The sequence below is a fragment of the Rhinolophus hipposideros genome (assembly GCF_964194185.1).
Source record: "Rhinolophus hipposideros genome assembly, chromosome: 7".
NCBI classification, from domain to species: Eukaryota; Metazoa; Chordata; class Mammalia; order Chiroptera; family Rhinolophidae; genus Rhinolophus; species Rhinolophus hipposideros.
The window spans coordinates 32,299,233-32,443,411 of NC_138053.1; the positions used below are offsets into that span (position 1 = coordinate 32,299,233).

Genomic DNA, 144,179 nt, shown 5'->3' on the forward strand with positions numbered 1-144,179 from the left:
TACTGTTCTACAACCATGTGAATAAAAAGAAAAGCATAAGAAATAGACTCTCACCTAAAGGTATTTAAAATCTAGTGGATTACTATATAATAACTAACAGAAAGAAAGTTTTATTGTATAATGCTTTGTCCTTAGGTACCTATGTTCTAGAAATTAGTGGGTCTAAAATGGGAAATTATTTAATCAAAGCCACACAAAGTTAATGTGAAGATTGCTGAAGAAGTGGGTGTAGAACTAAACTCACAAGGTAATCTTTGATGATTCATATAATATAAAACATTAGAAATACTTTTATCCTGGGCCAAAGGTCAGGGTTACCAGATGCCAAATTTTAGAGACATGTGTGTACATTTGTATTATGTATGTGTGTATATGTGTATTTACCTCTGCATGCATAAGTGCGTTTATACACATAGTCAGACATACACATTTATATTTGGTTTATAATATTTGAATCTTTTTCAGTATTTCCACAAACTTTTTCTTATCACTGCATTTTTCTGAAAACAAGATCGTTGATTATAGAACTACTACATTCAATGTAAATGAAGTCTTAACTAAAAGAAAAAAAGCAGAATGGTGGAAATAGCTGGTAAAAAGCTTCATAAAAGATACTGCATATTTGTTGTATGTTTAACTTTTGACGCATTTAACAAAAAATTATAATTATCTTTTCAAAAGATATTTGCGATGACATGAAGATTATCCCAGCTTGCAAGAAATCCATTTCATCCCAAACACATTATGTGCCTTTCTTCGTCCTTGGGCAGGCTATGCAGGGAATAGCAGGAATGTGTCTTTATATCCTGGGAGTATGTTTTCTTGATGACAGCGTGGCCACATACTCAGTTGGTATTTATCTAGGCAAGTTTTTCTTCTCCTTCTAATATGATCGAACCATTCTGAAGTTTTTTTATTGCGCTTGTGCAATTTGGTGTGCACATCTAAACTGATATATAAGGGCTAATGATTCCTCCATATAATGACATTGTAATAAATGATAACTGGTATGCTTAACTTCAAAATCACATTGAGTCACTTAATTCTGAGGAGGTGCTTGAGATTTGGAATTGTAGACAAGTTATCTGGAGGTCATTCTAAAACATAGAGAGCATTAGGAAAAATGCATTCTTAAGTGATAAAAACTATATTCTTTCTCTACATATTCCATACATATTTAAATATTTGTCGTGTAAAATTATACAGGCTGCAGTTCATTTCTCTAGGGGGAAAAAAATCTCAAAATTACCAGATTGAATTGCTCAAGTAGTTGTATGGTTAAACTTTGGGGATATATGTGAGAAGTTGCTGCCATCATTTCTATAAGGAAATAGAAACCTTGTTTATGCCTCCGCAGTACTCGATTTAGTGTGGTACTGAAATAATCATCATAGTTGTACTGTTATTTATATATACATATATATATATATACAATTATAGATACAATTAATATTGTATCTATAATTGTATATTATTGTACATATATACAATAATTGTATATATATATACAATAATATACAATAATTATACAATAATATATACTATATATAGTATATATACATATACATATATACACACATGCACACACATGTATACATGTATGTATACATGTGTATATGTGTGCATATGTACACACAATGTACATATATGTATACACGTGTATATGCATATATGTATACATGTGTATACATGTATACACACATGCATACATATGTGTATACATATGCACATGTGTGTACGTATACCTGTATGTATACACGTGTATGCACATATGTACATATGTATATATGTATACATGTACCTGTGTATATGTATACATGTACACATGTATATATGCATGCATGTATATATGTATACATATGTATATATGTATATACACACGTATATATGTAAACATGTATATGCGTATACATGTATACATGTATATATACATATATACATATGTATACACATATACATATACATATACATATTATACATATACATAGTATATGTATAATATGTATATACAATAATGTACAATAATTATACAATAATATATACTATATATATACAATTATTGTATATATATATAAATATATATATTTTGAAGTTAATGAAAACATAATCTTGTTTATCCCATCATGGAGAGAAGTGGTATTTAATCATCTATAGAGTAACATCCTCTATATACAGTATTTTGTGCTACTCTATCCTACAATAAGTAACCCTGGTGTATATATCTCAGAATAATTCTACTTTCTTATGTTGCCGTAGCTTCTATTCCTGGTAGATGATCTATTTGTACAGGATTATCTAACTATCATTTTTGCAAAATAAATTTAAATTTATTTTTTTATACTTATTGTGGAGTTGATTAAAAGAAAATAGCATTTTGCACCCAAATAATAATTTTTCCACCAGAGGTAAGGAAAGTCATGCCAATAAACTAAAATAGATGATATTCATATTTATATTTGTTTTTAGAAATAAATTTTTGCAGTGATTTGTTAGTCTTGGCTGAGGGTGGCACAAATATATTTATTTTCCTTTTGGTTCTACTGAATAGCAATTAAAACACACATCTATAAACTGCCAAGAACTTTACTTTATTGCCACCTTGACAGCTAAGGTGAAAGATGCAAAGGTATCATTATAAAGTATCATCTTGTTTTAGTACCACAAATTAAAGTGAAATAAGGTATATTGAATTTATATTTATGTTAAATATAAATATATTTATTTACATTACATTAAATATATAGATTAAGGTACAGTGAGTTATGTATTTTAGTTAATTAAGTTTCTCTAATATATACACTGGATAATATGTATGATGGTTAATTTTATATGTCAGCTTGGCTAGGTTATGGCAACCAGTTATTTGGTCAAACACCAGTCTAGATGTTTCTGTGATATTTTGTAGATGTGACTAACCTTCACAATTAGTAGACTTTGAAGAGAACAGATTACCCTCCATAATGTGGAGGAGCCTCATCCAATCAGTTGAAGCCTTTTAGAATACAGACTGAGGTCTCCCAGAGAAGATGCAAATCCATAGAAACTCTGCCTGAGTTTTTCCAGCCTGTTGGCCTGCCCCATGGATTTGACTTAATTATAGACTCAAGACTGTAACATTAGCTTTTACCTGGATTTCCAGCCTGGCAGCCCGGCCATACAAATTGGGACTTGCCAGCCCCAAGCCAATTCCTTATAATCTCTCTCTCTGTCTCTGTCTCTCTCTCTCTGTCTCTGTCTCTGTCTCTCTCTGTCTCTCTGTCTCTCTGTGTCTCTCTCTCACGTGCATGGTCCAAATATCTTACTGGTTCTGTTTTCCTGGAGAACCCTGACTGATAAAGTATACTATGAAGTTTTCAGAAGTAATCCATTTCAGTGATGTAATTTTTATTATTTTATGACAAAGGTGGTTTATACAGCTGTTTGATGTTCAATATTCATTTTATAGGCCTTACGGATGCTTCGGTAATAATTGGGTATGCTGTGGGTTATACAATAGGAGCACCCCTGGTTAAGACCTCTGTGAACAGTACTTTTAATAACAGGTAAGCCATTTTCTTCCATTTTTTTTGTTTATGTTGTGTAAAATATTTGTTGAATAGACACTGCAGCTTATAAATATATATATATATATTTAATTTGTAATAATCATATTTTTAGAAAAAATATTTGTAAACGTGACTGATATACACACATATATACATATTAATACATCAAACATGTACATTTTTACCATTACTGTTGGAAATATTTAAAAAACACTACTTATAATGAGAAGTGTACTAATTCTGCATATAGTTTTTTAAAAATTCTGGTAAAAAACACATAACATAAACTTTATCATCCTAAGCATTTTTAAGTGTACAGTACAGTAGTGTTAACTATATGTACATTTTTGTGTAACAAATCTTTAGAACTTTTTTGTCTTGTTAACTGAAACTCTATGTGTATGTCCATTGCACAACTCCCCTTTTCCCATTTCTCTCTAGCCCCTGGCATTCACCATGCTACTTTCTTTTTCTAAGGGTTTGGCTATAGATACCTCATATAAGTGAAATAGCACAATATTTGTGTTTTTGTCACTGGCTTATTTCACTTAGCATAATGTCCTCAAGGTTCATCCATGCTATTGCATTTCATGACAGTGTAACATGACAGTATTTCTTTCATTAAAGGTTAAGTAATATTCCATTATATGTATACGAGGTGGGACAATTAAGTTCACGAACTCATCCTGGAAAAAGTGCTACATACCTCATGGCTGAATATCACTATGGTCACCCTCAAAGTACTCCCCTGGGGAAGCTATACACTGATGCCAGCACCTAGTCCACCCTTTAAAACAATTTTAGAACTCTTTTTCTGGAATGGCCATCAGAGCTGTCGTCATCTTACCCTTGATGTCCTGAATGTCATCAAAATGTCTTCCTTTCAATATTTCCTTTATCTTTGGGTAAAGAAAGAAGTCATTGGAGGCCAGATCAGGTGAGTAGGGAGGGTGTTCCAATGCAGTTATTTGTTTACTGGCTAAAACATCCCTCACAGACAGTGCTGTGTGAGCTGGTGCATTGTTGTGATGCAAGAGCCATGAATTATTGGCGAAAAGTTCAGGTCCTCTAACTTTTTCATGCAGCCTTTTCAGCATTTCCAAATAGTAAACTTGGTTAACTGTTTGTCCAGTTGGTACAAATTCATAATGAATAATCCCTCTGATATCAAAAAAAGGTTTGCAATATCAATGTAACAAGTTCGTGAACTTAATTGTCATACCTCGTATACCACATTTTGTGTATTCATTCATCTGTCAATGGGTATTTAGTTTACTTTTATCTCTTGGTAATTGTGAATAATTCTGTAATTAACATGGGTGTGAAAATATCTTTTTGAGATTCTATTTTCAATTCTTTTGGCTATATCCCCAGAAGTGGGATTGATAGAGCATATGGTAATTCATATTTTTAATTTTTCTTTTTTGAGGAACTTCCACACTGTTTTCCATAGTGGCTGCACCATTTTACATTTGCACAAATAGTGCACAGTTTCCAATTTCTCAACATCTTTGTCAACAGTTGTTATTTATTTTATTTTATTATTATTACTTTTTTTAGTAACAGCCATCCTAGCAGGTATGAAGTGATATTGTGGTTTTTATTTGCGTTTCCCTGAACATTAGTGATGTTGCACATCTTTACATCTTTTCATATACTTTTTGGCCATTTGTGGTTTTTTTTTTTTTTTTTTTTTTTTGGAGAAATGTCTATTCAAGTTCTTTGCCCATTTTTTAAATCAGATTTTGTTGTTGAATTGAGGGAGGTTTTTCAGGTATTCTGGATATTAGCCATTTATCAGATATATAGTTTGCAAATGTTTTTTCCCATTCCATAATCCGTCTTTTCACTTTGTTGACTGTTTCTTTGGCTGTGTAGTTTTTAAGTTCAATGTAGTCCCATTTGTCTAATTTTGTTTTTGTTGCCTATGCTTTTGGTGTCATATCAAAAAATCATTGCTAAATCCAGTGTCATGAAAGCTTTCTTCCTTTGTTTTCTATGAGTTTTGTTGTTTTAGGTCTTACATTTAGACCTTTAATCCATTTTGAATTTTCTGTTGGTGTATATTTTATAAGGATGCAATGTCATTCTTTTGCATGTGGGTATCCCATTTTTCGCCCAGAATCATTTATTAAAGAGACTGTTCTTTCCCCATTGTGTATTCTTGTCAATCTTGTCAAAGATCATTTGACCATATTTGTGAGAGTTTATTTCTGGGCTCTCTATTCTTTTCCATTGGTCTATATATTTTTCTTTATACTAGTACCATACTGTTTTAACTGCTGCAGCTTTGTGACATATTTTGAAATCAGGAAGTGTAAAGCCTCCAGCTTTGTTTTTCTTTATCAAGATTGTTTTGGCTACTTGGGGTCCTTTGAGATTCCATATGAATTTTTAGGATTTTTTTAAGGAATTTTTAGGAATTTCTGCAAAAAATTCAATTGAGAGTTTCATAGGGATTACATTGAATCTGTAGCTTCCTTTGGGTCGTAAGGGCATTTTAACAATATTAAGTGTTCAAATCCAAGGACATGGATGTCTTTTCATTTATTTATATCTTTTTTCATTTTTTCAGCAATATTTTGCAGTATTTGGTGCATAAGTGTTTTGCCTCACACACTACACTGTTCATTATTAGTATGTAGAAACACACTTGATTTTTGTGCTGATTTTTTATCTTACAAGTTTGCTGAATTTATTTATTAGTTCTAACCTTTTATTTGTGGAATGTTTAGCAATTTCTAAATATAAGATCATTCATCTCCAAACAGATATGTTTACTTCTTTTGCCCCCCCAATTTGGACATCTTTTAATTTCTTTTCTTGCCTGATTGTTCTGGCTAGAATTTTCAATACCATGTTGAATAGAAGTGGTAAGAATAGGCATTTTGCCTTGTTTCTGATCTTAGAAAGCTTTCAGTTTTTCCACCATTAAGTGTGATGTTAGCTGTGGGCTCTTTATATATGGCTTTCATTATGGCATAATCTCCTTCTATTCCCAATTTGTTGGGAGTTTTCATGGTGAAAGGGTATTGAATATTGTCAAATGGCTTTTCTGCATCAATTGAAATGATCATGTGGTTTTTGTCATTTAGTTAATGTGGTATATATTACATTGATTGATTTTCGTATATTGAACCATCCTTGCATTCAGGAATTAATCTAACTTTATCATGATGTATAATCCTTTTAATGTATGGTTGAATTTAGTTTGCTAGTATTTTATTCATGATTTTTACATCAATATTCATCAGGGATTAGTTTGTAGTTTTGTGTTTTTTTTTGTAGTATTTGGTGGGATAAGTTCCTACTCATTATTTGTCAAAAATTGGGCAATGCTTGCAGAATTACTCTTCTAGCTACATATATGATTATCTCAGGTTACAATTAAAGTATTTTGATATGAAATACTTGAATTGATGTGTCAAATTGGAATAATTATTCTTTTTCCATGCATTAATATAGTATATTGCTCTATTTTCTCTGTTTTTCTTTTCTGCCCTTCAATAAAGTTTTATGATTTTCTTTACTGAAGATATCCCATTAAGTCTATTCCTAGTGACTTCATGTATTTTTGTTAATATTGTACATAGCATATTTGTATTATTATATTTACTTTTAGTAGAAAGAAATATTGCTTTATAAGTTTGTCATGTATATGTTACTCTATTAAATTCTTATACTTTGTAGTTTTTTTACAACTTATTTTCAGTTGTTAGGTACTCAATTATTTACACGTATGGATATGTAATAATCATATTTTGTGTAATATAATGCATATAGTTAGAATACATGGCTGGGTTCAAAAGTGAAAAAAAGAAAATTTCTGATTGTAATCAATGAGGAAACACATAGTTGTAGTAACAAGCTAGAGTTGAAACTCCCTGGACATTGCATATGAGCCTACTGGATAATGAAAATCAAGATTGCAACTCTGTGTCATTGCAAATTGGACTTTGTATCCCTGAATAATGTAGTGATAGATAAGAAGTTGTCTGTCAATAAAACTGTGAATATTTGCCACATTCTATGAGAGACAGGGCATATAAGTAAGATCCTTATCAGGTCTCTGTTGACAGTAGAGTCACGTGTAAGAAACTAGCACTTCTGAAACGGTGGCTCCTGGGGATGTGGACATTTTCCCATGATGACTGGTTTTCTGCAAGGTCTTAAATGTGTGTGAAACTGCAGACAATGGCCGCTGTGTAGTAATCAACTTCTCCACATCTTCTCCCTAAATGATACAAAATTTCTTCATAGCTATGAAAATTCTCCACAAAATCATGGCATCAGCATTATTGAAGACAAGGAATGCTTAAATCATAAAAATAACTGTGAGTTAAAAGAGAAAATCAAAAAGTCCCAGCACAGGATCCTTCACAGTCCTATTCTCCTCTGCCCACTGTAAGACTTTATAGTTTACAAAGGTGAACCAAGAAAAAAATGCATGGAAGAGAGAAGACAACACCTAGCAAAGGATCCCAAGGATGATTAGCTATGATCATTAAAAGGGTAATTCATTTTTAGTTTGAGAGTTCAGAGAAGGGGCTGTAAGAAAGAGATTTCATAATATAGGTGATTTAAAGGGTCAGATGCCAGATAAATTGTGCAACTTAAAGGGGAGGTTTTCACCAAAGAGCTAGGTGCATGATTTAAAAGGGCAGGAATAATTTTAAAAGAGAGGTGAAATCTAAAAGAATAGTCTTCCAAGTGCATAGCTACTTTTGGAGAAAAAAGTTAAACAGGATCAAAGAATTACTTTTCACCACCTGAGAGGACAAAGGAGGAAAAGGAAAGGGAAAAATTTAGGATCCTATAAGACAAAAGGGAGCTACATAATTGGAAGACTTACAACCACTCACTCTCAGAAAAGCAAACAACAAGGACAGACTAAGAAAAACTGTTCCGTTTCTCTCTTTCTCTTTCTGCTCAATTATGGCTTTGCTTATAATAAAATACAGAAAGATGAAACTTTTTTTTTTTTATTAAAGCATTGGAGACAGTCATAATGAACATTGGCTGCAGACATGGTGGATTCGTTTTGTTTTTGTCTCAGTTATTGCATGGTCTACATTAATACCATTGTCATGTTTTCCACGCCATATACAAGGTAACTATAACAATATAATTCATTAAATTAAAGGACAGTAGATTCCTCATCCCCCATTCTCAGAACATGGCTGAGCTACATTTTTTTCTGTCACAGAGATACAGAGACATGTGATAGTATTATTTGAACAAATGAAGTCTCATGTGACCAAATACTATTTTATTTATGTACCAGACTTTTGTTAGTACACATTTTTGTTTCTTGTCAATTTCTGTTTTTTTAAGGTGCTTTATGTCTAGAGTTCATAACTTTTTTTAAAGAAAGAAGCATAATGAAATCTATTTATTTAGCATTATGTAATACATGTAGTACCTTACAGAATTATTGTAAGATAAAATAATAATTACCAAAATTCTTTTAGAAACAATAAGAACTACATGTAACATTAGAGAAATCAAATATTCTCCGAATGGTAGTACATTTCATTGGCACAAATTATTTTTAGTAATATCAAAAATTACTCTTTTATATTTTGGAGTTGTGCTGTCAAATACTGTAGTTTCTTGCCACATGTGGCTCTTTAAATTTTAAACTAAATTAAATTAAAAATCCATTTCCTCAGTAATAGGAGCTACATTTAATGGCTACAATATTGCACAGTGCAGACATGGAAAATTTTCATTATCACAGAATATTCTTTAGGACAGCACTGTTTTACAAGAATGTACCTTTTAGTTAATTAGATTTACTTTTTAGCTTGTTCAAAAATAGATCACTTGGCATTCCAAGACAAATTGGCTTTATTAGGATGTATATGTATGTTTTTATATGTGTTTTAGTTATTTTGAACCTGTCATCAGATTTTTTTACTTGTTCACATATAGGTTCAGGAAGGATAAGGGCTGGGAAAACGAAAAAGCCTCGTTTGTTGGACAGAAGGTATAAAGAGCAGGAATTTGGAACCAGTATCAAAGATTTATTTGCTTCAGTTTGGGTAAAGTAAAATATTTTACATGAAAAAGCCAATTAAATTGACTTGTGCAATTTTTCTAATAGTAGATTTAAGAAAATAACCATAGAGTGTTCAACTTAAATCTGAGTGGGACTTTTGAAGTCTTAATTAACCTATTCTTTGATAAGTAATGGAAAATAGGACCCAGCTTACCTAAGTAGCATTTCCAAGAACTTGGCTAGTGTCAGAGACTGGCACCAAGCATTTTCCTTTTTCTGTTTCTTCTATATCACTTTGTGTTTGTTTTTTTCCTGCTGAAATAAATAAGAAATTTAATGAGATGACATACAAGTATTAACATTATGTATCTTTTTATTATGTTTAAATGTCTTTGAAGAGAACTCTGGAAGTTAACAAATATTCTCACAATATCATATTTTATTGAAAATATCCCCTCAGCATCAAACAGAAAAGAACTCTTTGTTTCTTTAGGTGAGAAACAAAGCCTGCAATACAGACATAGTGAGTTTAAAAACACCCAATTTCTTAATAGTGATTCTACCTTCAATTTGTTTTTTATGCACAACTTCATCATTTATGTTGCCTGCAGAATTGTATTTCTCACATGTAGATCTTATCAAGTCATTTTCCAGATAACTTGGTAGATGAATTTCACACTGTTTTAGTGGGACTTTGAATACTCCTAACAATAGTGTCAACTGAATTTTCCTGCGTCTCCTCAGAATTTCATCCCTCTCTCCCCCACATTCCAGCCACTTGCTCTTTCATGGACACATTCGGTACTTTTATAGTTCTGTTAAGTGTGTTGATGCTGATTTCTCTACCTCAAATGTTCTTTTTCTTCTCCATTTGAAAAAAAAACAAAACACCTCTTGTTCAAATTGTAACTTAAGTTCCCAGGCCAAATATGTTTCTCCCTTCTTAACGCTTTCATAGATATTTGTTCACAATATAATATAACATAACATGAATATATGGGAGATAGATAGATAGGTAGATAGATAATGCTTTTTATTTTTATTGTATTTGTCTAATTCTTCTTAAAATGCATAGATAGATTATATAAAATCAGAAATTTAATTTACTTGTTTCATTCAGGTACAAGTGTTTATCTTTTCATCAAATTATGAGCCCTTATAAATGTGGATTCTATTTCATTCAGATTTTTATTTAATTTAAATTTTTACCAAAATGTTACATGTATGTTTTTGACAGTACAGAAATAAATAGCTATAACCACTTTCATATGATTAAAAATTAAGTTATAATTGTTAAAAGAAACACTTCAGAAAATTTAAACATGAATGTTTTAAGCTTTTTTTGTTTGATTTTTGTTTTAAGATAACTTCCGTTCAAGAAAACAAACAAACAAAACAAGACAATTTCAATCTCTCTCTCTCTTAGAAATAGAGTGCTTTAATTATTATTGTTAGGATAAAAAACAATATAATGCCTGTTTAACAATCTTAGACTTCTGGCCAATACCTGTCTGGGTGGGTAACTAGAAGATATCTTAATTTTTTAAAAAAAGTTTATTAGAGGGTGGGACATCTAGAATGTCAGAGTGAGGAACTTGGAAAATCTTTACCTCCAAAAAAGAGTGTTGAAACTGGCAAAATTTTCAACAGCCATTTTAAAACTCTGGAAATTAAGACTACACTTTGAGAATCACTGATCAGAGACCATTCTACTTACCCTAATTCTAAAAGCACAGTTTCAGAGCAGTTCTATCTATGTCGTTGGAATGTACATTTACTGCATGATACTTGCTTATCCCAGGAAAAATGAAAGTTAGGAAAGCTATAAATAACTATGTGATATTCCTAACACATTGCCAATGGCAGCCCATAGCGAAAGAGTAGTCAAAAGTGAAGTTGCCTTGCTTTAAGCCTACCTGGACTTTATGTAAACAGTAATTTGAGAAGGTCTTATTTTCAATTTATCAAGTAAGTATTGATGTGTAATTTAAATGTCATTCTTTTTAAAAGTTTTTCATTACAACCCGATAGAACCATACCCTCTAATTTTCTAAATAAGAACAAATCAACAGTTGTTGAAACCCACTATTTAAAAGGTTCCTTACCAATGGGCATTTCGGTTGTTTCCATATCTTGGCTATTGTGTAAAGTGCTGCAATAAACATAGGAGTGCATACAGATTTTTGAATTGGAGTTTTGGATTTCTCCGGGTAGATGCCTAGGAGTGGAATTACTGGATCATAGGGTAGTTCCATTTTCAGATTCCTGAGATACCTCCATACTGTTTTCCATAGTGGCTGCACTAATCTGCAGAGAAAAAACCGAGAGTGGTTAGATGGGTGTGTGGGAGGGGGTTGGGGATAAGGGGAAAGGTGAAGGGATTTGGAAGCAGCTGGTAACCACAAGATGGCCTCAGGGTTTTTTTGAAAATTAATTTGGGGAAGGTATTCTATAATGTTGTAAAGATTTTGTTGGGTATCCGATGGACATGCGTTCTATTTGGGAGACCACCTCAGGGATACTGTGGATACCTGATCATGGCATTGTACACCAGAAGCTAAACATTAATGAATGCCAACTATAATTTTATATATATAATGTGATGGTTCAGTGTGAGGTCGGAGGGATAGTGGATGGGGGGAGGGGGGTTTACAGTATGAGGGATATAAATGATGAACGTCTAAGTATTACCTTGTTTTGTACACCTGAAACTAATAAATAAATTAATTAATTAAAAAAAATAAAAGGTTCCTTAAATAGTTTGGGGGACATTATTATATGTGCCTTAGTTTTTATTCTATAAAATAATAATAATAGTTTATACCTTATATACATGCTTAGAATTAAATGTGTTAATATATGTAAGGTGCTTTCAAGAGAACAGTGCGTGGGACATAGTGATACAAATTTGTTATTTTAGTTTTGCTTATTATTCTCTTTTTTTTCTTGTGTAGTGTCACTGTGCCAGATTTTGAAGATATAATAGTAACTAACACCCACGCCTTTATGGAGCTTATGTTCTTGTGTAGGTCTCAGATTTAAAAAAAAAGACACAGAATAAAAACAACTGATTGACAACTGAGTAGAGAAAATTCTGTGTGAAACCCTACTTTAGATATGGGGTAAAGAAGACATCACTGACAGGGAACATTTAGGTGGGGTAACCTAAAGCATGAGAAAGAGTTAGCCATGTGAAGATTGGTCATTAAGAAAACACCAAGCACATGAGACACATGTGGAAAGACCTTGAGGCAGCAAAGATTTGGGTATATTCATGAAGGTATATTCATTTTGGCAAGAATTTTAGATTTTATTCTTAATACAATAGGAAATCACTAATATATTTAAAGTAAGGGAGTAATTATTAGAACATGATATAAATTTTGTTTTAAGAACTTTTAAACATGACTGTGTGTGAAAAATGGATTACAGTGGGAAAATAATTGAAAAGGCAGTGCAATTTGGGTGTTGTTTCAGGAAGTTTTCCCCTAGGTGCTATAAATTGTTGAGTTTTCAATTCAGCTATAGTGTATGAAATTGAATTGCAAGAACCAATTAAATAATCACTTGGCATTTATAAAATTCAGGGTCACCGACAATGGTTTGTGTAACAAGAAGAAAACTAAACCTTCCAGGTATCAACTTGATTTGAGCTTCTGCAGCATTAAAAAGGAAAAAAAAATAAATAAAAAGCCTAAAATATGAGAAGTCAAATGTTCTAAATCTAGATACAGACATGTAATATTAAGACCCAACAGAAATGCCTGCATATCCGAGCTCTTGTCTTTAACACTGTGCCAGGCTGAGTTTCAGAAAGGAAACACAGAGATGATGGGCCATGCTTTAAAGAGCCTACTAGATTAAACATATTCCCACTGTTTGCTTTGTCACGGTTTTAGCACCTGACAAAGCTGAATTACTCAGCAGAGCATATCTGTTAAGCCACATTGGTAAAATAAAAGTAGAGCATGTCTTCTGTGATAATGAAGAAGTCAGCCAGTGTTGTGTACTTGTGAATCAGCTAAGCACTGAAGATTATTTAAAAATTCATGTAAGAAGTGTGGAGTTGAGCATGGTAATGGCTATAATCCCTCATCAGGTCAGGACTAGAGATGCTGTGATTTTCTGGGAATGAGTAAGAAGTAGAACTAAATATAGAGTTTATGCTTCTCTGTGCTAGATCTTATAGGCGGAGAGATTTTCCTCACTAGGGTCTGTTGCTTTCACCTAAGCCCAGAAGCCAGGTTACACACTAGAGACTCTGGCTGCCCAAGTGTCATCCTGTTTTCCTTCAGTAAAAAGTCTTAGAGAGCCAGCTATAGCCTCCTGGTGCTCCATGGTTGATCCAAGGGGCAACAAGGATAAAGGTAGATGAGTTTGCTTCTTATCCATAGGTTCTGATCCGTTAGCAGGCCTAACTACTAGTAGGACTACCGGGGAGGGGGGGGACATTATGTGGCATTTAATACTGGGAGACCTTCCTTATGTAAATTTCCATATTTGTTTGATTCTAAGACACATTTTTTCCCCTTGACATTTTAACCTCGTTGAAATTGGGTTGGATAGTAAACTGAGAGACTCTTGAAATTACTGTAAGTCAGGATGTAATTGTGACATAGTAGATATTGCCTGAGTCTGAGCAACGTTAGTCATGGCTGTTCATATGATCATTCCTTTAATTGGGTTACATACTTGAGTGATAATGTTCATATTGAGGGAAACTGCTGTTTACGTCTTCAAAAAGATGATGCAATATTTAAGCATTGAATTGTAAAGTTATTGTATGGGTAGAAAGACAGAAACAGTAATAAGATATAATTTTGATATTAATAAAACAAATACTTGCTGTTGGAAGAATGATCACTAGTTCACATTTTTTTTTTTTTTCCGCACAGTAATACCCAAGTATTTTAGAGAACACGTGAAAAAGTGGGAATAGTTCAGTTCTGGAAATATGGCTCTGATGAATTTTAGAAAGTATAAACTACTACATGAAGAAAATGGAACTCTCCTTCATTATGGGGGGAGTGCAAACTGATACATTCTGGAGAAAAAATCTGGAGATAATGGAATGAAGTATATCAAATTCCAGTGCCCTAGAAATCCCTTTCTGGGATATGTTCTTCCAAAGATACCCTATCGTAGGTCCTGAAAGGTGCCTGCATAGGGATGTAGCCTTGTTTGTGACAATAGGGAGTTCAAGTCAGCCTAAGCATTGAACCCTGGGGGAGTGAATAAATATGCTGGAATTACACTATGTAAAGTTAAATAGCACTCAGAAGACAAATTAGATAAATACGCAGAAAATTATTAGATTCTATAAACTGCTTAGGCCTAGAAAAAAATTAAGTTGATTAAAAAATACACAAACAGGAAACACCACTAAATATTTTCTAAGATATATGCATATCCAGGAAATGCAGACATTAGTTTGAAAGTTAGTATTTTAATGTAATTTACTGTCATGTTAATTATTCTGTATAGTGTAATAGGATAATAGGTAATAGTAAACTATTACTATACATCCAAGTGAGGTTTCTGAATAAGTTAAAAAAATTTACTAGAATGCAGAATTTAAGTGACTTTACTCTTTATGGATGTGAAATTCCCAGGAGTAAAATAATATAGAATCTTGACTGCAATCCTAGTGATTTTCCTTTATTTTTCCTTTAGTGTTGCTTAATATTTCTTTGATTATTTTTCTTTGTTAAATAAAGTGATTTGCTAAGAAAAAAATAGATAAGCAAAAGTTAAGGGATATTTTAGATACCTGGTTAATGGCATCTATTTTTCTTTAATCTTTCTGGCAAACTGGCAGACCCACAAATAAAAGTTAAAGGTGGTATGGAGATCAAATTACAAATAAAAATGGTTCAAACACTACATGTCTTTTATGATATGTGTAGTTGGTGAGTTGTAAATTTCTGTTTTGATTTTTATACGTGCCTATTTTCAGTTTACATTGGGAAAGGCAAAAATTTTTGTGGATTGGTCATTAATATACGAGTGGGTATCTCTATTCCTCTTTACCTAACAAAATAAAATAATCCATATGTAACTTATTTCTATTTCAGTTTTTGATGAAGACTCCAATGTTTGTGTGCATAGCTCTGACCAGAGCTTCACAATCTTTAGTTATGATTGGGGCATCTGAATTTTTGCCTATATATCTAGAAAATCAGTTTGTATTGACAGCCACTAAAGCAACTATACTTTCAGGTAAATTTTCTGCTCAGTGTACTAATTTTGAAATTTTTATGTAAAGTTTTCTTTTATGTATTCATCAAATATTTCAAAAAGCAGAAAGTAGAAGGAGTAATAGTATTTGCTCAGATTTTAAATACCTAACTACTGTTTGCTCAAACTTTTAAAATGAGCACTTAACCATCATTTCATCGATATTTTTTTAACACATAAAAGCTTGTAAGACTTCTGAACCCCTCCCTGTCTTATCTCATTTCTCATTCTCCCTCCCCGTAAGTAACCACTCTTCCAAAATTAAAGTGTATCCTTTCCACCTTTGTATATTTTGACAGCTTATCTGCCTATTTATATACAATCTATTTCTAACAGTCGTGTCATTTTGTACATTATCTTCTGTTACTTTCATCTGAAATTATGTTCATCAGATTCATGTTGATCTCTAGTTAATGAATTTTAACTATGTTATGAGATTTTGTTTTATGAATATACTACTGTTGATTTATCCATTATCTATTAGTGGATATGAAGTTGCCTCTACTTTCTAAACTCTCTCTCAAAAAATACAGTAACAATTGACTTGTACACATCTTCTTGTGCACATTTGTAAAAAATGATTTAGGGTTAGACATTAAAGGGGAATTGCCGTTGTGTATATCTGCAGTTTGACTAGATACTGAGAATTGGCTCTCCAAAAGTGGTTACAATTGGAATTAAATTTTTCAGGTTCTAGCATTAATAGGAAAGTGGTAAATTAAATCATTTATTTTATGCTGTAAAAAGTCGAGGATGCATGCTGTAACTTTTAGGGTAACCAGTAAAAGAATAGTAAAAGAGTATATTAATTTGAAAAATTCGATTAATAATAAAAAATGAAAGAAAGAAGGAATATAAAACATGTGGGCCAAATTAAAAAAAATGTTAAGATGTGCAAAAACATTAACTGTCAGCCTTATTATTGAGTAGATTTTGTCATAGTATCAGACTATCCAAAAGCCAAAACATGACAGTTTCAGGGATCATAATGACAAATTTTTTCATGAGTACACCATGTTGTTTGCCAATATGATTGATCTAATCAACAGAGATTGGGACTAAATCCATTCAGCTTGTTTCATACAGTATTTACTTAAGGCTGATATCAACAAGACTCCAAGCACTAGGATGACGCCACCTTCAGTATTGGCCTCAACCATGCCAAGAATATCAAGTACCATCAGTCTGTGCCATAAATTTCATTACATTACAATGTATGGAACATCCAGGGTTGTAGGAGCAACAACTGAATTCAATTGGTTAATCCAGCTGAAACCCCTCATAACTTTTTTCACTGGACGTTGGTCTGTTGAATTGAGATATTGCGTCCCTTACTTCCCTTGCTTTATTTAAGTCCATAATCAAAAACTAGGTCTTTCCTTTCCCCTCTTGAGATTCTGTTGTACCATACAAGAGGAGACAGGGAGACAGTTTGGGTAGCAATTTATGTTATCACTTTTGGAATTTAGGAGCACTTACAGTGCAATTACCAATTACATATTTCAAAATTGGAGTCACAGCATTAATATATTGAGGCCACAACAGAAGTACATGGAAATTGTCCAAAGCCTCACCCACAAGGTCATTTTACCTCCTTTTCTGAAGCAGTAGAAGTCCAAATTCTATTCAATGTCTTATCTTAGGGAAATTTTCCTGAGAGGGTCACAACTACCTTAGAGTAGTCAAAACACACTGAAATATTTTACTTTTGTCTTAGAATGGATTCAAGGTTGACATGATACAGTGCAGGAGAAGCTCATGTGATACAAAAGAATGCTTTGGTAACGTCAAAGATAGCATTTCAAGTACCAGCAATCTGTGTCATAAATTTCATTACAGCCGTCAGACAGCCCAGCTATTATCATTTCACCTTAACAAGCAGTTATGCACTCCACTCCGTCATGAACCAAACAAATCAGTTGAACTTGTCATTATTCACTGGTTTCTGACCATAGTGGTTGTAAATTTCCCTCCTTTTACACTCAGTGTAGTTGCACATCTCTGTAACTATTGTCTGAAATCAGGAGGAATCCTCTGTCCAACCAGATGAGTCTTAGTAATAGTTGTTACAACAGGACAAATCTGAGGCTGATGGTCAGATTTGGGAGAAAGTCCCCTTGCCAAGAGAGTTAACAACAACCATTACTACTTCTGTGGTGCTGTCTTCAAATCTACTTCTGTCTGCAGCCAGCTCTCCCGTTCTGCATCATTAATAGGCAAATAGGCATGTTCACTACTGATTTTCAGTACTTCTGTCAAATCCCGTGAATTGGTTTATGAGGCTGTCATTTTTTTATCTTACATAAAGCCACATACATTTCTGTCAGCATCCCATGTATGTCACCAAAAGTGCTAAGGTCTATGAAGGGTTTGAATTTTACTCTATTTGAAAGCTAACAAGTTAGTGTACCATAGTTTCATGTATGCTAGCAGAAGACATAAAACTCCTTGGTCAGCGATGAAGGAAAGTTTTTGACTCACATCAATAGCAGTAACTAGAATCTCTCTCTCTCTCTCTCTCTCTCTCTCTCTCTCTCTCTCTCTCTCTCTCTCTCTGAATTTTCTGAGCCCCAATTTCCACAGGTTGATGTGAAGGAGAGTCAGTGACATCTGTACACACAATGGGTTGCATTACAGGAGTGGCTTACATTATATTCCCTGAGCTTAGGGAACCCAAATCTTTTATAATAGATAATAATCATCACAATGATTCAGAGGGACATGTGGTAGTATTCTTTGATTCAGAGGGAGATGTTATTTTTATTTTTATACTCTACAGCAAGCATGTCTTCTCTTAGTTCTAGAGGGGACAATATCTCTGTCTTCCAAAACTGTAAGCAAACCTGCCATTGCTCTCAAGGGGGACACTATCTCTATTATCCAAGGCTGTTCGCTGCACAAAGAGCTTTGAAAAGATACAACAAAGAGTAGTCAGTGCTTCTGCTGGCAAGATATATAGCATCATAGGATAATGGAGAATCGTTGCCCATTAATGTCATAGTAAACTAAATATAAAGATTGTTATATTTCTTACAAGAGGAACTCCTTAAATATGAGGACATGAAAAGGTTGAAAGTAAAAAGACCAAAAAAGTTGTACAATATAAATACTAACCAAAACAAAAGGTGGTTAAATATAGTATTCTTCAAAGCAAGAGGTATTATGTAGCATCAAGAGAGATCATAATGTCAGAAGAGTTGACCAATAAGGTAGGTAATACGGTTATACATGTGTATGCTCTCAACAACATAGCTTTAAAAAATATATAACAAAAAATTGAGTTAATTAGATATTGCTGATAATAGGCCAATTAGATATCCTTATGAAAAAAGATAAATCTTAACCTCTACCTCACTACATGCACAAATACACATTCTAGATGGATTGTAGATCTAAATGTAAATGGTGAAACAATAAAGCTTTTCAGAATAAGGAACAGGAAAAGATCTTCATGGCCTTAGAGAAGATAAAAATTTCTAAAATAGGAGATAAACCACATAAGTATAAAGAAAAAAAAATGCCAAAATGCAATACTATTACCCATTCACCAAAATAGCTAAAATGAAAAAGAGAGATAGATGTTGGCATGGGTGTGGAGCAATTGGCATTTCATCTACTACGGGTGACAGTGTAAATTGGTTTACCATTTTATAATTCTGTTAGGCAGTACCATAAAAATCTGAACATATACATATCCCCTGACCTAGGAATTCCAATCCTAGTCGTATACCCAACATAAGTTCCTCTCTTAATAATATGCCCAACAGAAATGCAGATGTTTACAAAAGGACATGTACGTGGATTTTTAAATTGGCAGCACAATTCACAACATCACAATGAACAAATAAGATGTGGTGCATGCATGTACATTGTTATTCAGCAGTGAGAAGACATGATGCATTGTTATATACAAAAACATGGGTGAAGTTTTCAAATATTATGCCGATGGTGGTGATTATAATAGGTATGTTCACTTTGAAAATTCATCATGTACAATTGTGATTTGTGTACTTTCCTGTACACCAATAAAATCTTTGCATAAAAAGTTGATTGGAAGTTCTGTGCATTGCAGTTGCATTTTCAACTGTTTTGTTTCCTTTTAGGATGGTCTTTCAAAAACCGAGCTACTTAACTGTTGAATTGCCAGTGTCCTGTATTTTCTTATCGCCTAGAGCAATAAGCCTGACAGTCAATATTTTCTTACCTTAGCTGGGTTCACAGTTTTCTGCTTACAGATGTGCTTGGTTTTCCAAATCTACAGTTGTCAAGTTCAAACTGAATAAATCTAGGTTTTTTTTCTTGGTCGTCATTTGACAAATAGGTGGGAAGAGGAATTTTGAGGATCAAACATAATATATGAATAACACAATACTTTCTTCCAACTTATTAATTTAGCTTTCAATGTCTGTCATCTGGGATTTTAATTTTTTGTTTAAATTTATATTTTTAAATATCTAGGTTTCTTAATTGTTCCTTTTTTTATCCATGTGCTCTTATTTTTCATTCTTTTCTCTTTTTATTTTGTTTTTTATTTTTGTGGAAATGACACTGTCATTAATCTTTTGAGCATTCTAAAATTAGTTACAAGTCTTTGCCAGACAATTTTATGATACAAATTTAATCTGGTGGTAATGGGATTTTTTTGTTTGTTTTTACCTTATATTTCTCTTTGTTTGTTTTTACCTTATATTTGTTTTTACCTACATTTGCTATTTTCCTATTTAAATCTACCATTTCAATATGTGTGGTACAGAAGGAATTACATCAATGTATGAATTTACTGTGCTATCTTCATCTGATTATTTTCTAGCTATATTTCTTCTCCTCCTTTTCTGCCTTCTTGTGCTTACCTCTCTCTAATCCCTTCTGCTTCATTGAAAAGAAAACTGTATCTCACAATGGGTATTCTGGAGTCCCACTTTGTTGAGATTGTTGATATTGCATATGCATTCACAGATGCAATGGGTGGCTTGGTTTAATCTTGTTAATGAATCTCTGTGAGCTCTTGTCACCATGGGCATGCCTCTTGCCATAAACCATAGATCCAGGCAGCTATCCAGTAATAGCTCTCAATAAGACAGCTGTCATCTTCTATTTTGTATGTATTACATTTGGGGTTCATCTTAGATGCTATTACTACATAGGAGCAAAACTTCACCGGCACTGTCCTCGAGCCCATTAGGCTATAGCTTCAGCTTCACTCACACATTTGTATTTCTGTTAAGGCTTAGGTTTGTTGAGATGTTTATCATACCTCTACGTTTTCTCTCTGTTATTTTTTATTATAATTATTTTTTATTTAAATCTGTGTTTGCTACATGTTTAGAGCAAAGGGGATTGCATCAATGTAAGAATTTTCTGTACTATCTTTAGCTGATTATTTTTTTAACTATGTTTTCTCTTCCTTCTTTTTTCTTTAGGACTTCTTTTAATTCCAGGAGGTGCACTTGGCCAGCTTCTGGGAGGCATCATTGTTTCCAAGTTACATATGTATTGTAAGGGCCTTATGACATTTATAATAGTTACATCTGCTATATCGCTTGTACTGATTATGTTTATAATTTTTTTACACTGTAATCCAACACCGGTTGCTGGAATCAATGAAGATTACGGCGGGTAAATATATAGTTTTCTATACTACATATTTTACATCTAAACCCAACAATGCATTTCTCAGTCAATTCGTAATTATTTACCCAGTAATTCTTATATATGTTTATCATCCTTGGAATTATTGAACATGTAAAAGAAATATAAAGCATAGTTTCAGCTTTCATATTAAGGTCAGAATTATAATAATGATGGCTTATGATATGAGTGCTTATTCATTCATAAAGTACTAAAGAAAAAGCACATTAAGATGATTCAGGACCTAGAAGTAAAATTCTGTATTAAAGTGTCTAGCACCGTGGAGACAGTGCAGTCTGTACAAACCAGTCTTCCTTTCCTTTCCTGAATTGGTATGTCTGCTTTCTTGTAGACATCAAAGAATAGAACTGAAGTACATCTGAAAGTATGCATGAGTAATGTCTCCTGTAAGCTAAACATGCAAAAATTCAAAGAACGGGGTAGAGATTAATGTTAAATGCAGGGAAACAAAACTGGAATTGAAAACCAAAGGACTGAGCAAGTAAAACAAGTAAAGAAAATAAGATTTCCACTGGTAGCTACAATGGAGTAATGTATGGCAGACCAATGCTCCCATCAAGAGTAACTAGAAAACTTGAATAAAGTTTTAAAAGATTCTTAAAGGCATCAGAGGGTTCCTTACACAATTAGGAATTTAAAAGCCACAGTCCTGGGCAAGGCAAACCTTTGAGAGGAGAAGCAACCATCTGCAGTTCTTTTTTTCTCCCAAGGATATTTGCTAACTCTGGACATTGGCAAGAAAATGAGAATTGGGCAAAGGGTCTAGGCAAAAAGCATCTAATAAGATGACAAGAAACCACCACAAATTTTTGAAAGACCTATGAGTCTAAAGAGACAAAAATAGAGCATGGGTCAGGGCAGGGTCTCAGAGAGAAGAGAGGTAGACAGATAATTCACATTGCTGGGTTTTCACTCAATACATTTGCTGAATTAGGAAATCAAACAGAAATCTTGTAAAAAGCAGAAAAAATTTTCAGCAGTATCGTGATGCTCTTTACACAAGGGATTAATGTGCCAGTGGCTTTAGAATGTGCTGGGGAAGGGAAGTGTGGTGAACACGCATCCTCCAAGTATCTGTAAGGCTAAGACCTAGAAGAAAGGGACTTTTTAAAGTACTATAGTCTAGCTGGGAGTTAATTTGGTCTGTAACTGTATTATGTCATCCAGCACTCTACCCAGCAGCAGAAAAAGAGACCCAGCACTCTGAATGAAAGATGATATACAAAACTGTAAAGTGTCTTAGGCAAAGGTCTTGTATTAAAAAAAAAAAAAAAATTATCAGGCAGGCCAGTGACCTGGCCAAAAACTTTGAGACACAACAGGTGACAGAATAGATGCACAGGAAAGCCAAATATTGAACAACATGGGTTTGAACTACATGGTTCTTTTTTTTCAATAAATATACAGTCAGCCCTCCATATTCCCAGGTTTCACATCTGCTGATCAACCACAGATGAAAAATAGTAGTGTTCAGTGAAGAGTAAAAGTAGTATTTTTCATCTATGGTTGGGAATCTATATGTGCATAGGGCCAAGTTAAATTATAACTTGGATTTTTCGACTGTGTGGGGCTTGATGCCCTAACCACCTCCCCCACGCCCAACCCCTGTGTGTGTGTTTGTGTGTGTGTTTGTGTGTGTTAGGTATTTATGTAGTTTAGATTTATCTATAGTTTAGGTATATCTATGTATCTATCTAATTATATATCCATTTACCTATACTGCTGCCTATTTTTTATGGTCTGCAAGCTAAGAATGGTTTTTATATTAGTAAGGGTGTGAAAAACAATAAAGAATAAAACTTCTAGTTTGTACTCAGTATGTAAAGAGCTTATAAGTCATTACAAGAAAAGAGTTGAACAAATTAAAAATTAATTCTTAGATTCATCAGACTTGAGATCACAGGGCAAACTGCTGTCCCCCAAAAAACTGGAGAGATAGGTAAACAGAGAGAATTGCAGTTTACTGGGAGCAGAAGCCATCAGAGCTGAACATTAAACAGTAATTGACTATTTATGGATGTGGAGCCTAGACTAATTTGATAGTTAAGAACTCCTGAGGGCCCAGTCTTAGAGGGATACCCCACTTTAGGAGTTCTTACATCCAGGTGCCCCCACCAGGTTCTGACATTGAAGTTGGGAGAATAATCTTCTTGTGTTTTGGGCAGGGGGAGAAGGAGAGTAACCATTTTGAAATATTCCCTAGAGAAGTCCACCATCTAACAAAAGCCTACCTTCTAGGGAAACTATAGGAGTTTCCCCTACCAAACTTTAGAAGGGAAGACAATTAGACAAGTCATTCCTTCTCCAACTTTCCTGTCTCACATAGGGAAAGAAAAATAATAATAATAAAAAAAACTAAATAAAACGTATGAAGGTCACGGCCTAGGGACTCAGGCCCACTAAAAAAACCTTGTAATGGCTAAGATTTAATCATAAGATTATAGAATGCTTCCTCTCTACAATATCATCACATCAACTTATGGCTAGTTTAATGACAGATAATTACAGCTGAAAGAGCTGCAAGACACACTATGTTTAATAAAGAGTTTCTAGGGAAATCCAAGGACAATAGGGAAGTCAAATTGAGGATACCACAGAAAACTGAGGCCTCTGACATCTATGGTTACAATAAATTTTAAACACAAGCTAACTCCTAGACTGCTAAACATAAAACCTCACAAGAAAGGCCTATTTATTTTAGTTCTTATTACCTGGTATATAATGTCTGGTTTTCAACAAAAACTTTACAAGGCATTCTAAGAGACAAGAAAGAATACAGACTGAAAAGACAAAGCAAGCATTAGAACCAGACTCAGATATGGCAGGGAAGAGATTTTGGAATGATCAGAATGAGAACATAAAATAATTATGATTAATATGCTAAGGGCTCTAATGGAAAAAGTGGGAAAAAATGGAAAAATATAACCTATTTGTGTGTGTATTCTAAGTTCATTTCTTATATGAAGTGCATATAGTTTGGTCTTGCTTTTTAAAAGAATGAAATTGGAGATTCTCTGCCTTTTAATTGAGATAGTACAACCATTTATACTTAATGTGAAATGTAGTCAGATATTTCAGTATCCCTCTCTTAATAATGAATAGAAATAGGCCAAAAAACGATTTGCAAAAGATTTGAATAACATTGCCAACTTGACTGACTTGACATTTGTAGAACTTTTCTTCTAACAAAACAAAATGTACATTTTTTTCAAGTACACATGAAACACCAAATTAGTTAATATTCTGTAAAACAAGTCTCAGTAAATTTAAAGGATCAAATCAAACTATGGAATTAAACTTCTGACCATGATGAAATAAAATTAGAAATAAATTAATTTAAAAAAATTCTGGGAAAGATCCAGATATTTGAAAACTTAAAAATAAGCTTCTAAATAACCTGTGGATTAAATAATTTCTTACAAAGGGAAATTGGAAGGTATTTTGCAGTGAACAAAAATGAAAACACGTAATAAAATTTGTGGAATGCTGCTAAAGCAGTACTTAGGGGAAGATGTATAGTATTAAAAGCCTGTATTGGAAAAGAAAAAAAGTCTTAAACCAGTGACATTTGCTTTTATCTTATAAAAACTGAAAACATCAAAGCAGATTGGTCCCAAAGTAAGCAGCAGAAATGAAACAATTGATATCAGAATAAAAATCAGTGAAGTAGAGATGAGAAAAACAATGGAGAAAATAAAATCACAGGTGGTATTAATATTTTGAGAAGATTAATAAAATTGCTAAACCTTTAGAGGGAGAAAATTACCAATAGCAGGGCTAGAGACCTGATGTGATGTCAGTGTAGAGTCTACCAATATTAAAGGATAATAGGATAATATTATGAACAACTTTATGCTCATAAATTTGACCACTTCCATGAAACGGATAAATCCTCCAAAAGATATAAACTCACTTAAAATAAATAGATAAGTTTATAGTAAATAAATCAAATTTGTAGTTAAAAACTTTCCCACAAACAGAACTCCAGGCCAAAATGGCTGCCCTGGGGAATTCTACCAGTTAAAGAATATCTGATTTTACAAAAATTCTTCCACAAAATCAAAAAAGAATGGATATTTTTCAACTCATTCTATGAGGTTTGCATTATGGTGCTATCAAAACAGACAAAAACATTATAAGAAAGAAAAACAAAAACAAAAACTATAGACATATGGTATTTCTCATGAGCATAGGTGCAAAAATTCTTTTAAAAATTTAGTAAATTGAATCTAATAATATATTAAAAGGAAAATAAATTATGATCAAGCAAAATTTATCACAGAGATGCAAGCCTGGTTTAATATTTGAAAATCAATCAATATAGTCTACCACATTAAAAAAGTAAAAATGAAAAAAAAAACATGTATCCTCAATAAATGCCAAAGGCACTTGATAAAGTGCAACATTTATTCCTGATAATCTAGGAAAGTAGGAATGGAAGGAAATCTATGAAAATACACAGCTAACATCATACTTAGTGATTATTATGGACTATGTATTATTATGGATTATTATTATTATTATGGAATGTGTGTGTTTCCCCTTCCCACCAAATTAATGTGTTGAAGCCTTAATCCTCAATGTAACAGTATTAGGAGGTTGGGCCTTTAGGAGATAATTAGATTTAGATGGGGTCGTATGGATGGGGTCCCTTCCATGATGGGATTAGTGTCCTCTAGAAAAAGGAGAAGGTACCAAAGCCTTCCCTCTGTTCGCCCTGTAAGGGTACGCTGAGAAGTTGAAGGTCTGCAATCCAGGAAGAGACCCTAAAACTAGACACGAAAGCTGCCTACACCTTGGACTTAGCTTCCAGAACTATGAGAAATAATGTCTGTTGTTTAAACCACCCAGTTTATTATATTTTGTTATTATAGCAGCCTCAGCAGACTAAATGATGAAATACCGAATGACCAAGACTACAATAAGAATGTATACTTTGAATACTACTAGATTTATATTGTACTGGAGGTTTTAGCCATTACTGTAAGAAAAATAAATAAAACGTGTCCAGATAAGAAAAGTAGAAGTACAACGGTGCTTATACGAAGACAATATGGTCCATGTAGAAAAATTAAATAAAGAAACAACAACCCACTATAACTAATAAAATGAGTTTAGCAAGTTTGCAGGATACAAGATCAACATATAAGATTGTGGTATTTTTATTTACTTCCTACAAATTAGCAGAAATCAATATTAAAAATAATACTGTTAACAATAGTATCAAGAAAAATAAATACTGTAGAAGAAAAGATCAATGTACAGGAATCTATGGTATATATGTACTATCTGCAAACAACTGGACATTCATATTAACCAAAAATATTATTAGCAATCATTATCAAGATAAAGAAATACTTAAGGATAAATATGATAGAAAATGTAAAAGCCCTCTACATTGATTACTACAAAACATTGTTGAGAGAAATTAAAGACCTAAGTTTTAAATGGAAAAATATTTCATGTTCATGGGTTACAAGACTCAATGTTGTTAAAATGTTAATCCTCCCGAAATTGATGTATGTATTCAGTGTAATTACAATAAAAATCCCATCAGATTTTATTTTTTACATATTGGAAAAGTAACTTTTAGATTCGTACAGATATACAAAGGATCTAGAAAAACAACAAACTGTACTGAAGATGAACAAAAGTGGAGGACTAACAGCAAAGCTACAGTAACCAAGGAAGTGGTATTAGTACCAATACAGACAGTTGGGTCAGAATAGTGGAACAGAATGGAGTCTAGAAATAGGCCTAGATAGAAGAGGATAATTGATTTCTGAAAAGGTGGGGATGTAATATAGTCATTTTAATAAATGATGCTGGAACAATTATGTATCTATATGTAAACAAATGTCTTGTACCATATAAAATAACTCAAAATGGATTGTAGCTATAAATGTGAAATGTAAAATTCCAAGAACATAAGGAAAATTTCTGTTAACTTAAGTTCAGGAAAGATTTCTTAGATCACCAAACATGTAATCCATAAAGTAATATATTGGTAAATTGGGTTTCATCAGAATAAAAAACTTCTGCTCTTTGAAAAACCCTGTTAAAGGGAATTAAAACACAGACTGTGAGAAGGTATTTGAAAATCATACATCTAACAAAGGACTTGTTTCTAGAATATATAAAGAACTCTCAATGCTTAGTAATATGAAGACAAACAATCCAGAAAAATGGGGAAAATATTTGAATATTTAACCAAATAATATATACAAATGGAAAATAAATGCATGAAAGGATGCTCAACATCATTAGTGATTAGAGAAATGCATATTAAGAACCACACTAGGAAACTACTATATCCCTGTTAGAATATCTAAAATTAAAAAGGCTGACCATACCAAATGTTGACTAGGAATGCAGAAAGCAACTGACAATCTTATACACTGCTGGTGGGAATGTAAAATAGCACAACCACTGTGGAAAACTAATAGTTTCTTAAAAAGTTAAATGAACACCTACCAAGTTATCCAAACATTCTGCTCCTTAATATTTACTTAAGAGCCTGGAAGTATATGACCATACAAAGACCACATAAAGACCAGTTGCATGAAAGGAGCCAGACAAAGAAAGTGCACAAACCGAATTATTCCATTTCACAAAATGTTATGAAATTCAAACTAATGAAGAGTGTCAGAAGTACCGTTTCCCCGAAAATAAGACCTAGCCAGACAATCAGCTCTAATGCGTCTTTTGGAACAAAAATTAATATAAGACCCGGTCTTATTTTCCTATAATATAAGACCAGGTATAATATAATATAATATAATATAATATAATATAATATAATATAATATAATGCTGGGTCTTATATTAATTTTTGCTCCAAAAGACATTAGAGCTTGTCCAGCCAGGTCTTGTTTTTGGGGAAACGTGGTAGATCAGCAGACGCCAGGGTGGAGGTACTACAAAGGGGCGTGAGGAAACTTTTGCGGGTAGTGATTATATTTGTTAACATGATTGTGGTAATGGTTGCACAAGTGTATACATACTCATACATCAAAAAATTTTAAATTGTAACTTTAAACACGTACAGTTTATTGTATATATTATACTTTAATAAAGCTGTTAAAAAGAAATTTTAATGTTTTTATGACTCATTGATATCTTGATGTGTACATTAATAAGTATAATGTAATTATGTTCAATCTCTTTTTGTACAGAACAGGGCAGTTGGGAAACCTGACGGCTCCTTGCAATTCTCACTGTAGATGCTCACCTTCATTTTATTCTGCTGTATGTGGAAGAGATGATATTGGATATTCTTCTCCTTGCTTTGCAGGCTGTACATATTCTAAAACATTCGGTGATCATAAAGTAATTATTTTTAATTATGTGTCTTCCTCTTCAGTAAGATGATATTGAATTTGTAGGTGATGTTTACATTTTACTCCTAGCTCTCTATAATAAAGTTCCCCTCCCCCTTATTTTCCTTTTTATTAATTTTTAAAACAAGAAAAGAACATTTGCTTTGTGGCCACAATACAAAAAGCTTATGGGAATTGGGAGTAGAAAAGATACTCCTACAGTAAAATATGCCTCCATGTATTACATTATCCCAATTGTATGGTTTTAAAGCAATGGGTGATTATCACCTACCTCTTGCCATAGCAATGTTAAACGAAGCAGTCAAGGAGAATATTTCGTCTTCCATTTACGTAGTTTATCATAGTTCTCTCCCACATATCAACAGCACCTAATACACCAAAATCTTGAACCATAATCTTCCCCGCTCCATTTGGTTGATCAATACTATCCTTCTGGTCACCTTTCACTTGGTTTTTCTTCTTCTGAGAAATTCAAAATATCTATTGTGTACCCTCTTGTTGTCTCTGTTTTAGCCCCACATTAACTCAGAAGTGGTAATCAGTCCTTTTATTATGTGCCAGAGATTACTATCCATACAAGGCCTGTATAAACATTGTAGACTTTCTAGAGAGGTAAGAGAGTTAGAGAAGACATATATGGCAGCAATACCAATAACTTAAAATTTAACATGTCATCCCTGTTTGTCCTTTGATATTTACATTAATCAGATATCATTTTAAAATTCCCATAGTTGCTCATCTTTTGGGCCATTACCATCAGAATTTCTTATTTCCGCAGGCCTTCTACCAACCTCCAGATAAATGTCCTTATTTTGTCATGTAGAGCAATTGATCATTTTGCTACTTGTTCGACTCCAGTTTAATTTTCTTATATCCACAGTTGCTTAAATAAGATTTTAGCTAAATAATGGACTGTAACTTCGCCTTCTCCCTTGTAAGTAGTTCTCTGACCCTTCCAGAACCTGATATCTTGTCATTCTACCATCTGTTCACCAAACCTTCTTCATATGTTCACTTTTGCCTTTAGCCAGCCTAGGTTCTATAGCCTACAACTATTTTATATACTGGATATCTTTTGTGTTACTAGACCCACTTTTCTCCTGTCTCTACCCTTCTTATTATTCTAGGAGACTGATCTATAGGATGAGAGCTCCTTTGCCTCTGGTTTTTGACTGGATTAGAATAATAAGGAGTTCTAAAGAAAATCAGAAAGATGGGGGAAACAAAGTGAAGTTGTGTTTATTTTTTTGGTTTCCTCTCTGACTCATGGACCAGCTGCCTCCCTTGCCTGAAGGTCTCAGTTTCTTTCAGGGAAATCTCCACATGAGTTTCTCCTTCTGATAACCATTCCTACCCTAAGATCCTTCAGAAAATCCTTTCAAATCTACTTTTAAAATATATGCTGAATCTTTCTATCTTCATTTCCTCTGATACTATCCTGGTCCCAATCGCCATTGTCTTGCACCTTATTTCAACAGCTTTTAAACTGTTTTCTCTGCTTTCACCCTTGCCTTCATAGTCCATAGTCTCAATATATCAGCCAACTGATATATTAAAATGTCATTTATACATATATCCTTCCAGTGGTTTCACATTACTAAGATTAAAATTGATCTTATAATTACTTATCAGTTTTTTATATAATCTACTCTTCTCTCACTACTCTGGTTTTATTTCCTCTTAGTTTCCTTCATATTCATTCTGTTCCAGCCACATTTTTCTCCTTGTTTTTCTTTGAGCTTACCAAGCAAGCTCAAGGCCCAGAGCTTTTTCAGTTTCTGTTTTTGTTTTTGTTTTCCTACCCGGAATACACTTTTTCTGGATAACCAAATGGCTTACTACCTTACCTTCTTCAAATCTCTGCTCAAATATTATGGTGTCATTGAGGTAGTCACTGATCATGCTAAGTTCACCCCTACAATCCCTGTATTTTTTCCTGGCTTTATTTTTTTTTTTATCCAAAGTATGTCACCATGTGCTTCATTATGTTTGTTTGTTTTGTTGTTTTGTTTTGTTTTTTTAGTTGTCTAATCCAAGTAAAAAGTTTTCTATATGAGGACCGGAATTTCTTTTTTCTTTCTTTCTTTTTTTTTAAATTAAAGTGCAGGGATTTCTATTGTATTGGTTAGTGTGTTTTCCCAACACCTAGAATAACGTATAGTACATGAACACTAAAAAAATGTAGTGGAATGAATAAATTGCAATTGAGATATTTCTATTTGTTATTTAGCATATCCAGTAACCACTTAGAAACTCCTGCAATCAAAATGATTTTTGGATCATCATTTTATAGCTCACTTAGATTCAAGCCATCTTTGTTTCCTCTTATTCCTTCACTAATGATCTAGTTCCATATTTCTGTTGAAATTTATTATAATTTTTTAAACTTAGAATCTTTTCAATAGATTAATAAATTGCTAACTGGTCTCTGTATCTTCAAACTCTGTTTAGTTCTTAGAAAATATCACCAATTCATCTTTCTTGAATTATCAACCCTTCAACAACCATCCCAAATTTTATTAGTTCCCATTCAGTGCTACATTGTAACTTTCATTGGCACTAGACACTTTGCCTTTGGTAAGCCCCTTCCTTCACTGAAACAAATTGATTAATTTTAAAAAATTAAGTACAACTGTATTTGTATGAAGACAAATATGATCAACCTGAGTCTTTATTATTAAGTACATTCTTTTTAAATTTAAAAAACACTAAAATTACATTTTTATGTGGCCCTGATGAATTTTGGGCTTTAGACACTGTCTACTCTGCATAATAGATAATAACCCTATATCATTACATACAAAATGAAGTCCTGTCTTTGCAGTATAGTCCCAAAATCTCCTGCAGTTGGATAACTGTCCATATTTCAAATCCCAGCAGAAGTTACATTTTATTCATTACATTTTCCTTAATTGCCATCAATTTACATAGTTCTCCAACAATTATTTGTGTAATTGAATGTAAATATTTTTGGTGGAATTTCTTGAATTAATGGATTTTTTCCTAAGTTATTAATTAACACACACACACACACAATTCTTAGTTAGGTTAAAAAACTTGTACTTATCATTAATATTTTATTTCTGAATAATGGTTGGCAGATTTAATGTAAGGGTATTTACTAATAAAACTGGCTAGTCTCCCTGTGGTTATTGATTTAATTTTTATTTTACAATAAGTTTTTGCTTTATGACTATATTTCTAGAAAATTGTTTCCAATCTTAATTTTCACAGACATACTTCAATTGTTCTTGCATTAATGAAGGATTAACAACCTCAGATGATGAAGGTGATTTTATTGATGCTAGATCTGGAACATGTGATGCAAAGTGCTATAAATTACCTTTGTTCATTGCTTTAACCTTTTCTACAATTGTATTTTCTGGTTTCTCTGATATACCAAGCATCCTGACCATCCTTCGGTATGTATATATTATTCATAATCATTGTTCATTTAATACGTAAAAAGTCAATTTTAGGAATATTTTACAATATTGTAGTAAATGATTTACTTTTTTGTTTCAAGGTAACAACTGCTAGAGAGGAAACTATTACATTTTCAAAAGTCATATGTATGTTTCTCTATTTTAACTAATTTGTATAAAGTATATAGATATCACATTTAGTTTGAATTAATTAATTAAATTTAATTTACAACTTGGTAAAATATTGAACCTATTTTCCTTTATTAGCTCTATGAATATGTAGTATTTTGAAATGTCTGTTCATATATTTTGTCTATTTTTATATTGGGTTTTCTGTCTTTTCATTATTGATTTGCAGGACTTCTTTGTACATTCTTTGTATACTCCAAGTAGGGGGTCATTTGTCATATATATTCATCACAAATATCTTTTCTAACTCAACAGCTTGCCTTTTCATTCTGACAGTGGCATCTTTTGAGTGAAATAAATTTTAATTTTAATATCCTGTTTAAGAAATCTTTGCCTAATCTAAATCATGAGGACATTTTTAATGTTATTTTAATAAAAGAACATCTAAACAGTAATTCAGCTGGAGATGACTATTTTGTATGAAGTAGGGATTCAGGTTTATCTTTCTCATATGCATATGGATGTTAATTGACTCACCACCATTTATTTACAGGCTATCCTTCCCCACAGCAATGTACCAATGGTCTCTCTATAGGTGGGTCTATTTGCACACTTTATTCAGTTCGATTGATTTATTTGTGCATCACTGCACCAATATTACAATGTCTTGATTGCCCTATATTTTTTGTGAATATTTATGTCAGGCTTTGTTGCAAGCCCATCTTTGAGATTATCTTGGCCATTCTTGGTCCTTTGTATTTCTAAGTGATTAAAATTACTTACTCAGCATAAAAAACATGCTAAGATTTTGATTGGAATGCCTTCTAAACAATTTGAGAGAATTGCTATACTTACCATACCGAGTCTCTTGATCAATCAGGGAGGTATAATATCTTCATTTATTTAAATCTTCATTTATTTCTTCCAATAATGTTTCATACCTTTTAAAAAAATGTTTTATACAACTTTATTTTTAAAAATCTTGTTAATGTACAGGCATTGGCACATTTTAAAAACCAACTACATAAACAGGCCTTTCTTAAAATCAATGGAAGTGGAATGTCAGAAGTCAACTGAATGTGAGACTTTTTCATGGTGGAGGTCATATACCTCCTTCATTAGATTCATTCTTAGGTAATTGATGTTTACTATAGCACAGTATAGTATAGTTGTTTATTGCTGGTATGAAGAAATGCAATTCATTTTGTGCTTTGACCTTGTATTTTGTGACTGTGCTCATATTAAGTTTTCATAGTTGGTAGATTACTTCAAATTCTTTGTGTACATAATTATAATCTGCAAATAACTATTTTTATTTCTTCTTTTCCAACCTTCGTACCTTTTTTTCATGCACTGATTAAAATATCCTGTATAATGCTGAATGGAAGTATGATAGTTACTGTCATTGTTTCTTATGCCACTTAAGATGAAGGCTTCTGATATTTCATTATTAGATTTGAAATTTGCTGTAAATTTCACCATTAAGTGTGGTATTTATACTATCAGAATAAGCCACTTTGCTTCCATATCTAGTTCACTAAAATTGTTTTAATAATAAAATTTGAAATTTATCAAATGCATTTATTTGACATATCTATTGAGATTATTACAATAAGATATGTCTGTTTTATTCTAGGAATAAATTGGATTTGATTCATTTTGCTGATTTTTTTAGAGTTTTTTGCATCTGTATTCATGAATAAACTTGCCTTCCAATTTTCCTTTACTATTAATGTACTTCTTTGGTTTTGGCATAAGTGTAATTCTGGCCTCATAAAATGAATTAGAAAGCATTTTCTCTTTTCCTAATATTTGTCCAATTTTATCAAGGTGTGGCATTACTTTTTAAATTAAATCTTTGGAAGAAATCACTGTGATGTGAGCCTGGAAATTTCTTTGTGGGAGGTTTTACATTAAAAATTGAATGACTGTGTATGTGGGAACTAATAAATTTTTCTGCTTTTATGTATAAAATTTCGATCATTTTACTTTTGTGTTTATAAATTTTTTTATTTTACTCACATATATCTTCTGTATATTGCCTTTTCTATCCAAGTGTGCATACTGAAAGTCTTAATACATATTTTTTCTCATTCTTTAAATTCAAATATGCCTTTCAATGTGCTTTTTTTTTTATTTGAACCATGTATTATTCAGTATAGTTTAATTTGTAAGCATTTGGAAATTTATTTGTTACATTGTTGTTATTTTAGATTGAGTCCACTGTTTTCTTTTCTTCCCCATGTTTTCAGAGAACATATTTTTATGGTTTCTTTCCTTGAAAATTTATTTAGACTTACAAATGATTTAAAATTTTTTGTCTATTATTGTGGATTTGTCTATTAATTTCTATCATCTTTGCTGTATATATGTTGAATCTATATTAGTTTAAAACAACTTTAAAATTGCCACCACTTCCTGCTTTATTGACCCACCCCCCTTTATCCTTATGAAATAATCCTCTAATTAACTTTTTGTCTTAGAATTACTTTTTCTGACTTTAATATTGCTTCATCTGTTATATTTTCATAATGCATACTTTTCTACTTTTATTTTCAATTTTATTTTACTGTTTAAGGTATATCTTGTAAGCCAAGACTTTTAAAAAATTCAGTTTAACAACTTAATTTTTTAATTAGAGTATATAGACTATTAAATTTTAAATAATTGCTAATGTTTGCGTTTTCATCTATTATTTTAGTGTTTGTTTAAAAATTTTTTCTACTTGTTCTTTTAGTTCTTTCTTTACTTCTATTGAATTGAAATAGTTATCTTTAGTTTTCTTTTTTTCCGTCTTTATTTTGCTAAATATGTACTATTTTATTCTTCTTGTAGTAGTCACTTTAGACATTACATGAGTAGATTATTAGAGTCAAATGTACATTAGCACTTTTGCCACTTCGTGGACAATGTAAGAATGTAGAGTACTTTAATTCCATTAGCTAACTCTCTTCTAAACTTTTGTTATTGTTGTCATGTATTTTGGGGCTATGTAAATTTTAAATCCAAAAGGATGTAATTTTATTTATTATATATTTAATATCATAGTACCAGAATCTTTTCATTTTTTTTCTTGCATTTTCTAGGGATCATTTCTTTCCTCCAGAAAATTTTTTTACTGTGGGTCAGCTGAAAATGATTTCTTTTCATTTGTTTTTTCTTTAAAAATGTCTTTATCTACCTTTATTATAAAATTATATTTTGGCTGTTTGTGGAATTCCAAGTTTGTGGCTATTTTCTTTTAGTACTTTAAAGAAGTATTTAACTATCTTAATGATTTCTATGAGAACATTTTTATTACTGTTCCTTTGATTGTAATATTCCTTTTACTCTAGATGCTTTTAACATTTTCTCCTTGTCTTTTACTGTCAGCAATTTTACTACAATATTCCTTAATATAATTCTATTTGTCTTTATGTTGCTTGGAGTTTTAAAATTTTCTTGATGGCTTAAAAAAAAGTTTGTTGTGTTTCCTGTTATCTATTAGGATGGCAAGTATATTAGTTTATCTTAAAAAGTTATAACAGGCTTTATGGCTAAAATAACAGAAATTTATTTTCTCACAGTTCTGGAGGCTAAAACTCTGAGATAAAAGTATTGGCATGGTTGGTTGCTTCTTAGGGCTATAAGGGAAGGACCTCTCTTTGGCTTGTAGATGGCCATCTTCCCCTGAGTCTTCACATTGTCTTTGCTCTGTACATGTCTGTGTCCATATTTCCTCTCCCTATAAGGACACCAGTCATACTGGATTAGGGCCCACCCAACTGATCTCATGTTAACTTAATTACTTCTGTAAAACCATGTCTCCAGTATGGTAGCATTCTGAGGTATGGGAGAATAGGAGTTCAGCATGTAAATTTTGGAGGGGATACAATTCAGCTCATAGCAATAACAAACCACCTCAAATTTAATCACTTAACAACAATTTATCCTTATCTTGCATAGTTCTGAGAGTTAACTGGACTCAATGGGTTGGTTCTTGCTTGGGGTTTCTCATGAGCTTGTGGTTAGTTGGCACATGACTCTTGAGTCATCTGACAACATGACAGGGTTGGATTTCCAAGATGCTGACAATTTAGGCAAAATTTTCTGGAAGACAGGTTGGAGCTGTTGATTGGCCATTAGTGTCTCCTTTATGTGACTTGTACTTCTGCTAACTGGGTGCAACAATTTCAAAAGGGTGCAACCCAGCAGCTCAAGTGTTAATGTTCCAAGAGAGCCAAGCATAAGCTATAAGGCATAAGCTGTAAGGCTTCATTTGACCTAGACCAGAAGTCCAAGAATGTCACTTTTCTGCATTCTATTTGTCAAAGTCAGTATGTTTCAAGAGGAGGTTGATTAGATTCTACCTCTTGATGTCAGGAGCCACATGCATGTATGGGGCGGGGAGGGGAAGAAATCAATGACAGTCACCTTGTGTGATTATCTGCCGCCATATCTTTCATTGATTTTGTAAAATTCTTAACTATTTTTTCTGCAGATATTGTTTCTGCTCCATTTTTTCTCTACTCATAAATCTTTCATTGTGTCCATGTGTTTCTTATGCTCCTTTACTTTCTATTTTTATTTGTTTTTTTGTTCTGTGCTTCAAACTGAAGTTTTTTCACTTATTTATATTCTAATGTACTAATCGTATCTCCACCTGCTTTTCTAGTTACTTATACTTCAGTTTACTAATTCTGTCTTCGCCTATGTCTAATTAGCTATTAAATTCACCTATTGAGTTCTTAATTCTAATTGGTGTAATTGTCAGTTATATAATTTCATTACATTTTAGTAGATTCTTGTTCTCTGATAATATTCTCTAGCTTGTCGTTTGTTCTCTTGGACATTAATTCCCCAAATTTAAAATCTCTCTCAGATATCTAGTATTTGAATGTGCTATAGAACTATTTATATTGTATTTGTTTTCCTCTTGATCTTGTCTCTTATAATTCCTGTAACACTGGGGGTATAAACAAAAAATTAAAATGGTAACCTAAAAGTAACATAAAGGGGTGGGATAGAAGTAGGGGTAGATAAGGGCAGGGGTTTAAATAAGCAAGTCTTTCCAGGATGTTCTCTTTATATTAATATTTCTTTGCTTTCTAAGCATGTAACTATACTACAAATTTAACAAATAAAGTTTGATCTTTTTAAAAATACAATAAAAGTCAAAGCTAAAGACATAAATTGTGAAATAATTATCAAATAAGTGCTAATTATAGTCATGGAAGTGGAATAGGATGGAGTATTTGCAGCAGGCCTATGCTCCTACAAAGGATAACTAGAAAAGCAGGGTTAGATGATAAAAATCATATGTTTAAAGTCAAAAAGCAGCAGAGGACTATAGGCATTAAAATTCCAGAGAGAGCAGAGGCTTTTAGAGGTGGATAGGGATCTAAAGCTGTCTCTGAGGTTCTTGCCAACTCTTGATGAGGGATTAATGCTGACAATGAAGACTAGGTCCAACTTGTGGTCCTGTCAAAATGTCCACAGAGACATTTGGTCCACTCCAAAAAGTTCTTGATATTTGGTCCTGTCTAAAACTTTCACAGAGGTATTTAATTAACAGTTAATATAAATCCCACTCTTCTACAAGATTTGATCCCAGACCCATCTACCTCCCCCATATGCCATTACCAGCAAGGCTACCAAGGCAGGAAGGGCTATTATTGTCAATACAGCCACAATACAATTATTGGACCAATAAAACATGATAGTATTTTTTTATGTATTAATTCTGTAAACCAAAAGTAGAAATAAATATAATGGGCTCTTTGAACCTAGGGATGTTTTCTAAGTGTGGTCGTTTTTGACAGGACCAAGTATTAAGGGCAATTTGGTGTGGACCAAATATATTTGTGGATGTTTTGGACAGGACCCAATGTCCTGCAAAGCTAGGTCCAGGTAGAAGGGCACTACTGGGAAACAAGCAAACTGGCAAAGTTTTTGGTAATCACATGGGGCTAAGAATAACAAAATTCCTTTTCCATTGGAAACATTTTCTGAAATATGAAGGTGTGTAAGGCTTAAGTCTGTCTAAACAGAAAAGTATCGTGATTTGTCTGTATCTCTTTGTGAATGTTCTTATTAAGAAAAACTAGTTCTCCCATTCTTTCCCATCCATCTCTTATTATTTTAACATGTTTATGTCTTCTCAACTTTGATAGTCAAACAAGAAGGTAGAAGAGTACTTTAAGGAAAAAAGGGGAAAAAAAGAGGAATAAAAATGACCAGGTTCCTGCTGCCTTGATGGACATTTGAGGGTGGATAGACGGGGGGAAAAAGTACTTAAAAGTAATATTAAAACATGCTACAAAGAAAATAGAGAAAAATTCAATGAGAAAATTATAAGATGATCTAACTTAGTCTGGGTATTCAGAGAGGGTATGCCTGAAGAAATGACACTTAAACTAGGCCCTAAAGGATGGGAGATGGTTTCCCACACTGGGAGACTACAGTGGTCTCACACAGTGGCACCAACATGTGCAAAAATTCTGAAGTAGCTTTATAAGGCTATTGTATTTTAGAATGTGTTGAACAAGGGAGAAGATAAAGGCAAAAATGGTGACGTGGCATGGAGTAAGACTAATGGAATCAGTAACCCTTGTAAATTTTTTTTGGCAAACCTAGATTTTATCCTAAGAACAATGGGATGCCATTGAAGGATCCTAGTGGAGAAGTGAAATAATCAGGATTTCACCTTAAAAAAATCACTGTGTCTCTTATATGGAGAGTGGACTGAAAGAATAAGGATGGTTGTTGGGAGGTAAATTAGAAAGTTATTTCAGTTTTTTGTTTTTTTTCAGGCAAAAAATACAGGCTTGGAATGGACCAGTGGAATTAGAGATGAAGAAAATCAGAGAAAGAGATATGACAAGGAATTATTTCTAAAAAAAACAGTATTTGGTTATTGATTGTCTATGGTGAATGAGGAAAAGGATGGTAGAAAGGATGCGTGTTTCCAGGTTTTGGATTTGACAACTGCATGGATGATGGTTTCACTTCTCATGATAGGGAGTGCTAGGGGAAGAGTGGCTTTTGTGCAAGGCAGGAACTTAAGTCTATAACTGATGTCTTACATGAAAGATATACACTGAAAATATAAATGTAGAAGTTGTAAGAGAGAGTAGAGGCTGCCTTTTACATTTTGGAAGAGTATTAACCAATTTTTTGTTTACGCTATGAAATTCTGAAATCATCCTGTCATAGCCTTACTTGTTAACAGAATACAGAAAAACCTTTTTTGTTAAAACATTGTAGTTTTTCATTAAAATGTTGTTTCATTAAAATGTTTTATTCCTATCTATAATTTATTTTTGTGCTGTTCATTTAATTGATTTTGGAAAATCCTGAGAATCATTAATTTTTTCATCTTGCTTTGTATATCAGAAAGAGGGTTATAATCAAACTGAAGATATATACATACTTCTTAATGATTATACTTATGGCTTATGGTCTACTCTATAGATACTTTAGAGAGCACCAGGATCATATTACATCTAAGAAAACTACTTATGCTAAATGAAACAGAACACTCAATTATAGGTGGGCATATGACCATTTCCATTTTATACCAAAAACTTTATACGATAGTGTGGTTCTAAAAGGTGACACTTCACTTCTTTTACCTCTCTTTAATGAATCTGCTTGTAATAAAAGTGTATATTACTTTTTATTTTAAAATATCAGCATCATTTGAGAATTGGTTTTCATTTTCCTAGTAGTAAACATTTGAGGAAACAATATATATTTTTTTCCAGGTTTGTATAGGTGGAATTATCTCACTTTTTGCAAAATAGTCACAAAATACTGTATGTATGCTATATTTTAATAAATGAGTAATTTTGGGTACAAATATTGATCATACTGGTTTGTTGTTTGAGTCATAGAACAAGTAAACAAAAGTAAGCATAGTTTATTTAAAATATCCACTTAAAATGTAGTTTTTATTGTTTATTTCCTAAAATGTTGATTATTTTTTATTGTATTTTCAATTTATTTTTCAAACTAAAACATGTAATGTTATGCATTATTTATCACTTTTAAACAAATGGTTTAATCAGTAGGAAATACAGAGACCCTCATTGATTTTTATTTGGGAAAGTTATTTTTCATTTATTTTAGCTTTTGAATAGTGAGGGCAGCAGTGAGAGGCCCGTGAGGAAAAAAGATGACATCCTCAAATTAAGACAATTCAATTAAGATTCAATAAAGTGGCTATTTAAAATGCGGGCAGGGTTTAAGGAATCCCAAGGTATAGTGCAGTACCTCTGGTGTCTGACCACCCCAGGCCAAAGGAAAACGGTAGAAAGGAGTGAGACCTGTAGGGGTGACATCTTTGTCTCGGCACGCAGTCAGCCTGACGGAGCCTGGGAATGAAGACCTCGATCTCACTTTTCTTCCTCACTCCAGAGCACAACAATGGCAGAATCCAATCAGAAGCCAGAAGGCAAGAGAGCCTACTGGTGCAGTCCATTTAGGTCAACCTCCCGGGGCACAGAGCAAGGCAGAGAAGGTTAGAGAGTGGATCTCACAGGGACAAGTAGAAGAATCTGAAGCAATGGGTATGCACCACAGAATGAAAAAAGGGAAGTGAGAAAGCTAGTGCTATGATTTTTTTTTTTTTCCCAACAAAGAAAAAGAAGGTTGGGGCAGAGCGTTTTGGCCATAACTGCTTCCTCTTTGTAAAGAGCAAAACGCTTTGGAACTGGATGGAAAGGGATAGGATAAGGAGAAATGGAAGGAGTTGCAGTTCTTTAATTCAACCAGATTGAACTCTGTTAACTGGCTAAAGGTTCTTAGTCTAATTGATACACTGGGAAAAAAAATTAATCTTGAACTTGCAAAACATTCTCTATGGCTAATGATGATGTTTTGATGATGTTATTGCTGTTTACTTGCAGGATTGTATCTGACAAACAGCGTTCTCTGGCCCTGGGTATGAGCTATGTGATTTTGAGAGTATTTGGTATGGACTTTTGGCAATCTTTCATTACATTGAAATGTTCATTTTTTTGATACATGTATGTTTCTACGTGTATATTTATTGAAGTAAATAATAATGGTAAACTGAAATAAACAAGTGAATGGGGGAGCTGCTTTGCAGAATTTAGGAGACAATACTTAATGTAAAAAGACGATGCCTAATATACAGCCCATCCTAACTGTCATATAAAATATGCATTAATATTATATTCAATTAGAAGAGACAGTCTATTTGATCAGAAGCATGCTCATCAAGCTATGCAAGTGGTTTGGTAAGCTGAAATAAAATGCTTATGTAAGTATAGCAACTACATGTTGCTTGCATGTTTGGGATGTCACTGACCTAGACTAGTACTTTTAAACATTTCATTACCAAAGAAAGTGAATCTGATGTTTTAAGGATTTTTATCCAAATAAAAAATTGGTTTTGCTGAGGGTAATGCACTCTGTACTGCAGGCTTTCTTAAAATAGCAAAAGCTACCTTTCAAATCCACATTAGGACTATATTAGGACCCTTGATTCAAGAAGTTGATTCAAAATATTGGTGGGGTAAGGAAATAAGATTGGACTGGATAGAAGACTGAAAGATATATGATAAGGGGAATCAAGAATGTAGAGAATTTTAAGTGTGGCTCTGATATGGATCAGAGAAATCATTCTATAGTTAGATCAGCATGTGGGTTAAAATTAGCTTTTTTAATTGAGAAAAATTAGAGCATATTTTTATGGTGGACAATGATCCACTAGATAAGGACAGATTTGTAATGGAAGAGGGTAATAGCAAGCGCAGAGACATTTGCCTGCAAAAGGAACCCAGCAAAATGACGCATTTTTGAATGGGAGGAGGTAGATTAAGGTATTTTAGATATAGATTATCTCTAGATCTTGCAGGGTTTCACCATCAGATAATTTAGAGGATAAATATTATCTGATTTACATTTAAAAGATAATTCTGCTGTTGGAGGGAGAAATACTTATAGAAGATAATGTGGAGGAAAAGAAAATGGAGCCTTTTGCTGAAATATGTCATAATTACATTAAATTGGATTCTGGGAATTGTAGGAGAGAAATCAGCATATCCAAGATATATTTGGAGTTGCGGTTACAAAAGATTATCATGAATTGGGAAAATATGGTGGGAAATAGAAAAAATGAGTAGTAGGCCTAATATTTTCACCTCGAACAATTATAAGCAGCATGCCAGCACTCACTGAGATAGGGATTTCTGGTGTTGGATAGTGGTCTTTGGCAGGAATCAAGAGTTGTGAGGCTGTCACCAAATGAACTTTAATTAAAAAAAACAAAAAAAAAACGAGTTGTGAACCACGAGGGCTCTGATAATTTCTTAAGGGAGATGGTCAATCATTAGATTGACCATGTTTTTAGAACCTGCTTCTGATGTCTTTGGGGTGGCTTTTTTTAATTCTTTGTTTTAATGACTGTTCATTCACTTTTAGCGACAAAAGACTTTGTTGCTGAGGAAATACTGTCTCTGAGTATATAGAGATTTCCCTCAGGCAGCACACAACTGTTCCTCTGGATAGAGGTCATCTAAATCTAGGGATACTATTAACATACCAAAGCGTTTATACTTTAAGTTATTTTTCTCAATCTCTTGATAAATAATAGATATCATTTATATTATGAAACTAAAATTTCAGTTATTAAAAATTTCATAATTTGAAATCTTTGGGGGTACACTGAGTTTTCAAAATCAGTATTTAGTATCTCCATTTGAAATACTTTCTCCTAAATTTTTAATTAAAAAATTAAAAACACTTTTGAGATAGCAAATAAATAAGAAATGTACACCATTCTAAAAAGATGGCAAATCTACCAATTTTTTTATACTTACAAGGAAAGGACTTTTTGAAAACACCTTGTTTCTAGTTATTAACAATCCTATAAGTAAATTCTTAATTTTAAATGATATATTTACAATAAGGATGACTAAATGTATAAGTTTAATTTTAGGATGAAAATCATTCTGATACCAGCCTATAGCATTTTCACGGAGAATTTACAATCATTGCATTTTTCATAGGAAGTGTACCTGGACCAGTAGTTTTTAAAATGGTTGGAGAAAGTTCTTGCACCTTTCGGGCTACTAAAGGCTGTGGAAAAGCAGGAGGTTGTCGGATCTATAATACGACAAAAATGGCCAACCTATTTGTAGGAATATGTAAGTGACATTTATTTAAGAAATATAGAGAGGTAAAATTGTTTTAAAAACTTATGGTTATTTATACTTGTATAAGGTACAGTAATAATAAACTATGAACAAATGGATACTTTATGATTAAAGAAGCCTTATATTATTATATAGAAAATATTTGGACACTAAAGTACTATAGAATTTATGTAAATATTTGAGTCACTGCATTCAATATATAATTATTTTATGTTATTCCTGAGTAAGGGTGATAATTAGCAGAGTTTCAATTTGGGAAGTAATTTTGCCTGTATACTTATATAACCAAGTTGTTTGACCTTGAAGATCGGATTATTTAAAATATTTTTTTTTCTCCAATAAAGAGCATCAAGATACTCTTACCCACTTAAATGTAATTTTCATATTGTTTCTTTTGCTCAGTACTTGGCTAGTATTCAGTATTTGTTGAACAAATAAGAGATACAGGGAATTGGGATGCTATGATGGTGTAAGCTGGGGTCAAAGTGTTTGGAAAGATGAGATGTGCTTGTATTTAGAAAATTCACTAGGTCTTTCTGGATCTCAATGTATTCATCTGTAAAATTAAGATTTTGGACTACATAATTTCTGAAGTTTTAACCATCACTAACACTGAATGATTTTATTGTATAGATGCTATTGGTGTGATAAATATTTATAGTGTTTATGTTTTGTGATTTTATTAAGAGGGTTCAGTAATTCAAAGAACCACATAATGATAGACTCTAATATTTAACATTAACGAATACCTGCTTGATAAGCAATGCCTTCTAACTCAGAAGTCAATGATCCAGCAAACTTAGTAAACGCTTAAAACCAACTAAAGTGAAACTTAAGAAAAATATTTCAAATTCAAAACTGACATTTAAGAAGTCAAAATGAATTTCTCAGAGATAATTCAGTGAAACTAGGCATTGTTCTTAAGCAAGTCCTTTTAAAACAATGCTGAGCCTTTTAATTTTTATTTTAGATACAACTGTAAAATACTTAACTATTTTCAAACACAAAACATAATTGAGCAAATTGATAAGCTACTAGAGAACCGGCCAAGGAGTTACTAAAAGGAGATAACAATAATAAAGAACATAAGAAATTATAATAAGAGAGGGCAAACACAGGAACTGTAATAGGAATATGCATTTATGGCAATATTGTGTAAGCTAGTATATTTGAAAGTGTATTCTATGAATCATTTGAATCAGGAAAACTTGGAGTGCTTGCTAAAAATATAAGTTCCGAGGTCCTGAATTAGAATAGCAGGGATTAGTTGTAGGCATGTGTATTTTTAATAAAGCACGTTGGGTGATTTTAACCACAGTAAACTTTGAAGCTATATGAAACACTCTAAAGCTGTACTGTCCAAAATGGTACATATTAACTATCTGCAGCTAAATTTAAATTAAATAAAACTAAATGCAATTTAAAATTCAATTTCACAGTAACAATACATAGCTAAATTTCACATGCTTAATGGTCACATTTGCCCACTCTACTGGACAGTGCAGCTGTAGAACACTGCCATTGTCACAGAATGGCTATGCACACTACCACTCTAGAACAAGACTTATTCAACAGGGGTCCATGAACCCTAGGAGCCCACATTGAACTTTAGCATATTCTTCAAATCCTAAAGTTCTATTTTTATATTGTATGTCCAAAAATGTTTTCCCTGTGGAGGAAGGCTGTGACATTCATCAGATTCTCAAAGGTTTTAATCACTCAAAAAGTTAGTAAAACATTTATCATATTAATCCATCAGACGCCTTTGGTAGCAAAGAAATTTTTCCGAGCTTTCTCAAATCTTAAGGTTTCATTGGGAGGACTCATTAAGTACCTTTTACCTCAAATGAAGGATTCCATCAGTTCTAGTTTAATGGGTAGAGAGATGATTTCTAAGTCTTTTGCAACATTTTCCATTTAACTTGCCATGTTTACCCTTCATCGGGTTTTTTTTTTCCCTTTGGTAGAATTTTTATTGAACTATAATATGTATTATATATATTCAGTAAAGACTACATATTATAAATATATAGCTCAACACATTTTTATGAAGTTAACACACCTGTAATTAGCATTCATATCAATAAATACAACATATTAGAATTAATGAATTTAGTAAAGTAGCTTAATATACAATCAATATTTAAAAAGTCAACTGTTTTTCTATATATTAAGCACAACCAAATACAAAAATACAGTAACATAAAAAAGTCAAGTACCAAGACAAAAAAATCTGTTGAACGCTGTATAAAACCTGTACACTGACCACTACAGATTTTATTGGAGAAACACTAAAACATAAATAAATGAAAACAATGTATCATATTTATAGATAGGAAGATTTTAAAATGCCACTTTTCTTAAATTAATCTATACATCAAGTGACCACAAACAAAATTCCAGATGGTATTTTTTTTAAACTGACAAGGGACTTGAAATTTATATGAAAGCCAAAGGGCCAAAAATTATCAAGAAAATCTTGAAGATGAAACAAAATTAAAGGACGCATTTTAACAAATATCAATACCTATTATCAAGCTATAATAATTAATACAGTAGGGTATTGGTGCAAGTGTCATCACACCAATGAAACAGACTAGAGAATCCAGAAACAAAGCCACACATGCACCCTTAATTTATTTGTGGCAAAGGAAGGAGACATTGTAATGGTAAAAAGATGGTATTAAGATGGTCTTTTAAATAAAGGGTAATGAGTCATTTTATATATATGTATATATACATATATGCATATAAAATGTATCTTCACTCCTACCTCAAATCATATACAAAAATCAATTCTAGATGCATATCTAAATGTCAAATATAAAAAAAAATTATAAAGCCTTTGAGAAAAACAAGAGAATATCTCCATGGCCTTGGAGTATGAAGAGATTGCACAAACAGGATACAAAAATAACTAGCTATAAAAGAAAAAATCAAACTATATTAAAATTAATAAATTCTGATCATCAGAAGAATTAAGAGATAGAAAAGACAGCCGCAGTGTAGAAGGCGGTGAAAAAGGTATAAAAGTGAAAAAAGAACTAAAGTCCAAAATATATAAAGAACTCCTACAAATCAATAACAAGCAAAGGTTAGATAACTTAATAGAAAAGTGGACAAAAGACTTGAAAGAAAGTTCATAAAAGTGGATAACCCAATAGCCAATAAACAATGGAATGGATAAGTTGTGATAAAATCAATAATGGAGTACTATACAACAATGACAGGGAAAGGTACACAATTACATAAATATGGATGAGTCACACAAAAATAATTTTGAACTAGACATAAATTAGTATGCACTGTATGATTCCACTTACATAATTTCAACATGCTATGTTACACTTGAGAGGCACACAAAATCAACTCTCTTGGTTGGGTTAGTGAATTTCAGGAAACATGAGGAGGGCTTCTGGGATACTGACAGTGTTTTGTTCTTGATCCAGATGCTAGTCACACTGCTTAGTTTGTGAAAAATACTTCAAGCAGTACCCAAAAAATTAATATGTAATTAATATACAATTACATAATATAGATCTTAGGTTTTTGGTTTGATGGCTTTTGATAATTGAATACACCTGTGGAATCAGCGCCCAAAAGAAGGTGTAGAAATTTCCCTTATTCCCCTTTCTAATCAGTGTTCCTCTTCCAAAGATAAGGCTCTTTCAGATGTGTATTACAATACATTGGATTTTTGCCTGTTCTAGAAATATATGCATCTGTGATACAGGCATACTGGATTATTTGCTTTTGTCTGTCTCGCTTAATGTTATGCTTTGGGGAGATTCATCCGTGTTATTCCATAGCAGTAGTTTGTGCTTTAAAAAATTTTTCTGAGCACGGTTTCATTTTGTGAGTATACTACAGCTTATTCATTCTCGTTAATGTATGTCTGAGTTGTTTACAATGTATGGCTATTTTAAATAAATGTGTAAAATATTATTGTTATTATAAATGCCGTAGACTCATTAATGTTTCCAATTTTATCTTTTGAAAACACTATAATTGATATTGTCAAGTACTTGATATTGTTGCTCTAAAATACTCTTTAATTAACAGGGTTATTTGCTTCCCAAGTTCAAGTATTAACTTGAACTTTCTGAAACTTGAAACATGAAAATGAATTAAAACTCCTACAGATATCAATTAGTATTTCTAAAATATTCTACTTATTTTTCAAAAATGATGAATATTTCAAAAAGATTAAAGCTGCATGAAATGACTTAAACAGGTTCCAGTTCCTATTGATAGTTAAGTTTTGAACGTAGAAATGCATTTTACTGTTTTTGAATTAAGACATACTGTGAAATAATAGCACACATTGCATTTTTTGGCGGGCTATATGTTTAAGAATTCTAAAAGGTCTTGTAAACATTTAAAAAAATTTCTTTAAATAACCTGATATGTTTATGACATTACTTACATTCTACAATTGGGAAATTGGTAACTTTAGAGATAAAATGTACTTATCTTTTCTTTGGTAAATGGCATTCTTTCTACAAATATTTTTGCTCTAAAAAAATTGATGCATCTGATGGCTGTATTTTTTCTTTTAATTTAGGTTTTTTTTGCAAAGTGTTTGCTATCATCTTCACTGCTATTGCATTTAGCCAATACAAATATTTACTAAAGGAAAACAGTGCCATCATGCCTATACCTGTGAAGAATCTAACAGATAAAAAAAAAAAAAAAAAAAAAAAAGGGGAAGAACTGATTTATAACTGGATCATCATTATGTAAGAATTACACATTATCAATCCATCAGTGGAATATTACATTAATAAAATTTAAAACAATATAATATAGTTACATGTTTAATAAATGAATATGATTCAGATGATCCTGTAAGTTTTGTTATGTTTTTAATACAAATATAATACTATAGTCTTTGTGTTTTCAATTTTTAAAAGATATTCTAAGATAAACTTTTAATACTTTCAATAGAAAGATAATACTTTGAAAGAAAAGGATAAAGTGGAAGTGGGAAAACACACATAAGTTAATTCTGATTATAGTGATATATTGGTCATTGGTCTTCGGTTACATGGGATTACTTAGGTTTCACATGTTTTATTCTTGTTACTTTTCATTTGCACCATGGATGTTTATTTCTCAATAATTTTTAAAAATAAAATTAAATTTGCCAACAAGTTCATATAATAAAATTTTAAATTAAGGTTATATTTATTCTCCAAAAGAAAACAATTTTAAACCTTTTGGAAACTAACGTTTTATTTATCTTTTAGTTGATCATGGAGAGATTTCCTCAGAAAATTTCTCTGGTCAATTGGCCAGTTTGCAATACACACTATTTTCCATGGTCCTTCAATTTTATCAGACATAACATTGAATATGATCATATACATTTCTATTTTTACCTTAATTTGAATTTTATTGATAAAGATTACCAGATATCTGAATTGATATCCATTTTGTACTTTATATTTCATTATATGATTAATAATTATTTCACGTGAAGAAATATTCACATTTAAATGTAGAAAATGTATCAACCGTTGTGGAATTTTTCTTAAGCTTAAAAGTGTTTCTATAAAAAGTTTTGTTATAATTATTTCATATATCTTTGTACATCCATGCAAATTATATAGCAATTTTCCAAATATTGGAATAAAATTCAGATTGTTATAAAACAACTTCTCTACAATGTTTATTTTTTTCTCTTGAGAGAAGGAACAACTGCACAATTTCTCCTTTGTTATTAACATTAGTTAATGACCCTGTGTGTAAGGGTAGTCATTGCCCTATTTGTGTTCTTATCTGGCAGAAGGAAATGTGAAGCAGGGAGTATTCATATCTTACTATATATTTTTCTTTCTTAACTTCAACATGCATTTATGAAAATCTATAAACTAGTCTTTAAGTGAAACTCTATTTGACTACTTGATTCATCTCTGTTTGAATTAACAGGATTACAGAACATCTGAGGATCAGAGTATGAAAATAGGAATTTCTCTTTTAAAGATTCTACAAAATGTGTTGCTGTGCCCTTCATTCAGAGAAAGAAAATCACACATGATGTTTACCTAAGTAGTAGTAATGTATCTATAGAGAGCTTTATTTTCATAATAAAGTTATTTCTTGTGAAACATTTCTCATATGCTTTTAATGTGTATAGGATTTTAAACATAAGTTTATAATATAGATATTTCTAAGAGAATTAAAGTTTAATAGTGTTAGATTACCTATATAATTTCTTAATTTTCTACTGTCTAAAAATATTATTTGAAAATTTATTTAACCGGGAAATGAGGTAAGACAATAACATTCAGATCCATTTTTTATTTATCAGTTTATTGGAGTGATATTGGTTAGTAAAATTGTATAGGTTTCAAGTGTGCATTTCTATAATACATCATTTATATATTGCATTGTGTGTTCACTACTCAGAGTCAGTTCTCCTTCTCCATCTCCACCATGTTATTTGACCCCCTTTACCCTCTTCTACGACCCACCTCCCCCCTTACCTTCTGGTAACCACTAAACTGTTGTCTGTGTCTATGAGTTTTTATTTGTTTGTCTGGTCCGTTTGTTGTTTTCAGTTTTATATGCTGTATATGAGTGAAAGCATGTGGTTCTTGACTTTATCTGTCTGACTTATTTCGCTTAGCATGATAATCTGAAGATCCATCCATGTTGTTGCAAATGGCAGTATTTCATCTTTTCTTATGGTTGAGTAATATTTCATTTTATGTATGTACCACATCTTCTTTATCCAGTCATGTATTGAAGAACACTTTGGCTGTTTTCATATGTCTTGGCCACCATGAATAGTTCTGCAATGAACATAGGGGTACATATATCTTTACAGATAAATGTTTTCAGATTTTTTTTGGAGTAGATACCCAGAAGAGGAATTATTGGGTCATATGGTAATTCTATTCTTAATTTGTTGAGGAACCTCCATACTGTTTTCCATAGTGAGTGACTGTACCAATTTACATTCCCACCAACAGTATCTGAGGGTTCCTTTTTCTCCACAGCCTCTCCAACACTTGTCATTACTTGTCTTGTTGATGATAGCCATTCTAACAGGTGTGAGGTGATACCTTGTTGTAGTTTTGATTTGTATTTCCCTAATAGTTAGTGAAGTTGAGCATTTTTTCATGTCTGTCGGCTCTTTGTATGTCTCCTTGGGAAAAGTGTCTGTTCAGGTCCTCTGCCCATTTTTTAATTGGGTTGTTTGTTTTTATTGTTGTTGAGTTGTATGAGTTCTTTGCATATTTTGATTACTAGCTCCATATTGGAGGTGTTGTTTGCAAATATCTGCTTCTATTCAGTTGGTTGCCTCTTTGTTTTGTTGATGGTTTCTTTTGTTGTGCAGAAGCTTTTTAGTTTGACATAGTCCCATTCATTTATTTTTTTGCCTTTACTTCTCTTGCCTTTGAGGAAAAATTCATAAAATCCTCTCTGATCCCAAGGTCCATAAGTTTAGTACCTGTGCTTTCTTCTATGCAATGTGTTGTTTCACATCTTATGTTTAGGTCTTTGATCCATTTTAAGTTAATTTTGGTATACAGTGACAGATAGCAGTCTAGTTTCCTTCTTTTGCATGTGGCTTTCCAGAAATCCAACTATATGTTGCTGAAAGGTCAAGGGAAGTAAGCGATGAAAATGTCTACTGGATTTAGTAACAAAGAGTTTGTTGGAAACTGAGATGAGAGAAATTTCAGAGGAATTTTAGGAGTAGAAGCTAGTAGATTAAAGAATGTGTTGGAGATGAGCAATTGGACACACCAAATATAAACAATTTCTATAAGTAGCTGTGAACAAAAGATATAAGCCAGTAGTTGGCTAGAGTTCTAAGGTTTGTTGAGGGTAGTAGATATGGTGGTGATTGCTGTTAGTGTTATGATGGGTGGCTTGAGCATGTTCATATGCTGGTGGTGAGAAGGAGGAAGTAGTAAAAGATGGTGGTCTAAGAGCAAAAATATTATTCTAAGAGCTAGATTACTCAGGAGGTGATAGGATGCATTCTAAAACACAGGGAGAAAGATTAGCTGTAGTAAAGAGAAAGGACTTCTTTTGCAACAGAGGGCACAAAGGAAAGGATGGCTGCAACTCCAGATAATGTTGTAAGTTTGGTGGCCGGAAGGAATTTGAGAGAATTCCTCAAGCCATAGGCTCTTTTGAATGTGTCTCTTTGTCCTTGCACTCACTTCCTGGTGACTTAACTTTTATTCTTAACCTATGTTCTGTTACATAATCAGCATGATGCCTCTCTAACTGGTCTATTGGCCTTTTTTCCTTCCCACCTACTCTCTCCTCCAGGCAGTGAAAAGGAATCTTTTTAAAATGCCAATTTGGTCATGTTACACAATGAGTTGTAATTGCTCACCTGCCTGGCTCTTTTCTAGATTAGAGCCTTTGAAAGGAAGTATAGTGTTATTCATTACTCTGTTCTTTTTGTGCCATAAATGTTCAAAAAATAGTTGAGGAACTGAATGGCAAGTGACTATCTTTAACACTGTTGGAACCAAAGTCATTTCTTTTTAAAGAGATTTTTCAGATGATAGATTGCTGAACATAAAGTCATCTGTGGGATTTAGGGAATTCACTATTTTAAGGAGTTGTTTTCAAAGCCACTTCTCAAATTACCCATCTCCCTCACTTGCATATATCTTATTTAAGCCCATTTCAGCAAACTTTCAATTGTAGGTGTAATGTGTCCCCCTCTCCCCCGCCCCCCCCCCTCCCCGCCAAAACATATGGTGGTGTCCTAACTCCTAGTAACTGTAAATGTGACCTTATTTGGAAATAGGATCTTTGAAGATGGAATAAAGTTATGATGAGGTCATATTGGATTAGGGTAGACCCTAATCCAATGATTGGCATCCTTATAAGAAAAGGAAAATTTGGACACAGAACGCATATGGGAGAACACCATTGGAGTGATGCATCTATCAACCAAGGAGCACCAAGGATTGTAGCTAGGAAGAGGAAAGGAAGAGTTCTTTCCTACAGTCTTTGGAGAATGCATGGCCCTGCTGATACCTTGATTTCAGATTTTTAGTACCAGATCTGTGAGAGAATAAATGTATGCTGTTTTAACATCCAAATAGCCACCCTTCCCCAACTATATTATTTTTAGAAAAGAATGCATTTATCCTATGATTTGTTTTTTTCTTTTTAAATTCTTCTATGACATTTTTTTTTCTTTTTTACTTCAATGTTGTTTGACTAACAAGAAAGATTCTAAGTGACATTAATCTGTTTATGTTGCTATGAATGACACTTAGGAAACAACAATGACTAAGTAAGTGGAAGGAAAGATTTGCCACCAGTCATGGACTTCATATAAGAAATATCATAGGAGAAAAGCCTCCACGCTCAATGATTTCAGGAGGATCACAAAGAAATAAAATTGTGAAATGTTCCGACTCTAAAACTGTTGCACTACTGACAAAATATAAGCTTATAAGGGAGTTGGTTTTTAAAATGTAAAATAATACCTTTTACTCTTCATTGAACTAGAGATAACAAAAAGTCTAGTTAGCATTTCTTTAAACACATTACCTTAAATTCAGTAAACATGATCCCTTTTCAGTAGTAAACATTAAGGATGGTATTAGAGCAAACAAATATAATTTCTAACTAAATTGCAGTGGGTATCTCAATTTATAAAAAAGTGTTTCAAAAGATTATATATAAATTGAACTTTTGTGCCATGAACTGACAGATGAAACTGCTGTTTAATTAGTCATATAATATGAACCAGTTTGAGGATAATAAAAATCAATATGATATAGAGTTTCTGTTTTTCACTTACTGTAAAATATTGCAATGAGTTAAATTGTCTTACTTTTTTTATCTGAGATAGATATATTGTGATGAGTTATCTAAACTGGTTTTCGTCATATACTATTTTTAATATGTAATTCTGCTTTGTGCAGGCAAGTCCAGACCTAGGGAATGGCAGTATTATTTAGGAAAAATAGCTTTTGTTTACTTTTAGTTCAGGGAGAAGGAAGGCGATAAGGAGAGTTAGGTGTGAACATCAGTGGTTAATTTCTTATGCAAAACCAGGAGACTATGGCAGCCACTTCTGGCCCATACATTTCTCCACATAAACCACAGGAAATTTTGTTTATTGGGAGGTGGTAGGTAGGGCAGAAGAGGAAAGACAAGGGTTATACCTTTAAATCCATGTGGTCTTGACAAACAGCATTCTTTAGCCCTGGACATAAACATTTGATTTATTTGATCACTGTGCATGCTTGCTTGGCAACTTTATTTTTTAAAACATATTGATGCAACTCTATGCATAGTAAGAAACATATGTGAGATAAGATGTAAATTCAAAAATATGTGTGCTTAGGAAATAGCTTTTTAGACTTTAGCTATAATGTAGTTTTCCACGCTGTAGAATTTATAACATACAAAGTTTTCCCACACTGTAATGAAAATCCATCCTAAAATAATCTACACATGCATGTATGGATTAGCAGTATATTTGATAAGAGAGAGACTCTGCTTATTAACTGCTTATATGAGCAGGACTTGCAACAGTCCCCTTGCTGGGACATTCAAGTACTAACTAACCTAGAATGGTAGTTCCAAACCATTTTGCCCACAACCCTGTTTTTAAATTTTTCTCTTTCTCTTCTTGTTATTTTCAAAGAGTTTTGTCTAATAAACAGACTGTATTTATTTTTTTTTAAATCTTACATGGTTTTTTTGGGGGGTAAATATGCTGTTTATATTAGTTTTTTTTGCCCAGCCTCATGACTCTAAAGTTATACGGAAAGCCAAAAGACTCAGAATAACTAACAAAATTTTGAAGGGAAAGAACAAAGTTGGAGAATTGAAGCTATCAGACTTCAGGACTTAATATAAAGCCCGTGTGGTATTGGTGAAAGAATAGACAAATAGAACAGAATATGGAGCCCAGAAATAGATCCACATAACAACAGTCAACTAATCTTTGACAAATTAGTGTTTACAATAATGGACCCAGAACAACTGGACATCCACATAAAAAAAAATAATAAATCTAGAAAAACTTTATGCTCATCACAAAAAATAACTAAAAATGAATCACAGACCTAAATGTAAAATGCAAAACTACAAAACTCACAGAAGAAAATATAGGAGAAAACAAAGATAACCTTGGATATGGTGATGACTTTTTAGATTAAACTTCAAAGGCACAATTCATAAAAGATAATTGACAACCTGGATTTAATTAAAATTAAAAACTTCTGCTCTGCAAAAGACAACAAGAAGACAATACACAGAATGGAAGAAAACATTTGTAAAAGACACATTTGGCAAAAGACTGCTATCCCAAATATAAACTCTTAAAACTCAACAATAAGAAATAAAAACCCTGATTTTTAAATGAGCCAAAGACCTTAACAGATATCTCACCCGAGAAGATATACAGATGGCAAATAAGCATATGAAAAGATGCTTCACATCATATATCATTAGTAACATGCAAATTAATACAACAATGAGATACCAGTACACACCTATTAGAATGGTCAAAATCTGGAATACTGACACCACCAAATTCTGGCAAGAACGTGGAGTAACAGGAACTCTCATTCATTGCTGGTGGGCATACACAATGGTAAAGCCACTTTGGAAGACACTTTGGTAATTTTTTTTTTTTTAAGTTTAGTGGGGTGACAATCGTTATAAAGTTACATAGGTTTCAAGTGTACAATTCTGTAATACATCATCTATATGACACATTGTGTGTTCACCACCCAGAGTCATACTCTTATCATAAAATCCAGCAATCACACTCCATGGTATTTACCCAAAGGACTGAAAATTTATCTTCACATAAAAACCTTCACATGGATGTTTCTAGTAAATTTTTTCATCTACTAATTTCATCTGCTAAAACTTGGAAGCAAACAAGATGTCCTTCATGTATAATGGATATATAAACTGGTACACCTAGACAATGGAATATTATTCCACACTAAAAATGAGTTATGCCGTGAAAAGACATGGAGGAAACTTAATTGTATGTCACTAAGTGAAAGAAGCCAATCTGAAAAGGCTACATACTGTCTGAGTCCAACTGCATGACATTTTGGAAAAGGCAAACTACGGAGACAGTTGAAAGATCAGTGGTTATGAGAAATTAAGGGGAGGAAGGGATGAAGAGGTAGAACACAGATAATACTTAGGGTGATGAAATTACCCTATATGATACTATAATGCTGGATACATGTCATTATAAGTTTGTCCATATCCATAGAATGTACATCAAGAGTGAAACCTAAAGTAAATGGACTTGGAGTGACACTGATTTGTCACTGTAGTTTCATCACTGGTAACAAATATACTACTCTGGTGGGGGACACTGATAATGGAGGAGGCTGTGCATGTGTGGGACTGGGGACAGGGTTTATATGGGAAATCTCTGTACCCCCTCTAATTTTTGCTGTGAAGCTAAAACACAGTATAAAAACATAAAATCTATTAGTAAAAACACTATTATCCCATCAAACCTTTTTTCATATAATTACTTATTTTCCCTTCTTTTCTTCCTGACATAACTCATATAGAATTTATAAGATACTTCTCTGCTTATTTCATTCTAGTGTAGCTAGTAATGCCTTTAAGGGTATGGTTTTGTCACTCCAAATAAATGCCATGCTCCTTGAGGGAAGAGATTCAATTTTATTCCTCTGAATATTCTTTGTTCCAAGTACATACATGCATTGATCTCTGTGTGGTTGTATTATAAATAAAATATAAGAACACATTTATTCTGCACAATAAACTTTGCATCCAATATTCTATAATTTTTCTCTGATTAAGCAATTTTGATATCATTAATCTATTTTTTGGTTAATGTACTTCTTAACATTTTTTTATTCTAAAAAGCATTGGAAGCAGCAGGGAGCATTTTTTAAAAGAAATGAATTACAGGACAACCTAGGAAAACAGGACTTACTTGTTCAGAAACTGATACTGAAATGCGTATGGCAATATATTATTGAATTCATCTTCCTACCGCCTTTCTTTGAGACTAAAAGGAAAACATTGGGTTACTCTGTTTCCATGAACTGAAAAAAGGAAGCTTATCAGTTCTTACAGATTTTTAAATGTGAATTTTATATAAAAATCATTGCTTAACATAATAAGCATTATATTTAGTATCAGGTATGGCAAAGCTGCACAAATGTTTTTCATATTCTATTTGGTAGGCAGAATTAATATTCTGATCAACTGCCCTTAAAATAGATGATCCTGGATTATCCAAATTAAATGTAATCACAAATATCCTGAAATGTGGAAGAGAAAAGCAGAAGAGTCAGTGTCAAAATGATGTGATGTGAGAAAGACTAAACTGTCCATTTCTTACTTTGAAGATGGAAAAGGACAATAAGCCAAGCAATGCCAAATGACGACACCTTGATTTTTTTAATCCAGCGAGGTGCGTTTTGGATTTCTGACCTTCACAACTGTAAGTGGTAATTTGTTTTAGCAGCAATAAGGAACTATGAGTGAGACATTTGTCATATTAGTCCTCAAAAACTTATAGGAATGGCATTGTCACAGAGATAATATTCATCAAATATTCTACTCCCTTTCCTCACTTACATTTTCCAGTCCCCTTGAAGTTAGATGGTACTCATTGTGGCCACTGAAATGTAAGCAGAAGTGAAACGGATTACTTTCAGATCAGATTCTTTTCTTCTGCTATGTCTGTATGGTTCAGATGGTACAAGAACAAGATGGTAGCTCTTCAGTCAACCTAGGTCCCTGAGTGACTATGTATAGCATAGCGATATTCTATACATAGGACTCTTAAATCCTCACTGAACATGTAGTGGAGCGAGAAATAAATTTTTTATTATGTTAAGCCACCATCATTTGAGTAGTGGTTTGTTGCTGCATTGTGACATAGTTTATCATAATAAATAAATAAATAAATAAATAAATAAATAAATAAATAAATAAATCAGGATACCAAATTATGGCTTAGTAAAGATATTTCTACTACAAACCAAATTACTCTAATTTCTAGAGTTCTGGCTTGAAGATACAGCTTACAGAATTTAGAAAACTTTATGGCTAGCATTGCCCTTAGACCATTACATCCCATGTACACTTTTAGCACACAAATTTACAATTCTTGCAAGCAAGATGAAAGTCCCACTCATTTGTAGCCTGTCTCAGATTTGACATCTCATCACTTTTTTTTAAACTACAAATTTATTCAGATTTCATCAGTTTTTGCACCCACATTCTTCTAGTCCAGAATCTAATTCAGGATGTCATACTGCATTTAGTTGTCATATCTCCTTAGTCTCCTTGATCTGTAATCATTCCTTATGTTTAGTCTATTTAGACTATTTAGTCTATTTAGACTATTCCTTAGTCTTTCCTTATGTTTCATAATCTTGACGTTTTTGAGAGGAACTGGTAGTTATTTTGTAGAATGCCTCTCAATTTGAGTTTACGTGATATTTTCTCACAATTATATGGAGGTTTTGCCTTATGGGAAGAATAACACAGAAATGATTTGCCCTTTCCATTGTGTGATATTATGGGTACATGATATACAAATGTATTGCCAGTGTTGTTAACCTTGACAATTTGGTCAAGTTTGTTTACACCAGGTTTTACTTCAGCAAAATTACTATATATATTTTTTTTAATCATCCAACTCTCATAACTTTTGACAGATCCTGTGTGTTAGAGCGAAGTCACTAGGTTCAGCCAGTACACACAAGGGAAGGAGATGGCATAATGATGCAAATACCAGGAGGTAGGGATCATCAGGAGCCATTTCAGAAGCTGCCCGTCACACTCTGAAAGGTAAGGTAAGGATGCGATGGCAGATAAGGTGAGGATGTGGTAGGTAACATTGCAATAATGCACATAAAGGATTTAGCACATTGCTGTCAAACTAAATGGTAGCTGTCATGATTATTACAGTGATGACGATTTTGTGGCTCTCTTTCCAACTGATTTATTCAACAAATGTTTATTGAACGCTTACTATGTTAGAACTGGAAATACAAAACCTCTCTGGTTTAGGAGAGAGATAATAATAAACATTATTGACTGTCCAACCCAAATCTTTACAGTTTGAATGCGTCCCACAATATCCCTAATAACTGACCAGGTAGCTCCTCCAGTGATAGAAAATTTATTATCTACAGAGGCAGTGTATCCCATTTTGTATGGCTCTAATTCAATTGATCTTAAACTTTTTTTTGTCTCAGGTCCCACTCACCCACTCCCCTCTGCCTCTGCGTATATATTTTTTTTTTTTTAGCAAAGGGTTCCAGCTGGAGAGGTTAAGCAGGAAAGATGTATTTCTTCATTCTCAAAAGTTTACCTCCAATTCACAGAGAAAATACAAACCATTAGTGGGAGCTCATTCAACTTCCAAGCCCTACCCACCCACAAACATATCTACATCTGCCCTCACCCTTATCTCTGCTCTGCCACCCTGAGCTCCCTTCTGCCCTGGGTTTCTGAACCCCTGTGCTCAGGTTCCATTCTCTCCATTTCAGGAACCTCACAACATGACTCTAAGATCTGACTTTCCATTGACTTCTACTTCTCAGCATATAAATATGCTCAATTCTTCCTCTTAGCTTGTGTGTATGTTAGCTCTCATCCTATACCTTTCTTTTTCTTAAAACAGCTATATTGAGATACAACTCATACACCATTTAAAGTGTACAATTCAATGGTTTTTAGTATTGTCAGAGTTATGCAACTGTAACCGTCACCAGAAGCGATTGTATGTCCCTTTTATGATACAGCCAAAGAGCCTGCTAAAGGGCTGTGTGGGGTGTCTCCTATCTCATCTCCCTTTCACTCCTCAGTGCACCGCATTCTGGTTTCTGGTCTACTTGTACTCTATCTTAGATCACCATCGTACTCTAATTCAGAGGCAGATATCAAAATCTCTCCATATAACTGAGGATTTGCTTATTTTTCCTTGCAGTTCTATCAGTTTTTGTTCTGTGCATTTTGACACCATGTTTTTAAGTGAATAATTGTTTACGATATTTAAGTCCTCTTCATGAATTTACCCCTTTATCATTAAGAAATAACCTTTTTTATCCCAGATAATATTTTTTGTTGTGAAATGTTGCTATTTGGACTGTTATTAATGTAACCATTACAGCTTTCTTTTGATTACTATAAGCATAATATATGATTTTCTATCTTTTACTTTTAGACTATTATCATTTATATTTAAAGTGTGTTTCTTGTAGGCAGTATTTAATTGGCTCTTGCATTTTATATCAGATCTGATAATCTTTTTAATTAGAATGTTTAACATATTTACACTTAATGTGATTATTAATGTAGGTCTAAATCATCATCTTTTTATTGGTTTTCCTTTTGTCTTATCCATTTTTGTTCCCTTTATCTTCTTTTTCTGCATTCTTTTGGATTAATTGAATATTTTTCATGATTCCACTTTATTTCCTTTCTTGGATCTTTTATTGTTGTAGAGGTTGCTCGAGGGCTTATGGTATAAATCATTATCATATTCTACCTTTCTCATATCACTTCACATATAAGATTATATATATATCACTATACATATACGACATTTATCATAGCATACTTCCATTTTTCTTTACCTGGCCTTTGCATTATTGTTGTCATACATTGTACCTTTACATAACTTATGAAACCCACAATGCATTTTTATTTTTGGTTAAACAATGAATTATCCTTTAAAGAGACTGAAGTAGTAAGAAAACAATCCTATGTGTTTCTCCATATATAATCCCTTTTTCTTTTGCGTGTTTCAAGTGGCAGTTAAAATCCAGTCTCTGTTACTTCATATTGGATAAAAACAAAAGTCCATTCATTGGCTGTACTTTTAATGCCAGTTTTTTTATATTCCACTTTTTATAGTAAAAAAAATTCAGTTCTTTCATCACTGCCTCAGAAGTTTTTATTTCTTGTAATTTTTAACTTCTGAGTATGGAGATCCTTGTACCTTCTCTTCAAAGAGTAGACAGTTGCTTCTGTGAATTCACTCTTATGCTCACTTAAGCAATTCTCTAATTTCATATCTCTTCTGTAAGGTATAAAATGTTTGTTCTTGTCCTTTAGGAGTATGTTCTGGAAGCTTTTACAAATTGCTTTGTTTTGTTTAACCTATGTCTACTACCTTGAACTCTGTTCATTAAAGCTCTTGTGTTTACAAGTAAATTATTTTGCTTACTAAAAGTAGGCTGCTAGCTCCCTCCACCTCACACTAGACTTCTCCCAACTCCCAGTAAACTGTAAAAATTACTGTGAATGAATACAAGAAAATTCCTCACTCACCACTATGACTTATTCTGTTATTGGCCTATTTCTTGCTTCTGATTGCATTGAGATGTGGGGTACATGTGACGTTAATCTTCCCAGAAGAACGATGCTGGAACAATGATATCATCATGTCATTTATAATTCTATAAATCTAAATTTTAATAACCTTTATCATCTACTTTCCTTTGTTAAAAGATATGTAGGGATTAAATTGTAGGTTGACAGGACGATCAAAAGTTGTAGTCTGTCTGTTCCTCTATTCAGTAAAGATGGCATGTTGTCATAATCATGACATTGTGAATACATATATCCTATGGAATCATAGCATATTAAAGACTGTTTCCAGGCATCAAAGATCTTGAGTAGAGAATAAATATGTTTTAGAAACAATATTCCAATTACTAATTTATAGTGGAATAACTACTTTTAGTTTAAAATGTTTCTTGATATATATAAATCCAACTATGTTTTCTTTACTATATCTACTATTGTGATATTTGTATCATTAGTATGCTTTTATAGAGTTCACAATGTTTTGAATAAATTATAATAATCATATATAAATGAAAGCTTAACTTGATATTATATAGTAAATTTTACACTAATGGTTTATTTTACACCACCTATTGGGTTAGCTTTCTTATAGGATTATTGAATTAAATGTTCACTTGCTTTCTTTTCTTTTTAAAAAATGACCAGTCACGTTTATGGATGTATCACTTTCTTAATGATTTATGATTAGTACGACTAAAAAAAGCATAGCTGCATTTCTTTTCAATATAAATATCTTTCTGTGCAACTGCAATGCAAAATAGTATTTAAAATAATCTAGTTCAGCATTATTTTTTTTCTTAGATATAATTTATTATTTCCAATTATACATTTCGTAGAGCATTTAAAATGGAAAAGAAAAATTTGCAATACTAAGGCCTCTTAGATTGCTTCATAGCTTTTATTTAGTCAATGTAAGATCCAGTGGTATTAATAAATCTTTAATACTGGGATTTTTAATTAACCGCAACAATATCTGCACTTGACCATCTTTGTATTCAGACTCTCTCAACATCTCTCAAATTTGAACATTCTGTGAGCTTCATAGTGTTATACTTCTAAAGGATTCACGTCCAGTCTGCAGTTCTAAGGGAACTAATAAAGTATTAAAAGCACATTGAAAGGAAAATGATAAAGTACTCAACATAGGCATATAAGTACATTTTCATCCTATAGGTGTACCTACATGGAAGGACAAAATATAAGATTGTTTTTAAGCATGGAGTCAGAGCAAGGGGTTTGTGAGACAATCTTGATAGCTTCTGTCCATTAAGCCATTTCACCTTGGTTCATCCAATTCCTGATAGGGAAGACCTACTGTATATCCCAAAGAATGAAATCCACAGGCAGGGGCATCTGCTCCTACGTACATTGTTGGACTTTTACTATAAGATATGTAGACTGTTCTTTTCCCCATTCTGTGCCTTTCAAAACTATAGCAAATACAATCGACTAAAAGATAGCAATTTATGAATTACATTTTGAAATTTAACATGGTGTATTTTGACTATGCTCACTAGATTTCCCCTAGACTCACCAAAGAATTTAAAAAATGGCAATTTTCCGTAGAATTATAAGACAAAACCTATCCGTTTTTTTGTTTTGTTTTGTTTCTTTGTCTTTGTTGCAAACCTGAACCCCCTTCCTTCCATCATTGCAGCATAAAAGATGTAGGGAAACAGGAAAGTGGTGTTGATAACACTTTCAGTAAGTGCAAGATGTATTTAAAATGAAGCAATAACACTTTTGCTAATCTTTCAACAAAACTCTCTTCTCTAACACTGCAGGAGTAGAGATTTCTCCTTAGACAGTATGGATTTAAATGCATGATGACTGTGCTACTTTGACTTTGATAGTGTAGCTTGAATTTGTTAATTCAAAGCTGCAAAATAGCCTTAAGCTGTGATTGCATTTAATCACATCTCAAAGCAAAATTTGCTTGTTGGTTAAATTACTTCCTATTTCATTTATAGAATGGTGATCATTATTTATTTATGTACACCTTTGAACACCACTTTAAGTCCCTTTCTGTTTAAATGTTTTTTGATAGAAGGCCTAGGATGGTTACATACCAAGCCTAATTTGGACATCTGCAAAATCTGGGGTATTCAGAGCAGAATTAGTCTTCTAAACCTCATCAACATCAGGTAAACATGAGTTTTGATCTCTCAGAATTGCCATGTAATAATACCAACCAATAGAGATATGCTGTAGCAATAAAAAGAGAGAATGCAAAGTCCAGGGAAGATATCTGACTGAAAGAACTGAGTTCACACCCTTAGTAAGTAGGAAACCATTTATTATCTTTGTGAGTTTGGGTAAATTACTAATCCACTCTGGAATATGGTTTCTTTAATATGTAAACTATAGATAAAAATAGCTATTGCTCTTGCAAGGATCACTAATGGGCTATATAGCAGATATTTAAAAAATGTTACTTCCTACTTCTACTCTTTCCTTATGTTCTAGGTCTATCTGGACCTTTTTGGACTGTGAGGGAACAAGGAACAGGATGTATGTCTGTTCAAAGTAAGATATAGTTTTTATATCTCAATTCCTCAACTCAGTAAATAAAGCATACATAATGAAACACAATTTTCACAAAATAGTATTTACATTATGTGCCATGCACTGTGTATTTTCTTTCTTCTGAATTCTAGTTTATTTCATTAAGAAGTAATAGTGTTTGAAATATATTCCTTTAGACCATCTTGAGCCTAGTGCCTACAGTTAGAAGAAATACAAACACTTTGTTTCAGGATGAGAGGGAACCTTTCCATTACCACATTCTGTTCTCTGGGCTTAAGGCTACGATGGATATGAACCTCATGTGGTATCAAGTCATTGCTGTTGGAGAGGTATTAGCACTGAATCAAGACGTAGCTTCTTTGGCAGGAAATCAAACAGGTATTAAATGAAAACAGCAAGACTTGAAAATTCTCCCTAGAACTTAACAGCATGATTAATTAATATTTACTAAAATAATATCTACTGAAAGTACCCTTATATACGAACGACAGTGCTAGTGAATTGAAAACCATAAAATATAGCAGTATAGTATTGAATAACATCTGAGACTTGTTTTGAGATATTTTATAATCAGTAATTAGATTTGTTGGAGTAGGTTCCTTAACATTCTATAGTCTTATGAAGTATAACAACTTTATGTATGTAGCTGTGATTACGTAGTGGTTTTCTTATGTTCATTATTGGAATAAATATTTAATTTAGGGAAAGAAACATTCTGAGATCTTGATGTATATTGTTTTAAAAACATCTTTGTTTAAAATATATTATTTTGGGATGTATTAGTCTGTCTTTTGAAAAGAGCGAATGGAGATCCTTTAAAAACTTAACTGTGTCACGATTATGTCGCTCCTTGGCTCTACACCTTTTTTGGTGAGTGTATAAATAAACCGTAACTACTACTGCATAATGGTATTTAGTTCTTAAGTGTTTTTATTTATTCCACAGGTGGAAATTACTTACATGATTAACAATTTTCTTGATTTTAGATATGCAATATACTGCAGAAAGAATATCATATATATGCTTTTAAAGTTTCTTAATTTCTGTTCCTTCAGTTTTGGGGAAGTAAAACCAAAAAGGTGCCAATGCTGTGATGTTAATGGCGGTGGTGTTGGGGGGAGGGGGGTTAGGCTGGAGGGGATTTCCGTTTTTAGGGAGGATGACAGGTAAAAGTCTTACCATAATGCTCATCGAGTACCTGTGGCTGCTTGATTCTTGGAGTCCAGACCTAGCCTGGTTTGGTAAGCAGCTAAGGAAGAAAACCACAGGATGTTTTCTTGAACGATCTCCCGATGCAACTCTGTTGACAGCTTTCCTACCAGCATCCAAGGGGAGCTTTACCGCCACCAGACTCCTACTGGGTTCCCAGTGCCTGGGCTCCCCGAAGGAGCGCGGCGGGCTGCGGACGCCGCGCAGAGCCCTGGCCTCGTCACCTGGCGGCGGCCTGGCAGCACGCCCACGCCGCGCACTCGGGTTGGCCCCAGCCGCGACAGGTGAGGCGCGGAGCACCGCAACCTCCACAGCCAGGAGGCAGCAAGCTCGCCGAAGGGGGTTCCGGCAGCAGCGGCGGCGGCGGGCAGAACCTTAGAAGGCGCGGAGGCGGGGAGTCTTCTCGCACGGGGGCGCTGCCACCTGCCCAGGGGAGGAGCCAGAGCGGGACCCGTTTTTTTTGCTGCTCCGATGCCCTGGAGTTTGGAGAACCCATCCTGACCATGAAGCGCAGCAAAGGCATTGAGAACCCGGCTTTCGTCAACTCCAGCCCAGACACCCCACGCCGTTTTTCTACATCGCCCTCTTCCGTCGAGGTCTCTGCCTTGCCCGTCGATACTCAGAGAGAGGATTTGCAGCCACACGAGCCTCAGGAGCCTCCAAAGTCATTGGAGCCACCTCTGCCCGCAGCAACACCCCCTGGCTCCCGAGAAAGGTCCGGGCCAGAGTCGCTGCCAGAGTTTGAGGAGGGGCCCTGCGGGTGGGGGAACTTCCAACCCCGGTGTCTCCAGCTGTGTAACACGCCCCAGGGGTTTCTGGTTCACTACTGCCTCTTGGCACTCACACAAGGTAAGGTCCAGAGCCAGCTGGTGAGGGAGCGGGCCGCCTGGAGGGCGCGGAGGGGCGCGGAGAGCGCGGGGAGAAGAGGGCCGGTGCGCGGGGAGCCAGGTGGTCCACGCGCCCTGCGAGGCGGCCCCGGCTGGGAACTTGCAAGTGCTCGCGCTCACATTAACCAACTAGGTTAGGACTTCCACATTTTAGCTTCTCCTTTATCTCAAAACTATTGAATACTTGCCATAGAGCCTTTTCTCTTGGGTGCTCTACCTTAGTTTAGCAGATTCGATTCCTCCGAGGAAAGTGGAAATTACTGGAGCCTTCCTATGAGAACAGTTTGCCTTGGGGGAATCCATTCTTTATGACAAAAGCATGCATTTAGCCAAACCACCGATTAAAGGGATTTTTTTTTCTTTACACTGTATCTGGAACGGAAGGATTAATTAATACATTTGCAGGTGAGGGTAGGGTGGTTCTCCAAGGAGAAACTTGTTGAATATGTGAATACGTGTCGTGTAGGTAAGATGTAAGCATTCATGTTTTCTTAGTATATTTTGAGTTGTAGTGGGAACAAGCGGAGTCCAGTACACTAGACAAGGCTTCAGGCGTTGTTGAAGGGTGAGGTCTTTCAAACACTTCAAGAATTTTACCATATCTGTTTTGTTCGAGGATCTCTTTTGCGTTTTCTTGGAAGTTACTGATAAAGACCAGGTTTATTTGCAATCTAAGCCTGGTTTGGAGGAGCGAGTGGTAGGGTAGACAGAGAATGGCTCCCATGAAAGAAAGCATAGTGAAGGTAAAAGCTGCTGCGGCGCAGTGTCTAATGCAGGGAATGGAAAAAATGGGAAGTTACACTAACGTGACAAACTGAGAAGGGGTAGGCGTTACCGTGGAGCATCTTGAAGGACATGATGAAGGTTAATTAGAATTTGATAGTATGTCGATATTTCTTGGTTACTTAAGCCTTTTAAGATATTTTGGAAGCAGGCAGTCAATGACTGATAAAAAGAAATGCATTCCAAGAAATATTTGGAGAGGGGTTGGAAACTGCTCTTTTCTAAGATTAACAGAAGAATAAATCTAGATATATTCTTCCTGTTCTTATTCCTGCTCCTGTCTCAGAAGAATTTCATATCCTTTGCTTTGCACAAGTTTGGTGCTAAGTATTTATTTGTTGACTGCATGTCATTTGCAGCTCTTCTCCTAAAGGTAGTTTTGTGCTAAAGAGTTATTTCTCTTTCTGCTTTTCTTGTCCTCACCAAAGTTCATCTTCTCTCAACGTCTTGATCTTAGTTGTCCAAAATCCACGATTGTGAAGCATCTCAGTGTCAAAGGAATGGGAAGTTCAAAGAAGTTGGACACAGTAAAAAAATTCTTGCCTTCTGTTTTATCTTAAAACATATTCTGAAATTTTTATGTTATCCCATTATACATAATTTTACATTTAATAGAAAATGTTATTTTTAAACCTTATTATCAAATGTAATTGGCACTCTTAGCAAAATGTGTCAGATGTAGCCTGGAGCAACGTCTACCCAGAGGCCCCTGACTTAAGAAGCGAAATCTGAGATGAAAGTGACCCAGTAAATTAATTATTGTTTAAATTTGAATAACTGAGATTATTACATTTCTCAAAGATAATCCCTGGGAAGGCCATTTTCACGGTATAGTAATAGGTGTTTAATTGGGAGGGAAAACCCACAAAACCTGTCAAGTGAGTTTACTGAATGCAACATTTCTCAGAGATAAACAGGATTTCTCTTTAATTTCTTAAAGTGCCTCTTACTTTCAAGCATTTATGATAGACATACTATGCAGTATTTTATGGAATTTCTTTTTTTTTTTTTTAAAGCAGAGTTCTTGGAACATTTGTAGCATAAAATTCACATTGGAATTCATAGGCTTAAAGTTCTATACTTCCACAACAGTTTACAAATTTACTTTTTCAGAGAAGTTTTATCATAAAGGCAATGAGTTCTAATGACTGACTTTTAATCAGTATGACAAATGTCTTGGGAAGTTGATTTGGAGAATGAGGACATTTTCATGTTAGGATTTTTAAAATTTCAATTTTCTTGAAGTGCATTTGCTGTTTATAGGCTTGATAAAGCAAAATTTAAAGAAATCGTGGAGATCTTTGCTCAATTAATGAATGGAAACAATTCATGGTATCCTCTTACGTAAAGGGGTAAGCTAGTTAAAAACTTTGTAATTTGATCAGATGCTTTTTATTTTTTGTATAGTAATGTTTAAACTGTAAATTTAATCTATCTAGACAGGATTTTTGTTGTCAGTCAAAATTTAATTTTCAACTTTTCCTTGCTTGCATTGTATAACTCCATCCTAGTTAATAAGCAGATGAAGCATTTTTTTGTTTGTCATTTAAAAAAAATAAAGTTAGCTACAATTTAGTATGTGCTAAGAATCAATTTTATTGAACATTTGAAAATTCACAAGTTTTCAATTTAAAAGCAAACTGTTGTATAAGGAAGTATATTTGGGTTGCCTACCTTTGAAAGTTTGAGTCTTTTAAAATTGGTTCATTTAGTGCTCACTTCGGCAGCATGTATACTACAATTGGTACATTTAAACATATCAAAAGGGACAAACAACCAAGCTTTAGAACATTGTGTTAATAATCATAATCTATGAGATAAAGTTATACTAATGCATATCAATTTCCTATTTTCTCTTTTAGGTGTTGTAGTAAATGGCCTAGTAAATATTAGCATTTCCACTATTGAGAAGCGCTATGAAATGAAGAGTTCCCTGACGGGCCTGATATCATCAAGCTATGATATCGCATTCTGCTTGTTATCTTTATTTGTATCATACACTGGCGAAAGAGGACACAAACCAAGATGGCTTGCATTTGCATCCTTTATGATAGGACTGGGAGCACTTGTATTCTCACTGCCAAAATTTTTTAGTGGAAAATACCAATTGGGGTCCCCTTTTGAAGGTAAGTGTCTGTTGTGTTTTTGTTTGTCTGTTTTACTTTAAGAAGCAGTATGACTGAGACTAGGCCATTAACTCTATATTACAACTCACTTTGTCCAGGTAAGTAAGGTAAGGACTTAATTCTCTTCCATGGCTCACTGCTTTGTTGTGATGGGAATTGTGTGAAGTAGGAGATTACAGAGACAGGTTGTTCATTATTCATCACTTTACTGGTTCTCCAACTTTTTAATCCTCTGATACTCATTCCCCATATAACACACAATCCTCCTCCTAAAGTAACGACCTGTTTTCCTTTGCAGATGTGATGTCATCGGTGTTCTGAGATCTATTGTTTTTCCATTTGTGGTTTTATTTTCTGTGCTTACAGCTCTGTACCTGGACTTGTTGATTCCTGATTTGAGATAAAGAGAGGTGAAATTTATGTGAGAACTGAAGCTTTTCCTAAGAACTGAGGCTAGCTCTACTTATGACTCTCTAGTTTAGAGACACGGAACTTTGTGAGTTATCTAACATGTTGCTCTGGTTAGATGAAGAAGCATTATTCTGAGGCTCCAAAAAGAAATTTGATTAATTTTCTACTTTTTTTTCCGCCAAAGAATCATTTTTAATGGGAAAACAATTATGGTAAGGCAAGAGGAATGTGCTAGTGAAAGTAGACCTTGTCGTTTCTGTTGTCCTTCCTGGGACTTTTAATGGCAAATATAGAATAAAATCAGAGGGTTACAAAATCAAGCTTTGAGGGTTTAGGTAAGTGAAGAAAAGGCTTAGAATAGGAAGAAAGGAGAATTGGGACCTGCTGCAATGCAGGTATTATTTTTAAAAAGTTAATATTGTTATATTTGTGATTATTAATACTGAAAATTAATATTAAGTGTCAACATTTCCCAAGACCAATTTCCCAGCTATAGAATGATAACAAATAGGAAAATATTTTCAATAACAAAGTATATATTATGCAGCATGGCTCATTACATAAGCATTCTTCATTTTGCAAATGAAAATAGAATATGCAAGCATGTGGACCAATAGAAGATGTTTTTAAAATGTGGTACAGTTCGGAATGAATGAGATAAAGAGACTACGTTATCAGTGGAAAGAGCACTTATTTTGAGTCTAGTACATTATTTAAAATTGGTCAAGATTTCGTTAAGGCCACGTTCACAAAATTTCACTGTGGGTAGTTTCAGGAACAAGGCCCAGAGGCTTTAGTTTAACACCTTTGAAATCTTAACAGTTAGGAAAAATGTAAATTTGAGTTTTTCATACAAGAGACATGATACTGATTCTATGATGGCCAAATGTTATCGTGTTACTAGCATTTAGGAGTTTACTGTTGTAGTTGATCTAATCCCTCACTCTTGTAGTTGATCAGATGCCCCCCTTGTTCATATAGTATATACAAACTCTGAGAACACATCTCTGGCTTTCTAAAACAGAATCACCTATTCCAGTACAAAAGTCTGATCTGTCCTCGGCAATCTTCCTAGTTTCATCTCTTGCCATACACACCTTGAGTTGCAAGCAAGTTGAACAATTTATGATTCCCAACGGTAAATGGCCACATAGTAAGGTGTGTGTTTGTGGCCAGACTGAAGCCAAGAAGATTTTGAAGCAAGATCATATACTTTTTGCATATTATTGTGTACTACGCAAGTTTTCACCAAATTCTTATAGATATTTTTTATTATGTGAAATGACGTAGATTAGATTGAGGTATTGACTGATCTGTAAAGTTTTTACTCTAAGACTCATAATTTAAATAATAGCTCATCTTTAGCAAATGAAAGCACTCAGTTGCTCTTATGTTAGTTTGTCATTCATACAATGAATATTTATTGATAGGAACTATACATACTACTGAGATAATAGCAGTGAAACATTTTCATGCTATCAGGATTTTATGTATTTACTAGTGGGATGAAATACAAAATTAATAAACAAGGTAATTGAAGATTGAGGTGGATGTATGAAAGTATTAAATAGTATGAAGTAATAGTATGCAAAAGGGAAAATGTGGGCAAAGGGAAGGCTATTCTGATAATAACTGGATAATGGGAAGCTAGTTTTGGAAGATGCTTTCCAGTCTGGAGAAAAACATAATCTAGGACCTTGGAGCAATAAAGAGCTTGCTAGGTTCTAGAGGTTGTCGATTTTGGTCGGATGACAGAACATGGCACGGGATAAGCTTGGAGAGTCAGGTAGAGCCATGAGGCCCTTGGATTTTCCATTATGTGCAGTGGGAAGTATGAGAGAGTTTTACACAGGGACATGCATGATCCTATTTCTGTTTTTAAAATGATCGTTTTGGCTTCTGTTGTCTCTGAGGTACAAGATTATGGGAGGAAATCACTCAGGAGGCTTTTTCCTGTAATCCAGGTGAGAGATAAAGGTGGTTGGAACTGGACTGGTAGCAGTGGACAGAAAATCAGAGGAGTGACTGATTTTCAATGTATTTTAAAGGAAAAAGAGGGGGAGGGGGATTCACGGTGTGAGGGATATAAATAATGAACGTCTAAGTATTACCTTGTCTTGTACACCTGAAACTAATAAAAAAAAAAAAAAGGAAAAAAAATAAATAAAGGAAAAAGAGATAAGACTTTCTAGTGGATTGATTGTGAAGGAGGATTGAATAATGACCCCTTGCTATTAGGCTTGAACAACTGGAGCCATTTACTAGAATATGGAAGACTAGGTCAAACAGAATTGGGAGTGGAAATCAAGAATTCAGGTTTGGACTTAAGTATGAACTGCATGATCTATATCCAAGGTGGCAGTATATATCTTTGAATGTATATGTTTTATGTAAATGTGCAAGTCATCCTTTAGTCTTCATCCCCAGAAGTACACATACTGGGTTTGATGGGCTACCTCATTCTAATGTCACACCGACTTTTAGGAAGAGACGTATTATAAGTTACTCTCCCACAATCAATATAAGAAGTGCTTAGCTGCTATTTTGAATTTTTACACTCATTTTTTTTATATGAAAGTTTCTTTTAATAAAATACCATTGTGGTGTGTTTGTGTATTTGTGTAGGTATTTACAAAATGACAGATATAAAACTCAGGACTGGAAATGCGTTCCATATCTAAAAGAACTCAGACATTTAGAAACATAAGGAATATTAAAAAACTTCCTCCTTTTTTAAAATAAGGTAAAACCTTTAGGACAAGAGGGGATGTGATTTAGTAGTGATTACATACAGATCAGTAACAGCTAAAACTAGTTTTTATGTTGTGTTTAATGTTTTTCAAATTTTATTACTCATAATAGGTTTTCTTTTTACAAAAAAGAAAATCAATATCAAAATAATTCAAATACAATATCAAATAATTTCAGTATTTTTATGAATTTAAACCACTTCTTCCCCAATTTCAAATAGGCGGTTATAATGGTTTGTGCTTTCTTTAAAACATAACTTTTCTGCTCAAGCAAATTAATCCACTAACAAATATGGGATCCTGTAACCAAAGATCTGAATTGTTTGTCCAAGCAAAACTGGGCATTAATGTGAGAAAAGAAAACAGAGTTGAAAGCTTCCTGTAAATAAATTAGAAGCAAAGAAAGGTACACTCTTCTTACGTAACACAATATAAATAGCCTGAAGAGAATAACATTAAGAAGTTATTTTATTCATTGAAATTATACATGTATTTTGATTTGAAACTGACATTTAGAGAATTAACATATTCCCTGTATTTTTCTGTTGTTGCTTTTGTTTTTGAATTTGAGGGAAATCAAAGTCAGGGCTCAGTTTGGATGAGATAATCTCTGCAAGAGGAGGTTAAAGTAATGTATTATATAGTTGGTAAGTTGAAGAAAAAAAATGTGAAATATGATAAGCATGCATAATTTCCACAGGTGTGAGAATAACACAAAAGGAGGTTAGAAGTTAGCAAAAGGTAGAAAAGTGTGTTTGGAAACAGCTTGAATTTTCTATCCTGTAAAAAATAAATTTAAGTAGTTTTGGGAAACTATTTTTTTAAGGAAAGCTTTTGAGACCTAAGGATTAGAAGTGGTTATCTAATTTTGAATGGGGATAAAAACATTTTTGAAAGGGAAGTTTTGGTGGTTGTTATTGGATCCAAAAATGGAAGAATTAAAACTAAGAAAAATAAATTCTTCTAAGGCCTAAATTTTGAATGTTTTAACCTGAAAATAGAATACTGATAAACATTTTCAAGTAAATCATATTTAGCACTTTTGATATATTTAAACATAACATTAACATAACACAACATATTTTAATTATCTTTTAAATATTTAAAAATGTAATAAATAAATAAGTCTTTACCACATAACATTTTGTTTTCACCCTCACACTTTTAATTCCTTTTGGATGAGTGTTAATTTAATGTTAACACACTTCTTCCTGATTCAGTAGCCAAAGAAAGAAAATGCCCTATCATACTTTAGGCAAAGTTTATGGAAAATGTGAAGAGCAAAATAATCTTTTCTCTCTTTGAGACTTTGGGCTGGGGGTGATTAGTCATTAGTATTAATAGATACTTAGGAATTGTAGAGAAGTAATTACTAAATCCAATATAGCTCTTTTCCTTTATTGACCAATATTTGGATAACTTTTCCAAAGTTTCTTGTTTCTTTATTTCTATGTCTTTCTCTCAAAATAAAATAAAATAAAATAAAAATGTAGCTCTCAACACAACACTTTCCACTTTCTTCAGCACTGAATTTCTAATGCTGTAGATTGGTATTTCAGGGAAAGAATTCTGCCCCAAAGGACTTTGGTTACGCAAGATGACTACTTTAAAAAGTTAACTAGGAAAATAATTAGAGTGTAACTCAAAATTGGACTCAATTTTTAGTTACTGTTTTGTCTTTTATCTTGTACGCTTAAGGATTTTTTTTTTTTTTTTTTTGTAATGGATTGCTTGCCTAAATTGGAGAAGTCAGTGCCAAGAATCTTGAGTTTTTCAACCACTAATTCAATACAGGATGCTTTAATTTTGCTTGGCCTGTGAGTGTTCTTCCTTCTTGATATTACTTCTTCCTTATGGAAATCACTTTTATTTTTCTTATATTTTAATTTTATTTTTACTGAAGTGAATAAAGAGGAGAGGTGATTTCTTAGGTTAGAAGTTATAATGGTGTATCATAGAAGATATAATTTGTGTATAAAACAAATTATTCAAAAAGATTTTTAAATGTAACGCACACAATAAAAGAGCTAGAGCTAGTCAGTGCTCCAGATTTAATTGTTATGAGTTTTAATATCAGAGGTACTTCAGTCTTACCCAAACTTCCTAGATAATATGAATTACCCTGGAGATCCTGATTCAATAAGTCTAGAGTAGGACTCAAATTAATATTTTAAAAAAAATTAGGTTATCTTATCAGTCCATTTTGGGAAATACATGTCCAGTTTAGTGTTTAATTATTTTGTAAAATTTCAACTCTGAGCATATAAAGAAAGGTGTTTTTTTTTTCCATTTCTGTACTATTGCTTTATATCTTCCTTTATAATAGGAGTTTCACAACCATTATGAAATACTAGGTACCTTAACGTAGCCAGTTTTGATGAAATTCTTATGACCAAACTCCTGAAAGAGGAAACTCACGTAGAAAAGTAAGTAGGAAAGCGTGTGCCAATGAGATGTTAGCACAAACTATTCTTCTCACACTGGTAGTTTGCAGATAGGCAGACTTTAAAAAAATCCATGGCCTTGATCAAGAGAATATTTCTCAACCTTTCCCAAAATGTGATCTGCAAAGCTTAATTTCTGAAGGTATTAAGAGTGTGTTAAAAATGTGTTCCATGGATCAATGAGTTTGAGAAAAAAATGAAAGTTAAAGAGGTGTCTCTATTGCACCACTGTACAAGTGAATGCATTTTGTGAATCTTTAGCTAGGTAAATGATATGTAGAGTTCTGAACTTATTGACCAAGGGACTCCATTGTTATTCTTGTCCCTTTTAACCCTGTTCCACTGCTCACTTTATGTTTTCTCCTCCAGATTAGTGTTTCAGTGAACAGGCTTGGGGAAAGTCTCTTCGATGCTTTCTTATGTCTAAGTTATGTGCTTTTGAAAGGTCTTGTTGAATTTAGAAACTTCATTATGGCCAGCATGTTGAACAACATGGGATGTATAGTAGGTAGTCAAGAAATGTTTATTGAGTTGTCAAATAGATTAATGAATGAATGGATCCCTTCAATGGAGGCATATTAGGAGTCTGATGACTTGTCTTTCCACAGAAGGCAATAAGAGTAGATAATGGCAGATAAAAGTAGTTTGGGGTTCTCTTCACATTTTCCATAAAATGGAAACTTTGCCTAAAGTATGATGGGGCTTTTTCTTTTTTTGGCTACTGAATCAGGAAGAAGTGTGTTAAGATATCAGAGGCAAAAGTTATTTGCTATAAATGATCGTTATGGGTAAGATTTGGGATCTGAAAAATTTGCGATGTGAAAAAGGAAGCTAAAATGAGAAGCATATTCAGAAATAGTAGCAAAATGCTTTGATATGTTACTTTTGTTTTTTGTCTTAATTACTTGCGAAAATACTGATTTTGCTGCGTTATGTGCTCTACTTGTAAGGTGGTGCTAAACGGCAGGATTATTTTTTGATGGACTATTAATTATGATTATCCCTATTTATCTTTATGTATAAAATAAAAGGAAATGCTCTGATGGGGCATTCAGGTGCACCACAGGCATAGTTCTGTCTAACCAGATATAATGTATGTGGGACGTAAAGATTAAGCAATGCTTTTTTTTGTAGCTTCCTCAGAAAGGTTGGTAAAAATGTGGTTTGTGGCAAGAAATAAATGAGGAAATTCGATTTTCTTAGTCACTGTTCTTAAAAGTACACACATTAGCCAGTGTATGTTTTAATGTCTTTTTTCTTTAATTTTAATACTATTAAGCTCATTACATTGTGTGAAAGTATGCAGTAGAATAGCAGGGATGTTACTGTCAGACAAAACTGACTTTAAATTTTTGCTCCAGTGCTGTCTGATAGTATTAAAGGGGCCTGGGCAAGTTTCTTCAACTATAAATCAAGATGATGATAACTGCTACCTCATTGGAAATTATACACAAGCAATGCTAAGGTAGTGCCTGGTGTTTGGTAACTGCTCGTTTAACTAGTAGCAGTGAATAATGATGTTTATAATAATTAACAGCTATACTGATGTAAAAAAAATGCCTTTCTTGGTTTAGTTATTGGCAATGATAGTTACAAAATAGTACGAACAACTAAAAATCTTTCAATATGGTACATTTTTTTTTTTGTTTGTTTTTGGTTTTTTTGTTTTGTAAGCACTACTTGATATTGACAGGTTCCCAGAGTTTGGTTAAACAATTTGAAAGTAACATATTAGAAAGGGTTTTAATGAGATATGTTCCCAGGATTCTATTCTTATAAGATAAGAAAATAAATTTATTTGGTGTAGCTCAGATTAATTGGATCCACTCAAAATACCATGTAGAAATATTGTTTTCATATTATTTTATATTATAGATAATCTATTTAGTCAACTCTTTTTTGTTGTGTTTTTTGTTAATACATTTATTTTTTCTGGTTACAGAAGTTCTATTGGTCGTTGTAAACAATTTGAATAATACTAAGTGGAAAGAGAAAAAACCCAATTTATTGTTATTCTTTTCTCAAGGCGGACAACTTTGGAATTATCTTAATGTTTTTACTGTGCCTTTATTTTACCGTTAATATAATATTTTGCATAGTTTGCAGCCTGTGAGCATTCTTATTCTTGCATAGCATTCCATTTTATATTTTAATCTTTCTCATAGTTGAGTATTTACATTTAAAAAGTTTTCTATTATAAATTACCTCATTTTTATGTTTAAAGATTTTACTGTATTTTGGTAATTATACAGCATTTAACATTTTGGAATTTCTTTTCATTTAGAATAATTCTCTGAAGACTCATCAGGGTTATGTTTATCAAATGTTCATTCCTTTTTATTGCTAATTAGTAAGTATTTTATGGTATGGATGTACCACGGTTTGTTTAACCATTCACCTGTTTAGGGACATCTGTGTTGATCCAGTTTTTTGGCTATTAATAATAAAGTTATGAACATAATTTTTTTGTGTGAACATAGTTTTGATTTCTCGGGGATAGACTTTTACGAATAACATTGCTGGGTCATATGATAATTCTATCTTTAGGTTTTTGAGAAACTATTAAACTGTATTTCCAGAGTGACTATACCATTTTAAATTCCCATCAGCAGTGTATGAGTGATCCAGTTTATCTGCGTCCTTGCCAGCATTTGGTGTTCTCATTATTTTTTATTTTAGCCATTCTGATAGTTGCAGTGAAATCTCATTGTGGTTTTAATTTGCATTTCACTAATGGCTAATGATGTTGAGAATCTTTGCATACGCTCAATTGCCATCTGTTTATCCTTCTTGGTTTAAGATCTATTCATGTTTTTTTGCCCTTTTTCTAACTGGATTGTTTAATTTCTTGCTGTTAAGTTTCGAGTATTGATGTATTCTAAGTAATAGATTTTTCCCCCAAGTGTAGAGTTGTTAATTAATTTGTTTTTAAATATAGTTGACATACAACATTTTATTAGTTTTGGGTGTATAACATAGTGATTTTACATTTACTTTAGGATGTGATCACCATTGTATGTCTAGTAATCACCTGTCACTGTACAAAAAAGTTTTTTTTTTTTAAATTAAAATTTATTGGGGTGACATTGTTAGTAAAGTTATATAGATTTCAGGTGTACAGTTCTGGAATACATTATCTATATCTTACATTGTGTGTTCACTACCCAGAGTCAGTTCTCTTTCCATCACCAAATATTAGACCCTGTTTACCCTCTTCTGGAGCTCCCTGTCCCCCTTACCCTGTGGTAACCCCTAAACTATTGTCTGTCTATAAGTTTTTGTTCCTTCATTTGTTTGTCTTGACCTGTTGTTGTTTTCAGCTTTATATACCACATATCAGTGAAATCATATGGTTCTCTACTTTTTCTGTCTGACTTGTTTTGCTTAGCTTTATAATCTCAAGATCCATCCATGTTGTCACAAATGGTACTATTTCATCTTTTTTTACCCCTGAATAGTATTCCATTGTGTATATATACCACATCTTCTTTACCCATTCATCTATCAAAGGACATTTTGATTGTTTCTATGTCTTGGCCACCATAAATAAAGCTACAATGAACATTGGAGCACACATATCTTTATGGATACATGTTTTCAGATTTCTTGGGTAGATACCCAGGAGAGGGATTGCTGGGTCACAAAAAGTTTTTACGATATTATTGACTATATTCCCTGTGCTGTACATTGCATCCCAACGATTTATTTATTTTATAACTGGAACTTTGTACCTCTTATTCCTCTTCATTTTTCCCCCCAACCCCTCAGGCAACCATCAGTTCTCTATCCATGCATTTGTTTCTGTTTTGTTTTTTTGTTTAGATTCCACATATAAGTGATATAATAAGGTATTTATCTTTGTCTGTCTTATTTCACTTAGCATAATACCCTCTAGGGCCATCCATGTTGCTGCAAATGGCAAGAGTTCATTTTTTCAAATTGCTGAATAATATTCTAATATTCCATGGTGTGCGTGTGTGTGTGTAGGTATAGATATAGATATAATAACATCTTCTTTATCCATTCATCCATCCATGGATACCTAGGTATATCTTGGCTCTTGTAAATAATGCTGCAATGAATATAGAGGAGCTTATATTTTTTTAAGTTAGTGTTTTTGTTTTCTTTGGACAAATGCCGAGAAGTAGAATTGCAAGGTCATATGGTGGTTCTATTTTGAATTTTTTGAGGAACCTCATACTATTTTCCTTAGTGTCTGCACCAGTTTATATTACCACCAACAATGCACAAGGATTCCCATTTCTCCAAATCTTGTTATTTGTTGAGTTTTTGATAATAGCCATTCTGACAGGTGTGAGGTGATATCTCATTGTGGTTTTGATTTGCATTTCCCTGACTATTAATGATGTTGAGCATCTTTTCATACGTTTGTTGGCCATTTGTATGTCTTTGCAAAAATGTCTGTTCAGGTCATCTACCCATTTTTTAACAGATAGTTTTTTTTGATGTTGAATTGTATGAGTACTTAATATATTAATTCCTTATCAGATATGTAATTTGAGAATAGCTTCTCTGGGTTGTCTTTTGGTTTTGTTGATGGTTTCCTTCATTGTCTAAAACATTTTAGTTTGATGTAGTGCCATTTATTTATTTTTTGCTTTTGTTCCCCTTATATGGGGAGATATATCCAAAAAAATACCTCTAAGACTGATATAAAGATTTTACTCCCTATATTTTCTTCTAAGAGTTTTATGGTCTCTGTGTCACAAATCAGCTTTACAGTGTTTCCCATGTATGTGACCACTCATTTTCTCTTGCTGCCTTCAGGATTCTTTTTTTATCTTTAATTTTTGCCATTTTAATTATGATGTGTCTTGGTGTGGGCCTCTGGGTTCATCTTGTTTGGGACTCTCTGTGCTTCCTGGACCTGGATGTGATTTTCCTTCCCTGTGTGAGGAAAGCTTTTTGCCATTATTTCTGCAACTAAGTTTTCTGCCCATTTTTCTCTCTCTTCTCCTTTTGGGATCCCTATAATGCAAATGTTAGTGTGCTTGGTATTGCCCCAGAGGTCCCTTAAACTATCCTCATTTTTTTAAAAATTCTTTTTTCTTTTTGCTGTTTTGATTTGGTGATTTCTACCATTCAGTCTTCCAGGTCGCTAACCTGTTCTTCTGTATTATCTAATTTGCTGTTGATTTCTATTAGTATATTTTTTCATTTCAGTTATTGTATTCTTTAGCTCTGATTCTTTATTATATTTTCTAACTCTTTGTTAAACTTCTTGCTGAGTTCCTCTATGCTTCTCCTAAGTTCGGTGAGCATCCTTATGGCCATAACTTTGAATTATTTACCAGAAAAATTACTGATTTTTGTATCATTTGGGTTTTTTTCTTGTTCCTTCATTTGTGATATATTTGTCTCTTCATTTTGTTTGACTTTCTGCATTTGTTTTTGTGAATTAGATGAAATAGCTTTCTCTCCCAATCTTGAAGAGGTACCCTTGTGTAGGAGCGACTTTCGTGTAGACTGCTTGTGCCTGGTGTTTGCTGGTGCCTGCTTGGTAACCCCTCCGAGGCTGCTGGGTTGCTTGGCTGGTTGGTGCTGGCTGCTGCAGCCTGGGGCCCTGGGCTGGGGGAAGGAAGGTTGGTAATTGCTAGATCCTTATCAGATAAGTGGTTTGCAAATATTTTCATCCGGTCACTAGCTTGTCTTTTTACAACCCTCTTTAACAGGGTTTTCCACAAAGCAAAATGTTTTAAATTTGATGAAGTTCAACTTACTAATTTTTTCTTTTATGGATTCTGCTTTTTAGGTCAAGTCTTAAGAATTCTTTGCCTAGGCTTAATCGCAAATATTTCTTTCTTTTTTTAACCCCTGAACGGTCTATAGTTTTCCATTTTACATTTAAGTCTGTGATACATGTTGAATTCATTTGACTCTCTTAAATTCCCAATTTGAATTCTCTGTTTCCTTCTTTTAATAACCCAAATATAAAGTAATGTATTTGTCACAATAATTATTACTCTTTGGAAAGGGGAAAATATACGGAAGTCATTGTTCAGAGAAATTCTGAAATCCCACTGGGAAAATGGTGTGCTTGTTCCTTAGTTAAACCCTATTTCTGCTTCTTGGGAGGGGCTTCATAGTTTATTGTTCTCTGTGGATTCTTTTTTTTTTTATCATCTTTGGTTACAAATGGAGACTACTCCTTGGATGCTTGGAAGCTATATCAGCCTGTTCTTACATATAGGAATGGGGGAACTAAAGGTCACTTTAATACTCATTCAGTCATAATCTGCCTTAGAAGAGGCTAATGGTTCATTTGGTAGTGCAGCTCTTTGAAAAACTAGTTTATCTAATTGTTTCAGGTATATGTATGAATAACCACACTCATAATTTTGCTATATGTCTTTCTTAACCTCATGCCTCTCTCTGGACTTAGTTAAGCCTATAGACTAATGGGAGAGCCATACCCTTAGGTACTTTTCTCTGAGACATATTTTCCAATTACAAGCATTTGCTTGATGCCACCTTAATCCATCCAATAGCATTAACAATGGATGGGGCCATGGCCTTGATTTTCTCCACGTCACAGTCTGTTTTAATTGATCTTTATTTTTAAAAGCCTTCTGACTTTTATCTTTCATAGGATTTGGTTGAGGAGTAGTTGCCTCTTCTAACTCTAAAGTTCTAGTCGTTCTAATCCCTTTCATTCCACCCATAATATTTGGCAAAGATCCATTGACCACCAAAAATGACTTTACCTTCAGTTATTTTGGTTATTGGAAAGTGTCAGAAACTCAACATCACATAAAGTTCTGTAGGATATTAAAATATGTTACTTAAAAAAGAAATTTAGCACAAAAGTTTATATCCTTGTTCATTACATTATTTAACATACAGGAGACAGTAGATACTTGTTGAATAGGGGAGGGACATCCTATAATGCACAGGAGAGCCCCCCGCCCCCCCCAAACAAAGGAGGGTAACAGGAATTATTTCAGAAAGTTGAGGAATTAACAAAGTTAAAGGATTTCTTTATCGAAATAATTCTAAGGATCTATAATATTATTGAATTGTTCATGGGGTATCTAGTAATACTATGTGGGAATATTTATTTCTTAAAAATATGGATAAATTACCTATAGCCATTTCATTTTCTTTTAGTAAATTGTATTTCTTGTTATCTCCATATGTTATCAATCTAGTCATTTTTTTCCAATTCCAATTCCAATAATAAAAGCAATTAATAAGTCTGTAATAAAAAGTATTTTACCTGTAGACAGGCTGCAGAAGAACTCTAGAACTTGCTTGTTAATTGTCCTACTGCCCTTGTTTTTCTCCACCACTTAATCTGAAGCCCACTGGTTGTGGCTAACATTTCAGTCTTGGTTCCAGGTGGGAGAATAACTGTATTAACATTACCTTAGGATAATAGTTTGCTGATAGGTTTTTGTGGATTTTCTTGTGTTGGACACAAGATATGTTTTTATCTGGACAAAGATAAAAGTGGATGCAGAGGTATCAAAGGAAAAAAAAATTGGACAGTGCTAGATATTCAGTGTCCCACCAGATCCCTCATTCACTATTTATTATTTTGTTTTATCACCCCACAGAAGCCCTATGGACTGTATCACCCTGGCATGTTTGTCTCCTGGTTTCTAATTGAGTTCAGCTTGTTGGGAAGAAAGATATTGTAGTGCTTATTTTCCAGGTGTGCTACCCACTAGACATGTTGCAAAAGTTGCTCTGTGCCTCGGCTCAGACCACATTCTCAGAGGATGCCCCCTATAGCTACAGTCCTTGCAGGGTTTCAGTAACTGGCCTTCACTGTTTGTTTCCTTAACTCTGCCTTTGTAAACAACCCACCCCATAAAACAATCTGCATGCAAAAAAAAGAAAAATGTTAAACTTGCTTCAGTTAACCCTTTTGTCTGTATCCTCCTGCAACCTTAACCAATACAGAAAAATATCCATACAGGTTCTAACTTTAGTCTTTTAAAAAAAATATTTCAAGTTCCTCCTTACGAATGACTGCTGTTCTGAAATGAAATTGTACTAATACCTTATAACAAGTTGGGAACCTTTTATTCATTTATTTATTTTCTATATTGGAACAGTTTAAAGAACACACAAGGATTGATAGTTTTTGATTGAGCTTTAATATAAATTCTCTAGGAAAAACCATTTCAGATAGGTTAATTTTAGAGATAGATGTTAATTTATTCCAGAATCATAGCTTCATTCAAGTTTTATATCATTTATAGTAAAAATTTTAATTTTAAGAGGTTTTCAAATCTCTTGGTATAAGATTGTACATAGAATTTTTCTAATGTTTCAATTTTTTTTTTTATGTATTTGTGGTCATTTCTAGTATATCATAGTATTGGATTCTGTTTTTCTTATTTTTTAATGGGTTAATACCCGTTTAGGTCAGGAGTTTGCATTTTAGAGAAGATAAAGAGATTGACCGTTAGATCTTATGTCAAAAGTTTTTGTACTTTTTTATCTTGATAGTCAGAAAGCCTTACAGAAAATTTTGAATTCACATCCCAAGATATTTAAGTAACCAATTAACTTTACTTTATGTCACCATTAACTGTAAGATGAATTTGTTAGGCTCTTAAATCTTAGAGATTTTGTGAAAGTTAATAGAATTCTTACTTTATTCATCTGTAAAATGAGGAAAGTAATCGTACCTCCTTCACAGAATGTTTCTGGGGATTAGTTAAGATAATGCGTATCAGTGAAGGACCATGCATAAGGTAAGTCTCAGTAAATATTACTGTTATTATTGCTATTAACATGCGTGAGGCTGAGTAATAAGTAAAGCATGATAAACAAGAACCCAGTGAATTATACAGCCAGTTAAAACTTTAGGGCTTATAGTCCCTGAAAGAAGAAAGAATTTGCTTTGGGCAATTCAGGGGAACTTTTAATAGGAAGTGCAATTTGAGCTGGGCTTGAAAAAGCGTACAGTTTCAGTAGGAAAAGCATATGGTGTGTCCATTATAAGCATGGACTATAATATTGAAGGATTTTTATGTTTTAAACTTGATTATTAGACAACGGATGTTATAAAACAATATTGGAAAATCAGGTGGAGTAGTTGGCTCTGTGAGAAAGAGGGTGAGTTTGTTTTAGAAATCTGAGATAGAAATTTGGGGTTAGAAAATATAGTTCTAGAGCCTAAGAGATATTGGAAGTTCAACATTGAGATTTGCTGTCATCTTCACAGTTTCTATATGCATTACAATAGATGCTCATTCTAAAGGAGAGAGTTAGTCAGAGAGAAGGTGAAAGGCAAAATCCTAAATATTCACAATAGGAATCATTAAATGATCATTGATAACACTAACCTTCTAAGATTTAAGTCTACCTATACAAAGGTTAGTTAAATTTTTAAAAATTTAATTACTTAGGGTTGTTTTGTTTTACTACACCCCTAGGTCATACTTCAAACCAGTGTGTTTTAAAAGTGTTTTATAGAGCACTAGTTCTGTGAGATGATAGACATTAATGGAGGAAAACAGTAACTTGAATATCTGATGGATGATGTATAAAACTTAATCATATTACATATAAATGCACGCATATTACTGTTTAAGAGGAGAGGTTCAAGAATAGAGTACAGAGTTTTTCCAAATAATTTGAACCCTTTTGTTCATGGAAATTCTCAGAAGCCTAGGGTTCCATAGAGTATACTTGGGGAAACCATGCCTTATACCTCGTTAGTTGATGGGTCAGCTTATTAAACTGTAGCTCAAAGCTCATTGGGGGTTCAGAAGAATAGAAATCGGATTATTGAGTTATGGATGCATAATGTGACTTTGGGCTTCAGTTTCTTCATTTGTAAAATGCAAAGTGTCATTGTAAAGATTTGGTTTGGAAATATATGTGAAAGCTTTGAGTATTGAGAAGCACCATACAGTCTAACCATATATATATATATATATATATATATATATATATATATATATATACACATATATATAGTTATATATAGTTATATATATATATAGTTAGAATAACTATATATAGTTAGAATAGTTATATATATATAATATATATTATATATATAGTTAGAATATATATATATAGTTAGAATAGTATATATATTGTTCTAAAAGCTTTGAATATTGAGAAGCAACATACAGTCTAACTATATATATAAATATATATATATACATATTGTTAGAACAATACAATGAATAAAATAGGATATATTTCATTGTAGTTAAAAGTTAGTGTGTTTTTTCAGAAGGTGCCATTTGTATTTGTAACTTCACTGTTTTTCCTTTGTACAATTTGATCATTGCCTGTTTTGGAATTTCTTATCCCATTCTTATATTACTTAAGTACTCAGTAGCCTCTGTCCCCCTGAGTATTCTGAAGTCCTTTAGAAGTATTTGTGAAACTTGATATACTGTATCCTGTTGGTATTCTCTACAAAGAACATTCTCAATAGTCCATATGTCTATGCAATTCAGAGTGTCTCTTCAAAATCCAGTCTAAGCTATGTCTTGGTGAAGACTGTTCATGTCATGTTTCCCTGGCACCAGTTATGTAGATTGAAGTATATATATTTATAGACATATTTTTTAATTTTAGGGACATTTTCTTAAATTATATCTGTGAGCATTTTATTCCATGATGTTAGGTTTTTTCCCTCAGGTACTTCAATTGTGTGTACATATGATATCCTTTGGCCCATATATATATATATATATATATTTATCTATATATGTATAACATTTCCTCTTATTTTGTCTTTATCATTCATTATGCTCACTTTTTTCACTTCTATATTATATATGACTGTTACTATGTTTTTCAGTCTGTTCCCCTTTGTGTCCCTTTTAATATTATCTTCATTTCTATGGGGTTTTAGTTTTTCCCTTTTGCTTCTTTCCTGGATTCTGCCAGCATATGTTTCATCTCTTTCTTTCACGATTTCTTTTTTAAGTTATTTCACTTCTGCTTTGCTCTCTTCCCCTATAAATAATTGCTTTGTGTTCACACTTTTCATCGGCTCCATGAAATTGTGTGTGTGTGTGTGTGATAAATGTCCTAATCTTAATTTAATAAAAGTACGTTGTTCTTTCTTACTTCTTTGTTTGGATGCTGTGATAGCTCCTTTTGAAAATCACATTATTGACTCAGTTATGTCCCCATTGAGCTGAGTGATCAGGCTGCATCCCAGGCAGGTTGGTAGCACAAGCAAAGGCTATTCATCTTTCAGTTCTTGCAAAGGTGTCCTGAATTATCTGTGACGTTCCCTGTGCAACCTCTTCCCACCTACCTTTTCTATTTTCATGGACAGAAGCTCAAGAAGGCCCTCCTGCCACCCACCTCATCTCCGGTTCCCACATTGGTTTCAGGCAAGGGAAATCGGGGCTTCGGACTGTTGCTCCTGACCTTTGGCAACAGTGTTTTTTGTGCTTTCTCTGCCACCAGCTGTCTTTAAGCCTGGACAATAGGGTTTTGCCCTGAGCCCTGTGCATAGAGAGACCCACATCACAAACACTAAAACTCAAAGATAGTTTTTTTTTCTGTAAAGTTTTGCAAGAAAGGTTTTTGAAAGATTCGTAACAGGATAGGTGAGCAGCGAGAGGTTATACTGTAGGAGAAGAATATAGGGATGAGCTACTCTCTTCAGACCAGAAGGTGCTGTTTAGACTTGGGAATAGTCAAGTTTAAGCAAAAGCGACAGCTCTTTCTCCTTCTTCAGAGCAGTGTCTAGGAGATGGGAAGTAGAGCCAGGGGAGAAAAATTCCAGTAACTTCCTGGGAAGGGTGGAAAAGAGGCTATTTTTGATTAAAGTTGGCCACTTCAAATTACCTGATGCAGGTAATTAGGCAGACCTGGTTTCCCAGAAAATGATGCTGCTTCTCAAAAGGCCTGGGTACCTCTTAGAAATACTCTTAGAAATACTGTCAGAAAACTGTGGCTGGGGGTGTGGGGCCCTATCTTAGACTGGAGCTTCCTGTCCTAGCCCTGGCAGCGGGATGGACCCAGAGGAAAATATAGTGCTTTTTAAATTCCAGGTTTTGAAGCTAAATGCCTGGAGAGGAGCAGGCTGCAGGTCTCTGGGTGGGGTGAGGGTTGATACTTCTAAACATTCTGGTATGTTATTTTGAATTTTGTTTTGCCATTTTGCCTTTAGTTCCTGCAAATGACTAGAAACAGGTTTTTTCATTAAGAGAAATTTTCTAAGCCTTAATTTTATTAGCAACTCTCCATGTTCATAAACAACATAGGAGGTCCCTCTTGTGGTGTATTCTCAAACCACATGCTTTTAAATTAGTGTTGAAAGTATTTTGTCCGATTTTTTTTTTTTTTACCTTTTCACTCTTTTTTAAAGGATTTTATTTTTATTAGTTTCAGGTGTACAAAACTACATAGTGATTAGACATTTATATACCTCGCAAAGAGAAAATTTTCTATGTTCTATTAGTTGAAATTCTAGGTTCAAAAGTTTCCTCAACTAATAATATCACAGAATTTTCAAGTAAATCTAGCTATTTTATAAAGCTAACTATAACAGATGTAATTTACTACGTTGTTTAATATTAGTTATGATTCTTCAAGTCCCCATGGTATCTCTGACATATACTCTCTAGTAGTTTTTATTTTTTTTCCAGAAAAAATTAAGTCTATGACATTTTAAATATATTTAAATATCTGTCTTTTGACTTTATGTTTAAATAACAGTTGGAGCATAAAATTTGTGAGTCCCATTATCTTTCACTGGTTACTTTTTGTCATTCCTTTACTGTCTTTATGGGATTGATGTGGCTGTAGCGAAGTCTGAGGCCAGCTAAGTGTTTTTCATTTCTTTCTGCATAATGCGACTATTTTTCTTTTGCTGACTGTTCGAAGAAGTCTTTCATCATTAAAATCTAATCAATTTACATGGGAATGTCTTATTGTTTAAAGTCTTGTAACAAATTTTTCTGGGATGCTCTATACCTTTTAAAACTATGGATCAGTCTTCATTTACTTTAGGAGAATTTCCTAAGTTTTACCTTTGAATATATATGTGTTTTTTATATTCTGATTTATTATACCTATGTTTGATTTCCTTTGGATTTCATTTCTAAAATATTCTGTCTAATCTTTTAAGTCACAGTTTTTGTTCCTTTAATTGTATTCATATTTCTGCAACCTGTTCTGTCTGTCCCGTAATTCTCACAGTCTCTAGTCTCTCCCTTCCGGTATGACTTTTATTTAGGTGGTAGTTTTCTTTTTTTATTTCATGTCTTTCCTGGGTTCATTCAGCCCATTTTTTTTACTTCTCTAATCTCACCACATTTATGAGCTATAACAGGGGTGTCCAAACTGCGGCCCACGGGCCAACTGCGGCCTGCAATCCATTGTTAATTGGCCCACAGCAAATTCCAAAAATATATTTAGTTTACTTAAATAAACCAGGTGAGGTAACATGTACTTCACCTCGAGTGAGTGGCCCAGCTGTTTGTGTATTTTACCGCATATGGCCCTTGGTAAAAAACGTTGAAAAAAGTTTGGACACCCCTGAGCTATAATTATAAAATCTCTGCTTTCAGCTTTTGATTTTAAGACACAATTATTTTCATTACTTCTTTTAAAGTTTGGCAATTTGGTAATTTTTAAGTCTATATCAGGGTGACATTTTTTTTTTTGGAGACTATTATGCCATGTCATTTGCTTTTCCGTTTTGTTATTCACCTTTTACTAAGGTAAATTATTTTTTGGACAGCGTTTTATAAAATGTTTGTGTTCCTTTTCTATTGCTACATAACGTATTTTGCAGAGTTAACAACCTGAAACAGCACAAATATATTATCTTACCATCTTTATGGGTCGAAGGTCTGGCACAGCTCAGCTGGGTTCTCTGCTCAGAGTCTCAAACTCAAGGTGTTACCTGGCTGCATTCTCATTTGAGACTCTAGAGAAGAATCCTTTTCCAAACTCATTAAAACTGTTAGAAGCATCAGTTTCTTGGAATTGTTGAACTACGATCCCTATGTCCTTGATGATCATCAGTGGGAGCTGCTCTCAGCGTCTAGAAGCTCCCACATTCCGTGGCACACGATCCTTCCCACCTTAAAAGTCAGCAATGGCTCATAGAATTTCCTTTTGCTTCAGATTTCTCTGATGTTTGCTGCTGCTACCAGCTAGAGAAAACGTCTGCTTTTAAAGGTTCATGTGATTGGATTGAGGACAACCTTTCAGACTGGTTCAAAGTCAACTGAGCAGTAACCTTAAATTAACAGGAGAATCCCTTTTGCTAGTGTAGCATAGTCAGAGGTGTGATCTTGTCACACCTTTGTGATGTTATTCATAGTTACTGATTATAGTGTTTACCTCTTGCTTACTTTTAACATTTTGCTCTCTCGGAGTGAGCAAGATGAAAATTAAAGTCCATTTTAGCTTTTTCTGTTTTAGCATCTGCAGTAGTATTTGTTTAGTAGTAGTATCTGCTGCTATACACTTTTTTAAATTTTATTTTTAATGTTTATGAAAGTTTAAGGCTTTATTTATAATGGGTTGTTTTATTCTATACTTTAAATATTTTTAATACTTTTGATTTTTAGAAGTTTGAGATTTACAGAAAAATTGTGACTATAGTATAGAGTTTCCACATGTACTACAACCATTTTCCCCTATTATTAACATCTTACTTTGTATGCTACATTTCTTTTTTTCCCTACACATATATCTTTATTTTAACATTTCAAAGAATCACATCCTCAATCTGACAGCTTCATCAAGCATGGCCACACAGTAAGTTACACACACACTCACATGGAAGGTTATTGGTTGGAAATTTAGTGGCGCAGCTCTTGTGTGATCGAGTCAGGGCAAAGGGGCCGCTTGGCCCACAGCTGACTCGGGGTTCACCTTCCACAAGGACACTTTACTCCAAATGGGCTGCGGGGCGCTGCACTCAAACCCTGCCTCTGGATTATAAAACCAGTGAAATCAGCGTGATTCTCATGGCCACTTTCACTTCAGAGTGCCCTGTTAACTAAAGTGGAACTTTCTGAATGAGGAGGCCGAGATACTGCCTGCTCAGTAAAAGAAAACCACACAAAAAACCCCCCAAAAACCAAAAAACAAAAAAACACAAAAACAATTTGTAGCGCTCTGGCTCACAGGGAGGCGGTCAGCAGTAATATCAGGAGCCTCTTTCTGACAGGAGCCTGTTCCAGCAGCCCTGGCTCATGGGTTTCTCCCCCAGCAACTGTGTTAAGTTTACTTGGTAGTTGATTCTTTTGGTTGTTTGGCTGCTTGATGGTTTTAAAGAATTTGCTGTGACCCAGGGGTGTTCGAGTACTTCTTTCAAGGTTGGCCTCTGGTTGGGGTTATACTTCAACAGTCCTGAAATGAGGTCCTGGGCTCCTGCTACAAAGTCACGGAATGTGAATTCAACCAGCAGTATTCATTTGTAGGTCTCTTGGTATGTGCTTGCCTCAAAAGGAGGCTAAAAATTCATAGCAAAGAAGTCCAGGGCTCCAGAGATCCACCTTGTCATCCTGCATTTGGTCTTCAGTCATCTCAGGGGGCAAGTGGCCCAGGGTGCCAGAGTGGGTGGTGCTTCTGGTGGATGGGCATGTATGGCCCACCCCAAATCTTCCTCTTAAGCTCTCCAGCTGATTCGAGGAGCAGATCCTCTGGCTTAAGGTCTCTTTGAATAACTCTCTTTGAAAGTAAGACAGCATTTGCCAATTCTGTGATACAAAGAGCAGTTCTCTGCTCATCAAACCTGGATAGTTGTTGAAGTTCTCTACAGACAGCTATAAGAGGTGCATATTCTAGAATTAGGTAAACTCTGGTGGCATCATGGAAATGATCATACAGTTTGAGAATGTTTGGGTGCCTAAAATGGGACTGTATTTCTACTTCTCTTCTCAACTCCTGCTTTCTCTAGTTGAGCTTCAAATAATACTTTTCAAAATCAGGATGAACTTTCTTTGTTTTTCTCTTGCCAAATAAGCATTACCGAACTTTCATTTACCCAGCTGGTGAACAATTTCAGAATCTTCCAAAGCCTTTTGTCTTATTTTATTTTACTTTATATTTATTTTTTTATTCTTCATTTTTCTGTTTTGATGCCAGTTCCTTTTCAGAATTATTTCCAGGGCTTGGTGGCAGGGGCTGCTCACTCTTTTGGGTATTATTCAGTGGCCTGGCGAAGGGACAAGGGACACTGATTGCCTGCAATTGTTTCTGCTTCAGATTCTGAACCGGCTTTATGGCTGGAGACAAGCTTTTGTGCTTGTGAAGGAACACTCTGAGAGGAGTTTAAAGGACGTAAGGCTCTCTGAGGCTAACCCCTGTTTGTAGTACCAAATGCTGAGAAGGAAATTGCAGAGTTACCAGAACACGTTTTGGATCATCACCAGGTGGAACTGTAGTGTTAACAGACCCTGAAATGCAGTTTTTCTTTAGATTTGTCGATGATGCCTGTTGGCTCCTGTCTTTAACCCAAAGCCGCCCAGTCCTCCCGGGGCTCCTACAGTTCTTATGATTAATGAACTAATATTGATACATCATCTATAATGTTTGTACTTATTAACTGAACTCCAAAATTTATTCAGATTTCCTTAATTTTTATCTAATGTTCTTTTTCTGTTCCAGGATCTGATCCAGGATACCATATTAACATTTAGTTGTCATGCTTGCTTGGCTTCTCTTGGCTGTGATAATATCTCAGTTTTGTTTTCTTTTTTCTTTTTTTAAGACCTTGGCAGTTTTAAGGAGTACTGGTTAAATGTTTTGTAGACTGTCCCTCAGTTGGGATTTGTCTGAAGTTTTTTCTAGGTTGGACTGGGGTTATGAGTTTTTTTTTGGGAGGACCACACAGGTAAAATGCCATTTTCATCACATGATATCAGGGGTATATTCTATCAACATCACATATCACTCTTGATGACGACCTTGACCAACTGGCTGAGGAAGTGTTTTCAGGTTAATCCAATGTGAAGTTACTCTTTTTGTTCCTATTCTCTATATTATACTCTTTGGAAGAAAATCATTATGTGTACCTACACCTTAGAAGTGGGGTACTATGCTCTAGCTCTTTGAGAGTAGAGTGTCTACATAAATTAGTGGAAATTGTTCTATATTAGAGATTTGTCTCTTTCTTCTTTATTTATTCACTTATTTTTCAATGTGCTGGATAGATACATACTTTATTCTTTGGTTTATTCTTTGGCTTATGATCCAATGGTAATTTATTTTCTTGCTCAAATTATTCCATATTTGGCTACCAGAGTCCCTTCAGTTGGCTCCTGTGTATCTTTGACACACCTCCATCATTGGGTTTTCTGTTTGTTTTGATCACTTACTTTCTGGCAGTATGAAATGACCCAGGCTCATCCTGTATATTTCCTGCTCCAGACCTAGAATCAACAATTTCTCCAAGAGGCCCTTTAATTAGAGAATGGGAAATAACTTTATCATCTAGAATACAGTGATTATGTGCAGTTCCTTTTGCCTGCAGTCTTGCAGACTCCACTCATTTCCAAAGTTATTTCGATCAGCATCCTTACCCCCACCGTCTTTAGTAAGGTTGTTTCATACATTTGTATTACAGTTGGATCCTTTTGTCATGTTTTGCATTTAATCCTGGAATCTTTTGACGTCTTAAGTGATTTTTTAAAAAATGTATATATTAAATTTCACTCTTTGTATTGTAAAGGTCAGTGGATTTGGACAAATGCATAGTGCTATGTATCCAGAATTAAACTATCATATAGAATAGTTTCATATGTTATATTACTAACTATTAAATATAAATTGTGGGCTAGGTAAATAAATCATAGGACATTTATGCTGTGGAATAATATAATAGTGCCAACAAAGAAATTTAAATACAGCTTCAAGTTCCAACATCAAAGATGTCCAGGATGTTATAAGTGAAAACTAGAAGTTGTTGAATATAAGAATAATGTGTTTAGTATGATCATACTTGTGTTAAAAAGTAAATGGATATAAAACATGTGAATATGTGAGAAGAATGTCTGAAAAATGAAAAAAGGAAATATTAATGGGTCATTACCTTCATCTGAGTTACATGGAAGAGCATAAATTGGAGGCAGGCAGGGGTAAGGAAGAGTTTTGTTTTCTCTTGATTGTCTTCTGTGCTACTTAAAATTTATTTACAAAAGCGTGTTGAAATCTCATGGATTACTTCCTCTGGGAAAACAACAACAACAACAACAAAAACTCACCAAAACCTGACAGAATACTCATATAATCAAAATGTCTACTAGAGGGCCGGCCCAGTGGCTGAGGCGGTTAGATCTCTATGCTCCTAACTCCGAAGGCTGCCTGTTCGATTCCCACATGGGCCAGTGGGCTCTCAATCACAAGGTTGCCTGTTCGATTCCTCGAGTCCCGCAAGGGATGGTGGGCTTCACCCCCTGCAACTAGCAATGGTAACTGGACCTGGTGCTGAGCTGTGCCCTCCACAACTAAGACTGAAAGGACAACAACTTGAAGCTGAATGGCACCCTCCACAACTAAGATTGAAAGGACAACAACTTGACTTGGGAAAAAAAAAAAGAAAAATCCTGGAAGTACACACTGTTCCCCAATAAAGTCGTGTTCCCCTCCCCAAATAAAAAAATCTTTAAAAACAAAACAAAACAAAACAAAACAGAAAAACAACAAAAAAGAAAATCTCTTTAAATGAACATCTAAATGGGTCCACTCACCTGCTCTGAAAATAATATTATAGCCAAAAAAAAAGTCTACTAGATTACTACAAAAAGATACTTTCCTATTATAAAAAATGGCAGTTTACCTATTGTAAGAAAGAAATAGGAAAAAAATAATAAACTAAGAAATACATGTATGTTCAGTTTTGCAGTGTATCACATAATGAGATTGTTGTTAGTCTAATCTACTACCTACAGGAAATTGAATATTGAAACCAGGAATTATGTAATTCAAATGTCTGACATGGCCAGGTAGGTAACATAAATAATACTGATCGAGTTCACTTATAAATACAAAGTATCCTCCAAAATATTTGTCAACCTCTTACAACATGAATATATGCATTATTATAAGGTATATTATTAATTTACATATTTTATGCATAAACTTTTCATCTGAAAATTTGATGCCCCTGAACCAGTTAAAGAATATTCAGGATTGGTACTTTACTTATTTCATCAGTCAGGAAATAATGAGTCTCGATCTGATATTAAGGAAATGAAAATAGAATTAGCTGGGGCCATTGTAAAAATGAAAATTCCTGGATACTACACCAGATTCAAAGGGAAAGAGCTGGGAATATATTGTTAACAAGTGACTTTGTTCTTTAACATTATCAGATGAGTTTAGGTAATATGGATTTACTATAATACCCAGCATTTGAATCTGATTTTTAAGAAGATTTTAATCAAATTTTAAAGAGAACTATTTTTTCCTTTGATGATACTCAGAAGAATATTCTATAGACCCATAGATTGTTTCAAAAAACTAAAGTTAATAAAATAGTTTGAGCTGTAAAAAAATAGACATACCTTTCAATATTACTGCTTTGTGGTAAATATTGAGAATTACTGTTTTATCCAAAATATCTTATAACCCAAGTACACTTTTCAAATCAATAAGATGCTGATTGATAAATTCATTATAGTAGTTATATTGCACTTATGACTTGGAAAAAAATGGCTAGTTTTATTTATTTATTTATTTTTTTATTCACTTACTCTAAAAACTATCCTTGCCTAACACCACTTGCTTCAATGGGGCTTATATTAATTTACCTGAAAACTTGTTAAGTTTGATTCTTAAAGTATTGTTTCTCAGTTTCATTCTATATTTTTTAGATTTCAGCATGATAATATGTCATAAATTATCTTTAGTAATATATGTATTTTAAAATAGTTAAATATAATCAAAGTGAAGTGATTGAAAGAAATAAAGGTTATGTTAAGCAAGTATAATTTGTAAAGATAAATATTTAAATTATTAGCTAAATTTCTATATATTTGTAATTTTATCTTTTCCCCCTCCAAAGATACTTGCTTAACAACAAGGAATAGAACCAGTTGTACTTCTTCCAGTTCTTCACTTTCTACCTACTTGTATGTCTTCATCTTCGGACAACTTTTGATGGGAACAGGAGGAACTCCTCTCTATACACTAGGAACAGCCTTTATTGATGATTCTGTGCCTACACATAAATCTTCTCTCTACATAGGTAAGTTTGCTCTGTAATATAAATGTCTCAGTATCATTTCATCTTATTTCTTGTTTAATTTATAAGTAAAGCATACCACATGCTTATTAAAAAGTTCATTGTAATTTCATAGGTGTTTCCATGAGATAAATGCAATATTACTTTTTTGTTTAATTATTTACTGACATATCATGTCCTTCAGTTGAATTCGGTTCAGAGTTTTGTTAATATACTGCTCCATTTCCTGTTCTGGGCATGCCAGCCTCCCAGGAAATGCAATTCAACTAGTAGACTGTCTAGATTGCTTGAATTCCAGGCTAATTTACACAGGGTGTGGAGACTGAGCTCTGTCATTCTGTGTGACTACTTGACTAGAGTCAACAAAAGAAACTCAAGATACTACCCAGACACTCTATGGAGTTTTCCATTTCAGATAAACCTTTTTGATACAGGACTCGACGTTTTTTCCTCTGTGACCCAATTTTTGGTACCTAAGTTTCTCTTAAATTCCCTCCCTCATGTTCCTGCAAGGTAGAGCTAACAAGACTACTGTGTTAGTCCATTTGGACTGCTTTAACAGAATACCATAGACTGGTTGGCTTATAAAAAACAGAAATGTATTTCTTACAGTCCTGGAGGCTGGGAATCCATGATCAGGGTGCCCACTGATTCAGAGTCTGATGACGGCTTAATTTGCAACAATTAAAAAGTTATATGTGGTGAATTTTTAAATATCTGTGAGAAATAAGGTCAGTTTAATTCTGCTGTAAGTGAAAATGGGAGATTCACTAAGAGCAGTGTTTAATCGCTTACTTTTAAGAAACGCAGAAGAATAAAGGTGAAGAATCTGCTGATATAGCCCTAAAAAAAAAAAAAAAAAAAAAAAAAAAAAAAAAAAAAAAAGAAACAAACAAATGACCAGATGCAAGTTTTTACCAGCTACTGTAGTGAAAAATAAAGAATGCTTTTGGAGTATGTACAGAGTGCAAACGGCTTATTATTCCACATTGTTTTCTTCCATAAGAATTCTAAACAATATTTATTATCACCATCCTTAAAGGATAATAATAAACGTACTACACCTGCTGCCAATTAACATGGTATAACTTTCCATTTTATAATTATTGGGTTTATTGCAATTATTATTAAAGTCTAACAACTTTCACATTAAATTATATGTTTTCAGCTCTTGGACTTTACAGGTGATACTATTCCAATGATAGTTTTTAGTGAAAATATGTGTAATTTTCATAATTTCGATTTTTCTACAGTAAAATATTTGTCTTTCTTCACCATTTTAGACATACAAAGCAAAGTTGTACAGATGACCATTTTCCATGTCTTTGTTCTTTTCTAGGTATTGGCTATTCTATGTCAATATTAGGCCCTGCTATTGGCTATGTGTTGGGAGGACAGCTGTTAACCATGTACATTGATGTTGGTTTGGGACAAAGGCAAGGCAATATCTATTTTTGTTTTATTTAAATATATTGCATTTAAGTAATGTTAACATCACAGACAGAACATTTTCACAGTATTTTCTCAGGATAGTGTGAGGGAATTTTCAGGAAACAAAACTGAATACATACAATTTTTATATAACATTTTGGCTGCATTATTTCATGAATTAATGTCACACCATCTCTAAGTATAATGCATTTATTCATAAATAAGGATGATTAATAGTCACCTAGTGAAATTTTCCAAAATACACATATAGGTCCCCATACATTGTTCAAAAAGAAGACTTTAGTATAAATTAGTTATGGTTTCAGTAGATTTACCTAGAGGTAGATAGCTTGAAGATTCTCAAGAGTCTATGATTCTCAGACTAAGTTCTGTAGTAGTTCTGATAATGTAATAGAGATCACAATTCTGTGGTTATGAAGGATAGTAATAGGTAATGTTTATTTGTCCCATACTATGTTCTAGACAACATAGGTTTTTTTGTGTTACCTTATTTTACATGACATTTTTATTTAATCCTCCTAATAATTCTTTAAGGTAGTTGATGAACACAGTTTGTAAATGGCAAAGACATAAATCAATGTAGATCTTTTTGACTCCAAAACCCCCCTCTTAACCACTTAATTACCTTCTCCTTTTCCTGAATTGAGAACTTAGTGACTGTTGGTAAGGCCATATTTTCCTCCTTTATCCACTGGGAATCATAACTACACAATGCTTGTATAGTAACTACATAGTCATTGCATGACTGTGAACAATGAATATGTAATTATGGGTATTGGATTTGTCCTTTGAGCTGTTAGTCCTAGGTTAATCTTTTAGAGACTATATAAAAAGATGTGCAGGGGAAGCCCTTGAAACAGATAGCTGGGTTTAAAAAATTTTTTTTTTATTAGTTTCAGGTGTACAAAACAATGTAATAGCTGGATTTTTAAGAAATGACATTTTAATTTCAGTGGAGAGTTACATAAGTTGTAGGAGTGGTGTGTTTTTTGGAAAGAGCGTTTGATATAAAAATATGAAAACCATTGTAAAAAACAATACATTACTTTAAAAAGAATTTTACATTTAAGTGAATACTACAATTGAAGTACAGTGTATCGGCTTTTCACATAGATCAATGATTTTCTGTGAGATGTATTTAATATAGTAAAGAAGAAAAACTTAGCCAAAGTTAAAGAATGTTCAGAAATTGTGTATGCTTTCGAATATTCAACATACTTATATTTACTATTAAGTGTTTTAAACTTGTATTCCATATTTGTCATTTTGAAATACTTTGCAAACCATTATTCTCATAGTTCTTGTTTATGCCTGCTATCTGTTGTCTGATTCATCACAATGGCTTCACTTAAAATTTTGGATATTACAACAATATTCCCCTATATATGCCCTTGAGTCAACAAGATAGAGTTGACTTTGACCTTTTATTTTCCTATCATATAGCACTGATATCACTGAGGATGATCCACGATGGCTGGGGGCTTGGTGGATTGGATTTCTTCTGGCTTGGCTCTTTGCTTGGTCTTTGATAATACCTTTTTCCTGCTTTCCAAAACATTTACCAGGTAAACATGTTTTCCTTAAAACCAGGGAGTTTTATTCCACTTCTAGGCCAAGTGTTGCTTTCTGTATGCTTGATAAGAACCCTAGAAAATTCATTGTTTTATAGAATCTCAGCCTATGTAAACTTTTTAATATCTGTCTTTATTTTAGGCAATATTGGGTAGCATTGTTAATATTCATGGTTTTCCTTTATTTTTAGTTAGTAATCAATGAAAATGTACATATTAATCCCCTTACTATATATTTACTAAACTTGTTTTTTCTGTGTTATCTGGAATCCTGATTCATGTATATATGTAATATACAATATATTTTAAATTATTAGTTTGTATTCAGTTAATCACTAACTTTAAGAGCCAATCTGTTAATTGATGTTAATTATTTGTTATTGAAAGTAGAAGTACTTTCTTTTTCAATTGTCACCAAAGTCATGCTCTAGCGTACTCATTTTTCACCATATTCCAATACTAGACAGTCTGTCCAAGAAATAAAAGATTAATGGAAAAGGATATCCATTTCTTCCTCTGTGAGATTTTGCTTCTGTGTAATCATGTAGTTCAAATATATAGCTATAGAAGTATTTTTCTCCAGGCTCAAGGTAGTTGGTTGCTTCTAGTATGTGAAACAGGATAGATAATTAATTTTTAGAAATGGGCAAAAGAAAAGTTGGTGGAGTAGAAGTAGGTGGACCCATTGATTTCTTTCTACCCTGGGCTATCCACCTTATGATTCCATATTTTGACTGTTTTCTCATATTTATTCCAAGTACCATTATTAAAAATCAGAAGGACCTGGTAATAGATGGTAAATATTATTTCATCTGCAAAGTATGTTAGAATTAAAGAGAGTAAAGGAAAAAAGCCTCAAACATACTCTGTTCATAAAGGATGAGAAAGAGAACCATTTGATAGGAAGAAACATTTTTAAGAGATTTCAAATAAAGAGAATAACTATGTGATTGGAGCAAAATTGTCTCCGTCTTAATTTTCAGACTGGTTGAAACTTCCTTAGTTAATGGCAATAACATTAGCCCTAGGACTGCCAGATTACAGATACAGATATTGGTAGAATTTCATTGACAAACAGAGGAACTGGCTTGTTATGTTATAGAATTTATTTACTTACTGTAGAAGTGCGTGTTAGTTGAAAAGTAAGCATTTTTAAAAAGTGTGTGTTGGCTGAAAAGTAAGCATTTTAAAAAATGAAGAAGGAAGTGATAGAGCAAGTACATTTATGATTTTTTTAGGTACAGCAAAAATTCAAGAAGGAAAAACTTCCCAGACTCATCAGAATAATAGTTCCGTACAATACACAGATGAGAATTTTGGAAAAAGTTTTAAAGATTTTCCAGTTGCTCTAAAGGTAAAAATAACACTGTTCATATCCCCCCCCCACATATATACGTAGATATATGTATATATTACACATATATACATACATATAAATATTTTCATAATGTACTCTTGTTTGCTTATTTACTATTATTCTAGCTCTTGTAAACAACTCTTCAGACTTAATTTTATTGCACTTGGACTAAATGAAAACCAGGTCAGAATGGAACGGTTGAAAGAACATGAGTTATTGGCAATATCAATATTCAGTGGTCCTCATTAGCACTATGCCATTTCCCTTATGTAACGGATTGATGAATTATCACTGAGTTGTAAATATATAGTTGAAAATGCCAAACCAATATCTATCGCTTGTGAAAGAAGTGGTGGTTAGTGGTCACTTGGTTTGAATTTGAGATTAAAAAAACAAATGTATTTTGTTCTATTCTATTGAACTCATCAGAAAAACATTCTACTTAGCATCATAAAAGTTTTGTACATGAAGGGGTTTATAATTTTAGCTTTTCAAGATTTGAAATCATTTACTTTTTTGTTAAATTTTTTCTCCTAAATGAAAGTCTTAAAATGTTTTTATTCCATTTCGTCTCACCTTTCACCTCTTCCTTCTCCGCTCCAATACATTTGCCATTTCGTCATGCTACCATTCTAATGCTGCATTTTGCAGTATAATCATAGTTATTCATTTGGTGAACTGTATTTTTTCTTTAGAATTTGATGAGGAATACTGTCTTTATGTGTTTAGTGATATCAACGTCTTCTGAAGCCTTAGTTACTACTGGATTTGCTACATTTTTACCTAAATTTATAGAAAGTCAGTTTGGATTGTCATCCAGTTTTGCAGCTATCCTTGGAGGTAAAACATTTTCTTTGTTCTAACTTAATGTGATAATTTTACAGTACCACACTAAATATTTATTAGAATATTATATAATTTAAGGTAATCCACTCCTTGAAATTAAACTTTATCCTGATTTGATTAACATTCCTAATTTTCTGACATTAGACAATCTTGTACGAACTTGTACAGAGGCCATATAGCTAAAAACAATATATATATATAATATATATACATATATATTATATATAATATATAAATCATAATGTTTAAAACATTTCTATTAATCTCAATATGACTAAGTCATTTATTCATATGCTTCTAAGTCACGAGTACTTTCATACATTAAAACCAATGTGGTATTTGTTTTTGATTTTCCAATTGTTGGTATGAATTAGTGGGTGTATTTGTAATTTTTTTCACTGTCTGTATCTTCTTTCTCTTTAGGGGCTGTTTTAATTCCCGGAGCTGCTCTTGGTCAGATTTTAGGTGGTGTCCTTGTTTCAAAATTCAAAATGGCATGTAAAAAGGCAATGAAGTTTGCTTGTCTCTCATCTTTAATTGGACTTATGCTGACTTTTGTATTTATTTATGCCAACTGTGAAAACGAGCCATTTGCTGGTGTGTCTGAATCATATAATGGGTAAACATATCTCAATGCTTTTTGATATTAATATCAGAGTAATAAATTATGTGTATTTCCAAGTATATGATAAAATTATGAGAGACTCGGTATTTTTTTAATGGACAAACCAGTTGTAGGTAATAACATGTTTACAAGTCAGAAGAACAAGAAGTCATCCAGTAAACATGAACTTCTACAGTAAACATGAACTTCTAAAAGTCAATAAAACAATGATTATTATCACCTCAGATAAGCTTCATTTTAATTTCTCTTCTAGCCCATTCCAACCCATCTAATACGAGAATTTCACTATAGGGAGTCATCTCCATTTTTTAAAATTTAAATCAACATATAAAATATACAAAATATATAATGTGAAATTCTCCCTAGGATTTGAATCACTCAGGGCAAAGATTCTGCTATATTTATCTTTGTATTCCTAAGCATAGTACGAAGTATGGAAGACTTGCTCCGTAACTGCTCTCTGAATAAATACCCAACTTTTAATAAGATGTCATTACTTAAACTAAAAACAAACAAACAACAAACAAAACCTTACATATATGTAGGAATATGTAAGATTTCGTCTGGTGTTTTTTTTTAAGTTTATTGGGGTGACAATGGTTAGTAAAGTTACATAGGTTTGAAGTGTACAGTTCTGTAAAACACCATCTACATACTGTATTTCCCCGAAAATAAGACCTAACCAGAAAATAAGCCCTAGCATGATTTTTCAGGACGACATCCCCTGAACATAACTTCTAATGCGTCTTTTGGAGCAAACCTTAATATAAGACCTGGTCTATTTTGGGGGAAACATGGTATCATATTGTGTGTTCCCCACCCAGAGTCAGTTCTCCTTCCATCACCATATATTTGATCTCGTTATCCTCATCTGCCACCCTTCTTCCCTCTTACCCTCTGACAACCACTAAACTATTGTCTAGTGTTTGTTTTCATTATAGAATAATAGTTTGGATTCAAATAAATTAATGTTTAAATTCTATTTATGATAAATATGTTTCTTATACATACATATGTGTGTGTATAAACACACATACTTAAAATTTTTGAAATTTAAAATATTTTATATATTTAAAATTAATATGTATATATTAAGACAATTTAATAAACTTTGAGAGAATTGGCTATTTTTCCTATAATAGTTTCCCCTTTACCTCATGAAGTAAAACTTGATCAAATATATGGACTAAGTGACTGACTTTTGATAATAAGGAATATATGCTATATTTCTTTGTTTCTATTGTAGTTTGCATCATACTGTCTTATGCTTTCATGTCCACAGTAATCATTTATCAATAATATGATAATTATATGTTGGAAAATTTGATTTTAAAAATCATTGTGTAGAGGCTATTTGTAGAGTTGCAAGGATAGTTTTTTTCTCTTGTCCCCTTATTTCTGATCATATTGTAAACCAGTTGTTGGTAGAGACTGACTGTTATGTGTGCTTTTGTGAATAGAATCGTTCTTAATAAAGACATCTAGCAGCAGACTGTGGAATAGGTTAGAAGCAGAAGAGACTCTAGGCAGAGTGAAGAATTTCTTCGAATTTACCCTTGGATCACCCTCTCCTTCATTCCTCACTGATTTGTTTCCAGTTTGCTTTCTATTCTTTAACTATTTATTTCATGAACTTCTGTTCTCCACCTTAAACATCATTTTCTAAAATAGCAGTTATTATCTTCTAATATTTAGGTAAATCGCTCATTTTTTGTTTTTGACTCCCAGTGCAAGAAAGTTAGTTTCATAGTCCATAGCATAGGATTTTTATCCCTCCTTTCCTTTTTTTCCTTTCTTCCTTTTTTCTCCTCCCTTTCTCCCTTTTTCTATCTCCATCTCCATCTCCATCTCTATCTCTTTATTTCTTTTAGATATATTTCTACCAGCACATAATTGGAGCTCAACTATGTATTCATGAAATGAATGGACTCCCAAGACTTCTGTACACTTCTCACTCTACACTCATTAGATGGTTGATCTTATCATTCTTTTGTTTTCAGCTACATATGTATGTAAATAGATATTAAGATATCTAGCTCTATGCCAAATTTCATCACCAAATTTGAGACTCTTATTCTCAGCATGTATAAAACCACACCCATCATCTCTTTCCCAAAACTAGATCTATTCCACCAAAATGTCAAGTGAGACACCAAGAATCACTCTTGACTCTTTCATCCTGTTTCCATCTTCAATCAATCAAACACCAAATCTTACTTATTCTACATCCAAAATATTTCTCAAATCTGTTTGCTGTAATTAAATGTTCTATTTTGCTTCTCCTATACATCATCATAATTTAGTCTGGGGTATTGTAACTGGTCCCCTTCTTTCAAATTCATATTCTGTATAACTCCTAGGATTGTTTCTTTAAAATAGCCTCTGACAATGTCATTTTCCAGTCTAAAAATACTTTGATTACCTTTTCAAAATAGATTAAAATCCATTGTTTTTAATAAGGCCCATAAGGCCCTAAAACAAGCTGGTCTCTGACTCCTCTCTAGCTATATTTCCTACATTTTATGCTTCAGGCAACATTCATATTTCTCCATATAGTATGCTATTTTTCACCTTTATGTCTTTCTACCACCTTCTCGAAAGTAACTTTCATCTTCCCCATTTACCCAGTAAACTCTTACTCATCTTTTAAGACTCATCTCAGGCAGTAGTAGTTCCTTCAGACCCTCTTGTCTAACTTTGGCTTGTTTTAAGTGTCATTCCCCAGTGCTTCTCAAATACATTGTGTAGATATCTATAAGCACACTCACCATATTAGTCATATTAGTCTGTAATTATCTGTCTATCTCTACTCTTAGACTGTGAAATCTTTGAGGATAGTGAATACCTTATTCAGCTGTGTTTGCCCAATACCTAGAATGGAGGCTAGCACTTACTCAATATTCGAGTATATTGGCTGAATGAATGAATGAATAAATAAAGAACTGGAAAAGTATCTTTGCTTAGGGTAATCCTTTATATTATCAAAGATGTTGCCTCCTATTAAGAGGTAGCATGGAACAACACTGAGCCAGGGAACGAGGAGAATTATATTTGGTAAAGAAAGAAAAGTAGTAACTTAATCTCTCTGGGACTCAGTTTTTCCATTGATAAAATGAATGCGTTCAACACCATGTTTGTATTCATCTTTCCAGGTTTAAAATTTTGCTTGTGCCCCAGGGAAATTTGGCAATGTATGGAGACATTTTGGTTGTCACAATCCAAGGGGATGCTACTGGCATGTAGTGGGTGGCGGCCAGGATGCTGCTAACCATCCTATAATCCACAGCACCAGCTCCTCCCCCACCACAAACAGTTATCTGGTAGCAAATGAGAAACTCTGTTATATTTGCTTACTCTGCTATTTTTCTTCTCACTGACAGACACTGTATTGCATAATTATTGTTTCTACTGCCTCTCTCTTCTGCAAGAAATCAGGCTCTACTTGAAAAGGCAGGCATTTTATTTGTTTTTTTTTATTCAATAATTAAGTATATGTCCAGTGATTGAATAAATGACTACATGGCAAGATATAATAATCCTTCTGACCTGTTCATTAAAAGTGATACATAGATAATTTGCCCATCTTTCATTTCTTGTTGACAGGACAGGAGACCTGGGAAACTTGACTACTTCTTGTAATGCCAATTGTAACTGCATGCGATCATATTATTATCCTGTCTGTGGAAGAGATGGAGTCCAATATTTTTCTCCCTGCTTTGCAGGTTGTAAAAATTCTGTTCCAGCAATGCAGCCAAAGGTAACTTGTGTGCTACTTTACGTTAAAAAGGCAGTGTGTTTGTATATTTATGGATGGCCTTCTTGATCGCTTCAGTGGAGTTATAGAGTGCCTATTCCTTTTCAGTTCCTGGCCCACCTCCTCTTTTCAGAAGCCAGGCAGAGTTTCAGTCAAGCAAGATGAATAAGCTCTAGACATCTGTACAACATTGTACCTATAGTCAACAATTATGTATTGTGCACTTAAAATGTGTTGAGGGTAGATCTCATGTTATATGTTCTTACCTTAATTAAAAAGCAAACAAACAAACAAACCCTGACCACTCCAACTGAAAAAGATTCTTCATTTATACCTCAGGTACAATTACTGTTGAAAAATCAATTTTGCAGTTACAATTTGTAACTGCAAAATCTTTGTAATATCAATTCTATTATAGTAGTGAAATAATATTTACCTTCTTACATTGTTTTATTTTTTTTCTCAACTACACTTTATGCCCCTTGAAGTCAGGTAATTTCTTCTATTCTTACTAAGTACAGTGTATATAATAGAAACATCATAAATATTTGTTGCTTTTATTTGATGCACGATGGATGGAGTTTTTAAAAAATATCCAAATCATTAACTCATTCTCAAATACAAATTTCCTTTTAATTCTGCATTAGAATGCGTATCAGTTAACCAGAAATGATTTCTTTTAAAGAAGTTAAATAGATTAAGAGGATCCAATACAATTTTATTCTACTACATCTACAATCTAAAGATTTTATCTTAGCTAAACTTAAGAGCCTTGGGATCAAATTGTCAACATAAGAACATCTAAACCTGTAGACAATTTTTATGAGTTTTTTTGAGCCAAACTGACCACATATGCTGACCAGATCTTGCAGGAGAGCAAGATCTCAAATGCTCTGGAGACTAAAGGTTTTGCAGCTTCTTTTATGCACTTGATATTAAGGAGGGAACCTAAGGAAGATTGTGTGAGAGGTGACAGGATTATATGCTCTCTTAAGAGTGGATAAGCCTTATTTCAGAGGTGTGTTAACCTAGATGCATAGAAATAATGGACAGCGCTTGCGTTAGGCCAAGATAAATCTTTTACAAAAAGGTTATATGCCTGGGTTACCCTGTGAGGTTACTTTCTATAGAACCCTTTTTTTGTCCACAAAATAATACTCACTAATTACTAATACTATATAATATGTTATATTTTAATAGATAATGTGGTAACACTAAACAGACCTGAGGGAAATACATACTACGATATAAGATACCACAATGAATAACATGACAAAACAGCATAATCTTGAATATTTGAAATATGGACTAGTGAAATGGCATTCCTTTTTGTATGTAAAGATAAACTTAAGATTGCAGGAAAAAATTTTTACATAAATAAGTAGAAATAATTATTTTCAATAATCTATAAAATTACTTCAGATTTCTTCTAAAACTAATGGATGTGTGTATGTGTGTCGTTGTACACATTTATATATATGTTTATATGGGTGTATGTATGTATATGTGTTTATACACATTTATATATGTTTTTTCATATATATATATACATATATATATATATATATATATACATATCTTTAATGATTTTACATGTAATAAATACATTAAACATTTATCTCAACAGATTAGGATTTGATTTTCCTGCTGGGGATAAGTCAGAGTGTGAAAAACAATGTATGTTTTTTTCTTCTGACCTACCTTATAGATTTTAAAGTGATCCTCTAAGAACATTGAAAAATAAGTCAGAAAAAATGTCTATGGTGATTCATAGCAGATCTGATAGATTTGGATGACATATTTGCAGTTTTCATCCTTGGAATAAAACTAATTAGATCAGTACATGAAGGGCCTATGACAGTTAATAAAAGCATTGTTAAAGCCTCAAAACTGAGGGTTATCATTACCTTTACACCGGTGTACATCTGGGATTTGCTTAGTTTCAAAACAGGTTGAGAAAATTAGGTGTTTGTGTCTGTTATAAGGAGCATGATGTATATTATAGAATTGGAACTACCTGGAAGGTAACTACTCCTTTGAAAGGTAGATAACTGGGAGCATTTTCCTGCATATAAAATGTGATCATTAAGTGTTACTGACTAACTCTACTTAGAAGATTGTGACAAGGAGTTATTGGAAGGGTTTTACTTAAATAAAATATATAGATAGAAATACTATACTACACAAGGAAACCAAAACTAAATAAGTAAATAATAACAAAAATGTAATACCCAGAACACATTTCATATAGAAATGGTATTGATTATTTGATATGGTTAATTTGATACGTATTATTTTTTGCCAATGATTATAACTGCCATTTTAAGCGCTACATTGCCTTCTAGGGGCTGTTTAGGAAAAGCTCGTTTTTTTTGACTTCCAAATTTTCTATTTGTCCTGGCTTTTTTATGTCCAACTATTCCATGTAACAACTCAGTTTTTCACAGGATGTTTTTTTCTTACGGAATATTTCTTATGGAATAGAGACAAAAAAGCATTGACAATGTTGTAATAAACACCTATGCACATTTGTTCACAGAAATATTATTAGTTTTATAATTCACACAGTGACCCAAACTACAAAAATCTATGCTAACAGCTAGCTATAGTGAGTCAAATGTATACTTTAAAAAAAAAAAAAATTAAGGAGGGCGCAGCTCACAGTGGCCCATGTAGAGACTGAACCGGCAACCTTGGTGTTATCAGCACCGCTCTCTGACCAACTGAGCTAACTGGCCACCCCAAATGTATACTTTTTTATGTAAGACAGATAATAACTGTTCTCAGTTTTCCTTCTTAAAAGTTTTTAAAGGCTACATTGCTTCATTATTTTACATACCTGATTGCTGAGTATAAAATAGTCCATTTTGGCGGTGTCATCTGGGTGTCCTGAATTAGTACCAGTGGTTATAGAATACCTTTAGGACCCAAAAAAGGTCTCTGGCCTTTAGAACAATAAATGCACCATTTCCCTTTGACTTCTCTGGCTCTGGTCTGGCTTTCTTGAGGCTTTAAACATGTATTAGGTTGGTGCAAAAGTAATTGCAGTTTTTGCAATTTTTAATCTTTTAAACCGCAATAACTTTTGCACCATCCTAATAAAAAGATTTATAGGAAGGATGGAGTTGAGGGTACCAGGCCTTTAAAAAATAATTATCTCTAACTTTTTAAATATCCTTTTTTTTCATACAAAAGTAATACGTGTGATTGTTTTTTAACATGTTACCTTCCAACATATCATTATATTAATTTATATGTATATATATATATATATATATATATATATATGTATATGAGGTATGACAATGAAATTCGCAAACTCATCCTAGAAAAAGTGCTGCATACCTCATTGCTGAATATCACTATGATCACCTTCAAAGTACTCCCATTGGGAAGCTATGCACTGACCCCAGCGCCCTGTCCACCCTTCAAAGCAATTTTGGAACTCTTTTTCTGGAATGGCCATCAGAGCTGTCATCATATTAACCTTGATGTCCTGAATGCCATCAAAATGTCTTCCTTTCAATATTTTCTTTGTCTTTGGGTAAAGAAAGAAGTCATTGGGGGCCAGATCAGGTGAGTAGGGAGGGTGTTCCAATACAGTTATTTGTTTACTGGCCAAAAACTTCCTCACAGACAGTGCCGTGTGAGCTGGTGCATTGTCGTGATGCAAGAGCCATGAATTGTTGACGAAAAGTTCAGGTTGTCTAACTTTTGCATGCAGCCTTTTCCACACTTCCAAATAGTAAACTTGGTCAACTGTTTGTCAGTTGGTATAAATACATAATGAATAATCCCTCTGATATCGAAAAAGGTTAGCAATAGCATTGCAACGAGTTTGCGAACTTAATTGTCAGACTTGAGTATATGATGTGTATATATATTTAAATAGTTAATATGTTATTTATGATATAAAATAGCCTTTGGGTAATATGTCTTCTAGTTTTTGATTGTCATAAATATGTCATCTTAAGAGGGATACAGCTTGCTTTTGAAAAGAAATTCAAACAGTTCATAAAATTATAGTAAAAATGTTTAGTTGAAAGCAGCATTTTCTCAAACGGTGACATATTAATTTTACTGTAGCACTTGTTAAAATTATAGTGTTTGTTCTTTTAAACTAGTATAAATAGAGATTTTCACTCTGCATTTTCTTTACATCCTAAAATCGAAAGGAAGAAAGTTAGCAGGAAAACTATTTGAACAATTACGGTCTTTTCAAAGCAGTCTAGAATATGTGTGATCAGCTAACTGTTATATTCTTGTCAATTTGTTTTTAAGTCATGAGTCAATAATAGGTTTCAAATTGAAGTAATTGGCACAAAAATTAAATACAGATGATTCTACTTCATAAATATGGCCCATTGTTTTCCCTTGCTTAATTTCTTCAGTTTAATTACTCTTTCTTGGCATTATTTCTTGTGTATGGTGTAAGAGTTGCTATATCTAGAGATCTCCTAATTTACAATGATAAAGCATGCTTTCAAGATAAGCACTTTCAGTACTTTTTCTAATATTCTAGATATATTACAACTGTTCCTGTATTGAAATGAAAACAGAAATAGTATCTACTGCAGCAAGTTTTGGTTTTGAAGCTAAAGCTGGAAAATGTGAAACTCGATGTACAAATTTGCCCATATTCCTTGCCATTTTCCTTGTTGCAATTGTTTTTACCTTTATGGCTGGTACTCCTATAACTGTGTCCATCCTAAGGTATGTATTATGTTTTGAAATTTGCCATCCTTAAGGCAACATGTTGAGTGAAAAGAAAATGGACTCAGGAGTTCATTGGGGGTTTATATTGACCATTGGTTCCAATACCAATTCGGTCCTTACCAGATTGATCATTCTGTGCCGTTAGAAAAGCTACCTCATCGAACCCCAGATATATGAGGTTTAAATGAGATCATGTATGTGAAAGTGTCCTAACATTTGACCACCTGTTATATACTTGATGTTAGTTTCTCTGTTTTGTTGATGAGGCTTCAGTTGTAACCTGGAGATATGTTTATTTGTATTTGAGTATGATGGAAACACAGTGCACTCTATGTATGTCCACATCACAATAACATATATTCTACCTTATAAAGTAGGTGCTGTAATATTGAGCCTTCCTGTGCTAATAGATAAGAAGCTGGCTGTCACCTGACTCTTTTCAGTGTTTTGTGCTTTTAGTGACTCTTCCTCTTCCTACACAGCTTTATAAAAACATTTCCTATCTGACCTTCCATCAGCTCATCAGCCTTTCTGTATCTTTCCTAAGAAACTCTAGCTTTTATCGATTTCAATTTTTGTTCCCTGATACTCACTCACTACATTTTCACATACTTTTTTGACAAATGGAAGTTTTAGAGATTCTGTGTAAAAACGTTCATCTGTTCACATTACACTACATGGAAATTGGAGTTATTTTAGAGAATAAAGAATATGCTTTTACAAAATTTTGAAAAATTATCTATGTCACCTTTTAACTGCATATTTATTTCTAAAGACTAGTTGATCTCGTTGATCTCTCATCTCACTCTCTGGTGTGCCAACATCATGTCTCATTCTTTTTTGACAGTAGTTACTTAAAGAATTATTGGTGAATCAGATTGAGCCTCAGCAACTGTTTTACATTTTCTCAAATATGTACTCTTATCCCATAGGTATGACTTCTGTCTCAAAGTTAGTAAGAATTAGAGTAGAAAATTCTTTTTGAATTCATGTCATGTGACATGTGACTTATGTGATTGATAGTCAAAACATAAGGCTTGTTAATAAACGTCCTTTCTCCTTTACATTTGTTAAAATTCATACATATTCAGTATATTTATTAAAATTTATTTTATTCTGTGGTGTTGTTTATAGTATATTATTTCAGGTAACATTTTTCTTCTTTTATGATTCCGTAATGATTGAACTGTATATAAGCTGGTATAGCTAATTTGTTTCTTTCATGTGCATAGCATTTACTTTAATATAGAAATTCTAACCTAGTATAAAAATGAATTTGCTTAAAGAGCAAATATACTATACAGTCATATTGGGTCTCATGTATATTTAATATTACCAGGTGTGTTAATCAAAGGCAACGGTCTCTAGCATTGGGAATACAATTTATGATGCTTCGATTATTAGGTATGCCATTTTTCTTATGTCATTGGTAACGTGATAATTTTTGTTCATTAGTGTTACTGATTTATTCATTTATGATATGTTCCAAGAAAGTAATTAATTAAAATGCAGTGGTAAACTACATAAATATCATTTAAGAAAGTTGCTTTCCCGTATTCAAAATGTAGTATTACTTATATTTCACATAAGAAAATAATGACTTTATTTTTTACCTACCTGATTGGTTAGCTATTGTTTCCATTTCTGTTCCAAATATAACCTTAAAGAGTATATCATATTTATTTGAAATATATGATCATCAATGCATTTCTAATAGAATATAGTAAAAGACAATTTTTTTCTATTCATATAAAACCTATTACCAACGTAAATTATGATAATGTCTTATTTATAACTACCGTAGTTCCTTTTCTCCCTGCATTTATCTCCATTTGGGACACAATTATGTGACATTAGCAATGAAAAATAGTCAAGAATTGGTGGAAGAGAGAATTTAGACCATAAAATTTTATAATTCCAGATGTCGGAAGGAAAAGAAGAAAGACAGAAACATTATGTTATACACATACTTATATGTGTGTATGCTTATACTCACAATATTATGCACATAATTTAAGATCATTTTAAAAAGCAAAACCAAAAGCAGGAGCATTAGAGATTACCTCAACCAACTTTCCCATTTTTCACAAGAATAAATTAAGGCCTGAGAGATTCACGAGTTGCCCATAATTATACAACTAATGGTGAACATGACAGTAGGAAAATGGTCTCCTTACTCTCAGTCCAGGGCTCTTGACTCAATCATGACTTAGGTCATGAAAGAAGAGGCTCAAATCTTTGTCTCAGAAATACCACTACAAATCATGTATTTGATTTGTAATAAGTAGAAGCTTCTTAACTATATGAAAGTTGAGTGCCTTCTGACCTCATGTGGGAGGTGGAGGGGGTGGATGTGTCTGAGATGGCAGCACTCCTAGGCATGTTAGTAATGTTTGTGTGTGTGTATACACATGTGTATTCTCCTGCACTCACATGTCAGTGTGTGTAATGTATATGTATACACATGCCCACATTAGTTTATATATACATGCACACATACATATACATAACACATATACTGTAGTTCAGCAGACTTATTTTGTGCATCATTAATTTATTTTATTTTTTAAAAGTATAATATCTAATTTTAAAGGCACAAACATTACATTAGAAAAGCAGTGAATTAAAATATTTACTTAACTAAATGTTAACCTAATATATGCCAGATATTTTTATTATAATAATTTTTTGAGTGATTAGGAATTTATAATGATGTATAATTATTATAGAATGTTTTACCTGTGTTTCTTTATATTCCTATTATTTGTACATGAACTGATTGATTTGCAAATGGACAGATTAATACCTATTCTTATTTCTATAAAAATATTTTTATAACCATGAATATAGAGATCTATAAGCTGTAATCTTTATGCATGTGTATTTTACATATAATTCTTCTAGGCTCAATACCTGGACCAATTATTTTCGGTGTCACAATAGACAGCACATGTATTCTCTGGGATGTTAATGAATGTGGAATTAAAGGAGCTTGCTGGATTTATGATAACATCAAGATGGCCCATATGTTAGTGGCCATAAGTAAGTAGTGACTTCTTGATAATTTTAGAGTAAATTGATGATGTCAAGAGGAAAAAAAAAATCTTATTGTTACTTACTTAGGTTTTGGAATGTTCACTCCATGCTGTTGGACTATCCTTTAGTCCTGAAGCAGAGGTCAGTTGTCATAACATGTTATGAAAGGCTTTACCTGAAGGCTGCAAGGCTTAGACTAAAATAGAAGAGAATACATTTTAGCTTTCATAGTATCACATATCATATAATTTTCTTTTAACAACTTCTGTCAAACTTTTCTTTTGTGAAGTCTACCAAAACTAAAAGAGAACCCTGAGAAATTCAGGAATGACTGTCATCTAGGCACCTGGGCTTTTGAAAGCACCTAGAGCTGGGGTAGGGAAGTGTCCTTTGGCTCTAAGACACATTATAAGAAATCTTTTTTTAGTTTAGAAGGTTAGCCATGATGTTTAACCCTTTTTATCTTTGGCAGTCTGTCTTGTATAGTCTTGGTTAAGCAATAAATGAAAATTTAGATTAAGGAAGTAGAACAATGCATCTAGTTTGTAAGAGGAAGATAAAATTTTAAAAACAACTTAAGAAATTAGAATATTTAAAAATGGAGAAATCTTAGATAGACAATATGTAAATACATAATATGCGATTTTCATTGCACTTGTGATCACAATTATTTTGGCACATGTATTAGATAGCTTATTGCTCTTACATGTTTAAACCTAGAGTATGCTGTCTGAATTTATAATGACAGAGAAATAAAATATCTGTTGAAGAAATAAATACATAAATCCAAAAAAACAATTTGACTAGAATAGACAAAATAAATCTTGTCACCATTTTGTTTAAAAAGCACTTTTTATTCAATGTGTTTTTATGTTTAAAATTTTATTTAGTTATTTATGTTTGTATTCCTTGACTAAAAGATGTAGATAATAAATTGTTCCTTTCGTACTTTGACTGCAAAAACTACATTGTAAGGCCATTTAGCTTATTTGCCTGGAACTTAAATGCTTGTACTGTGGCCAGAACTAGTTTCTCTTCATATAGCTGAGCTCAAAATCGGAGTTTTTTTGAAAACAAAAGCTGGTGAAGTAAATCTTAATGTTTCATAATTTTAGTTGATAATTAAAGGTAAATTTGGTTGCATATTGAATGTGGTATATTCTCATCGAGGCTTTCTCCTAAGAATTCCAAAGCTTTTTTATTTTTATAATTATTTTCCATCATGAACATGAAAATTCTACAACTTTATTTCAGGTTCAAGGATGTTGTAAGCTGTTTTCCTTTGTCATTGACTTTTGGTTGCAATTTTTTTTTCCAGATATGATATTGTGTTAATAAATTTAGATATTGTGTTAATAAATATAGAAATGGAACATGAATTTATTTAATTCTATAAACACTTATTTTACAAGAACGTACGATTATAACCAAGTATTGAATAATTATTGTACATTTTTATTGTTTAGAATGAAAATAAAGGCTAGTTCATTGAAATGAATACTTTTTTATTGAAGAATATAATTTTTCTCCCTCAAGTGTTAAAAATTTAAAACATGGAACTATAATGAGAGAACTCCTTCTCTTTAATGAGTTTCTATTTGTGGAGAATTTCTCAATGGTAATTAATTTTTTTAATAATTAAAGGCCCAAATGCATGATTAACTTTTTCTTTTTATATTTAGGTGTTACATGTAAAATTATCACCATTTTCTTCATTGGGCTTGCAATCTTTTTCTATAAACCACCACCATTAGACACAGATGTGTCATTTCAAAATCCAAATGCTGTTGTGACTGCTATTTCAGTAGAATGTGACCTCAACAAAGCAGGAAATGAAGGATGAAATAGAAAAAGAAGATAATTTTTTACAGTGGGAAAATTGGCCTCCATTTGTAAGAATGCATATTGTCATTGTAGCGTTATCAAATATGGACAATCATTTTAAAAACTGCTATTTTATAATTAATTGTGTTTTCTGTATATGTATGAACTCTTGCTTGTTTTTGTTTAAATGTAAGAAACAGACCTGTGCCTTCAAAGCCCACCAGTAGCCTCAAAACATATACAAACACATTTCCCATTGTCTAGATATGATATCCCCAACTAGTAAACTAAACTAGAAAAACAGCTAAATTAAACTTTTACATTTTAAAAACAAAGTGATATTTCTATCCCTTTTATAACTTGTTTTATTTTAATTATCATTGCAGTAGTTTGGGCTTATTTAGAAAATTTATGGTGTAAAAATTAAACTAATCAAATTTATGTGATGATTTTCAAAATCTATTATTGAAAGCCCATGAATTTAAAACCAGCTAAATTATATTATTTGTTTTTAAATTTACATGTACTAATTTGTCCTTTTTATTATAGAAAGTAACTGAACTATTAGAATATAGGTTAATTATCTTTTTTCTGTCCCAGTATATAGTGAATTAAAAAATATCAGTATTGTACACACTTATTTTCAGTTTAACTCAAGAATTGCAGGACATAATTTGTTGATATTGCTGATTTTTAACACTTACCTCTTATGACTGTGATAGTGTTATTCAATTACATGTCTTTCAGAGGAAAGTACCAGCTTCAGTAAGAAAAGTGCCATTAGACACAAAAATATTTCTTTTTTTTTTGTTCCAGTGGCTTAGGAATATTTTATTGGTTTTCTTTGAAAAGATTTCTAAATGAACTATTGATCAATGTTTAGATACTCAGTACTTTAATTTTTATCATTTTAAAAACTGACTACTTAGGTCATTACTTTATAATACCTAAAATAGTGCTTTGTTTGTAGTAGTAGGCATGTATTATTGTTGTTAGTTTAAAACAAATTTGACTCTAACTGATCCATTTATTTGAAAGATAAAGTATTTCACATATATGATAACATTACAACACTCCATTTATTCGAGTTAGACTCTGTCCAACTTTGTCGACTCATAATGTGAAGGAAATGGATCAGTGAACATCAATAAAAGTAATTTCTACCTGGTCAAGAATTGTACTGATTGAGAAAAGTGTTGATGTTCATACCCAGTTGAAATTTTCATAGAACAAGGTAACTCATTTAATCAGATTTATTATTTGTGTTCTCCTACATGAGTTTTTTTTATACACACTGTGATCAGAATAACAAACGAGTGTAAAGGCCTGGTAGGAAACCAGGAAAAAGAAGCACTAGCAATTCAGAGTTTAAGAGATTATGTTTCATGATAATCTGTAGCCAATGATGAATCAAGAAACTAGTACCATTTATAAATTTAATTGCAAGAAGGCATGAATTAGAATTAGGCAAACACCCTTGAGTATTATAGAATTAGAAGAGCAGTGGGTCAGGAATCAGAGAAACAGACCTAATTAACCCAGGAACATAAACACTAGTAGTTGCACCCAACTGGGTAGTCAAAAACCCAGGTATGTGGGAAGCAGGAAATTCATAGCAACCAAAGAAACAGTGCAAGGCAGGCAGGGGAATACACACATGATACCTTGATTCAGTGTCTCCCTCCCACCCAGCCAAACACATTTTAAATGCTGCTTCCTATTGGTGCCAAAGCTAAAGGAGAGTTTAGGCTCCCTGTGTCCTATATGTGGAAGCAAGGAATTGAACATAAAAATTTTCTATGTGTAAAATAATGGCAAATCCTGAGGAACTCATTGATAGAGATGTTAAACAACAGCGAGAGAGGAAATAGAAAAAGATTAAAACGTATTCGTCTAAAACCACTAATGAGAAGAAAAAAAAATCACCACATACATAGAAATAGTTTGATGAACAAGTCACTAAAGAGTTGACATTTATAATGAATTTTAGTTATCAAGGGTTTCATTGTATTCTGTGTACTCAATTTTATGATATATTTTAAACTATAATAATGGTTAAAGTGAAAATAATTTTGGCACTTGAGGGAAGTCAGTCTCTTTTATTTATAATACATATATAGTTACAAGGAATACCTCCTTTCATGATAGGTCAGTGTAGACACTACTGTAATTTATAAACATTGTTTATATACTTTTGGATTCACATAGATTATATGGGTTGGTATGTTATTTTCAGAACAAAATTTTTCATAATATGTATTTTTCACAATTTGTAATGATTTTTTTTGTAATGATTTTTTAAATGTAAATTTGACCAATGCTGATTTTTGTACATAATTGCATATATGTCTTAAAACTTTTATTTTAACATTTGTATTTCCTACATTAAGGAAATCCAAATGTAAAAAACCCTTATACATGGAAAGAACTGTATACAATTGATTTAGCTATGTAAATTGGAGGAAAATATAAATAAAATTTTAACTATTTTCTCAAGACTTTATTGTAAACAATTTTGCAAAATGTATATACATGTCTTTAAATTAGATTGTACTAGATTGTTTTAAGTGTTTAACCTTATTAAATGCTACAGATTTTGAAATATGATTTATTCATTTATGAATACATGCACATATGATGGTTGGGAGAGGGAAAATCAGTGTACTTTTGAACTTGGTGAATGTAATTTAGTTAATCTGGTGATTTCTGGTATCTTATCAGATGTATTTAATTCAAGATAAACCACATACATTATGACATATATACTAAAATTCTTCAAAAAAATAGTTTCCATGTATGACAAATGGATATACAGTATGTACGGTGTTTCCCCCAAAATAAGATCTAGTTGGAACATCAGCTTTAATGCATCTTTTGGAGCAAAAATTAGTATAAGACCTGGTATGTTATGTTATGTTATGTTACGTTATGTGTTATGTTATGTTATGTTATGTTATGTTATGTTATGTTATGTTATACGCGGTCTTATTAGTAAAATAAAACCGGGTCTTATTTTTTGCTCCAAAGGACGCATTAGAGCTGATTGTCCGGCTAGGTCTTATTTTCGGGGAAACACGGTATAAGATTTATATGAGTAGGATACATGTTGCAGATGGTTGGTTGTGAAGAATCTGACACTGCAAAAGTAATGTGATTTGGAAAGGTTATATTTAATTCATCATGGGTTATCAGAATAGTATAATAGTTTTTAAAGAGATCAGATTGGACATTCATTTGAGATATAATGTCTTTCCCCCTCACTACAACACATTTAGTGTCCTTCAGTCTTTTTTGTACCCAAAACAGTAAGCATTAACTTACACATTATGTGAGCCATCAAAAATAAATAAAAGACTTTTTTAAAAACTGAATCAGTGCATTGTATCAAAACATTTTAGTGTTCTAGCTAAAACTAATTTGGCTTACAAAAATCATCCTCAAGAGTTGCCATCCTAATTTTTTCTTTCTAGATTTAGTTTGTCTAATTTTCTTTTTAAACTTTATTTTGTAATTATTTTAGACTTATAAAAAGTTGTAAAATTATTATAATAGTATAGACAATTCCCCTACAAGCTTTACTCAGCTTCCCCTGATGTTAACATTTTACATATCCATAGAGCAATTATCTAACCCAGGAAATTAACATTGGAGAAATAGCTAATACTACATCTGCAAAAAGGCAATAGCAATGTATCTTTTTTTTTTAATTGTTGAATTGTACCTATTAAAACGGTGCATTTTACTATAAGTAAATTATACCCAAATGGAGTTGGTTTGTAAAGAAGAAATGATATTACAAACAATGTTAAAAACAAAAACAAAAAAAACATTGCTGGTTGCTTCCAAGTTGAATGAGGAGGCGCTAAGAGAATCATGGTAATAATGTAGATGTCTTAAGAAAGGAGACTGGTATCCTCTCTAATTGGACGTTTGCTGAGGTCAGTCCCATCAGAAGGAGTATGTATCCCAATATGGTGAGGGAGGAAAGGAACACAGAATTGGGTTCCTGACTTAAGCCTAGGGGCCACAATACACAAACAGGAAGCCTTAGAGGAGAAGTTGCACTTAACATCTGAAGATGAGAAATTCCCAAGCCGTGAGATGTCAGGAAAGGTGACGTGCTTAAGCCATCTTGATGGGACTCTGCCCAAAATAGCTGCCTGCAGTGAGGTCCTACTACCGATGGTCCCTGACTTACGATGGTTTGACTTAGTTTTTCGACTACATGATGGTGTGCAGACAATAAACATTCAGTAGAATCCATACTTTGAATTCGGATCTTTTCCCAGGCTAGCAGTATGCAGTACCATCCTCTCGCGAGCCTGGGCAGCAGAAGTAAGGAGCAGCTCCCAGTCAGCCAGGCGATCAGGAGGGTGAAAGTCCTACTCTACAGTGTGCTGTGTTGCCAGCGTTTCTTTTTGTTTTGTTTTGTTTGTTTGTTTGTTTTAGTTTAATGCTTCAAACATTCTTCAGGCCCAGTGTGCTTTCAGCTGTATACGTTAATGGTGAGTAGCCATGCAACTGTTCTTTTTCACTTTCAGTACAGTATTCAGTAAATTACATGAGACAGCCGTCATTTTTTTTTTTTTAATAAAATAGGCTTTGTGTTAGATGTTTTTGACCAACCGTCGACTAATGTCAATACACTGAGCATGTTTAAGGTAGACTGGACTAAGCAACGATGTTTGGTAGGTTAGGTGTATTAAATGTATTTTCAACTTAACGGTATTTTAAACTCACCCTGGGCTTATGGGGACGTAACCCCATGGTAGTGGAGGAGCATCTGTAGAGGCAGGAACTAAAGTAGGTAGGTCTGTAAGAAATCAGCTCAAGGGGGTATCGACCTGTCTGGGAATTGATCAGTTCCGGTCAGTTTGGATCTACAATTGCACCCCGTAATTAAGTCAGCTTTTGGAGGCCTGCCACGATGGAGGGCATGGAGGTCAGCCAATAGTACTCAAAAGAAAATTATGTAGGGTGGTGGTGTAAGGTTTTTGCCTTTCTTTTATTTTTGCACTCCCCCACTCCCAGTCAGGAGGATACGGAAGATGAAAAGGACTAGTGAGTTTATTCTCTCTCCTTAGTGTAGGACACTTATCCACAAGTTAGTTCTAATTTGGGAGCATTAGAGAACTAGGACCTTTCTAATGCTACTTAAAAATGGCCTCGTAGCTATGGCATCTATCCAAGAATGCTGTCAAGGGGGATGTTACAGAATGTATTTGAGGGTAGCGATGGGATAAGGATAAGGCCCTTTACACGCTGTTTTTATGAGTTCCACTTTTCCGAGTTACTTTATTATCTTTATATCCTCCTTTTACTTAGCCAGAGGAAATAAACATGATTTGAATGCATTCCTTCCTCTCTCACACATGAAAAAATCTATTCCTTTTTGAAAATCACTAACCAGTTTGGGTTGAGAGGTTGGAAACAATGACGGGAAATGAAGTCACCTGTGGAGCTTTAAAAATTAGCGATGTTCAAGCCTGATTCAAGACCAATGAAATTAACTTGTTAAAAATTTCCTAAGTGATTCTAAACTGAAATCAGGGTTAGAAACTGTGAAATATAAACTAACACATTGAAGAGGAGGCGAAAGTCATGAATCACATTCTGTCAGTGATTTAATTATGTTTTCTTATTTGATCTCTGAAACAAAACTTGGTTTGAAAGCAAAGGATGGAAAAGGAATAATTGGGTAATTTTAAGGACTGGGATACTTTTGGGGCTTCTGAAAAATATGAAAGCATGTGCTCTCTGGGATGGAGTAAGGTAAGTTGGGGACGAAAGGGTGCTAGAAAGTTGGAAAATAATGGAGAGAAATTTACCTGTTTTTAAATTTTTTCCGCAGGCTCTTCCTTTCAGAAATAAAAAAAGTAGAGAACATCACTCAATAAATTCCTTCTTTTCCTGCATTAGTGAGCCACTTCAGTAATAATGTGGGCATCGGGCGTAACACTCACTACAGGATATTTCATGGAGAGATCCAAGAATAGGGTTGCATGCAGAGTATCACGTGGCGATGGTAATGTGAGAAATTCTGATAAGGAAAATGGAGCCAATTTGATAAACTAAGTGGAGATGCTTAACATACTGACAAACATAAAACACAGACATCCTGGTACAGGCTCCTAAGCTATATTCTTGAGATCTTTCAAAGAATATGGAAACAACTGATCTATTTGGCTTGCCAATGACATAACACTGATTGGTTGGTCTCTTTGCTAGTTGTCAGCAAAACAGAAGCTTGCCCACGGAAAGGAAAAAATAAATCACTGTATCAAATATGTTTAATTTTTTTGTCTCCTATCTCTTTTCCATGTCTTATATATGTCCTGCTTTTACCTTGGTTAGGTTAAGTCAATCTATTATTGGCTTTCCTTTTATATGTATGAGTAAATAGTGTAATGATAATTGCCATATATATCTTTGACAGGCAATTTGAAGATCTGAAAATTATAAGCAAAAAAACCTGTTGGGTAACACTGTTCATGAAAACACTTTAAAAATATATAGCAAAAATCAGGTAATTCTAGTGAAAATGAGACTGCTATTGCTTATTGGAAATATCAGTTATTGCTTATCTATTGGGTATGAGGAAATGTGCTAGATGTATTATACACATTTTATACTCACTGCAATACTAACACTTATTTCACACGAAAGACAACTAAAGCCCAGGAAAATTAAGTTTTCAAGGCCAAAGAGCTAGTGTCAAAGCTAGAACTTCAGTCCAGGTATCTGTGGTTACAAAACTTGGGTTTTTTCTTTTTTTCACCGGAACATGCTGAGATAACTAATAGATTTGGAAAAAACAAAACAAAAACAGAAACACCTTTTAGTTATAGGTATTATCCAATATATTTTTCAAACCTAAAACTATGTTTTATGAAGTTATAGTTAGTAAGCAAATTTGAGGCACTAGATATAAAAAAATGTGCTGATCACAGTTAAGAAAATTCTTTCAATCCTTTCACTCTTTCCGGTTTGCAATTTATGATTTTACCAGAAGGTGGCGGTGTTGTTTTTACTACCAAGGTAAAGGTACTTTGCTTTCAGAACTTTTTGCTTTTCTTGATGGAGGAGTATTTCTGGCTCTTTGGTAAAAATTGCTTTTGCATTTTTTTATTATCAATGTCTCTATCTTTCTAGTAATTTTTCCATAATTATTTTCTCATTGCAGATAATTGGAAGGATTTCCAGTTAGAAGATAAATTATTTAGTAACTAAAGAGAATTATTTGACAGATGCAGCTTTCACTATATTGACTTCTCATTTAGAAATAAAATGGCACGTATTTCTGATTTCACAGGTTTTCTTTCCAGATATTAGCCAAGAGTGAATTTTTGACATTCTGTATTTTATTTTAAATACCAAATAGCTCTTTAAATTATCTTCCATAAAATGAATTTGATGCTTATAAAACATAGAAAAGAAATACCAAAAAGTAATAAATCTCACAATTTTGGCCAAGGTGTCTTTCTATTGGTAAGCATGAATTCTTTACATACTAAAATTATTAACTTTTTTTTTTAATGTTATACTGGAATTTCTTTCCGTTAGTATCTATAAGACCCCCTAAAAATAGAATTTAAAAAATGAATCTGAGGATATAGAAAACATATGCATACTTATATGTTCATACTTACTATATACAGTTATATACAATTTGTTATATGCAACTGTGTATAATTCTCAATCCCTTTTTGGCTAGCAAAAAAAATGCATCATATTCTGTAGTTTTCTATAAAACTGCCTCTTTCAAAGTTTTTTTTTTTTTTCTTTTCCTATGCCAGTAGGGGCTGTACTATGCAGTGCCGTGACTATGGTTACTCTCCTCAAAAGCTTAGCATCTGATTGGTGAAATAAAGCATATGGTTGTGAATAGTTAACAAACCAATTCAGGATTTAAGAAAAAAGACAAAACATTCAGCTTCCAGAAACCTTTATTGGCCCTTCACTTGATGCCAGGAAATGTTCTGAGCTCCAAAAATTGTGGGGCTGGGGTGGGCGGTGGAGAGGCTCTCTATATTTATTCTTCAGGGATTCATGGAGTTTTGTAAATAGAACCATGGTTAATCCATTATATTATATTTAAATGTAGTACAATTTTATCACCAGGCTTTTTAATATAGAGAAGTTTGGTGTCAAGCGTAGCACTGATAATACAGAAATATAGCTCCTACCCCCCCTCCCCCACCAAGCCAGTGAATTATAGTCAATGAATCTATAAAGAAATATAATATGAAGTGTTCAGATTGTTACCAGAACACACAAGGGGAGTGACTCAACAACTCTGTCTGGAATTTTTATGCAGAAGAATGACAGCTGTGCTAGTAATTTAGAAAGTGACGATGAATTGACGTAATGTTACAGAGCAATGCCTGATCACAAATGACTTGCAAGGCTCTATGCCCAAACTGGCTTAGTTAGAGGTAGCTCTATAATGAAATAGACATTTAGAAGCCCTGATTATGCATCCTAATCTAATTTTCCACAGGTGATACTGCTTTTTACTTTACAGAGAAGAGAGAGATATTTTCAGCTTCTATTTTTTTAAATTAAAGTTTATTGGGGTGACAATTGTTAGTAAAGTTACATAGGTTTCAGGTGTACAATTCTGTAATACGTCATGTATATATCACATTGCGTGTTCACCACCCATCTATTTACATCTCTTTACACCCTGTTTAAAAATGAACATTTATCTGTTTTTCATCCTATCTTAGTGGAAGAGAGGCCCTTCCTTTTTAAAGGTAAATCTAGCCCCTTCTGTCCTGAATTCCTCTGATCATCTTTCTCAGGACCTTGCTCAATCATTTTTCCTTTGTTCTGTAGAATACATTAATCTCTTCTCTCTTCCATCTCTTTCACATCTAAAGAATTCAAAGTTCTCTCTTCTCTAGAAAGTTCTCTCCCCTCATGCCTTCCAAATGCTCAACTCCAGTCCTGATCTGCGTTCCCATATTCAGGCTTATAGTGGACATTTCTCTTGGGCTAATTCACAGGCATCATAAACGCTATTTGTTAGCAACTGAACTCACCATCTACTCTGCCTTCCCCTACTCAGCCTCCTTTCTCATTTCTCTTGTTTTCTCCATTTTGATGAAGGCTGTACCCAGCTGACTCCAGACTCCCTCTGTTTTTGCATTTTAAACTCATCAACAGTCCTATTCTAAACCCCTTTAAACAGTCCCTATCATCACAACAGTTTGTAAACCAGCAACATATATTGCATATAATGGCCATATTTTCAAGGAAAGGATAACATATAAAGACAGGTTTAAATTTATTCACTTGATATGCATTGTGTTATATTATGTGAAAGTAGAATAAAAAAGAAGCTGTATCAAGATCTAGACTAAATTTTTGTTTCTCCATTATCTGTATGTATTTTCAAGAAACAATTGAATTAAGGAAACATAGAGAATGATAAAATACTAAATTTAGTTTCTTGGTTTAACTTTTTTTTCAAACATCATTTCTTCCATGAATGTATGATAATTTAATAATCTGAAATACGAATCACTTGCTGATATAAACTAAAAATGGAGATGCTTATTCACTTGACTTCTTGTTTTATAGCTCCACAGCACTCAGCAGAATGGTTTTGAATATTTAAAAAAATCATTTTATCAGGCATTCGGGTGTCAAAGCAAAAACTGCACTGGATAAATTTAAACAGGAAAGAAAGACTTTATTCAAGACTTGGTTGCAGTAGAGGAGAGAGCTCAGAGCTCAGTCTGAAATCAACTCCACAGAAACAAAAGGCAGTATTTTTTTTAAGAGGTGGGGAGAAGGGGTCATCTGTGTTTGCCAACTGGCTTTAAACTAAGGAAAAGGAAACTTTCTCTTCATGACAGGAGTTAATTTTATAGCTCAGAGCAAGGAGCGCCCTGAAGTTAGGCTCCTATCCTTCCACAGAAAAGGGGTGCTATCTTCCTTGATGACTGTATTTCAAAGGGATGGTTCCCATGTTCTTGAGAACAACATTCCTAGGCTGTTAAACTGGCAAGAGCTTTCAAAAATATTTACATCTCTAAAGGGCAGAGAAAGAATTTACAATGACCAGGTTTCTAAAGTAAATGTTGTAAGGAAAGGGAGGGCAGGGGCCTCAAGTCAGGAAGAAGCTTTTCTGAAGTTGAGTCTCGCTGAGGGGGATGCGAAGGCTGTTCTGGTCACGGGAAAGCACATTCTTTGACTTTATTTCAATTTGCCCTAAAGTCTCTCTAAGCACATTGTATACAGCAGATCCCTGTTGTTGCCTGGTATTTGATTTTGGATTTAGGCTCTGTGTTATGTAGTAGCCCTTCTTAAATTTTAGTCTGACTTACCCTATTATTTTTTAATTAAACAGTACATTTGTCAATGGGTTTGTATTTTTAATCAAAAGAGTATCATAGAGCAATTAGTTGCTAGAAACTGAAAAACTACACCACAGTGTCCTCAACAGACATTAATCCTGTTTTGACTCTTTTAAATTCTGATATAAGAACACCCATAAAAGACTGCTGTGAACAGAATAGGCTGAGATAACACAGGCTCAGACAGTGAAGCTAATTACCTACACTAAATGGTTTGAATGTGGGCCAATAAGAAATCGGGGAGTAAGCATATTAAAGGCACTATAATAGAAGACATGAAACGAGACAAAAGAAATGAGGGATGGAAATGTAATGCATGGAAGAAAAGTCATACGGGAGATTAAGAAAATTACATTGCTATTGTGTTTCATTCCAGTTAAAGTGAATGACCTTCCTTGGCAATGGTTCATGAATCCAGTATTCATAAGAGAACACAGACATACAGTGGGATACAGGTTAGCTCCTTTTTGTCTTTGTTTCTTTCCTATTCTTTTCTTCTTAATGCTTAGGTAATTAGCTACAGTGCAGATATGCAGTCAATACACATGCAGCCTTGAAGCATGGAGATGCAATAGGCTATGCTTATCTAGCTAAAGACAAGACTTTTCCAACGTTCTCTTTACTAGTCACAAAACTGCTGGATTTATACAATAATAACCATTTAATTGATGAAGGGATGTATTGTTAGAGCATTTTCCCAACTTTCAGGATTTGCTAGGTCCAGGAAGTGTAGCTCACTATTGGGTGAATGTCTCTATTTTGGTGGAAAGTATTTTTTTCATTGATTCATTCTAATGCTCATATAAATGTAACGTGGTTTATTATTCCTATAACGAGACATCAGTGGACCCTGGAGAGAGGGAAGGGAAGCAAAACCTAAATATGGTGCCATCCCTGGTCTCTTCTGGATAATAATATTGTCTTAGAATCATTCCCGTTCTAATGAATGTGCATTTAACTCTCAGAGGGTGGAAAGGAGCAAATACCTTTCTTTCTATCATTAAAGCTATGGGGAAAAAGGGCACAGACTCAGGTGAGTTTGCTGCACGCCAATATGCACAGTAGTCCTGCAGAGATGAGGCACTGTCCGGAAGGTTCCCAAACTTTCTGAGTGCACAAGTGACCGGCTGTCTCCGTAATTATTTTCATGCCGCATCTAGATCCAATGGAATGGTGAACAATTGTGTTTATTAGCTAGGTATGTCCAAAACTTTAATAAATATTTATTTTTTAAAAGTTAACAGTTGTTTTGAAAACAACAACAACCCACGTAACTTGAAAAAAATATTTTTATTTAATTCTTAAATGATTACAATTAGTAATGTGTGTATCACTTGGATACTGTATAACTTCTCCAACCTGAGATCGGATCGGACCTCTCCCTCTTTGATTTTCATAGGTACTTGCTTTTTATCGTAGTGATTGTTGACAACCCAGCTTGGCAAAGACATGACATCATCCACAAGAATATACACAGTGCAATCAAATGTCATGACTTCGAATCCCTCAAGCTTACTATTTGTACGGAGTACAGCAGAGATCGAGGGTATTTTCTTAAACATTTTAAATATCCCACAAGGCGTTCTTATGTTTGTTATAGCATACCAGGATGAAAATGGGCAAATACAAATTAAAAATAAGAGGCTTAATTCTCCCTGTGGAAAATAAAAGAAGCGACTTCTCTCTCCCTCTTCTTACAGCATTTACTTTAGAAAACTTGTAATTGTAATATCTTTTTTTCTGTTGGGAGGGGATTCTGTTTTTAATTATGTTTCCCTAAGCTTTTGGGCTTAGTTTTTAGAATATGATTCTAGACAAAAAGTTTGTAATCTTCCATGTTTTGACCTGGTTGAACCATTACAAACAAATTATGATTGTTATGGATTTATACTTATAGACATTTTCACTTTTTTATATGTTAAAATGGTTTGTATCCCGCAACATTACCACAACCTTCTAAAAGTTAGAAGGCAGGTATCACATTTCTTTTTAAAAGTTGTTTTTAGAGACAAAGAGCAATCTAAGAGAGATTATGTAGGTTGCCAGGAAAATGAAGAGGATAACACCTAGGGTATGTATGGTAACAATTTTTTATATTGTTTTAACAAACTCAGAGTATGTGTTTTGCCAGAGAGTCGAATTCAGCCCTAAAAATTTAGTGTCTCATCCTACTTTACATAGCCTTATGAAATAAGGGTTTTTAAAAAAATAATTGACAAAGAAAAAATGTGATTAAATTATGAGAAAAAAATTATCCTGTGTGTTAAAATTTGTAAGATGTAGGAATCATGTGCAAGTAAGGTTCTGGAATTTTCCATTCAGGTTATATTTTATTCATATTTTTCTTTATTAGTTAAAATTGTAACATTATTATATAACTATTGAAACAACTCAAATATCCTGTATCCCTTTACCATTCTGCTATTAATCTTTCCATGCCCTCATAATCTCACTACCCTAATTAACTGATGTAACAGTGCATAGCCTTCCTAATTTTTTTCTGCACATATGAGCACACATACACATTCACACATAGAGTTTTTTTATTTAGTCAGTTATTTGTCTATTTAATTTTACAAAACTGGGAAATGCAATTGTGTTATATGGAATTTTACACTACTTTTGTTTCCCCTTTAATTTACTCTATCATGGTCACAACTCTGTAGATAGATTTAACCCAGTTTTTAAACAACCTATAGATTTGTAATGTATAAATATCATGGTTAATGAACTACTTTTTTCCATAGTTTAAAAAATAATATGGCAAGCCAATAGTTTTAAATAGGTTTGAATGCAATTCTGGTCAGAAACAGGGTGAATTTGGTAAGTTTATCACTTACCAAGAGACTAAACCATCTTGTATGATATTATAAAATATGGTCTAACTGGTAGATTTGATATTTTAGGACATAAAATGATTTTAGAACATAAAAATTAAGGAAATTATAAGAAGATAAGCAGTTTTTTTTGCAAAACAAGTATGTCATACAACTTCATAGATCTAGGATTGATATCTTAGAAAACTTTCTAGGGAATACAAATTTTGATCAGAACGTTAAGGTGACAAGATTCTATTGGAACAAAGACTAAAGAGTGGCGTTGATCCAGTAGTAATCATGAAAAAACATAGTAATTTTTAAAAAGCATAGAAGCTACTCTTTTCCAGGGCAGTGCCAAATATTGACTATAGAGCATTTAAAAAAACGTAACAAATAGTTGGAACACTCATAACGACCCTTGGGATTAGGGTTGTCAGTAATAAAGAAAAAAAATCTTAATCAAATAAAATTATACAACACTGAATTATGTCTTATAGAATTGAGAATAAAATAGTTTGAAATATTAAATTCCATCAAAATATGATATAGAATTTTTTTTAAAGCAAACGCGATTTTTATGTCTTTTTAAACTTCTATGGGAAAAAAGGTCTTTGGGTCTTTAACGTTTGTAATATACAGGAATTCATTTGCAAGTTAGATTCTGGAATCAGGCAATACCATGTAATTAAATTTTCTTTAGAAAATAAATATAACAGATCCTTATATCAGGAATAATAACCAACTTCTACTTTTTATAACTTGTTTTTATTGAAGTCTAATATAAAATTTCACTTACACGCAGGTATCGCGTAGAATCCAGAAGAACACAAAAGATAGGTTTTATAATAATATTGGGTTATTCTTTAATTAGGCTCCTCAAAAATAATTTATTTATGTCAGGTGTCTTCACAATTAATTTTAGAAACAAATAATTTTGAGTTACCATTATTTAAATATTATGGGATTTTTGTAGGTGTTATTCAAATTTTTTGAATTAAATTTAGGGGGTAACATTGATTAATAATCTTATATAAGTTTCAGGTGTACAACTCTATAATACATCATCTGTATATTCCATTGTGTGTTCACACCCAGAGTTAGTTCTCCTTCCATCACCATGTATTTAATTCCCTTTACTCTCTTTATTCTCCCTCTTCCCCCCTTTCCTCCTGGTAATTACTCTTCTGTTGTCTGTGTCTATGAGTTTGTTTATTTTGCTTGTTTGTTGCTTTCTGTTTTATATCCCAGGCATGAGTGAAATGATATGGTTATTGTCTTTCTGTCTGACTTACTTCACTTGGCATGATACTCTCAAGATCCATCCATGTTTTCCCAATATGTAATCATTTTTTATGGTTGAGCAGTATTTCACTGTATATATGAACCACTTTTTTATCCAGTTATCTATTGAAGGACACTTAGGTTGTTTCCATATTTTGGGTACCATAAATAATGCTGCAATGAACATAGGGGTACATATATCTTTACAAGTAAGTGTTTTTAAAATTTTTGAGTAGATTCCCAGAAGAAGGATTGCTGGGTCATTTGGTAGCTTTATTCTTAATTTTTTGAGGAAACGCCATACTGTTGTTCATAATGGCTGCACCAATTTACATTCCCACCAACAGTGTATGAGGGTTCCCTTTTCTCCATATCTTCTCCAACACTTGTTATTTCTTGCCTAATTGATCCTAGCCAGTCTGACAGATGTGAGGTTATATCTCACTGTGGTTTTGATTTCCATTTCCTTTATAGCTAAGTGAGGTTGAATATTTGTCCCCCTTTCTTCCGCCTCCCCGCCCCCACCACTCCAGTTCAAGCAGTTGTTTCTCAATCTAGGTATTTAGGACACAGCTCCCTGGCCCATGCTGGTATTATTATTTCCCTTGTCTTTGGGGTCAAATTCATAAAAAGCCCTTTGATACCAAAGTCCATAAGTTTAATGTCTATGTTTTCTTCTATGTATTTTATTGTTTCAGGTCTCATATTCAAGTTTTTAATTTATTTTTAATTAATTTTTGTTTATGGTGTCAGATAGCAGTCTAGTTTCACTCTTTTACATATGGCTTTCCAATATTCCCAACACCCTTTATTGAAGAAGCCTTATTTTCTCCATTGTATGTTTTTGACTCATTTGTTGAAAATTATTTGCCTACAAGTATATATAATATTTCTATTTCTTTGTGCCTTCTTCAATTTCTTTCAACAGTGTCTTATAGTTTTCAATGTATAAGGTCCTTCACTTTTTTTATGAAGTTTATCCCTAGGTGTTTATCCTTTTTGTTGCAATTGTAAATGGAATTTTCTTTATTTGTTTCTATTTCATTGATAGTATATAGGACTACAATGGATTTTTGACCATTAATTTTTTATCCTGCAACTTTACTGTATTTGTTTCTAATACTCTTTTGGTGAAGTCTTTAGGGATTTTTTTAATATAAAGTCATGTCATCTGCAAAAAGTGATAGTTTTACTTCTTCATTCCCATTTGAATGCCTTTTACTTCTTTCTCTTGCCTGATTGCTCTGGCTAGAGCTTCCAGTATTATGTTGAATAACAGTGGCAAAAGTTGGCCTCCTTGTCTTATTACTGATTTTAGAGGAAAAACTTTCAGTTTTTCACCATTGAGTATGATACTATCTGAGGGTTTGTCATATGTGGCCTTTATTAGTTGAGATACTTTCCTTTTATACCCATTTTATTGAGTGTTTTAATCATAAGTGGATGCTGTATCTTGTCAAATGCTTTTTCTGCATTTATTGATGTGATCTTATGATTTTTCTTTTATTGAGATAGACGTGTAATGCTCTAAACTTCCCTTATAGTACCACTTTGCTCTATTCCCAAAATTGTGATGTCATATTGCCATTTTCATTTGTCTCTATGTATCTTTTGATCGCTTATTCTATTTGTTGTTTGACCTGATAGTTGTCAGTAGTATGTTGTTTAATCTCCACGTATTTGTGGTTTTTCCAGCTTTCTTCTTGTAGTTAATTTCCAGTTTCATTCTCTGGGTGTCAGAGAATATGTTTGGCATGATTACAATCTTCTTAAATTTACTGAGACTAGTTTTGTGCTCCAGTGTTTGGTCTATCCTTGAGAATGTTCCATGTGCACATGATAAAAATGTATATTCTGTTTACATTCTGGGATGTAAAGCTCTGTAAGTATTGCTTATGGCTATTTTGTCTAATGTGTCATTTAAGGCCGATATTTCCTTATTGACTTTCTGTTTGGATGACCTACCCATTGCTGTCAATAGGATACTTAGGACCCTATTACAATTTCATTTTATCAGTTTCTCCCCTTAGGTCTGTTAGTTATTGTTTTATATATTTTGGTGCTCCCAGGTTCGGTGCATATATATTGATAAGTGTAGATTTTCTTGATGAATTGTCCCCTTTATCATTATAAAATGTCTGTCGCTTGTTACCCTTTCTATCTTAAAATTTATTTTGTGTGACATAAACACTGTTATACCCCCTTTTCTCTTGGTTCAAATTTTAAGTCATATAATTCAGCTTTTCATTTGGAACTTTTTTCTTTCAAACACATTTTCATAGGAATTCAGTGTAATATAAAAGTTAAAAAAAATAAAATGCTCTGAAGTTAGTGAAATAATATGACAAGTGTGTAACTCAGTCTAGCATTCATGAAGTATGTCAACCTGAGGATTAATAAGTCAATATTATTCCTAAATGCATTTATTGAATGTCAATATGAAGGCATCAAGAGATCTCCGGTATCACTTCTAGACTTTCTGTGTGGTGTATTGTTTCTTAAAAGTAAGGTAGAAAAAGAAAAGATAGTGTGGTAAAAATGACAGAGAATCAGGATACTGATGGACTTTTTGAGTAACTAAAATCATTTATGCAAATCTCGTTTGTTTCTGGTAAGTAAATTCAGGCTCTGAGTGTTTAGATGACTTGCTTCATTATGAATGATTCAAGTCATTTCTCTTATTTCTCAATTAAGACTGAGGAACTCATCTTTCTGAATCTCCACAGTAGGAGTAATCCAAGTCTTAACCAGTAGCTTCAGTAGTTGGCAGAGAGGTCCTTTGGGGACATGACAAGGGTAATAAGAGAAACCCCTTTATTTGGAATAGAGGACATTTCCAAGAAGATTTTCTCATCCTGTTGGGTGATACATTAGCCAAGTATAACCTCTTCAAATAAACTAAAAATATGCAGTACTTACTGAGTGCCTGTTATTGCCAATGTAGTGTCTAAGAGTTTAAATTCTTCAGTGACAGTGGCAGCATTTGAAACTCATTCCTTCAAATACTGTTTGCGTGATCTTGGGTGACATTTTAACATCTCTAAACTTTGATCTTTATGTTTAAATTGAGTAGATATCTTCCATGTATAGTTGGAGTACATTTTAAAAGCTGTACGTAAAATGACTTAGCTCAGGGCCTGGCACATGTTTCTCTCTCAATAAGTAGTAATCCTTATTTTAGATTTCATATATAATTCTTAAATAGCTATAAGATGTGGGTAATATAATTTCTGTTATGAATGAAGGAACTAAAACAATTTAAGAATGTCACACCACAATTAAGTGGTAGAGCTGGGATCCAAATCCAGGTTCTTGTGGCCTTAAATTATGTACCTGGCTTGCACTTTATGTTTTCCTGACTACTTATAAAATGCTGTGTCTGAGGCCTACCTGTAGAAATGTCAATTTAAATGAGGATTCTAATGTTCATCCAGGATTGACACTTTTTTCTCTTTTTTTTAACCAAATGCTTCTCTAAATAAAACACTTAGAACAGTATCTGGTAGTACCTTTTAAGAACTAAAGAAAAAGTTTTTATTATTGTTGTTATTTTAGACACCTGCACATGCCACACAAATTCCCTGCATTCTCTCCTGCAGAAAATCAAGCAGGTTTTTGAGAAATGGACTCATGTAATTGAATTGGTTAAATTTCCTAACTTGTTTCAAAATTCTTTATGTTACAATATGTTCTAATAACTTCAATGTGATATTTCAAAAATAACCAGAATAAGGGAGGTATAATGTCCAGGGAAATTTAACCAGAAAAGATCCTTCCTAGTTTAAGATGAGAACAGAGGTGAGGAGCTGAGCTTAAAATAAGGAAACAAAAATTCTGCATAATACCTGGCAAGCCTGGAAAATAGAATGTAGTAATGTGTTATAGACTCTGATTGACACAGTAATGGGTAAACAGTGTGAGGTTCAGATGTAAGTAATATGCAAATTAACACACACACACACACAATATCTCTCAGAAAAACACCACCACCACAAAAGTTGACAGGAAAAGTAAAATAATTGCAATAGAACACTTGGTTTAAAAACATGTCATAATATAAATAATAAATGGCTAACTAGAGTTTGGACAAAAATTATTATAGTTGGTGGATGAATGGATGGTAAGTATGTTGTAAGAAATATATTTCACCTACTACCATAAGAAGTCAATAGATAGCACCTAAAATTGATGAACAAAGAACTAGCAATAGATATATTATTTAGTAACAGAGAAGTAAATAAATAAACATAAATCAGACTTGAAAACAGTTACCTTTGGTCAGTAGGATAATGTATGTGTAGGGTGAAGAGACAGGTGTTAGAAACTCATTTTTATTAAGCTTTCAGCACTATTTGACATTTGAAACTATGTGTATATATTCCTGCGTAAAGATTAAAGTTAAAAACCTCTTAATTCATTCAGGAAAACAGTATTGTCAGGAAAAACTAAACAAAACAAAACAAAAACATTGACTTACAAAGGGTGTTGTGGGTTTTTCAGTGGAATGTCCAAAGTTTTCCTTCAGTTACATTTTCCTAAACTTTATATATCTTTTATAACATATCCTCTCTCACTCTGCACCTCCCATGTGTTTATGAAAAAGATGCACAGAAATTGATGGATCTCAAAGTGAAGCGCACAGTTTGAAGGTTTTCTGAAATGTGTGATTTGCCTACAAATTTGGAAAGATACTAATAACATGTCTTCACATGATGTCAGAATAATCAGCTAAAAAGGGAAGAATTTAGTCATTCACGGGAATGCAAAAAGTCTTCTGACTCATTGCCAAGTTTTTTCCATCTTGTATAGACAAACTCAGTGCTTTCTAGCATTTATACAAAAATGTTTTAAATACATTTCCTATGGAGTGGTTAAATATAACCCCAAGCTTTTGCACACTCTCTCTCTTTCTCAGAAGGAGTCAAATCCTGAGTTTTTAAAAAATTTCTTGACTGCAGTAATAGAAATACATGGGAACAGAACAATCCATTTTGATGCTAAGAAGAGCAATCTTATATTTTTTTGATTGAAAACTAAATACTTGCAGCTTATGGCATGGAAATAACCAGGAGATTGTCAGAAAGGCAAGCTCTGTGACTCATTCACATGGGAAAAATTTTAGCTCAGTGTGTGTTTTAATAGTTATGGGTCCCACAGGTCTTTGTTAATCAAAGATCTGTGTGTAAAACAGTAAAACACTCTGATAATCTCAAGATCCATCCATGTCGCAAACAGCAGTATTTCATCTTTTCTTATTATGCTAAGCAAACTAAGTCAGACAGAAAATGTTGAGCAACATATGATTTCACTTATATGTGGAATATAAAGCTGAAAGTAACAAACAAGACAAACAAAAACTCATGGACATAACACTTTAGTGGTTGGTTACCAGAGGAGGGGGGAGTGGTAGAAGAGAGAAAAGGGGGCCAAATATAAGGTGATGGAAGGAGAACTGACTCTGGGTGGTGAACACATAATTCAATGTATAGATGATGTATTATAGAAATGTACACTTGAAACCTATATAATTTTACTAACCATTGTCACCCCAATAAATTTATACATTTTTTTTAAAAAGCACTCTGAAAATCAAAGTAAACATCTTTGTTACTGATAGGCTGCATTAAGCTATAAGTCTGAGAAAGTAGGAAATAATTTACTAAAACCATCATTGAGTTCATTTAATATCCAGATAACAGAAGTTTAAACATTAAACTAATCATAAGAAAGCAGTTCATTATGTTGCTAAGATACAATGTCAGAGATAATAAGTCTGAAGTATCTCCCAAAAAGGACCTCACAGTTTTTTTTTTCTCTTTCCTCCTCCTAGTACATTTCTGACATGCTTTTACTGCATCCTATTTCCTCTAGTCACAGAAAGGCTAGGCATCTGGACCTGAGGTATGACACTGATTAGGACAACAACACTTACTATTCCAGAAATTGCTAACTTTGCAGTGGCAGTGTTATTTTAAGTTATTTCTGAATTAGGGAAAATTGAAACAGCATTTTTATTAAACAAAGACAAGGGAAAGTCATTGAACCAAACGACTATATTATTATGGGGTATGTGATAATGAACACAGTAACTATGGTTACAAACTGGTTTTCAACAAAATACCTTATTTTCAATCACTTTCAATTAACTGAAGTAAAACCTCATTTTGACTTAAGTTTTTGACATTTGTTCTCAGGCTTTCCTGAGGATAATGTTTCTGAAAGTAGAAGAAGAATTTACTCAGCAATATTTGAAAACGGAGGTCTCTGGGAATGTCTACTTTTGTAAATATTCATCTATTCATTTCCTCATTTAGCCACTCTTAAATCAGTGATGGATGAAACTTAGTATTGCAAAACCAATCTTCCATAAACTTGTGGTTCATCTCCAAAATAATGTTAGAAGCAAATTATGTTGGATAAAACATTCTAATATTGCAAAACTAACATAATGCTATTTAGATTAATGACAATAAAATAACAACTTATTAATATTTGGTTTTTCAGTATTTAGGCTTATTCCTTTCGGGGCTCTTCTTGCCTTTTAGATGTTAATATTTCTCCTGTTCCCAACCTGTCTTCTTGTTTATACTGTTTAAGGGATCCCCACATCAGTTCTCAAGTTCCAGACACATTTCAGATTGTCCCATTGGCATCACATACCCAGTGCTCCCAAAACTGGGTTTAGAGTCTACATAGTGCTCTTGTTTTTGACTGTTCTTTACCAAGACACTGTCAGTGCCCAGCCACATGCCCTCAGCCCATCCCATGGTGCTTACTCACAGACAGTTGCCATACTTGCTGGCATCTGAGGGAATTTTCTGGTTACAGGAGCAGGTTTGACCCAGGTAGGGAGCAGGCCAGAAGTGCCAGAAAGTTGATTGCCTATAATTTAAACTAACATTTTAAACATTATAAAGTACACAGACTTTGAAAACATCGAAGTTAGTCACCTAAAAAAGGTTTTCTATGATTTTGCTGAGACTATATAATCACAATTTTATATACTCAGCTACTGATTTATGGAAATATTGCAGAGAAACTTGCAAAACACTGTCAGAAGATGAAAAGAAATGTCAAAGAGTCCTTATAGTGCTAGCATAAAACATACATTGCTTTTTATCATGCTGCCTATTCTTTTAAAGAGGATTTGGAAATTCCTGCCTTAAACAAATCATAAAAATTACATTTTTTGCCACATAAATCTAGTGAATGGGTTCCCTATGCACCTAGTTCCCCTACCAGAGCATTATGTGCCAGTCATTTTGTTCTGTAGAATATTTATTATGAACTTGCTATTTCAATGTGGCTTATCTATGACTTGTTCGTAATTTTTCCCTAAGCAATAAAGCAAATTCATGACTAAAATAATGATGGAGCAACATGAGTGGGGAGAAGAAGAGGAGCATGATAAAACTCGATCCAGGGTGCCAGACGACTCTGAGTCTTCCTATACTGCAGAAAGCGCAGAAAGTGTTCAGCCTCCTGATAGAAAGGTTCCACTGTGGCACTGGCAGAAAGTACGTAAGGGTCCTCTCATAAATCATTGCCTAGGACACAATGCTAATACGTAAGGTTCCACTACTGACCTAGTTGTGGGTGTGCCTCAGAAATTTAGGGTAGAGAACATGATGTATATATCCTTACCTGCATCCAAATCACTTACCTCATAGTTGGCACTTAATGAATCAACAAAGTTTAGATATATCCAGAAACTGCTATGTTCCTGAAAACAGTCCAAGTGTCTTCACATATAATAACTTCTTTAGTCCACACAACCTGTTGGGGTGGGTTTAATAGATGAGGAAATGGAAATTCAAGAAGGTTAAATGACTGTTATTCAAACTAACCACTATAAAATTAATGGAAGGATACACTTTAGAGCTGTGTAGGTACAGTAATATGAAGACCTCACTCTTTTCTGTACACAACATACACAAAAAGTATCTTTTTAAAGGCAACTTTGAATCCTGTAAGTAACTATTTGTAACACCTCTATAATTAAGTATAGTCCAGGAAACGAGTTTCAATACTTAGAAATAATATCATACACCATAAAATTTACTGTGTATTATCAGAAATCCTGGGTAAGTAGACCATAGGAAATTATCTAGATTGTGTGACATTTGACTTTTTTCTCTCATAAATAAACTGAATGGAATGGAAATATGAAATATGAATTAACTATAATCACTATTTACCTTTAAAGGACAGAGGAAACACTTAGGTACAGGATGTTGTTTTCTTATCCTGAAAAACTTTCTTAGCAAGGAAATACTAAAGATCTGGTTACAACCTTGATATCGGAGAAGGATAAATTATAGAGAGTACAAATATGGTGACTAGTTTTTCCTTATCCCTGACAACAAAGTTGCTTGAAAATACCTAATTCAAAACTTAAAAAGAAAGGGCTGATGATTTATCTTTCTTTTCTCAGAATTAAATATATTCTCTGGGATTAGGTAGTTAGAAGGAATAAATACTAAGAAATGGAGATCTCAATTAAAGGTACTCTTTAATTAAACTACGTGCTTAAATAAAAGGAGCTCTTAAATGTAGTCATTATTCTTTATTTAATGGTGGTTTTTAAAGGATTTGTTGAGAGTAGTCATAGATCTGAACCTGGGTGCTGGCATTCCAGTCACCTACCCTTTAATTAGAGTGAAAGTATGAGAAAAAATATGGATTTAAATGTAGTATTAATGTTATCATAGAAATTCGATAATCTTTGTAATAATAATCACCATAATAATATTGTATTCATTCTTTGTTTTGAATATTTGGCCCTATTCTGTCATATACTATGAATTACCTGTAACCTATGTAGATCCATAGATCTGGTTTTTTTTTTTCATTTTTCACAATATTTTAATCACTTAGAAAAATCAAGTCAGACTCTGTTTTCAGGAATGAGGCTTCTCTTCATGTAGGAAAAACGTTAGTAAGTAAATAAATTTCAGGGGGTCTTTCCAAAAAGCCTAATTGTAGTAAGAAAATATTAAAACATGGGGTTTCTGGAAAGTTCTTGACATTGATGCATTCTAATAGACAAGCTTTAAAATTAATGAAAAGTAAAGCAACATTCTAACTCTAAAAACTGCCATACTTTCAGATTTTTGCTACTTATCTCTGTCATTGATATTTTACAGGATTTATCTGAGAAAATGGAGCTTAGTTTCTATCTTCAGTTACAATATTTTAGAAACTGGCCCATCAGTGAATAATAGTGAAAGACTGCCTTCAGAATAATAAGGATCATCTTTGTATTTTCTTCCATGACATCCCCATGGTACAAAGATGATATGGAACAGCCATTAGGAGCCAGGACAAGTCTTATTCAAACTGAAAGCAAGGGAAGCGTATCTATCTTTTTAGTGCAGTGGGCAGCAAGTGTTATAAAACAAGGACATGTCTATTGAGGGTAGAAAAGCTACATTAACCAAATCAGTTTTTTTCTCTCAGTTCCACTTTGATTGAAGTCACGTGATCAAAAAAATCTTTTGATCATTCCTGGGGTACTCAAGTTTGCATTTTAGCATTTGAATTTTGGAAGTGAAGAAGATAGTATTACACAAAATGAAGCAAATTGCTAATCTTATAAATAAATCCAGCTATTTGAATATTTTTTCTTATTCTATGGGACTGCATTATTCAGTTTTTCTCTTGCCTATTAGAGTCTAAGCTGTGTATCAATCTTTGATCTAAAAGTAAAAAGCTGCATGGATTTTTTTTGTTGTTGTTTCTATCTTTGTATGTAGAAAGGGTACAGAATTGTGAGGATAGGCATTAGACTAAAATCCTTTCTTCACAAAGTAAATGTTCTGGGAATAAGAAATACCTTTTGTGAAATTGTGTAATAGGGTTGAATATTTAATTTTTGATCCTCATCTGTTCAAATAAAAGTGTTTCTTTACTTTCTATAATTCATCTGATTTTCCTTACGATACCTTGACCTTATAGGGGAAAACAGAGTTCTCTGTCCTCCCACCCCCACTTCACTAAATTAATTTAAAATACAATAAACTCATTCAAATTCAGCAAGTTAATCACTTTCAATTCTTAGATAATTTGGTAACTTACTCTTTTTTGGGATGATTCGATATTTCAACAAAATGTTTTTGTCATCCTAAGACGTTTACTGAGCTGCCTCTGGTACATATGATGCCGGGCTCATGTGAGCTCACAGTGGTGTCAGAGGGCAAGGTCTGTGGGACCAAGTAATTTTCTCTTGATTTCCTCTGGTCTCCGCTGTGGACTGGCTGGTCCCATATATTCCTTGAATTAATGATTGCTGTGGTGGATCCATGGATGTTTGGGCTGTTAAACGATAAACTGAGGCAGATTAAACCTATTAAGAGTTTATTTGAGCAAAAATTGATTCCAGTCCAGCAGTGCTGCACAGAAGTGGTTAGGATGTTCCATCCACAGGAGTGAAGGGGGAGACTTTTACAGAAAAAAGGCAGAAGCAAACCAAGAAGATTATTGATTTGCTATAGCTTAAGCCTAGTAGGCTGTTTGTGATCGGTTGCCCTCAGGCTTCGATTTTGTAGTCTTGAGAGGTTTACAGGTGTAGATTTTAGCTTGTTTACATCAGCCTCCATGGCACTAGCGCCATCGCCGTCTAATGACTTTGTTTAATTAATTTGATAGTGCATTGTGCTGAGACTTACTATTAGAGTGCATGGGTCCCACCTTTTGCCACCAGTCCTGAAGTCCCTACGCATAACACTGTCTTCGTCAGAATCCCTCACGCTTCCCATAATCCACTGCATCTCTTTGCCAGGGTATAACAAAACTGTTGGCACCTTCCACAGCTCTCACCTTTGAGGGGCTGTCCTAGGTTATCTCTCTCACTACCTCCCTCTGCCAACACTGTATGATTCCAGACATGCCATGTTGAACATGACCACATGCAAGGCTTTCCCTAGAGCTGGGTAGGCAAACTACAGCCTGCAGGCTAAATCCTCCTGCCACCTGATAATGAAGAAAGTTTTACTGGAGCACAGCCACACTTACTCATCTGTGTGTTGTCTGTGGCAGGTTTCATGCGACAAGGGCAGTGCTGAGGAGTTGCGACAGAGATGATATAGGCCACAAAGCCTGGCATATTTAATATCTGGATTTTACTGAAAAGGTTGACTGACTCATGCCCTAGAGACTTGCAGCCTTGCCAGAGTATCCTGGGTAAATATGTCACTACCCTTTCTCCTCCTATTCTCAAGATCCTCCAGGAATTTTCCAGAAAGGAAAAATGAGGTCAGAGGTTGACCTCTCTCGCCACCTTCACATCTCCTCTCTTTTAACATCTCAGGGAACACGGGGCATTCTCTTCTTGTCTGCCAAGAGTTTCCTTAAATCAATGTCTCCTTTCTGTAATGGTGTTTACCCTGTTGCCTTTCTTGAGATCCTAGTGGCAGGTGGGGATTGGGAGGGAGAAACAAGCTTACACAGAGGAGAATATAAATCAGGAGATAGTCAACAAACATTGCACTTGTTACACATAGCCTGCTTTTATTTTCCTACATGTGTAAATAAATATCCAATAACTAGGCACTTGAAAGAGTAGATTGTTACTTTGTTTTTCCTGGTAATGCTAAAATAGTCACTTCAATTCTTTTTCTCAAATAAAGTAAAACATCATAATTATGAATGGTCTAGATAAATGAAAAGTCGTAAAGACATTTTAAGAAAAATATTGTGATATTAGCAACCATGTGGAATGTTCAAGCTATGTTTTTACCACATGTGGAGTTCCATCAGCTCTTTTCTTTCTAAACACATTTGGATATATGTCTATTCTATCTCTATTTCTATCAATCAACTCTAAGTTATATAATGCCATACAATTTGGGAGTGAACATTCAACTACTTTTAGGGTAACTTATATAGAATATTGTAATAGACGTCAGTGCTGAGAAAATAGTAAATATCTTTATTCATGCCTGTTTTTGACTCAGGGTGTTTAGCAAACATCTGAGTAAGGTTTCTCTAGTAGATACAGTCTGTATTTATTTTTCACTGTAATTTTACAGTAGGGTAAGTATCAAAACCACCATTCACAGGGCCGGCCCCGTGGCTCAGGCGGTTAGAGCTCCATGCTCCTAACTCCGAAGGCTTCTGGGTTCGATTCCCACATGGGCCAGTGGGCTCTCAACCACAAGATTGCCAGTTCAATTCCTCGAGTCCCGCAAGGGATGGTGGGCAGCACCCCCTGCAACTAAAGACTGAACATGGCACCTTGAGCTGAGCTGCCTCTGAGCTCCCAAATGGCTCAGTTGGTTGGAGCGCGTCCTCTCAACCACAAGGCTGCCAGCTCGATTCCTCGACTCCCACAAGGGATGGTGGTCTGCGCCCCCTGCAACTAGTAATGGCAACTGGACCTGGAGCTGCGCTGCGCCCTCCACAACTAAGGCTGAAAGGACAACTTGAAGCTGAACGACACCCTCCACAACTAAGACTAAGACTGAAAGGACAACAACTTGACTTGGAAAAAGTCCTGGAAGTACACACTGTTCCCCAATAAAGTCCTGTTCCCCTTCCCCAATTAAAAAAAAAAAAAAAAAAAGATCCTTTAAAAAAAAATTAAAAAAAAAAAACACCATTCACAGACATTAAATCTAAGCAGATAATTTTTTATTACTTCTTTAGCTGAACATGGTCAACTTTAACAGTGGAATTCTTAGGAATTTTGTGTAGAATTAATATTTTAAAATCCATAATTTACATTCTCCTACCAAACATACTTATTTACATATACTTAATTACTGTACCTCCTACCAAAGTGGATTCACTGCTGTTTATATTATTATTAACAGGGATAGGGATTGGTCATAATTTTTGCATTATTAATTATTCACACAGAATCTTGTTTGTGTGCTTGAATTGTAACTGTTAACCTGGTTTCCAGGGTTTTCATGGGCTGATCAAGAGCTGTTCCAGTTTGTCAGCCAAAAGTGTGTGTTTATCTTGTTCCTGAGTTGAACTTGATTTAAAAACATGGAGAGGGTTGTACGCAGCAAGGGAGAGTGTCCAGCTGACTTATGAGCATTCTGATGAATCCTAAATTATGTTCTTATTCGGTGTGTGTGTGTGTGTGTGTGTGTGTGTGCCCTGCTCCTCTCTCCATCAGTTGTACTTATCTAGCAATGACATTTAGGAACAAAGCCTCTGGACTTAAATGTGACAAACACAATGCAAAGGTGGACTATCACTTTACAGTTTATATAAAGTGTAAGTAAGCAGTTGTTGGGGAAGGTCATCCAGATGGCTGGTTTGACCTGTGACCTGAACCCAGGCAATTGGACGCTCCCCACTCCTTCTGCTTGCTTGGAATGTGTCCTGCCCTGACTTTCCTGTGCTGGAAGCTGTCCCAGGACATAGCCTTGAGATAGAAATGTGGGGATGAGACTGTCTGGACTGGGTACGTGACTAAACCCTGTTAAGACCTCCTGTGTATGTGACTAACCCCAATTAAAACCTCCATATAAACTTTGATGATGGGTGCGAAAAGCTACTGGTCTTGTGGCCACCGAAATAAGCCTCATAAGTATTAGGTTGGTGCACAAGTAATTGCAGTTTTTGTCTTTATTTTTAACCTTTTAAACCACAATTAATTTTGCATCAACCTAATAAGTTCCCTCACTTTTTAAACCTGTCACCTACCAATCTGGAGTGGTCTGCCCTTTCTCTTGGTTTCTCCCTGCCCTCCAGGTATGGGAGCCAGTTTCAGATCATACCCAGGAAACTCTTGAAGAGGATGCGATCCAACATCAATCTTTAACTTTAATTAATACATTTCTAGTTCTTTAGGATACCTTTCCCATTATATGACTATAGCGTCACACAATTACTCCCAGTGTGTAGTATCTGCATTTCATAAAGAGCTCTGATATCCCAGGACCCCTCCAATGACAATAATGGTTCTGATCCAGGCTACTTACCTGCTCATACTTACACACATTCCAATTCACCCTGAATGGTCCCTCTCCACTGGAAACAAGTCAAGATAATGAGAAATACAAAGCTCTTGTTACTACTGATGAAGTTTTGGATTGCTGAGGTGAATCATTCTGATGTCTGGCCCCAGGCAGCGGCGGAGAAATCAATGAAGGAGAGAGCTTTGTAAAACGTCCTGGAGACTCTCAGTTCCTTCCAGGTATCTGGTCTTCTCTGAGAGCACTGAATGAACAACTCTCACTTTCTTTCTTGACTTTATTTTCTCCTGTAATCTTAAATGATGTGTTTCATTTAAAACTACTTCACTTCTCATATATTTCTCCTTGACCTCCTTAGACTAGCGAGTGGGAGGCAAGCAGCCATGAAAGAAATAAAACTGAAAAACAGAGATGTGATAAGAATCGAATTGTAGGTAACAAAATAGTGTCTCTAACATTGTGAAAAATGAGGGTATATTTTGCTTTTAAAACCAAACAGGAGGAAATTTCGTTATTGAAATAGCTCATCCCCGTGGTTATTACCATGTGTACTATAAAGAATAACCACTTTAACCTCATATCTTAACATTAATTCTGATTAAGAAACAGCTAATAATCATTCTCTGTGTAGCAATGTACTGTACCCTTTATTCGTCCAGTTAATATTTAAAAATTATTTTGTTTCATGTTAGTATTTTGTTTTACATCATTCAATATGCAAGAAAATTTCACTGTTTAAGTAATACAATAGCAATTTATTATGGAAAGTGAAGAAGTATTTAGAAAAATATAAATAAGACTATTTGGTAAATTTAGATTTTATTATTGAGAGTTTCACATAGTGGTAAAGGCCATGAAAGACTATCTATCAATCCTTAAATCATCCATAAAATGGAAGAGTAGTGCTAATTTTTCTTTAGTGATTTTTTTTCTTTAGTTATTGTATTATCGTTCCTTGTGGTTTATGTTTTTAATTCTTTAGCTTATATAGATCCTTTCTTTTGCGATTTTTCAGTCTCTGGCTTTCCAGGTCCAGAACTGTGCAAGGTCAAAGCCTTATTGTGCATTATGAGGTGGACCATATTCACATTTCTGTGTCACATTTCAATTAAAACTAAACTCAGACAGGTTAATGAAATGTTAAAATGAAAACAAAAATTATGATAACATTGTCTACTAATCTTAAACGTTTCACCAAATTGTCACTTTCTTAGCTGAGCTATTGCTTGTTTTAGGGCTGCTTTTCAGCAGTTTATTTTCATGTCCTGTCTCGTACATCTCCTAACATACCTCCTGCTCAGTGCTGTTCTTTCTTCAGTTTCCTTAGAAGTTCCTCCTGTAGTATTTAGGAACAGCATTCAGTGGCCAGAAGCAACATTCCACTTAAAGTGGCTTAAACAAGAGACAGGTTTATTTCTTTCTTCATGTGTAAGAAATTGGGGGTGAGCCACCAAGGACTACTATGTTGGTGTTACAATCATCAGGGCCTCAGACTACTTCGTTTTGCTCTGCCATTCTTAGCACACGGCTTTCATCCTAAGCTTGCCTTGTGGTCCAATGTGGCTGTTGAAGTTACCATATCCTCTTTCTAAGTAGAAAAGAGGAAGGGAAAAGGACAAAACATTTCCCAGAAGTCCTACCCAACCACTACTTTAATCTCATTGATCACTTCTAACTGCAAAAAGTGTGTGTCCTATGCTATTCTTGGCACATGGCTTTCATTCATCAAAATCTTCTCCTTGGAGACACCTACCAGTTTCATTAACTGTAAAGAATATTTTCATTTGTATGGTACAAGGTCATAAACTAGGAATTTACAAATTTCAATCCTTTTAATACCACCTTTAAATTTTTGCTACACACAATGTGTGTACTTAATTAATTAATACATTTATCTTAATTAATACATTTATCTTCAATAGCTTTGGTATTATTTTTTGCAAGAATCTGCTTAATATCAGAGGTTTAATATTTTAGTTATGCTTTTTCAAGTGCATATTAAAACAAATATGATACATAACTGTTTCAACAAGTTTATTAACGTCTCACCTAAAATCATCTGTATACAATTAGTTGTTCACATACTATCAGCAATGGCATATAATATGTGTCAGCTTGGCTATGCCATGGTGTCCAGTTGTATGATCAAACAGAAGTAGATGTTGCTAAGAAGGTTTGTTTTTTTTTTTTTTTAGATGTGATTAGCATTTACAATCAGTGGATCTTAAGTGAAGCAGATTATCTTCCATATGGAGATGGGCATCATTCAATTAATTGAAGGCTTTAAGAGCCTCGAGACTGCAACATATAAACCATGCCTGATTTCCAGCCTGCTGACTTGCTCTATGGATTTCAAACTTGCCAGCCTATTTTTCTGGAAAGCCCCAACAATTACATTATCCTTGAGAAAATGTTGCCTTAAGCCAAGGGAATAAATCTACAAAAGTAGGACTTTAAATTAATATTTTAAAATCA

At 33.5% G+C, this 144,179-nt stretch overlaps 3 protein-coding genes and 1 pseudogene across 4 annotated transcripts; 2 read left to right on the plus strand and 2 right to left on the minus strand.

Moving 5' to 3' along the window:
* Window positions 1-695: 695 nt before the first annotated feature.
* Window positions 696-33,091, plus strand: LOC308499734 (solute carrier organic anion transporter family member 6A1-like; the record flags this gene model as incomplete). Its single annotated transcript, XM_081053568.1, has 9 exons — window positions 696-852; window positions 3,446-3,542; window positions 12,501-12,571; window positions 13,446-13,621; window positions 15,621-15,765; window positions 21,204-21,399; window positions 28,608-28,761; window positions 32,007-32,194; window positions 33,031-33,091. The coding sequence occupies 9 exons, from the start codon at window positions 696-698 to the stop codon at window positions 33,089-33,091; spliced, it is 1,245 nt and encodes a 414-aa protein (XP_080909694.1).
* Window positions 5,245-65,059, minus strand: LOC308499735 (uncharacterized protein; the record flags this gene model as incomplete). Its single annotated transcript, XM_081053569.1, has 6 exons — window positions 5,245-7,779; window positions 9,761-9,861; window positions 11,652-11,853; window positions 33,182-33,267; window positions 64,534-64,937; window positions 64,987-65,059. The coding sequence occupies 3 exons, from the start codon at window positions 65,057-65,059 to the stop codon at window positions 33,262-33,264; spliced, it is 483 nt and encodes a 160-aa protein (XP_080909695.1). The 3' UTR covers window positions 5,245-7,779; window positions 9,761-9,861; window positions 11,652-11,853; window positions 33,182-33,261.
* Window positions 65,060-65,066: 7 nt separating this feature from the next.
* Window positions 65,067-116,670, plus strand: SLCO4C1 (solute carrier organic anion transporter family member 4C1; the record flags this gene model as incomplete). Its single annotated transcript, XM_081053277.1, has 13 exons — window positions 65,067-65,412; window positions 68,096-68,359; window positions 93,949-94,131; window positions 95,468-95,564; window positions 97,024-97,145; window positions 98,390-98,505; window positions 99,204-99,348; window positions 99,778-99,973; window positions 103,583-103,736; window positions 108,256-108,446; window positions 109,789-109,853; window positions 111,354-111,491; window positions 113,168-116,670. 13 exons carry the CDS (start codon window positions 65,067-65,069, stop codon window positions 113,326-113,328), a joined length of 2,178 nt encoding a protein of 725 aa, XP_080909403.1. The 3' UTR covers window positions 113,329-116,670.
* On the minus strand, window positions 89,089-91,459 carry LOC308500165 (aurora kinase A-like; annotated as a pseudogene). Its single transcript has 3 exons — window positions 91,411-91,459; window positions 91,262-91,343; window positions 89,089-90,391 (listed from the first exon to the last, which is right to left on the minus strand). The product of its transcript is annotated as an aurora kinase A-like (transcript).
* Window positions 116,671-144,179: the final 27,509 nt, after the last annotated feature.